We start from the raw sequence: 131,277 nt of genomic DNA, 5'->3' as shown, positions 1-131,277 counted from the left end.
AAATGTTTGGATATAGACTTAGTAGATTATTGCTTTGTGTACTCAATTTGTATGCGGTTCATTAGACAATTTAATGAATGTAAGTGTTTGAAATGTTTCTTACTAATTAAATAACTGCTTATAAATATGTTTTTTGTATTTACAAAAAGAGCAGCAATGAATTTACTGACATTTATTTGTAGATTTTCAAGTGCTTCCTTTAAAAAAAAGATAGAGTACTAATACAACACTCACATGCCCATATGTTCATTTAAAGAGTTATTGGTCAATGTCATTGTTCCTCCTGTCCATACTGGCTGTAAATACACTGTGAACTTATCCTTTAAGTCTTTTCCACCCATTTAGATTCAACACCCTTTCAACACTTCATGCTGCATTCATGTGGTGTCGGTATAGAAAATTAGGGGGAACCGGAATTAGGGGGGTAGGAAGTAGGGAAGGCACCCCCCCCACACACACACACACACTTTACTCCTCTGGCCTGATTTCTGCGGCCACATTCTGTCACCGAGATATCTTGCAACTGTGCAAGATGCATTCACGAAAATTTAGGTCTGTAGTTGAGATCGAAATGAAGGCTGAGTTCGAAAATGTGTGTGGGCCGAGCAACAGCCTTGCCCGCCCCCACTTTATGCCCCTGGCCCGACAACCGTGCAAGATACAGTCACAAAACTTTACAGATGTGTAGTTGACATTAAATTAAGGGCAAGGTTGAAAATGGGTGTGGTCCGAGCAAGGCCGCTGGAGATAGGGGGGTAGGAGGTAGGAAAGGGGCCCCCCACTTTGCGCATCTGGCCCGATTTAGCCTCACAGCTGTTGTGCCGTCGCAAGATGATCTCTAGTATAAAGCTTCATACTAGATTTAAACACTGGAAACAGCTTGTTGTTTTAACGCTCTGAGCAATAAAATACAACATCTTTGTAGCGTCCATGTTGTTCCCACATTACGACTTCCCAACTCAGGAAATGAGACCATCCGAGGAGCACATAAATGCAGCATCATTTTCTCAGATGTTTTTGAATTAATTGATTGCAGAACAGAACAAGTGACTCTCCCTTAGTTGCTTATTGGTTAAATTATTGAAATTACTGATAGCCGATGAGAAGAGCCTGCAAAGTGAAGTGGACTCTCAACAAACCCTCCTGTTACATCATCTTGGAGGAGGAGCTTTTACACTTTGTCTTTAACTTTAACGTGTTAAGTTTTCTATGGTTTCTCCTGGTTCTGTGAAGCTCTTTCACGACTGTCAAACAACCTTATGGAGGCCAAAAAAATGCTAGCTAAAGCAATGTCGTTTGTTAGCGAACACCAGACCAACATTAGACAATCCTGCTAGTGCCCCCTAGAGACTGCAGGGTTCAGTCCACACAATATGAAATTGACGACAGAAAAACTATATACAATATAAACAATATATTGACGTTAAGCAGGGAAAATCAGTTCGTGTGACAAAATAATCTCAACTCAAAGGTCCACTTATGAGCTTTTTTTCTTAGCTTTCAACCCCATCTGTGCAGCCATACTATCTATAAAAACAAAGCATTTTAGCCCTTCAAAGTTAAGTGTCTGACAGGCTGCACATGGTTAGACAACAACTTTTTTCTATGTGCCAAGATGTCAAAAGTCAATATGTGATTGTATGTGGTGTATTAACCAGGTCCAAGATAGTAATAGGCTCCTGTCATAATATGAAAAACTATATATATATATACACTGAATATATATATATATATATATATATATATATATATATATATATATATATATATATATATATATATATATATATATATATATATATACTGAATATATTGTGTGATAGAGACTGGGAGAGGTGGGGTGTAAGGGGACAAAAAAAAAACATAAATATACATCAGCCCCAAGAGACTGAACAGCTGAAAAGCTCAGAATAAAGCTGGTTAGTGGCTGTGTGAGTTGAGATTATTTTGTCACACATAACATGCTAAATATTAAGCTGTACATAGAGCCTTACTAATAGCAGAGCTAAAAGTAGCATGTGTATCCTGAGGGTGGCACTAGGAGGAAAGGTAATGGGACCAAATCTAAAGGGTCTCTACACCAAAGAGATCATACGGTTGTTTGAAAGTTGTGAAAAAGCTTTGGGTGAATATGTTTATATATGAACTCTAAAATAACTAAAAGCAACCAGAGAAATGTTTATATTTAGTTTTTCCTCATGGATAGTGAATAAGAGTGTTAAATGTATTGATTAAGTAAAGTATTGAGAGACAAACACATTGTTGGTTTTGGTCTTTTCATGGGATTTGTCGACAATGAGAACAATTTAGAAAAATGCCTGCCTTATCTTTTAATTTATTTTTCTGCTGTATGTTAGGAACGAGTTGAACATGAGTGCAGGAACGTCTGAGGGAGGACACCTGAGGCATCAGTCCAGTGTTAATATGACATGAAGACATCTGCAGTAGTATTTGTTCATGACGGAGGACATCTGACATCAGGTTGGTGCTAGTTAGCTCCTCCAGCAAGAGCAAGAAGAGCTTCAAAGTTGGTTTCAAAGGAGATTTGTTTAGACAGAAACAACCTCCTCCAAACTCTGAGGACCCGACCCAACCAGACCTGACTAACTTGTCCACCTTTGTGTCTCGGTTTTGGGTATCGTTGAGACATTTTTTAAATTCCGCTTGTCAATTCCGGTTCCTCACAAATCCTGGTTCTGATCCTTGTTACCTTAGTCAAAACTAAATTCATTAAAAACAAACTCCAGCTTTATTTTCAGTACATTTGGGCTGCCACAAAGAGGTACTTTTTTGGTAAAAAAGAAAATAAGAAAAAATATAAATATTCTCTACTGTATGTTTCCATGCACAAGTTGAATGTTTTACTTTCTTTTAGATGTTTTGAATCTGGAGCATCAAAACGATAAATGGGGACAACAAAAAAGCGGCATACTGATTTTTTTTACTACTGACAACTTATTGCTTACTAAGAAGGACTTTTCCATGACTGTAAAAAAAAATCCAAGGTTTTCAAGGATGTGTGGGAGCCTTTCCGCCTCTGTTCCTTTCTGGTTTGGATAACATCATCACAGGTTGCTGTTGCGTCAGCTGTGAAGTTTCAGACCTGAGAAGAAGATCCAGCCAGAAGGAGGAGGTTCTCTCCTTTCAAGTTTCCTTTTGAAGCCTCAGTCAAGTGAGAAGGTTGCAGGTTTGAATCCCTGCAGCCTTGATGGCAGAGCTGATGTCTCTTCTTGACTCTTCCCTCACTCCAACAAACCGGAGGTCAAAAGTCAACGGTTCGACTCCTCACCGCCAACGCTGCCATCAGTAGGGTGTGAAGAGGATTGATCCTTGGCTTGTTCTGATTGGTCCAGGAGCCGGACGCAGGAAGGAGGCGGTGAAGAGGGACGAGGAGGTTGGAGGACGAGGATGGAGAGAGATGGTAGGGGTTAGGGGTGAGGAGGTGGGAGTGAGGAGGGGGGAGGAGGAGAGAGAGGAGGGAGGTAGCGAGATGGTGGAGGTGAGGGAGGAGGGCGGATGAGCAAATGGAGTGGAGAGGAAGGAGGGAGAGAGGGAGGGCTTCACCAACTCCTTCTTAGGAGGAGAGGACAAGAAACAAGGAAAGAAGAGGAGGGGAAACAAAAGGAGAGAAGACAAGGAGAGGAAACAAGGAGGTTAGTGGAGAGGAACCATGAGGAGACAAGAAGAGGAACCAAGGAAACAGGAGAAGAAACAAGGAGAGTAGAACAAAAAACAGTGTGGAATAAATACAAAAAGCAAATAAACATAATCATTAATTCAAATATTATTATTTTTTTATTGTCTCACCATTATTGATTTATATCAGCATTCATCTATTTTACTGATGCATTCATTGATCTGCACAGATCTATAATTAACTATGGTTCATGCCAATAAAGCAAACTGGAAGTTGAATGAGAGTGAGAGAAATACTTACAGTAAGTGAGCTGCGCTGCTGTTTGTTATAAGGGCTGTATTTGGGTTTGCTGGGTTTTCCTGCCACTCTGTCCTTGTGCCTCCTGCTGGAGATGTGCTGCAACAACCACAAACATTGATATTCTTCTGGGGTTCCCACTATGACATCATATAGTTAAACTGTGGCTGAGTCCGAAATCACTTCCTAGTTATGACAGTAGATCTGTATAAAGTACGGTTAGAATAATGTTATTATACTGTATGTGCCCGTTGTGTTTCTACCTGTTTGAGTTGGATCTCAGAGTTGACGTGGACATCACAGATCTGGCAGTGGAAAGTTTTGTTCTGTAGGCCGGAGCCCTTCAGTGCAGAGCTGCTGCCATTCTTCAGCTTGGCTCCGGCTCGAGGGTAGGCCTTGATTGGCCCGGCACCGCTCCGAGCCTCCAGCATCGTCTTGTGCTTTGAGCCTGGAAACAGATACACACAGAAAACAAACTTCTATAAACAAGAGACATAATGACAATGAAAAACTAGATAAATTCCCTTCCATCCAGCCCACTAGTTCCCGTTTATTTTCTATTTAAATCAAACTGCTACTTGATACTTGAAACTTGATGAAGACAAATAATATGTCTGTATAGTAATCATCATCATGTAGTAACACAAGTGTTAAAAGCTCTCCCTGTTGTTGCATTCAAGGACAGATGTGATCACTCAAGCTACCACTGAGGAGATGAAAAATGGCAGCAGATAAAAATAATAAATAATCCTTACATCATCTTGTTCTTCCTCACCTGCATTATGAGCCTCCAACTGAGACAGAGAGTTGACGGCGACTTTACACAGAGAGCAGTACAACAGCTTCTTCGCTTTTTCCTCCTCCGACTCCACTGAGAGAGGAGCATCCTGGGTTGAGGCCTGGGAAGGAGGAGGAGGAGCAGCAGGGGATGAAGAGGAGGTGACAGGAGCTGGAGGAGGGGGAGAGGCTTGGGAAGAAGGGGAAGAGGAGGAAGAGGAGAAGAGGCCTGAGGCGGGGAGAGCGGTGGGAGGACTGGAGGGAGGAGGCTCACTGCCTGGTAGGCTAGAGGAGGGGGAGGCAGAGGAGAGAGGGGAGCAGGAGGGGAGGAGGAAGGGTTTAAGAGGAAAGGAGTCCGTGGGGCTAGATAAGAGATCTGGAGGTAAACAGGTGGGAGAAGAGGAGAAGGAAAAGGAAAAATTTAAAAAAAAAACTTTGCTACTCCAAAATAAAAAATCAGTAACATTAACAATATTTAGATCAGTGTTATTAAAATGAACCTGAGTTGCTTCTGTTAGCTGAGACAAGAGGGGTGGGGCAAACAGGACGTGTGATGCTCCCATTGGTCTCTCCAGTGATTGACAGCTTGGCCTTGGTCTTGTTCTCCTGAGACTTGAGCTTTTTGGCATGACGGCTGCCTCTGTAATGAGCTTCTGCCTGAGACTGAAGAAAGAGACATACAGAGAAGTTTTAATTTTCTGTTTGGGCTTGTTTCTGTCATTTACTATGAGTCTTGATGTCACTTACTGTCTATCCACTCTTCCACTAGCTTCTGAGACTCAGTACAGTCTTTCATTGAGGGTTTCTTTCACCAGTCTTTATGAAAAATTGCTGAATCCTTATCACTGTCCGACACTGTCAAACTATTTTTTAGCATACAAAAAAATTCAAAAACTGTTTTGCGAGCACAGCAGTGTGGGTATTATACGTCATAGTAGTCAATATCAATTATATCCATCAAAACACACTGTTATCTTCCCAACTTTTATCTGTAATGTCTGCTGTCTAAACAAGACAAAGAGTCTGCAGCCATGCTAGCAGCTCTGTCAGGCTGGTGCTTTGAGCGAAATGCTGTCAGCATGCTAACATGCTCACAGTGACAATGCTAACATGCTGATGTTAAGCAAGTAATATTTACCAGGTTCACCATCTTAATTCAGTTAGCATGCTAACATTTGCTAATTTGCACTTCAGAAAGGGCGCTGCTCATAAGAATGCCATTCATTCTGCAGGTATTAAATCATAAACCAAAGTACTAAACAAATAAATTTGACATACTTACATATATAATAATTGACTGTATGTGTGCAGTTGTGTGTTTTTCACAATAAGATATGCAGATACAGATAGCTTGATAGGTGAAGAAGGAGTATTTTAGGTCTACTCAGCCTGTACATCAACCACCAGGAGTTGGAGAGCCTATGTGTTGGGATGTATATCGACTTGAAATGTGAAAACAGAATTGTGTATGAACAATTTAGATAAAGTTCAGACTGTACAAAATTGTTCAATTGTTTAAATTTGTTCAAGTATTGTTTGTTTGTCCAAGACAAAATCTTATCTTATAAGTTGTCACCACACAGTGTAACAAGCCCAGAGTGACAGTGTGTCGACTCAGTACACAAACCTCCAGGTTAACAGTGTCCTCATGTGACTGTCTAGAAGCTCCATGACTCAGCTTTTATTCAGTTTATTAGACTGAGTTAATGCTGCCCTTTTTACCCCTCTCTTTGTCTCCTCTCCTCAACAGTAATTCTTGTTTTTATGTTCACTCATGAATAACTTAAACAGCTCATGAATTAGTCATGTTTGACTGTCACTAACGATGCAGCTTGTTACCTCTCAGCAGTCATTATGTGGATGAGCTGTATCACAGCACTGTAATAATATAGATGTTAGGTACAGTAAACCTGAGTACACACCTGCTGTTTTAAAGGAATGTCTGACAGGATCATCCACTAAACAAAAACAAGCCTCACAAAGTTGTAGTATTTTCCTTAGTAGTTCTCTGCAGACAAAAATTTTAGGAAATCTTTTAAAGGAACAGTCCAACATAAACTTCAGTCAGTTTAATCTATGTGCTTTGTAAATCAAGATTACAATGCAAGTATCAACAATAAGGGAGAACTAATATTAGCGAGCAAACTAAATGTAAATTTTAGAGCACTACTGTATGTTCCATTATATTGTGACTGTTCAGAACCGTTTTAATTCTTTCCCCAATTCGGTAACCACAGATTTGTAGTTGCTAATGAGCTAGCATTTGTAAAGTAGCCTAACATCTAGTAAACATAGCATAATAGCTAACAAGCAACCGAGATGTAGATGATAAGATGTACAATATATCAGTTCCATCTCTGTATGTCCAGAGATACAGTAGGTCCAGAGCGTATTTAGCCTAGCTTAGCAAAAAGACTGGAAGCATGGGGAAAATGCTAGCCTATAGCTTCATCAAAAGTGATACAAATTGTGTTCTGATTGTTTAACACTGTTTTATTCATTCCCCAGTACCGAAACCACTGAGATTGATTGGTAATTAGTCTCGCATTGCCAGACCTTCCTCCACAGCACCGTGGAGGAGGGTCTGGCTAGTCCACACAGCATCTGGTTTATTGGTATTTCTTTAAACCAATCACAATCATCATGGGCGGCGCTAAGCTCCGCACAGAGCCCCTGCAAAATAGCCTCGGGAAGGAACTAGTTTTGGTGGAACGTGTACGTTCAAAAGTTGTTTTAGTCATGCGAGAGAAAACTCAGATTGGACAGATAGTCTAGCTAGCTGTCTCAATTTACCCTGTAGAGATCTGAGGAGCAGTTAACCATAGTCCTCCAACACTAAGAAAGCGTAAGGAAACGGACGGCGAAAAGACATGCATCCGGCGTAATTTTGTGCGGCACCGGAGCAATCCCAGAAGTGGAACGTCGTGGATATAACCTAGTTGCTAATGAGAGCTAAGGTTGACATTTTAGCTTAAATGCTAGCTAACAAGGATAGGAAGGGTATCCTATGTTAAAGGAACAATTCAACGTTTTATGAAATCATCTTTCTCTCTGTCTTCTACAAATTTAGATGAGAAGATGGATATCAATTTCATGTGTCTGTAGCTACACATTTCAAGTGTAGCTACAGACATAGGTCCAGTATGTTAAGCCTTAAGCACATGGACTGGAAGCAGGGAAGAACTGCTAGCCTAGCTCCATCAAAATAGAACAAATACGCCTTCCAAAAACTCCAAAGCTGTAGTTAGTTTTAGCAGCAGTTAGCGTTGGAGCTATTTGTTGACCAGCGACTGCTGGGCACAGTTACTCAAAACTACTGTCCATATTGTGGAGTTTCAAGGTTTGAGTTAGTTGTTAGTGGGTGCATTTATTTTCTAGGATAGCAGTTTCCCCTTGCTTGCAGTCTTTGTGAGAAGCTAGGCAAACCATGCCCTGGATGGACAGAACAATAGGAGATGAAACTGATATCAATCTTATCATCGGACTCTGAGGAAGACCAATAATTAGAGGATTTCCAGAAATGTCACACTATTACTTTGAACGTGCTTCAAACATTTTGATCGCAGCAGGACCAAAGTGCAGATAGATCACATTACAAGAAGTTTATCAAATCAAACTGACTGGAAAAGTCTGAAAAATTAGACCTACAAGTTAAACACAAACAGAGACACTTACATCAGAGTTAAACCTCAGCTGGCAGACGTTGCATGAGACGACCTGTTTCTTCCTGGGTATAAAGGTAACGCCAAAGGTGTGGTTGATGACAGCTTTCTGCACCGGGTCCATCTGTAGGATTCACACAGAGGTCAGAGATCACCAGCCTGCTCAGCAATGCTGAACTGCTGAACAGTGATGACAGAGTGTTGCCTCTTGACTCTTTATCACAGTCAGCCTGTAACGCCTGCAGCTACAACACCCTGTCACTGTTACTGTCCCTCACACACACACACACACACACACACACATTACCGTGTTGAAGTTTGGGAACAGTCCGACTGGTGATGTCGTCTCGACAGGAAACGACAGGAATGGTTTCATCATTACCGAGGGACCATTAGCGCCAATTAGCCCTGGCAATGTCCCGCCCACTGCACCACACCCACCACCTGGAAACAGAGAGAGAGAAAGAGTTTGAATGATTGATTTCCAATAACTGAGCTCATGACACTAATATTGATTTGTGTGCTTTTTAGTCCCTGGTACATGACTGGAAGTGATTGGTTCTCTGTTTAACATCAAAAAAGGAAGATGTCCTTTCAAAATCATTCAACTCATTGACAAGACATTTTCAATACTTCAGATGTTCTTACAGACATGTTCTGTGTATATTAAAACACTTTGTGATCATACAAGTGTACTTTCTGGTTGAAATGATAAAATATTTTCCCAGGGCAAATCCAATGTTTAATATAACATTTCTACAGACTGTACAGACTGCACCAATTTCATATTTTTCAATGGTAAATAATGTACCCTTTTTTTTTAAAAAAATATTAAAAAAAGGTTGTTAAAAAAAAAAAATTAAAAAAACCCAAAAAAAAAAAAAAAACATAAAAAAAAAAAAAAAAAAAAAAAAAAAAAAAAAAAACCCCCCAAAAAAAAAAAAAAAAACACCCACAAACCCAAAACCCCCCCCCCAAAAAAAAAAAAAAAAAATTTTGACAGCTGAGAAATTATTTTTCTGATTATTCCAACACCACATGAATGCAGCACAAACGCCCTATCTCTCAATATTAACAAATGTGAAAAATAATTTGTGTATCCACCCTGTGATACGGATCCGTTTCACTTTTTTGGGTTCTTCTTGGCCTATACACCCTTCCACCAAGTTTTATTAAAATAAGTCCAGTAGTTTTTCCGTAATCCTGCTGACTGAAAAACATCCTTCTGTTGTAAAACCATAAAGAAAAATCATTCAAAAATTAACCATTACGTACAATAGGCTACACTTAAAATCCACTAAGAGTCGTATCAACACATTATTTTTGTGAAATTCATGCGGTGAATGGGGCTGCTTCAGCAAAAGTAGTGCTATCTCTGAAGTCTGAATCCAAATTTAATGTGAGGAGGTGTTACATATACTGTATATATACATACTCTATCCGTGTATGTTATAGTCACAGCTTGTAGAAGCTCTGCAGTGAATTATTTCATAACAACAAAGTGTGGGTGGAAACACTGAGAGCAACTGAATCAGCCCTGACATAGAAGGAGGAGGAGGAGGACGAGGAGGAAGAAGAAGAAGAAAAGGCGGAGGAGGAGAAGTTTTTGGTCTTATTGGTTTTGTCCATCTATCCAAGTTAAGTTAGGTCAACCCATTCTATGCCATTTTAAATACACTATAAACCAGTCTAACAAATTCTAAATGCTTGCAATCCAATCCATTCAGTATGTCCTATAATGCTCAACATTTTTTACTAAATCTGGAAATAATATGCCTTTGGGTGGCCAGGCCATATGTGATTAGTCCAGATGTCTGTGCCATTTCACCAGGGGGGCGGATATTGGCAAACGTTGGGCCACTATAGTGCTTCTTTAACCTCTGTGCTATCTATTATTATAACTGTAAATAATATATTAAAGTTTCTTTCTTTTTTCCCCGCAAAATTACATAAGTGGGCCCCAGGGGTTGAGGCCCAAACATTACTGGGCCTTGGCACAAAAACGTTTGAGAAAAGCTGCTATAACCCATTCTAAATGCACTATAATCCAAATCCAGTTTCTAACCCTTGCAGATGAGGGTTTCTAAAAAAGCTTTAAATGTTGATGAATGACTGAATAAACTGGATTGAGAGGCTTGGTTTTGGGGCCAGGTCAGCTGTCTGTGTTTTCAGACTGACATATAACCGATCTTAACCCACTCTAAATTAAAACTAACCTAATGTAAATGCGTTATAACCCATCTTAACACAATGTAAATTCTATATAACCTACTCCAAATGCCTTATAACCCATACTAACCTAATGTTTTGTAACCAATCCTAACCCAATCTTAATGCCTTAACCCATCCCATCCCACTGTAAACGCCTTAATACCCATTCTAAATGAACTTTAATCCATTGTGACATGTGTTGAATCCAGTTTTAACCCTTGCTGATGAGGATAGACCGTTTTAAATGTTTATCTGAATAAACTTGATTGAGAGGTTTGGTTTTTGTACTTAGACCAGGCCAAGCCAGGTCAGGTGTGTGTGTGTTTTCCAACTGACTTAGCTGTGAATTAGCAGTGTGCCATGATGCTGTTGTCAGAGTTTATCCTCATACAGCAGAGCTATGAGTCATTGTCTGCATTTATCGCTAAAGCTCATTATTAAGTTCAGAACAGCATGACTCAACACAGAGCTGTAATCAAACACATGTAGCCGGACACACAACAGCTCAGATCACTGTCACTGTGTAATTAGATGGGATATTATTTATGACTATGAATACAGATTAGTGTCTATTTAAAGATGGTGTAATGTGTCAGCTTGGTGGACCTGCCAAAATAAAGGTTCACTTTCAATAATACAGTCACAATGAAGACGTAATGCTAGTAAACTGTAGACTTTATAAAAAAAACAGGTATTTGCAACCACTGTGAAGCAGAAAAGTATTCATCAACCTACTATGTCACAGTTTTTATTAGCAGTATTTATTTACTAGTAGTTCCCAAAGTCAGTTTGATTTGCAGTTTGTATTCTATCATGTTGGTACAAAACATCACAGAGCACAATAAACCGACGAAGTACAGTACACCACCAGCTGACATCTTTTCACTTTTATCAACTTGTATGTCCTTCATGTTAAGCATTGCAATGTGGGACAGAGAAACACCTGCAACCTCCTGAGAGACCACTGAAACCACCTCAAGAATCATTTCACCTTAAATAAAACAGAACCCTTTGAAAGACCACTCACACAAAACAAGATCCAATTGAACTTCATCAAGGATTACCGAATCCATAACAAGAAAACATGAAACCAACCAGGAGAACCACTGGAGCTCCCTTAAGTAACCTGGACACTTTATCAAGAAAGATTATACCATGACCCTGGAGGCCCCCCAAAGGTGTGGTGGGAGGGGATATCTGACGCTGTTCAGCGATCTGTCAAGCACTTCCATTGAAACATAGTGATGCTTTAAACCTCCTGAGGCACCACTGAAACCACTGCAAGGCTGCATGACCGCGGTGTAATTCGCGTCATGTCCTGCCTCATGCACGCTTTACCCAGGCGCCACCCCTCGCCGAAACCAAATAAAAAAATCTAGAATATTTCCAGTAAGTGAGAATGCGTCTGACACAGACAATTTCGTTTTGTGTGTTACATGTGTGAAAGGGCAACTGATTTTCAGTCTGCATGCTTGTATTTGTTACTTACTTAATTTTGTCATTATTACAATGTGAATGAGCGACAATGAAAACAGAGTCACGATTAGTATGAATTGGAGATTATGTTTCGGTGATGTTCATGTGTGTGTGATAAATGGTGTGGTGACAGGGTCATCGTAATTCTGTCCTCTAAGATCTGTTTACAACACACACACACACACACACACACACACACACACACACGCGCACACACACACACAGTAACCCTCCCCTTCTGTCTTACAGTAAGTTGCTGATCTAAGATGCTGCTATAAATATTGCTACACATCTGCTACTGCATTCGCATGGAGACAGTCTGTAAACCAGCATTGAAAACCGGCCAACAACGAAGTAACGAGCCAGACAGTTTTATTTCAGGCTGCTGGCGATTCAGCTTGAAGATCTGTGAAACGCGGCACAACATTTAAACAAACTAACACGCTCAGTTTAAAGTTTCTTAAAACGCTTTTCCATCTGCAGCCTGCAAATCTGAAGAGCATAATAAATAACAAAAGTGCTGAGAAGTTTCAAACTTAAACAGATATTGAAACTGGAACTGACCAGTTTACTAGCTGAGTGGTGTAAATCAAATCACATACAAGGAATTTGCCTTGGGGTTTTGTATGTGCATGATGGTCACAATAGACATAGTAAGAGAAAAGTAGTAACGCAAAGAGGGTGTAAACATATATATATATATATATATATATATATATATATATATATATGTTTACACCCCTCTAGCATATAATGCTCAGGATTATTCATAATTCTTTTTTTTTAAGATTATTTTTTGGGGCTTTTCCCTTTATTATAGCGACAGTGGATAGATATGAAAGGGGGAGATAGATGGGGGGTGACACGCAACAAAGGGCAGCAAGTCAGATTCGAACCCGCGCCGCTGCAGGACTCAGCCAGCATGGGGCGAACGCTCTTAATGGGTGAGCTAGAGGCCGCCCCCAATAATTTCAATCAATGAAGAGATACTGAAGGTGGAACCAAGTTGTCAGAGCTGGCTAGCTATTCAGCTTGGTCGCTAACAGTAAAATTAGACTTATCACAAACTATTCCTATTGTGTGGAGACATGGGAGGTCAATGCCCCTGCATACCCATACTTATCCTGGCTGATGAAGAGCTCTGCTCAGTTTGAAGATGGGCAGAGCTATCCACTAATCACGGTGAATCCATTGAAATGAATTGCTTTTTTATTTCATCATTTAAATGCTGTTCTTAAATTCTAAATGTTCAAAGTTTCTTTTACTGGTACTGTGTTTGCTGACATCAGCAGCTGCTGAGATTAAATGGTCTATAAATTCATTGTAAACCCTTTCTAATTCGAAGTGTCCAGTTTCCTGCTGGTCAGTCCAGTTTTATCTGCTGAGGTAAGATTTATGATTGTGGCTGCAGTCAGGCATGTCTGGCATTCACACCTCACACTAACACACACACACACACACACACACACACACACACACACACACACACACACACACACACACAATAAAGACATATGAAGGAAAATCTTACAGAGTGGTCGGCTGTACCGTCAGCTGCAGACTGAAGCTCCTGTAACTGATCTGACACGTAGGGCTCTGTGTCATCTGTCATAAACCACCCCCATAAGTTAGCCAATGGCAGTGTTTACTAAGAAGTGTGTCTGATATTTAATCACTCACATCCCCCCATGGCTTATAAATCCAAATGGGACAAACCTTTCAGTTATTTGCAGGACCTGGCACACAGATCATCTCTGGTGTTTCAAACAGGTTGAAAATGTATTTGTAGCGAGTGTGGAGATAAGTTTTAAAGACCTAACCCTCCAGACATGTTGTACTCTCGAATAACAATTTGTCAATCAGCTGCATGTTGGTTTAAGTTAGGAAAAAATGAAGGAAAGGAAAGGAAAAAAAAACTCATTTTGGGTGAAAGCATCTGATCAGGTGGACTGCCAAAATAAATCAGTATAAACAAGAAGCAAGACTAACACACACATGCACACACAATCACAGTGCCAGGTAAGTATAATTATACTAAAATGTTCACATAGCAACCAGCTCTAAATATGTTGAAGCAGATATCAAAGTGTCTCAGTCATACCAGGGTATTACTGAATGATGAAACTTTGATATCCTGCAGCAGGCATGAAGTAGGTAAATCAACATGGCTCTTTTGTTGTACAGACTACAGCTTTAACACATTCACTTTAAATCTGTGCAAATGTTTCTGATCAGTAGTAAGCTGAGTTGACAGAGCTGAAAGAGCCAAAAACACCAAAATAGTGGAACATATTATAACGTATTAGCTGTGTTGCACCACTCAGTTTTATATAAGAGGAATGATTCATAGAAAAACAGGAGTCCGTGCAACATAGTAACTGAATAAACTGTATGAATTTATTTTCCTGTTAACGACCAAGCTAACTTACAGTTGACTGACATTTATAACCCGCTGGCTCAAATCCTTTACTTAAGTAAAAGTATCAATAACACAGGGTGAATAAGTAAAAGTCCTGCAATCCAAAAAAAAGTGCAGCAAACTCTACAGTAACAGTACTCATTATGTAGCAAAATTAATATAATATTATATTATTATGTATTACATTATTTAAATATTGTCACTAATGCATAAAAGTGTAAGCAAAACGTTCATCTTAAAAGCAACTATTAATTGTAGCTTTGAAATAGATAAATAGAATAGAATATAAAAGCAGAAACAGAAACAATATTTTCTTAAAACACATGAACAATATCTGTTAGTTCACTTTTAGTATTAGTGCACTGACTGCTAGTATGTCAATTTGTTTTTTAATTCAAGTGAACCGACTGTATCTTGTTGCTGAATTAAGACAAATGAAATATTCTGCATATTCTCACTGCACTGATGGACATATTTTACATGAAAATAAGTAGGTTAGGACTCAATTATAAACTAACTATGACTATGACTTCAGAAGAAGTATATTTTTGCAAAAACAAAACAAATGCATCATTATTTAATGATCATATGTTTTGTTTAATAAATCTGAATTAATAAAATAAATAAAAAGCAGGACAAAGTAAAAAATAATATTTGCCGCTGAAATGTAGCGGTACCTCAAAATTGATACAGGTGTAAGTTGTACCATCTGAACAGGAGAAGTCAAACCTCCTGGTGGACAATAAAAAAAATGCTCAAGAGGTAAATAAATGATCATGAATATAAAACTAGCAAATACATTTCCATCTTAACCCATCAATGGGTGAAACCTTTGAACAAACCAGTGAGCAAAACGCACACACACAGAAACATACATATCTATGGAATCTAATGGGTGCCGACTCAAAAATCATACAACTAGCAAATCAAATCGTCAGCACTCACATGTAAGCATAATATTTTTGATAATGCACAGCAGCGAAGTAGACGTGTTTAGTACGTTAAGTATATTAAACAACACAACAGTTTATGAAATAGTTCGAATCAGCTCGACTAACTAATTACAAATGAATGCATCAAAATAATTATAATTAATAATAACAATTTTCAGCATTATGAGTTTTGATACTTTACATAGGCTGCATTCACAATATTTAGGTACTTCTACTTAATTATGAAATATTTTAAATGCAGTACTTTTACTTGTAACAATTTTCACAGTCTGGTATTGCTACTTTTAGTTAAGTAAAATATCTGAATACTTCTTCCAACACTGCTTTGTCTACATATAAAATGTATCACAAAAGCAACAACTATGTTATAGAAAAATTACAAAAATGTGTACAAAACCGTTAAAAAAAAAAAATCAAAAGATTATCAAATGTGACAAGGGGGATTCAAATTCGAATGTAAGCTCAAAATGAAACCTAGTCTGGTTAGAGTAAGCTACACCTTGGAAGCTCATGCTATAATAGTCTCAGAGAAGTCCTTATAAATATCCATATATATATATATATATATATATATATATATATAATAAAGGGAGCATTCTGCAGTCTTACAAGTCTTTGGAAAGTGATAAGAACAATATAATAATAGGAAGCAACCCATCTGGGTTTCTTTCAACCTCATTTTTCAACCTCATTTTTCAAAACTCATATTCAAATCTCTTCCATCTCTTGATATTGAATAACTAATTTCAGAGTTGGGTGAATAAAGGTGTGAATGGTGTGCTGGAGAACAGTTGTGCACCAGAGCTTATCGTTATTACTGCTTCCTTATATCATCATCCAACTCAGGCAGAGACAAGAGAAACATCTGGTGCTGTTAATCAGACTGTGAAGTGATGTGAACGGCTGCCGTTAAAGTGAAACCGACAGCAGCGAAAGACATTTCTCACACAGACAGCAGGAATGGATGAAGGCTGAGGATGAGGAAGGCGGAGGATGGCGATGAAGATGATGGCAATTATTCAAATTAAAGGTTCCTACCTGAACCAGACGTCTTTTTTTCTTTATCTCGATCCAGATTTACTTTACTTTGTTTCTCCCCTTTCTGTCTGTATGTTCTCTACTGTACTCTAATCTGCCGACTACTGTACTCTGCTGTTCTTGAGTCTGCCTGTGTTACTCTGCTCACATCTTCTTACGAACCAAAGAGCAAAAGCCAAACACACCCACTGTGTGTGTGTGTGTGTGTGTGTGTGTGTGTGTGTGTGTGTGTGTGTGTGTGTGTGTGTGTGTGTGTGTGTGTGTGTGTGTGTGTGTGTGTGGAGTGAGTGAGCGTGTATCAGGTGACTGGACTAAGAGTGGCATGTGTCATTGCTATCTGAACCCACAAACCCTGAGCATCAAGTGTGTGTGTGCGTGTGTGTGTGTGTGTGTGTGTGTGTGTGTGTGTGTGTGTGTGTGTGTGTGTGTGTGTGTGTGCGTGTGTATTACTCCTTAATCCCCTGCTGCCATTTCTTCCACAGAGAAGAAACTCTATCCCTGGGGACTAGAGAGAGAAGAGAGAGAGAGAGAGAGAGAGAGAGAGAGAGAGAGAGAGAGAGAGAGAGAGAGAGAGAGAGAAATACACACTGAGAGAGAAACAGGAAGATAGAGACCACTGTGACCGATAGAAAACTAAGAAAAACTGAGTGAACACAGCCTAGTCATAGAAAGGCAGAACAGGCTATCCGGGGGCAGGCTGTGTTCACTGTCATAAAAGAGAGGTTCAGACCGAATCTCACTTCTTTCTATATTGTAAAGATTTGAGAGGTGTTCTTGGAAAAAATATTTTTTCCATCTCCCTGATGCCTAACCCTTACCCAGTATTTGATATTATACAGATAGTATACAGATATTTGCATATTATTGTATATTATTGCTAATCATCTGTCAATCTGTCGAGAGAGAGAGAGAGAGAGAGAGAGAGAGAGAGAGAGAGAGAGAGAGAGAGAGAGAGAGAGAGAGAGAGAGAAGACGACCACACACTATTTACAGATTATATTGGAGGATTAAAGTTTAAATTACTCTTCTGCATTTACTTCTGTGTGTGTGTGTGTGTGTGTGTGTTGTGTGTGTGTTGTTGCAGTTGTTGGATCATACCATCTCCTGTTACACAGAGCACAGTGTGTGTGAATACGAGACACACACAAAACCAGCTGGTTCACAGTTAATACAACACACATTAAAGTGGCTATATGTAACTTTCAGTTTGTGTTCATTCTAGTGACCGCTTTGGACAAAGGTGGTACTATTTTTACCACACTTGCTGTCTTTTCTTTACGGTGCTGTATTGCCCACTGTAGATTACTGAGTTTTGCTACTGGGAGGTCATATAGTCACGTTGAATAAATTTGCTCGGACAGAAAATCATTAATTTACAATAAGAGAATATGTTACAGATACATCATTGCATTTCAAGTGTTGCATACGGTAACATAGCCTACTTTGGATTTATTGTGAGCTAAACCAGGTATCACTGTCACTGTGTCACGAGCCAAAGCATTAAGAGATTGTCATAGCAACCAACGTAGTAATAACTTATATAGCGCATTTCATGAAACCCACGGACGCTTTACACAGGTACAGGGGGACAAGGGAAAAAAAAATAGTAAGCCAACACAAAACACGGACTAAAAGGAATAAAACGTCCGTGCTAAATTGAAGGAGGACGTAATTTAATGTTGGCTACAGGCGTACAACCACATTGGTCATTGTAAAGTTATTTTATGAATGAAATAGACATATTACATACCTGAGGGCCAATTCAGGGACATTTTTGATCATTTACAATCCTGTAATTGTCTACATCTGTTGAAAGCCCGAGTGTGACTCGGTTTTACCCGTTGTCTGTCACTTTCCCTTTTAGCTTTTAGTTGTTCTTTGTTTAATTTCCTTCTTTTCTGTGATGGCCCTGCCCCAGTATCAGCCATAACTACAGCAGATAACTTCTGAAATACAATTAGGCCTATATAAAGAATTCTCCTGCCACCCTTTACCTGCATGGCTGGATACACTAACACAGGCTTCTCCAGTGATACACCGCAATCTGTCAGAATGTGTTAACTGTAGAGGCGTCTACCTGTCGTAAATCATTTTGTGACTTTGCGGGAAAAATCGGACCCGGGCAGAGGCATTAATAAAAACTATATAAAAATAGCATTCTTTTCACTGTTTGTCTCATTTGCTGTTACAGGCCATTTATGATCATCAGATAGAACATTACACAGTTTCAGAAATGTGTAAAAGTTACATATATTCACTTAAAATTAAATAAAGAGTGATATCAGTGGTTTCAGTTATTCGCTGTAACTGACTCCAACAAACACTGACCAAACAGCAATAAGGCTGCATTCACACCCAATCAGGTGAAAACGGCAATCCTCCAATTCATTTGAACAGGGGTGCGTTTAGGTTGCGGCAAAAAGAAATATCTCCCTAAGTACAACTGACTTTTTGGTCCAAAAAGGAGGAGGTGGGTACAAGTGGAGACTTTACGGGCCCAGTTGTGCTTCTTACAGTACAGTGACATAATCCCTCACTGGCTTCCTACTGCAGATGAAATCACTGCAGCTTGAGATGAAGCCTGGAAGAACGCAGGGTATTAATACAGCAGTGATCCTACTGGGAGGAGAACCCGTCTTACTACCCTCATCTGCATCACACATTCCTTATCCACAGAGAGGGAGAGCGGGAAAATGACATAGACTGGTTCTGCTGACGGCAGCATAAGACATCACACTGCATTATTATTATGCAGAGAAACACTCACATTAGCATAACAAGCCTGTGTGTGTGTTTAAGTAGGTCACGTTCAGATCCTTCTTCATCCAAAATAACACACACACACACACACACACACACACACACACACACACACACACACATATCAGACCAGATATATGAAAGCAGACATTAGAGCGCCAGTCTGAGACTCGGTAAAAAGAAAACAGCTCAATCACCTGATTAGAACCAAACCAACATATGTTAAAGTATTGGGCAGAACAAACAACATGCCGATGATTTAGCCATTCTTTGCATTAGTCTTTCCAGTAGCGGAGATAAAAATGCTAAATTCTTCTGGATATCTGACCAGTAGATTAAAACATATCTCTTGCTCTGGAAAAAAATCTACTCAGGTTCTAAAAACTTTAAAAAAAAAACTATTTTATTCCAGCATGTTTAGCATGGGCCTGGACAAAATAATGGAAACAGCACAAGACAAGGTATTTTATTAAAAAAATAAAAATAACTTGGCACAGTGGAAAATAAAATGCAGCAGTGTTTCTTTATCTGATCTGTCCCTTTTGGGAAACATCTAAAACATTTAAAAAAAATCATTTTTGGCAGCACCAGTGAAACTTTCTTCTTCTTATCTATGTGTTGAATGAATCTAGTTCTGACAGAAAGAGGCGACAGTGCAGGGAAAAAAATGACACCAAACTACGCAAACTGGGACCAGTTTCACAAGGATAGACTTCGACCATGGCTGAGCTCTATCTAGAGCTCAGAAAGATGTCTAAACTCATCAACTTGCAATGGCTTCTTGGTAAATAAAAACTTTTTTCAGACTGAAAAACATGACTGACCAGCGTCAAATCACTCAGCTCTGTTCACTCCAGCAGAACAAGTTTGCCTTATGGAGAAATTCATCAGTTTCTGATTGTTTCCATGGAAACATTGCTCTTAGTTCAGAGTTAAGGCGTTTACACACCAGGGGGTGTGATAAATAAACAAGAAAATGCAAAATATATTTTGGAGAGTATTTGCTTGGAAAATAAATATGAGTTCTTGACCCCAGAAATTATTCCTAAAATATAAAAGAGGATTAAGCTCTAAGTGCTGGAGGAACTGTGGGGAAGGTAATGCAAATTAAGTACATATCTTTTATTCATGCAAATTATTAAACACATTTTGGCTAAAAGTCTAAGTTTAAGTATTATAGAAGCACTTTAGCACTTTAAAAAAAAAGTCTCTACTTAAAAGCAGAGCATTTCTGGGAAATGTCCAACTGGTCAAGATAAAAATGATTAATTCAGAATCCTAAAAAGTTGGAGAAAAAAAACACAGAATACATTGAATGGAAAAGTATGATTCAAGAAGTACAACTCATGGAGAAAGGGACTCACAAAGGAGGGAAGATGTGTTTGAGGAAAAAGTGAATTTTGAACCAGCGTGTTCTCTTCTTTTCAAACAGACAGATGACTAGTTTACTGAACATCTGACCACTCCCTGTATGTATGCTCGATCATGTCTGTGTGAACGTATATGTATGGCTGAGTGCATGTGTTGTGTATGTGTAAGTGTGTATATATGTACAGTATGTGCCTAATTGTATTTAATGTACATAAATGAATCCTTTATCCAACCTGTTTGTAACATGTAATCATATTAATATAATTAAGAAAACAAACCAGTCTTCAATCTCTTTGCAGGCAACTGTGAGCTCTACTAGTACACCTGAAGAACCAAAGAGACAACAGAACCTGAATTTATAGTAAATTGAATTTGTATTAACTTGTGTTTATGATTTCGTATTATTTGTTTTCAGAGAAAAACAGAAAATCTCTAAAAGAAAAAAGTAAGGGATAAAGCTCAGGTTTAATCTGCAGAACTAAAACCAGACAAGAGAAACAATTGTGTATGTGTGTTAGAAAGCGACAAACACACACTGTGCTGAGATGATAAGCAGCAGTGTGTGGGTAATCACAGCAGTCACGCTATATCTATAATGAGAGGAATGTCAGACAGACAGGAAGTCTCGACCAATCGCATCTTTTATTTTCTCCCTATCAAATATTCAGTTTCTCCCAGGAATATTCTAGAAGTTCTCTGCATGTAAGGATCCCTAATGTTCATTTAGCTGATGATATTCCTGGAAAACGTCACACTTCCATATTTAGCACACAAATAATCACATTTAAGAGTGAGCAAATAAAGCAAGAGAAGCTGCAGTGTTGTAGCGTTTGTATCAGAGAGACTATCCATAGCAAGTACATTTCCATCTGTTCCATATCGCAATAGACACTCAGAGGTTATTTTTGTTAGTTGAAAGAAATTATCAATACAAAACTACAATTTAAAATGTAACTATTTTTTAGTGGTGTCTTGTATTTATATTTAATTCAATGTATAATTTGTTCAAAAAAATACGGTTGGAAATAATTTTAGCAGAATGAAAGCAGCAGAAATGCAGAACTGAGTACACTTTAATATCTGTTTATCGCAAGTAATATCGTTATCGCGATATTCAACGTTTTCGCATATCGCATATTTTCCTCACGTCTGCAAACCTAATACTGAGAAAGAGAAATGATGGCTGACTGAAACAGATTTTGGACTGCAATGTTGTTCTGTCAGTCGGTCCGCCACTTTGGTCCAGAGCCCTGAAATATCTCAACTGCTGACTGCAGAGATCCCTTGACTTTTCATAGCACCAGCATGAAGCTCATATTTGTGTTGTTTTGTGAAAAATAAATACAAATACATTGGTTTATGACCAAATACCATCAAAACTAATGACTAACAACATCCTTTATAGTTTAAATCAGCTTCCATCAGCCTTCATCACATCTTCTCTTTATCAAAACCACAACTTTTACACTGTTTAGCTTCAAACAAAGAAATGTCAATAGAAATGTACTGATTGACTGTTCCAATAAACTGTAATGACAGAACAAAGTAGAAAACAACACCAGAGAAAATTTGATATTTTGTTGTGATGTGGATATAATCGTCACACAATAATTATAATCAACCTCTGATAAGCAGCTGATAATGTGTGACACTGACAGTTTTCATATTGTGAGCAGAGAGACTACAACCTTAGTCAAGGATCGAGTCCACCCCCTCCCCCCCAAAAAAAACAAACAAACAAACTAAAAAACACACTCACACATAACTGATACAAAAAAGACGCTTGATACAAAAAAGACGCTTGTATTGAAAACCTAAGCGGCTAAATGTGGAGCTCAAACACAAATGGACAAAAGACGGATTTCCTACCTTGACCCAGGAAACTACTCCACATCATCGACAGGGAGACAGCTGTCTCACCTCCTTCTCCTCTTCCGCCTCCCTCTCCCCTCTATCATCTGCTTCCCCAATAACAAAAAGCAAAGAAGAGGAAACCCAAACTAAACCGCAGAGAATCGCCACTGTCGTCTGTCTGAGGGAACGCTTGTGTGGATAGAGGATGGCGACCGACACACTGCGAGAAAGATACAGAGTGTACAGTGTATTTGAATCACTGAGGTGATGGTATTTAGGGTGAGCGGTGATGACAGCCACTCTGTCTCAATGGAAATCCCTTTTTCACTGTCTCTCTATCTCTGTGTTGCTCACACTCTATCAGCCAGTTCATGGCATCGTGATTCAAAGGAGAGGAGGATACAAGCTATCAGTTATTTCATTCGCAAGAACAAAATGCAGAATGAATATGTATAAGAAAGAAAACAGACGAAAACAGCAAATAAAAAAAACAACGAATAATTTAACAAAGGAATCAAGAGGGACCAATAGAAGAGACACTGTATTAAAAGACAAAGAGGAAAAAAATTGAGTGAAAGACAAAAATAAGCAAGCAAGTAAACTGCCAAATGATTCAAAAACAAGAAAACTAAAATGACAAATAAACAGGACTGGAAAACAACATCTACAAGTCCTTCTTATTCTCTAGAGCTACGGGTTCACCAGTCCAAACGAGTGTCTACTAATCCAACCAGTCCTAACTATATTTTCTGTTTCATACTGTACCAACAACTTGTCCCCTACCAGTTTTAATCTTGACTAGTCCTACGAGTCTTCTAGTTCTGTTAGCCCATTTTTTTTCTAGACCTTATAGACATTTACAAGTTGTTGTCTACTGGTCGGTGGTCACAGATGTGGGTCATGTGGTGCAGCATCACAGGTTCAAATCTGGTCACATACCCCCATGCAGCCCCCCTCCACACCTCCCTCCCTCTGAGCCTACTGTCATGAGTGTGTGAATCTGTCAGCAGGGTCTATTCATACACAGCTGAATACATCAACGCAAAACCACACATCAACACCTGCCCAATCTCTCCATTTCACACACAACAATATGTGTCTATTAATAACGTATATTTGTCATTATGTACAAGGAATCAGCAGGACAACATGCTGACCTTGATTAGCCCAGGAGAGCTAATTAGAGGTAGTCTACACACACATACACGCACGCACGCACGCACGCACGCACGCACGCACGCACACACACACACCACACACACACACACAACCTCAGTAAAACTACATTTTACTCTGTGAAAAAAATAAACTTCAGTACCCTCCCCAAAATGTTTCACACGTTATATTCATATTCATTATTGCTGCTGTACAACGCATTAGACAGTCAAAGCACATTAGTCATTTTGTCTTCAGTATACCAGCAACAACTCTGCCCACACCGAATACTGAAAACTAAGAGAGGAGAGTAGCTTTAATATTGTGAACGTTATTAGTCGCATGTGACTTAATCTCTTCATTTGTACTGATGTGGATCATGGGAATTCACTTCTTTTATTAGTGAGTGTGTGGGTGTGAGTGTGTATGACTGTTAATGCTGCCTCCTAGTGGTCACTAACTGCCACTGAGGAGAAAACACAACTATGAGTGTATTCAGTTAGAGCACATACTCTATATACAGCATACTAGTATGAATGTATTCTCTCAGCTCCTCAGACTGAGAAAAATGATGCAAGTAATTCTGGTTCACCTCCTACTGCCTGGCTACATGTTTGTAATTATGTATTTTTACCGTGCATTTTTTAAATTTCACCATATTACACATGTTTGGCAGTGGTGGAAATTAACAGGGATTGTGGGTAGTGTAGTACTTTTCCATGACATCACAAATAAAACATGTTTTTCTTTGAACAAGGTTGACTTCATCAGGACGTGTGGCTTCTACAGGGGCATAAACCATCATATCACAATCTCCTACCTTGGATGGTTAAGCCATTATGGCAAATATAATCAAAATCCTTGTGCAGAATATGAATGGGATTTTCACATCCGAGACCACACTGTTGCACTCTATTGAGTTGTACCTTTTTATGCTACTTTATACGTCTACTCCTGTTCTACCACATTGTTTTGTCACATCTGTGACCAAGAAATATGAGAAGCTACTACTACTCCTCAAAAATACCCTTTTTGCAACATTACTTGTTGGTACTCTTTTTATACAGCTATTTAGTGATTGTTGATTTTTTAATAACATTTTTCTGTGATCAGTTTACTGCTAACTAAACTAGCCATCATACTAGCTAATCTGAGGCTGTGTGTTGCTAACGCAATATTCTAAGTAGGATTAATTGTTAGCTTGCTGTTGGGAAATTGTTATGTATTTCACTCTTTACTTTTACTCATGTGGATTCTATGCATGTTTACTGGTGATGATTTCTTTCTGGCATGAGGGAGAGCTGTAACTAATTTGACAGCTAGTCTAAACTCTTGGGAATCAAGTTTTCTTGTTACTGCACTAAGCTATTGTTTCAACAGGTCTAACTTTTTTATGATTTGTAATCACTATCATTAAATTTGCTGTGTGTTTATCCAATACCTTTATTGGAAGTGTGTGGGCAGAGGAACTCCACTACATTTCAAAATGAAATATTATACATTTTACTACATTTATCTGACAGCTGTAGTACTTTACATATTTAGATTTTACACAGCAAAAATATAATCAATTTACACATTAAGATGCATTGTTATATAAAAATTCCCAACAGTATAAAGCAGTTCAAATTTGCACCACCTTCCCCAGTTAGACCGTTAAAATACTGCTTACACAATAATGTATCATTGATATTATTCCATAAATATAATATACAAAAATAGAACATTGAACAATACAACACAGAAAAAAAGGAAATTAAACAAAGAACAACTAAAAGCTAAAAAGTGAAAGACAACGCACAAAACTGAGTCAATCTCTGTCGGGCTTTCAACAGATGGAGACAATTTGGGGATTGTAAATGATTAAAAAATGTCCCAGAATTGGCCCTCAGGTATGTATTATGTCTATTTCATTCATAAAATAACTTTAAAATGCGCAATGTGGTTGTACGTCAGTAACCTACATTAAATTTTGTCCCCCTTCCATTTAGAGCAGACATTATATTCCTTTTAGTCCGTGTTTGTGTTGGCCTACTATTTTCTTTTCCGTTGTCCCTCTGTACCTGTGTAAAGTGTCCATGGGCCTCATGAAATGCGCTATATAAATCTAAGTTATTATTACGTTCGTTGCTACAACAAACTCTTAACATTAATGCTTTGGCTCGTGACACAGGGACAGTGATACCAGGTTTAGCTCATGATACATCCAGGCTAAGTATGCAACACTTGAAATGCAACGATGCATCTGTAACGTATTCTCTTATTGTAAATTAATTAATTTCTGTCTGAGCAAAACATTAATTGTGATATGACTCGGTAACGCTAATACAGCACCGTAAAGAAAAGACCTTTACGACTGCAAGCGTGGTAAAAACATTACCACTTTTGTCCAAAGCGGCCGCTAGAATCAACACAAACTGAAAGTTACATACAGCCACTTTAAGTAAAGGATCGGAGTACTTCTTCCAGCTCCATTGATGTATAATTTTAGCCTTTCAGTACTGACAGTGCGCATGTTTTTTTAAGTGCTATTGCTCATCTAAGAAGACATAGCAATCCATACAAAATAACCGATACTAGCTGTTTTATATGAAGATAATTGATAGAGGAACTCACAGATCATGTTGACTGTAAGCCTGTTTGTATTGGCTGTGATGTCATCTGACCTGACTGCTGATAGGCTGCTCAGCCAGGTCAGTGTCTATCTCACACACACACACACACACACACACACACACACACACACACACACACACACACACACACACACACACACACACACAAATGCAGACAGCTTGGCCTGGAGGAGTTGAGTTCAGGCCAAAGAGCTTTTCATGGTCGAGCAAGCATCATGTAGGGAAAAAAAAAAAAAAAAAAAGAGAGAAGAAGAAAATACAAAACACACACATACATAAGATATACTACAGTATATGATTGATGTAAATCAATCTTAAGGTCGTGTTAATGTGTGTGTGTGTGTGTGTGTGTGTGTGTGTGTGTGTGTGTGTGTGTGTGTGTGTGTGTTGGGTGTGTGTGTGTGTGTGTGAGTGAGATAGAGAGAGAGAGAGACAGGAGAGAGAGATTTAATCTTTAATCAGTGTTATTGTAGCCTGTACACTGATATGGACACATAGTATGTAATTACAGCTGCTGCTGCACACACAAAATACGTGTGTGTGTTTTATAGTGTGTGTGTGTGTGTGTGTGTGTGGGTGTGGTGTGTGTGTGTGTGTGTGTGTGTGTGTGTGTGTGTGTGTGTGTGTGTGTGAGAGAGAGATTGTCTTTCGGTTTCCTGCCTCTCTTGACATCATCCTCCCACGTACTGTAATTAGGTGTGTGTGTCTATATGTTTGTTGGTGTTTATGTCCTATTCTTTCCTCTTGTTTTTGTTGATTTTGGAACTTAGTATTTTTTATTTTACTATATTATACGAGTGATGTTGTCTTTTTATAATCTAACCTGGAAGTCAGCACCACTCCACTTGGAAGTTCTGCATTGTGTTTTTGAACAAGAAAACAAGTCCAACAAACTGGATCACTGTATTACACAGTTTTGAACAAGAAAATAAGGACAACAAACTGGAACACTGTATTATACAGTGATTTACATAAAGATTTCCTCACAGCAGATTTTTGTGGCGACACCAAATACAATGTAAGGATAAGAACCAATGCAAGTGATGTCTTTGAGAAATGTCGTCTGTGTGGTTTCGGAGCAGTGATACGTCCCAATTTAATGACCTGCTGCTGTCTGCTCCACTTCTTAACTCATTTGCATCTCACAGCACATCCCCACTCTGTTGACCAACAGTTTGACTTTAAAAACTGGGTCTGAAATGCTGCAGATGAAGGAAACTGTTTCAGTCACAGCTGATTACAGAACCAAAGAGAGTCAAGCAATGTAAAGAGCTTCAACTGTAATTTCAGCAGCAGAGGGCGCTGGAAGTACTTAGAAACCTGCTGCAATAACGAAAAAACGTATAGAGCATTTTATATAACTGAGTTTGGACATAAAATATGAGAGCTAATACAATAACACACTCTCGTATCATTGCCCAATAGCCACTGATAATTAGATCTATTACACTCTTTATGTTAAAGGAATATACATAATGGGAAATACACTTTCACAAAGGCTTTCTTGCCCAGATTTAGAGGTAAATATAGACACATCATGCATGTGCATATGAGACAACAACCAGCAGCCAGTTTAGCAGTTAACTTAGCTTAGTATAAATACTGGAAGCAGAGGGAAACTGCTAGCCTGACTCTGTCCAAAGGTAACAAAATCCACAGATCGATTCATATCCACTTGGAGATTGTCAGTCCATTTCAGCTAACATGGGTGAACTTTAGCCACTGTGTAAGCATGACAAAAAGTTTCAGCTCGTCAACATAACTGAAAGGTGTTTGGGTGGAGCTAACAATACCCATAAAGAGGTTAAGTATGAAACTGCACTAATGATCTGACTTAATGCAGGGTCAGTTTATTCTTTCAGGGGTCAATCTGAGAGCTCTCTCTCTCTCTCTCTCTCTCTCTCTCTCTCTCTCTCTCTGACCTCTCCCAGAGGGCAGCAGCAGCTGTTTATGATGGATGAGCCAAAGTCACATTCAGACTTCACAAATGGATGTCCTGTTTAGCACTTAATGTCTGTCTGGTTACGGTGAGAACTTGCATATATTTCTGTGATGTTGTTTGGACTATTCATTTCCTCTCATGCGTGTCAGTTATAGTCTTTGTGGTGCATTCAAGTGCAACTTTTAATGTTTGATTAATCCGTCATTGTCAGCACAGTACACCAGTAGTAGAAGAAGCATTAGTAGCACTGGTCCTACCTGCCGTCGTGCTGGATGAAGCGCTAAGGCTTGGACTGAGGCCTGGGGTCGGAGTGAGTCCTGCAGGCTGGGAGCTGAGCCCTGTGGCCTGGGGAAGAGACCTAGACTGAGCCCCCGCTGGAATCAAAGACATTAAGATCCATTAGAACATCTTGCTAAAGCTACCGCTACTACTTACTGCTATTACTACAGCTACTGGTGCTTCTGTGACTTACTACTGCAGTCACCTTGCTACTACTAACGCAGCTTAAACTATGTGACTACTGCTACAGCTACTACTAGCCTACTACTACTACTACTACTACTACTACTACTACTAAAACTACTACCGCTGCTTAGACTTCTGCTACCCAACCCAAGTGTTATGTGAGATAAATCTTCAGGCTCAGGTCAGATTCGATTTGGTTATTTTCAAAATGGAATTAATTTCCCTTGGTACCCATGCATGTTATTTGTTGCGAGAAAATACGCGTTGCCGAGTGGGAAGAGGGAGTGAGGTGTAGTGAAGCTCATCCGTTGTGTTAGCCAAGCAAGCTAACAAACAGTAATGGTTGAAATAAAGCAAACATTTAGCTTCAGGTCTTGAGTCAGTTCACAAATTTGACAGTAGAGGGTCAGCAGTTATTCTAATAAGTTTTATTTTTGCCTTATAAGCTGATTGTTAAAAACTACAAATGCAAATACTATTACTGGTCGTACTTTACCTGCTGCCTGTTGTCCTGTCTCTCTAGCCTGGAGCTGTCTCACTCTCCGGAGGTGAGACCTGCCATTGTAGTGAAGCTGGGCCTGAGCAGCAGATGTCAGCTGCAGGTTACACACCTCACACAGCGAATAGGCCCCACCCTGACCTGGGAGAAAACAACAAGGGTGTGTCAGACTGTAGAAGAAAACAACAAGGAAGAGTCAGACTGTAGGAGAAAACAACAAGGATTAGTCAGACTGTATGAGAAAACAACAAGGAAGAGTCAGACTGTAGGATAAAACAACAACAAGCATGAGTCAGACTGTATGAGAAAACCACAAGGATGAGTCAGACTGTAGGGGAAAACAACAAAGAAGAGTAAGACTGTAGGAGAAAACAACAAGGATGGGTCAGACTGTAGGAGAAAACAACAAGGAATAGTCAGGCTGTAGGAGAAAACAACAATAAGGCAGACTGTAAGAGAAAACAACAAGGATGAGTCAGGCTGTAGGAGAAAACTACATAAATTAGTCAAACTGTAGGAGAAAACAAGGATTAATCAGACTGTAGGAGAAAACTACATGAATGAGTCAAACTTTAGGAGAAAACAACAAGGATGAGTCAGACTGTAGGAGAAAACCACATGAATGAGTCAAACTTTAGGAGAAAACAACAAGAAAGAGTCAGACTGTAGGAGAAAACAACAAGGATCAGTCAGACTATAAGAGTAAACTACTGTACAAGGATGAATCCGACTGTAGGGGAAAACTACAAGGTTGAGTCAGACTGTAGGAGAAAACTACAATAGGAGTCAGGCTGTAGGAAAAAACAACAAGGAAGAGCCAGACTGTAGGAGAAAACAACAGGGATCAGTCACACTGTAAGAGACAACTACAAGTATGGGTTGGAATGACAGGAGATAATAGAGAGCGTTGGTGCTGGAACATGTCAATCACCTGGGGATGGAGTCTGCTGGACAGAGAGACTGATGGTTGCAGGTGTTGGGGGGTCCATCAACTCCTGACACATCCCTCCGAAGGCAAAGATCTGCCCCCTTTTCAGGAGCTGAGAGGGGCTGAGAGGAGTCTTCATCCCTGAGGGAGAAGAAGAAGAGAAACAGACACGCATGACAATTACTGATGTTCCTTAATATTCATTTATAGCAGATAGAAACACCAGAAAACTACATCATCACTTAAAAGAGCCAAATGCCGCAGTTAAAACAAGTGATTTCAATGGAATTGCTGTGATTAGTGGATTTGTTTCCAAGGGCAAAGTAAGTCTGCGCTAATTTTCAAGTTGTGACACTGAAATTTGTGCCATTGACTGATGATTGACACATTTTTTAAAGATTATTTTCAGGGCTTTTTCGGCCATAGAGTCTGCCGCACCTTCCACTTTTACTGTACCTCCTCTGTAGGAGTATAAACTGCTCGACAAAAGAGTCATGGTTTTCAGTTATGCAACGTCTTTTGAAAAAACTGTGTGAACATATTGTCCCGTTAGCGAAACAATTTGGTAACTGAGAATTAGCATGAGAGCTTTTTCCTCTTTTTTCAATAACACTTTAATGGAAGAAATTAAGTACAATCCAGCGAACAAAATGCCAGCAGGGGAGTAAACTGCCCAGTACAGAAGAAAATAGTAAGAAGCTCAGAGACCTAATTATAACTGACTATTGCCAGCATGTAACCGGATGGCTGGTGTGTTACCTTGTCAGCTACGGTGGTGTTGATCTGGCACTTTTTGTTGTGACCAGGCCTGAAGAGTGACAATCTACCATAGTCCACAGCTAAAAGCAGTTCATTCAAAATAGTATGACAAGGTCTAAAACACAATGACACTTCCAAAACACCATATTTGTTGATAAAAGAAAAATAAATGTTTTTTTCAAGACAAAGAAAATACTGAGAAAACTACTGTAAATACTGTAACATTACACCAAAGACCACTCCAGATGTTAAACAACGGTGATCCACGCAGCAGCAATGCATACAGAGCTGATGTAAAGGTGACAGTGAACATCCACAAGAACAAGTTATGACCCTTAAAAGGAGATACTCACTGAGGGACAGACAGGTGGACAGACAGACGGGCGGACAGGAGTGAGGCCTGAATGACACCGGATGTAGAGTGTGAAGCATAAATGCTCACAGGGAGAGTGATGAAGTAATGAGTAAGAGGAGAGACGAAGGATGACATATGTGTGTGTCCAATGTCCTGTGTGTGTGTGTGTGTGTGTGTGTGTGTGTGTGTGTGTGTGTGTGTGTGTGTGTGTGTGTGTGTGTGTGTGTGTGTGTGTGTGTGTGTGTGTGTGTGTGTGTGTGTGTGTGTGTGTGTGTGTGTGTGTGTGTAGGTCAGTCCATGACTGTGTCCATCTGTTCTGTCAGCTCTGCCAAGTCGCATGACCTCTGACAGGACACACACACACACACAACGCACACACACACACACGCACAGTTTTTTCATATTCAGTTATCTTTATTACCACGACCTACATACATTACTACTGTATATAAATTATCTTTAGGGATTTAGATCAGATTTAGTCAACTCATTAAGGCTGTAATGGCACACCATTGACTAATGGCAAAGAAAAAATGGTTACCTAATGATAATGTGTATTTTATAGAGTGGTATAGCAGCTGCTGGTGCCAACAAGTTCTGCACTGGAGAGGAAATCAAGGTATCTAGTATCAACATCAACACACCAGCTGGACCAGCTATATCTGGGGCAAATTAATGTTTTTGTTCTATATAAACAAAATTGATATCCAATCAGAAAGCCTATACTGTTATTCCATGACAATGGGTCAGCCATTGGGATGTACTGAGAACCGTACCGTAGCTATTGTGCAATGTTTTGTTCCTGATTGCAGTGACAAAGTGTTCTGAATATGCCAGAAAGCTACGAGTCATCTTCATCAAGTTGTGAAGTGAGAAAAGTTGACAATTTGAAACGGCATTAAACTCTCCTGGTTGAATCATCAGTACAGAAGAATAACCACTGCATTGGAAAATATCTGGTTCTTCGATAAAAATAAAAATAAATCCAGTGTACATAAAAACAAAAGGTTAAATTAACTTTGACTCCCACTGTCTATTTTGTCAAGAAATATCCAATCCAAGAGCTTAAAATTCAGTTACATTCACTGTTAACGGTGTGTGGGAGCTAATTGTAGAGAAAATGGGTCAATTTTGGATGCATTCAGTAACTATGGTGCTGTGTTTTGAATTGCGACTGATTCACACCTCTGACTGGTTTCTTCTTCATAGCAACGATGGCCAAGGATCATGGGTATTGTGGTATTCAGAGCTATCTGCCATGCCAAACTGATAGACAAAACAGGCGAAACAAAGTTGAAATGATTAAAACTGGTGGTCAGAACATAGATCTATAGGGTGGTTACATTATACGGGAGAGTCCTGTATTTCTATGGTAGGCAAGGCTAACTGTGTTGACAAGACGGCAGTAATTGGCTGATATGATGCATCTGTGTTTCTTTGGTCTTCAAACACTTCCAATTATTTAAGCACCAAGCTGAATACATCAAAGCTTTCAGAAAAGTTGGTATTTCTGTTACTCCAATTAACACGGCAAACACTGATTTTTTTATGTTTTGAGTTATTTGCCTTGTTACAAATATCACTCCCATTTAATGTATGGAGTAGTGTGATTATATTTGAATGTGAAAATCAATTTGTGCAATTTAAAGTGCCCTCCCAAATTCAGAAAAATGGTGTCCATGTCCACTACTTTCTGCTAATAATCCTGCAATGCAATGCAAACCTTCACCTGTCAGTGATCATGCAAATGATGATGATTAATAAATCTCTGTTTACTGTTCATGACTGCGTAAACTATTTATTATAAAATGAGTAGTGAATGAGGGAACAAGGGAGAGATTTTGGACACCGGCAGTATGATTTTGATTTTTTTTTTTTTGGCTCATGGTTCTGTAATATTTAGAGTAATTTCACATTGTAACTGATTGTGATAAGATAAATCTATAGCAAACCTATTACACTGTAGACTCCTCTCTCTCTCTCTCTCTCTCTCTCTCTCTCTTTCTCTCTACCGGTCTCTCTCTCTCCCTCTTCCAGCTGGTTGTTAGTATTTGACTTTATGTTCTGCTGACAGCTGGTTAATCTGCCACTGTGATGAATTAGCTACAAAACGCACACACACACGCACACTCACACACACACACACACACAGAGCCAGTTGATGCTGACATCAGCTTTAGCAGAGGATTAAATATATCTGCTCTATTGAGCTGGGAATTACAAACTACACACACACACTCAGGTAGATACATACACACACATACTGTAAAGTAAGATGCAGAAAAAAGAAAAGCAAGTCAGTGAACTGAAGATTCAGCATTAATATGAAATGAAATATGTATTTTTACCTTTTCCGTTGTAGTGTGTGTGTGTGTGTGTGTGTGTGTGTGTGTGTGTGTGTGTGTGTGTGTGTGCCTAATCCAGGCTGACCAGGCAGTCAGTAATCAGAGAGGCCAGCTGTGGGGGTTATAATCTCTCTCACACACACACACACACACACACACACACACACACACACACACACACACACACACACACACACACACACACGCACAACAATGTGATTGTGAGGAAAAGCAGAAATATTTTCTTCAGCATCAGTGCTTCACAATAACCAGAATTTCTTCTTCTTCTTCCTTTTCAGACTTTAAAGAGACTCAATAGAGTGCAAAGAAACATTTCACTGAGTTTCAGTCTCATTTCCACGTCTTTACATAGTGAAATATGATTATATCATACATTCACTGGACAAAAAACAGCACTGTGCTGCACTGTTTGTGGTGATAGAACGCATGTGATCTGTACCGATGTTCTCAAAAACAGCCTCTTTTGAGATCAATAGGGGAGAACCAAAAAGTTCTTTGCAGGTTCCTTTACTATTTACACTCTACACAAACAATATTATCAGTTTCAAGCGTTTAATCTATAGATGACAAAGTCTTATATGCATTTGGCTCCTTTTCAACTCAAGATTGCAATCTGACTTTAACATTTTTAGGACATAATCTCAAGTCTAGCTGTTTCCCTGTTTCCAGTGCTTATGCTAAGCTAAGATAACCAACCCCTGAACCTTCACATTGAACAGACAGATATGAGAGTAGAATCAATCTTCTAATCATTTTCACTCTAAGCTAGAAAGTGAAAATAAGATCATTTTACCAAAATGTTGTACTATTAAATGGTTTTGAAAGGCTACTGTAAATGCAAATAAGATATATCCTACACCCAATGATGCACAATTAAGACATGTATTAGGAACAACTAAAATGTAAAATTATATTTTTCACTTTTGGTAACTGATTAAGAATTTCTTTACCTCAAGAACCAAAAGAAATCCTCTCATAGTGTCAGGAATTAACAGGACAACTGCAGTGTGTGTTATTGTTCAGTGGGGTATGAACGCTTTTATAAGCCTGAGTTCTGGTCTGAAATCACTAGACATGGCGATACAAGGTTTACACCATCAGATATCTTATATATTCTTATGATGTTTTTAATGTCAGCAAGTGGACAAACGAGGGGCTCATCGGATTGGACGAAAGCTCTGAATACTGCTGGTGTAAAAGATAAAGAGATGGTGATATTGAAGAGGTCACTAATGCATGTCCCTGCACCCTGAAAGAGACTGTACAACACACACATCCACACACACACACACACACACACTAACCTGAGGCAGACAGGACAAAGAAACTAATGGAGATGTGAAAAGACAGAGAGAGAGGTCTTAGAGTGGCTGTCTCCCACCCTGAGGCCAGTAGCTGGTAATGACAGTGGTCAAAGACACACACACACACACACACACACACACACACACACACACACACACACACACACACACACACAGTAAACAGAGCAGTGGCTAGTAGCAGCAGAGATGCTACTAGATACAGTTTGATGTTTGTATGTTCGCCCCTGCAGGAATCTGAGATCAAACTATCAGAAGAAACTGGTGAAAACTCAAACCACTCCCTCAGAAACAACATGATACATTTCAGAAAAAGAAAAAGTCAAATCTGACAAAAAATTTCCATTTTTCTCACACAGTAACCCTTCTGAGAACCAGCGATAGAAATCCAGGTCAAATAAAATAAAATGCATTAATATCTGATCGTGCTTTGTTTCCTTTTCAAGACATCCACTCAGGCAGAGCTTCCTCCCAGGATGTGTTTGACCTCCAACAGGCTCCACAAGTTCAAATCTCAGCAAATCATTTCTAACCTCAAAACCTCAAACTGGAGCAGCTCTGACCTGAAACCGCAAACTAAACATTAGATGTATGAAGCTGGCTGAATTCAGGGCAAAAAACTTTTCCTGGCTTGCTCTTGACAACTCACATTTTCCTTACAAAACAAAACTGCTTTAAGGTTGTTCTAACCTAAATTTACAGTAAGCATGTCTTAGAAAGCTGTGATTACAGTAGCTGGGTCTACTGCAAAAAAAAACTATGATGAATTGACATATTGTTGGTCTGATGGGACACATTATGATACAGACAATAAGCTGAACAAACTTTAATATTGATGAATTCTTCTAATTTGTAAAATGCAGATGGTGTCATGAGAGCTCAACGCACTTGAAAACATTGTCAGCAATTTGACAACATATATGTAGGATAACAAAACACGCTGACAACTCAACAGAAATGCTGGAAGCCTCCAAGAACAGTGCTTTGCTATAAGGGAATTTTGTCTACGTGATACGCAGGTATACACAGTATACCCACTAAGAAAGCTCCAGGATTTCCATATACCCACTTAAAAATGCACAATGACTCGTAACAACATACTTTCCATTATAATTTAGATATATTTTGAATTGTCATCTGTGTATTTAAAATGCTCTTAAGAAGGCTCTGTGACAAAACACGTAAGCGTATTTCTATTGTGTTGTGAGCCAAATAAGTATTTTGTCATCCTAAACTTTAAATCTCAGATGTGCTACATTTTTACGCCCAAGACGTTTGTGACTGCTTTGAAAAAATGCCAATAAACCAGAGCACGTTTTTCTCCCATCCTGGAATGCTGTGTGGACTAGCCAGACCCTCCTAGGCAGCGCTGTGGAGAAAGGTCTGGCAACGCGAGACTAGTACATGACTAGTCTATATCCACGACGTTCCACTTCCGGGAGTGTTCCATTGCCGTCGGAAATTCTGCCGGATGTCACTCTTGGCGGTCAGATGTCCATTACCTTCTGCTTTCTATGTGTTGGAATTTTAATCTCCGGTAGAATTATGAGGACTATAGTTAACTGCTCCTCATATCTCTGCAGGGTAAATCCAGACAGCTAGACTATCTGTCCAATATGAGTTTTCTGTTGCACGACTAAAACAGCTTTTAAACGTAGACATGATCCACCAAGACAAGTTCCTTCCCTGGGGATTTCTGCAGCGGAACCGGGGCTCCGTCCAGCGCTTAGCGCCGCCCAAGACAATTGTGATTAGTTTTAAGACATGCCAACAAACCTGAGCACTTATTTTTTACCATCCTAGAATGCTGTGTGGACTAGCCAGGCCCTACTCCGCAGCGATGTGGAGGAAGGTCTGGCAATGCGAGACTATAAATGACTAATAAAGACCTTGAAACTTAAAACGGGAAAGACTCATTTCCCCCCCGACTTCCTCAGAGAGTTTCATTACGCTGCATGTGTGTTGTCAATCTGGTAAATGGGTTTCTCAATTTGTTCTCAGGGTCATCGAATAGATGATTAAGCCAAATATCACTCTTATGTTTTCTAACTCTGCCTTTTCTCATCAGACACATAAACTGCTCTCTTATAAACAGTATCATATATAAAACTATACAAGCTGCACAGTTACACCAACATCAGTCTGAGGAGATCACATTCAGTCACGTTCAGACTGCAGTGAATCTGAAGACCTGCAGGAGGCCGTAACCTGAAGACACTCTGAGGACACATAAGGTGCTTTCCATTCAGCTAATTATCATTCCTCCCTTCTCCAGACAGCGACCCAGAAATCAACTGAGGTTCTCCATCATCGAAGACGTTCCAAAACCTAAAATGTGTCTCGGAGCGAGGAACCACATGCGTATCCTAAAACTGCATTTTTACCTGTTGGCTTTGATTGGTTTGTGTTCAGGGATTGACCAGCGGGTCGGACTGCTATGGAAACAGCATTAACTGTAATATTAATGTAATTACATCATTGCATTACTGTAGGTTGGACAATCTACCAGTGGAATAACTACAACAGCAAGACATTTAACCCCTAGTTGCTCCAGAGGTGTGCAACCTCTGACATATATAGCAATTGTAAGTCGCTTTGGATAAAAGCGTCAGCTAAATGACATGTAATGTAATAATGTAATGGCGAATCAAACGTTATTCATGTTTACTCATAAAACAAAAAATTAATACATTTGTGTTTAATCAATTGCATATTGGCTCATTCAGGGAAAGGAGGTATCCAAATATTTGTCACAGCTGCAAAGTCGTGGTCATTATTAATCCAATAATATAATTCTAAAACGTATTAGAATGACTTTACCTACATCAGTTACATTTCATGACACTTTGGAGCAGGAGTCATTAGCCGTTAGGTGTTCTTTAAAACTGTTACTCAATTATTTCTCCACATTATAGGACAGTTAAGATGGCATCTGTCATGAATATTTGCCGTTTCCTCAAAATGACGCTAAGGTGGTGCTAAGACACGAGGTAAAGTCACGAATGAGGGAATCGGGAAGTTAGCTATATGGAAAAGCACCGAGTCAGACAGGTCGAAAGACAGGTTTGTAGACAGTCCAGTTCTCTGTCTGTCTGTTTTCTAGTTGTCATGGAAGCACTGTGTAGTAACACCACAACTGGTGATGCCACTGTGGTCTGTCCACTGGGAAACTATGACACACTAACGCACACGCGCACGCACGCCTGCACGCACACACACACACACACACACACACACACACACACACACACACACACACACACACACACAGATGAAAGGTGAGCTGCAGTCTCTCTGTTCTCCGTCCACATCCTGACTTTTCTGTCCAGGTGGTTTCTAAAAGTACTCTGTCCAACATTTAAAAAAAGGTAAAAGTAAAACAAACAGAAAACTCTTCTTCTTCCTCTTCGTCACAGTGAGCTTGTTCCAAAGCCCCTCTTTCAAGTCAGCAGAGGGGTTGGATTACACACGCTTTAAATCTCAGCAGGTTTCAAGTTTTAATACTTAAAATATTCATCAAATAATGTTTTGGTCTGCATTTATTTTTAACAATAGCCATTCAAGGTATTTACAGTCAGTAATTACCTCTCTGTACAGTAGTTTCCATTGGTGGTGGTGAAGTCCGCCATTCCTGTGTTGGATTCAATTATCTTTATGTAATCCAGCTATCCGACCAATACTTTGAGGCCAATATCGAAATTGCAGAGTTTAAAAAACACATAAAAAATATAAATGATTGAATGTAATCGTTATTGATGATCCAGTGTGTTGCTCTCAGTGTGGACAGTAACAGTTTAGGGATTTCATTTTGAAGCACACTCAGAGAGTGATGTAGAGTGTGTTTGTGTGACTAATCATCTCATGTATACAACTGACATCATGTTGGTTTACATACCGCAGGAGGGATTACACACACACACACACACACACACACACACACACACACGGAGAGAGCAGGAGGTACAGTGACGTTAGTCAGTCCAACCTTCACTTCAGGACACTGTGACTTCTGTTCTTTCTTTATATAGCAGCTCTGCTCCATCAGGACCTGACACTACTACTGTTCAAGGAGAAACTCTAAAAGCTTTCACACTAAAACCCAGCACTGAACTGGTAGCGCTAACAAAACGTGCAGACCTGAGGGGCCCAGTCACCTGACACACCGCTCAACTAATGAACCACCTTGTTATCTAACGACTGCCACCGAACTCAATGACAGAAGAAATATAACTGTTGCGTTGGTGTTTCAGAGTAGATTTATCACATGTATCAGCATTCATGAAAACATTAAGTGAAACTTTTCTGAGACTCCTGATGTATATGTGGGGTTTTCATTTGTCTATGTGTAGATTTTGCATGTTACAAATTGTTAATGTTGAGATCACAGCAGAAAAAGCAGCAGCAGCGCCATCATAGATTAGTTTTTGTTAAGGTTTAGTCTCTTAAAAACGTTCCTCCATTATTGTTGTTGTTGTTTGTCTTAAAGGAATAGTTCGTCATTTTGGGAAATTCTGTCATTTGAGAGAATTATGAGAAGATGTCTATACGAATACGATATATATGAAGCTACAGCCAGGAGCTGGTTACCTTAGCGTAGTATAAAGAAACAGCTAGCCTGGCTCTGTCCAAAGGTAACAAAATCCACAAGTATCCCCCATCTCAACCACCTCTATAGCTTAATAAATAACACACATTATATCTCATTTATCTGTACAAAACAACCAGCAAAGACTCCTAGAAGCAACTGCACTCAGAAAAATAAATACTGATCAAGAAATAAGCCCGCTTGAGAGGTGCTGGTAGGTGACATCTGTTCCCTTTGGACAAGAGCTAAGCTAGGCTTTATTCCTGTTTCCAGACTTTATGCTTAAAGTGCTCATCATATGCTTATTTTCAGGTTCATAATTGTATTTATAGGTTATATCAGAATAGGTTTACATTGTTTAATTTTCAAAAAACACCATATTTTTGTTGTACTGCACATTGCTGCAGCTCCTCTGTTCACCCTGTGTGTTGAGCTCTCTGTTTTAGCTACAGAGTGAGGCATCTCACTTCTGTTCCATCTTTGTTGGGAGTCGCACATCCGCAGTAGCTAGGTAAGCACTGCTAGCTAATCAGAAGCAGAGTATGAGGGCGTGCCACGCTAGCAGCTAGGTGAGCATTATAACGTGTGTTACAAACAGTGTTGGGGAGTAACGGAATACATGTACTGGCGTTACGTATTCAGAATACAAATTATGAGTAACTGTATTTCGTTACAGTTACAATTTAAATAGTTGGTATTTAGAATACAGTTACATTGTGGAAATCAATGGATTACATGACAATACTTCTCTTTTCATGAGTTTATTCACTCTCTAAATAAATTAAGGCCACTCCATGCATTTCCCAGAAGCCCCAATATGAAAACGAAAAAATTATCTATTTGCGTGATCAGTCAAAATGGAGTCGTAATGGAGTCGAGCAGCAGGAGTTAAAGTGCTCATATTATGCTTTTTGGCGTTTCCCCTTTCCTTTATTGTGTTATATATCTTTTTTGTGCATGTAATAGGCTTCCAAAGTGAAAAAGCCCAAAGTCCACCCTAAAGGAACTTACCATCCAACAGAAAACACTGTTCACAAACTGCTCCTAACAGCTCTGTTGTAGTCCAGCCTTTACTTCAGAGACAAACGTGCATCACTTTGTAACCAGTGTTGGGAAGGATACTTTCAAAACGTATTCCGTTACAGAATACAGAATACATGCCCAAAAATGTAATTTGTAATGTATTCCGTTACATTACTCAATCTGAGTAACGTATTCTGAATACTTGGATTACTTCCACATTGAATTGCATTTTATAAGTGTAGGAATGTGGCCATCAAATCCTGCTTACTAAACAGGCCTATTCTGGTAAAAGCTTCCACAGTAGCGTTACTAACAAGTACCTGAACAAGCAGATAGATTTTTGTATTTGTAGTCCCAAACTGCATACTACAAAAATGTAACCGCAGTCCAAGCTACCACAAGCTAATTTTAGCTAACATTAGCTAGCATGTCAAACAGGGTCTTTAAACGTCTCTGTAAATCAGCACATAGGAGAATGTAAAGTTATATATAACTATAAAATAGCAAGGTGACCAGTAAAACTACAGAAGACGACTACCCCTGGCTAATAAAAAAAAAAACTTACTTTAACTAAGCTAACTGGCTGCTAACCATAGCTTCATATTTAGTGTTTTGTTGCAATTATGCAAAATAATGTGAAATAATTTGGGATTAAAGTGAACATTTGTAACTGATCCTGTTTCCTGTCTGAACAGGAAGCTTCAGAGTCACAGAGATAAACCAGATGTTCCTCTATTACAGACTGTCAGGGATTAACACACACACACACACACACACACACACACACAGCATGTAGGTTACCCTGCAGGCTGTGCAGGATTTTCTGGGACGTGATTGGTTGAGCCAGAAGGGAATTGTGGTTTGGGATTATAATCCACAGATAAGTGTGTGTGTGTGTGTGTGTGTGTGTGTGTGTGTGTGTGTGTGTGTGTGTGTGTGTGTGTGTGTGTGTGTGTGTGTGTTGTAGCTCACTTAGTATAATCTGTAGTTTTATAATAGAGATTACCACTCGCACTCTTCTGAACATCCATGCCAGTTGTCTGACTTCGTCTCAGCAAAACACTGAACTCCTTTGACCTCCTTGTGACTCAGTGTGTGTGTGTGCAGAAGATACACACTTTGAGCATTGTATTTAGTGTGTCATCAGCAGTGTTGGGAACGTTACTTTAAAAAAGTAATTAGTTGTAGTTACTCACTACTTGTACCAAAAAGTAACTGAGTTAGTAACTGAATTACTCTATAATAAAAGTAACTCGTTACCAGGGAAAGTAACTATTTGCGTTACTGTTAAAAAAAAAAGTTGCTATATGTCAAAGAATTTGGATTTTTTTTTAGCAGTTTTCACAAGTCGGTTGAAATGAGTAGAACAGACAGGTGTTTAACGTACATAACTTTCGATATTTATTGCACGTCGACAGACAGCAAGAGGTTTATCCTGCACTTCAAGTATTATCTTTGTAAGAAAAGTAAACAGTTACACCATATAAACTTATATGACACATATACTTTTAACAACATACCTGCCTATCATACGGTTGACTTCAGCCTGTGTCATAGCTTTTTGTTGTGAGGCAGAAAGATCTAGCTTTTGCTGCTTGGAGGACTTTGCTCCGAGTCCTTCTTTGCTAGTGGATGGCGAGCTATCATCTGTGGTGGAGGTATCGGTGTTTTTGGCCACTAGCTTTGTAGATGCGTGTGTCGTTGTGAGATGCTTCATTAAATTAGAGTTGCTTACAACAGATGTCGACAAAGTCTTCGCTCCTGGACATAATGTACACATTACATGCACGTTCTTGCCTTTGACCACAATGAATTTGAAGTAGTGCTTATATCTCCACCTTGAAAACGCTAACTTTTCATCGGATTGCTCCTGACTCGCCATCTCTGCTGCTTCATCCATTGTTTAGCTGTTGTGTGTGTTGTGATTGTGTGCATGTGGCGTTTGTGCTGGCATGTGTGTAAAAACACTGGCTCTGATTGGCTACCATGAAACATGACTCTGCCTTAGCCAATCATAATCGCTTACCTTGTTTTAACCCACCTCCTCACTAGCTGTGAGCCAGGAGTGCGTTCGGATTACACCGTTTATTCAATCAATGCATTGTAACGCACCGCATTTAACGTCCAGTAACATTAACGGCGTTGTAACGAAGGGAAAAGTAATTAGGTAGATTACCCCGTTACTGAAAAAATAATGTTGTTACCTAACGCCGTTCTTTTAAACATCATCAGCAGGTAAACAAATACAACACAGATGTTTTATCACTTGTGAATGAATAACATGAAATGTGTGAATGTTTGGTCTATATTCTTCCAAACAATCACACTCAAAACCTGAGTACTACAAACTGTACTTCAGTACTGCAAACACACTGTACAACACGGTGAGTATCTGCAGTTTTCACAGAAGAGGTTGAAGACCAGGTTGAAGACTTAAAGCTGCTGCCGGAAAACATTAGTCCGGCCAGAAAGACGAGAAGAAGGCTATGACATCACTTCCTTCTCAACATTCTGACTCATCAAACATTCAACACCTGCTCCATTCAACTAATGGAAGAAGAAACATGAGACACACACACACACAGAAACACACACCTTGGTGGGCAGGTGATTTAAGTTCGTAGACAGTCATTTGTTTCTACTCTAAAAGGTTTTTTAGACAACAAAATTAAGTTTAAAGCTGATGAAGAGGAGTAGGTAGGGGTAAAGTTGTGTCTCAGTTTCTATATATCACCTTCACATTAAGGACACTGTGACTTTTGACAAGATTAACTTTACTGTAATTTTCAAAGAGGCATAAGAGTAATGTCTACACTAATCCTTCCGTTTTTGACCCTCAGTCCACATTAAGCTGCTGATGAAAATAGTAACCCGATAAACGCACTATTGAAAAACTACATCAACACCAGGTTAGATCCACCGTGGGCAGAACTGACATCAGCAAAGCAGCTGGACAAGATGGAGTTTCTGGATAAGTACTGAAGTCCTGTGCAAACCAACTAGCAGAGTTTTTTTTTTTTTTTACATTTTTAACCTCTCGCTAGCTGTTGTCCCCTCATGCCTCAAGTCAGCTACGATTATCCCCATGGCCAAGAAGCCAGCAGTGAACTGTCTGAATGACTACCGCACAGTCGCTCTAACCCCCATCATCACCACGAGTTTAGCAGACTGATCTCATAAAGTGGCGTATGTATGACACGCCAATTCGTATGCCATTTTGGCATGTAATCAAGACGCATAATCGCTTTTTAGCGTGTTTATCAACGCGTTTGGCCTCCATTGACCTACATTTTACGTGTGAATTATCACCGTAGCGAGTAGTATGAAAGGACGGAAATCAGCATAGGGTGGTTGGTTGGGGTGGTGGATAGGTAAAACACAGGACTTTCACCCAGGAGTGCCAGGATCGCGTCCCGCGTGTGGCGTTTATCAACCGTTTTTTTAAGCCTTCCCCAATGTTTCTTTCCTAAACCCAACCGTTAATTGTTTTCCTAAGCGTGTGACGTTGGTCACCATCATGTTTTTGTCGTTTCTTTGTGTTACTAAAGCCTTTCCCAATGTTCTTTTCCTAAACACAACCTTTTTTTATTTATTTTTTTACACGTGTGTGATGTTCTCGCGATAGCATGGCACGTTCTCGCGATAACACAATATGTTCACATCCGCCGTATACAGCGTAGACATACACGTGGATAGCTCAAAATGCGTACAGATAACACGTCATTTGGCTTTAGGAAAGTGACGTGTATGTTTACGCAAACTCATGATGCCATCTTGTGTTTAGAGAGATTAATTCACTCCCACATCAAGACTGCTATACCTGCTGATCTTCATCACAACACAAGTTTGCATATCGGATAAATAAATCAACAAATGATACAATCATAACAGCTCTTCACCCATGCCCTCACACATCTAGAGCAGCAGAACACATATGTAAGGATGCGGTTTGACATTTTAGCTTAGCGTTTAATACAATAATCCCCCACAAACTGGTCCAAAGAGTGACCTGGGCTGGGACAGATCACTGTGCTCATGGATACTGAGCAACGGACCCCAAAATTTAAGGATTAGAGGTAACACCTCCTAAACTCTCACAGGAGCACCGCAGGGGTGTGTCCTTAGCCCCCTCTTATACTTCCTCTTCACACAATTGTTCCCCTATTCACCCCTTCAACACTCAATCTTCTTGTTTAACCAAAAGACAACGAAAGAGAAGAAATTTTGCCACTTTCCTTTTGTTTCACTGTCTACTGAGATATTTATGGAAACAACCTGGACAAGGTCTGTCTGTATGTCTCAGAGGCGAAACTCCTTACAACTTCCTGCTGCCTCACAACTGATGACACAGTGTGTACATTTGTGCATGTGTGTCAATGTGACCTTCACAACCTCAGTGTGTGTGTATGTGTGTGTGTGTGTGTGTGTGTGTGTGTGTGTGTGTGTGAGCGTGTGTAATACCTCAGAGACACAAGTCGCAATGAAACACTTCATCACTGCCGTCCTATTTACACACACTTTCTCTTTCTCTTTTTCGCACACGCACACACACACACACACACACACACACACACACACACGCACAGACGCACACTCCTTTGTTCACTCTTTTAATCCACAATTTCCTAACCTCTCTCCCGGACCACTAATTGCATTTTTGATGATAATCATCCAATCACATTTCATTACTGTCATCACTTCCTCTTCATCACATGACAGGAAATTAATTAAACTTCCTTAGACAACACAGGGAGCAGGTGCAGACACACACATACACACACACAGGTAGCGTCATAAATCACAGCAGACAGAATGGGAGTAATGAGGTGGCTAGCTGTTAGCGCTATGGGTAGACAGCTCTTAGGCACACGCACAGTACTCCACATACTGCAATACTCTCAGTATTACCTCTACAGTGACAGAAAAATCTAATCTCTGAGGGAACACAGCGGTTACACAACACAAGTAGTGTGTGTTCAGTGTCATCAACAACAAAACTACTAGGCAAGCACAAAACTTATTGGAGCAGTGATCAGTCTGGAGCCAAGATTTCACAGAAACACAGATTTATGAGTTCAGAACAAGATTTTATATGATTATGATATGATTTTCTTTAAGTAATATAGTTTCACATTTTGGAAAATAAGCTTTCCTGCTTTCTAGCCGAGATTTAAATGAGAACCTGGAGCCAGGAGATGGTTAGTCTAGGTTAACATAAAGACTGGAAACACTGCTTCCTGCAAAGAAACAGTCCAACCCTTTGTAAAACTGCAACATGTAGTTTTCACACTTCAGTTTTTGTACGAATTAAACATGATATAACATGTTAATCAGTGAGCTTTAGAGGTGCTGACAGGTAGTCTGGCTAACACGAGACCAAGCTCAATCTTTTAAGATTGAACATTAGTCTGCTCTGTATTTTCTCTGCACAAGAGTTGTGATCAACGGGCATAGTTCAAATGACTCTGTACGCAATTGGATAGTCCTTCAACCAATCAGACCAATGATGTGGGTGACGTAGCAGCAACAGCGGCATCAACGGGTTGCTGCGCTTCGGTGGCCGGCTCGTTGAATGTAAACAAAAAGCTGCTTGGTCGCTTCTCTATCATCATCGTTTTAAACCCGCCAATAACGCGCCAGGTGGATAAGCCCGTTTGTGATTGGTTCCCTCAAATTTGTAACGGAAGCAGGATAGAATAACGTACAGGTTTCCAGCCTGAGCTGCAGGGTGAAATCAAATTGCCGGCAGATCGGGCTGGGTTTACCCAGTCTAGCTGGCAGGAGGATTTTGTTACGTTTGGACAGAATCAGGCTAGATGATTCCCTGTTTTCCGGCAATTATGCTTAGCTTAACTAAGCTAACTGGCTGCTAGCTGTAACTTCAAAGATGAGAAAGGTAATAATCTTCTCATCTAACTATCTGCAAGAAAAATGATATATGTAAAGTTAATCTTAAATAAAGCTATATTGCATAGTTTCTGTTGGCCCCATTGGGAATTCTAACTAATGACAACAACACTTTTGGCTCATCCACATGATTCAAGCCTTCAGTGATCGCACACCACCACCACCCCTCCTCCACACAGTTGCTAATAGCGTTTAAACCTTCAGAGGATTAAAAAAAACATGATGGACTCTTTAGAATAAGTAGTAATTATCTTGTAATTTTTATGTCCTCTTCGTCTCAAAAGCTGAACGCTGCTGTTGTCTTTTCTCAGCTGTGTCGTAAAACGCATCGCTTAAGCCTCTACGCACGAAAGTCACCGGACGACACCATTTTGTAAACATAGCCATACTGAGAAATACAGAGAGAGTTTTGTGAAGCTAATAGGCTTATTAGCTATGTATCAACACATCTGGCAATGGCTTGAATGTAACAGACATTAATATAAAATAGTTGTGCACTATAGCTTTAAGATGTAACAGTCATGTCTGTGCTCTTTTAACTTCAATAAAGTTCTTATGATGAGCTCATTACACCTGTTGTCAGTCTATGTGCACACAGTTGGTGTGTGTGTGTGTGTGTGTGTGTGTGTGTGTGTGTGTGTGTGTGTGTGTGTGTGTGTGTGTGTGTGTGTGTGTGTGTGCTCTCTGCAGGTTTCCAAACTGATCTGTCCTGACGTAACAACATGCTGCTTCTCAATCTGCCCACTGCTGAGTCTTGGCGCGCGCACACACACACACACACACAGAGTGTTTAGTAATGCTGTCATGTTCTATAAATAGGTAAAATTGATTTGCGTGGAGGAGAACACAAGAGATTGTGTTACATTAGGATAAATGTACTTTTACTGTACAACTGGACAATGCTAACTAACTGCTGTTGGATTGGACTTAAAGCTACACACACACACACACACACACACACACACTGATTACGTTAGGGCACCAAAACTACTGTTACATGATTGGTTAATTTTAATATGACCATTCTATTTAACACTGTGGAAGGATGACTGGTACATGACCATAACAGTTAAGTCTAGGCACCAAAACGACTTGGTTAAGGATTAGAAAAAAAAATTGTGGTTTGGGGTAAAATTCCAGGACAAGAACACCAGTCCCCTGGGTAAATGTCCTGTGGGTCCCAACCACCACACCAACCTCCTCCAAACGCATATTTTTGCACTCTTATATTATGTCACCTAATTTCCTTCTTCGCTCCGGTCATATATACTATGGACACTAAAGGTTGTTGCCTTACAGTAAAAAACTGTAATGTAATATAATTACAGTAATAAATACGTTGATTACATCCGAATTACAGTGCATTCATGTTCATAGGTATATGTATGAATGGTGATTGAGGACAGCCTGAACAACATCTTATTATTGTTTACCTGCAAGTTACTACAGTCTAACGGTGGGTTAGTACGGTAACAACTAGTTAGTACAATCAAATGGCAGGTTAGTACTGAATAATAATACAGTCTAAACAGTGGGATAATATGGTCCAGTAGCGGGTTAGTATTGACTAATGACTAGTTGGTATGGTCTAACAACTCTTCTCTTCTTTCTTTTGTTTGGACGTTAAGCTCAGTTTGATTGTGTTCCTGCTGCAGAAGACTTTAATTAAGTTGATTAGTGTTAATTAGACTCATAAAGGCCTGAGACACACAGACTGAAGGTCCAAACATCCAAACAAAGGACAGAAAGAAGGAAGAAAAGGACAAAACAATGAAGGTCTTGTTCATTTCATATGGGGCTGCTGGAGAGATGGCAGCACTGAAATCAGTTTCCAGGTCACAAAGGAAAGGTAGAGGTAGGAAAGGAAGGGAGGAGGTATTATAGGAGGAAAATCAATCTTCAGGTGTGTTTATGTGCGAGCTGCAGGGGGTGCTACAGTCCAACTGATCAGGTGTCACTATCGGACTGACCGACACGCACACGCACACGCACATGCACAAAGAGAGCCTGTCATACTGTCACATATGTGATAATTAACAACATCTCTATGACAGAAAGAGAGAGAGACACACCAACTTGAACACACACACAGTAAGTGTTCATTGTTTAATTGATTTTATTAATTCGGGTTTTGGCAATATTGTCTTTGATACACTCATACCAATAAAGCATATTGAACTGAAATGTAATTGAGAGAGAGACTGGATGATTCGGACTGTGTGTGGGGGCTTTGTAAGGGATTATCTAACAATAATGAAGCATGTTCAATACACACATAAGATTATACTGTCTGTCTGTCTGTCTGTCTGTCTCATTTTAAAGGAGCTAGTTATAGTTTCTTTTATATTTGATTACAGTTTTGTTTTTTTAAATGCTTTGATGTAAATAATTAAAGACGGCAGGTCAAACCAACTGTTGGGTACAGTTTGTGGATTGCTGGATTAAAACTCATTCATTTTAAGAATGAAACACATTAATATTTAGATTTGGAGAAAATTACAGTCAGACCTGCTGTCACCTACAGAACCAACTGTGGTTAATTTAATTAAAAAACAATACAAATCAATAAAACTGAGTATAAAAGCACAAACAAGAAAAAAAACTTAAAATCAAGTTATTGATTGATCTTCAGATTATTTTTTCAATCAACTGATTAATCGTTTGGTTCATAAAACAATAGAAAACCCAATCAACAGTACAAACCCCCAAAATATTCATTTTACTATCATGTGAGACAAGAAGCAGCAGCAGATCCTCACATTTGAGAACCTGGAACCATGTTATGGTTTTGCTTGAAATATGGATTAACTGATGATCAAAACACTAGTTATTATTTTTATGTCAATCGACTATTTGATTAATCGACAAATCACAGCTTTATAGTGCAGGAAAAAAAACTAAGAATGAACTGAAAGAGAGAAAATACTAAAAGACTACGAGAGGTAAACTAGAAACAGACAATCCTTTATTTAGGTAAAAGAAGTAATACCACACTATAAAAATACTTCATTATCGGTAAGGTCCTGCATTCAAATTAAAATACATAACTATTTACAGCAAAATGTACTGAAGAATTAAAAGTAAAAGTACTCATGCAGAATGGACACTTCCAGGTTTTAATTATCCACCACAGACAGGTGTAGTACACTGGTGGACAGTAACTACTGTAACTCAAGTACTGTACTTTAGAACACGTTTGAGGTACTTGTAATTCATTATTTCCAATTTAATCAACTTTATTCTTCTACTCAGCTACATTCCAGAGGGAAACATATACTGTAAGTCATTTTTACTCCAGGTTACTTTATATGAAAGAATTTCACATACACAGGGGAAATATTGTACTTTATACTCCACAACATTTACCTGATAGTTACTTGTTCATTTTACTATACCAATCAGCTCATAAGACATATTAAACATTTTATTTATTATATTTGTACTAAATTTAGGCTATTTACGTAACAGATCTGAATACTTCTTTCACTACTGTTTAAGTACTCTTTACTTGAGTCCATTTTACTTCATACCTTTACTACATTTTAATATATAGCCTTCATATGTTGTACTTTTTAACAATGCAAACCACACTTAGCTGACAGCTATAGTTACTGCTTACTTTACAGATTCACATCCTACATACAAAGCAGCTTATATAATACATTACACATTTGACTGGAGTATTTATTCTACTTTTACATAAGAAGTGATGGGAATGCTTCTGCCACCACTGTAAGTACAACTGTAAGGTTCTTTACCTGATTATTTTATTATTATTTTTTTTTACTTTGTACTCCACTATTTACATGACAGCTGTAGTTTGCTGGGTAATTTTAATATTTCACATATAAATCATCTTAATTAAATATATTACAAATTGTTCTGGGCGTTTTACTGGAGTATTTTACTACTGTTTGCTTATGTAGTAGATCCTAATACCACTGTGTACAAATTCCTGCTTTTTTACTTGATTATTTCCATTTAACTTTATAGGCTACCTATTCTTTACTAGCCTACATTTGAATATATATACGCTATATATATAGTAGGCTAGTTTTTACTCAAAATCTGCACAAATCAGCTCATAAGATCGATTACATATTTCATGGAGTATTTTCCAATACAAAATGTAACAGAGAAATACAAAACACAGACAGACATGTCTTATAAAATCATAGTAAAGACAGACAGAAGTACAGGAAAGCGGACATTTAAAAAGTGAGACAGATAGAAGCAGCCTGAAAGTTATCCGGACAAAAACCACCGGACAGACGGACAGACGGACAGACAGACAGACAGACAGTCTCCGGTACAGTCGGTTTAAGCCTCTGCTGCTATTCCGTCCGTTTCGTAACCTTCAAATGAAAAGATACAACAAAGAAAAACAAATGGAGGAAGAAGAAACAGAAGAAGAGGAATAAAAAGAGTGAAAGAGCGAAGAAGAAGAAGAAGAAGAAGAGGAAGAAGGTGACTTACCGGAGGAGGAGGGGATGGATGAAGAAAGTAGAGTCTTGCAGGTTTGAAGCGCTAACTCCAAACACAATAACAGCAGCCAATCATTAATCAATAATCAATACTGAAGAGGTGTCTGTGTGTCCCCTGACTGTGAGTCCAGTTTGATTGATCAGTCCATCGATCGTCTATCCATCCTTCAGGTATCCATCCCGGACACTGATCATCAACTCTGTCGGAGCAGTGGAGAACCGCGCGCTGTGCGCCGCACTGAGAGTGGAGCGGCGGGACCGCGCATGCGCCACACACAAACAGAGAGCAAGAGAAAGAGAGAAAAAAAAAAAAAAAAAAAAAAAAAAAAAAAAAAAAAAAAGAGAGATGTTTACAACGTTCTGTCAAATATCTGGACAAATTGTATTTTGATGTTGGCAACATACTGAAAAGTTCATGCCAATAAAGCTTCTTTGATGAGAATTGAGAGAGAACGAGGGAGAGAGAGAGAGAGAGAGAGAGAGAGAGAGAACGAGGGAGAGAGAGAACGAGGGAGAGAGAGAGAGGATTAAATTGCATCCAATAAACAAAAAAAATTGGATGACTTTTTAAAGGAAGAAAATCTGAAAGCAGCTCCTACCTCTGTGTGTAGTGTGTGTGTGTGTGTGTGTGTGTGTGTGTGTGTGTGTGTGTGTGTGTGTGTGTGTGTGTGAGTGAGTGTGTGAGAGAGAGAGGAGAGAGAGAGAGAGAGAAGCATGTTCTGGCTGCTTTGTTTCCAGGTTTTGTTGTTGACAAAAAGAGCAGGGGAAATCTATTTTAAAGTTATAAAATGTTGGCTGCAACACAGGCATTGTTCACAGTAGTGTTCAGTATTTATTTTTTACCTGTTTCTGTCTCACTCTGTATTTACTGTCAACTCACCTGGTCATGACGTCAGGAGGTGTCAGTTGAAAGGATAATTTCACAGTTTCCTCTAGCCAGAGCTGAAGCTGTTCAACTTAGTTTCAAACAGTAATGGAAGAAGAAGTAGGCTTTTCAGATATTTTACTTAAGTAAAAGTAGTAATTGTGGTTACAAGTAAAAGTCTTGCATTCAAAATTAAAGCGCTCATAAAGCACAATGTAATGTAATGCAGGCCTATATATCACTGGATTATAATGTGTTCAGATTTGTTTATAAGGATAAAACCCCTTAATAGTCCATGGACTATGAGATGTACCATCTCGTTTTCAATGGTGGTCCCACCATTTTTAATTACTGATGCATTAATGTGTAAATCACTTTAATGTTGCAGATGGTAAACATGTAGCTCATTTCAATTTATATACTGCTTGGTATAGCTTAGTCAATAATAATAAATCCTTATTTATTAGTTGATTTATATTTTGTATTAACAATATTAATCTGCAAATTAACTAAAGTAGTCAAATAACTAGTGGAGTAAAAAGTACAATATTTGCCTCTCCAAGTACTTGAGTAAATGTACAGTTACATTCCACCACTGGTTAGCTGTTATTAAAAGTCTATGCTCAATAATCAGGACTGTGCAGTTGATATAACATAACAATTATAATAAATGAATGTGAAGACTGCAACTGAAGAATCACAGAAGTAGCCCGTTGGATTTTTGCAGCTCACTGATATTGTTTTGTCAATGAACTTTTGTCAAATGAAATTTGAAAATGAATGAAATGAAGAAAAAAAACATTTTCTTGATATTTATTTATTCATATATATATATATATATATATATATATATATATATATATATATATATATATATATATATATATAAATAAATGAATATCAAGAAAATGTTTTGCCAATTTTATATATATATATATCTCAATCTAGCAAAAAACATTATGGAATTAGTTATCAGGCTATTAGACTACAAATGTAATTGTAGTCTAATTTCACTAATGATTAGATAAATATTGTATTTACTTCTGTTCTGTACTGCTTTATCTTTGACTGATGTGCAATAGTGTCTTTAGGAGCATGGAGTTCAGACAGACAGACAGACAGGTAACATGATGTCAGACAGCTGAGACATTCCACATTGCTGCTCTGAGAGAAACACATCTGCTGTGTTTCTCTCTCTCTAAAGCTCAGAAATGTTGTCAACCTTCCACCCAACCCAACGCATGATAGGAAACTCCTGGAGCTGAGCCAACTCTCTTAAAGATAAGTCTGGTGACATTCTGTATTTTTCTTGCGGTCAACAAATCCCACAAAAAGACCAAAACCAATAATTAATTTTAATCTACTAACAAGTGTTGTGTCTTATTCAGCTGTGCCATATACCTCCATTGTTGTACAAAAGCTATTGAAAACACATCCGGGAGCTACACAGACTACGTTTACATGCAGCCAATAACCCGTTCAAAACCGGAATATTAGCAATAACCCGGTCGCGCACGGCCATGTAAACACCGGCAAAAACCCGAATATGCTCATATTCCGGTTTTTAAAAACCCGAATATGCTACCTGGGTTACCCCTTTTCTAACCCGAAATTTTGGTCATGTAAACGCGTATCGGCATATCCCCATCAAAAGGAACATTGATTTGTGTTCTGCGCATGTTCTATTCGCAAGGAATCTTGGTCTTTTGAGTAGAGGAACTTCTTGTATGTGCCAGAAAACATAGTTATAATAATAATTATATACTATAATAATATAGTTATATATGTCAATGCAGAAAACCTGCGCGCAGTATACCAGAAGTAAACAAGAAGTAGAGGTAAACATGGCGAGACGCAGCACAGCACCACACTTTTGGAGCGAGGAGGAAACCAATTTCTTCATTAGTGTGGTGAAAACCATGAATATAATGTCTTTTGTTGACGGCAGAAAGTACCGAGATAGTGAGATTTATAAGAAGGGGACCCAAAAGTTATTGCGTCTTAAGGTTGTCCATACGTCCAGACGCTAACTGTGCGTCGCCGTTTACGTCGGGATATTGTCAATTGATTACAAATTCCATGTACACAGGAGTAACTCTCTCTGCTCACGCATGTAAACGGGTTATTCCGAATGTTTCAGAAACCCGAATAGTGACCTTAACCCGACCATAACCCGAAAATTGACAGCTTGTAAACGTAGTCACTGTTACACTGGGTGACATATTTGCTGCCAGAAATATTCACTAAATGTGTATTGATCCGCCACTGAAAATAGTCCCAACAAATGCACCAGACTCGTTCTATAAATTCCCACTTAAAGATGCAGTAGGTAAGTCTTATAAAACTAACTTTCTGTCATATTTGCTGAAACTGACCCTATGTTCCAGTAGAACTACATGAAGCAGGTCATTTAAAAAGAAATCCAGCTCCTCTGGCACCACCTACAGCCTGTAGTGCGATTTGCAAAAATCCACAGCTCCCTGTTAAGATGCTCCAATCATGGCCAGGGGCGGTGTCTAACTGCGTGTCAATCACTGCTCATTCGCACGCATTCATTCTCCCTTATGGGGTGAGGAGCTTAGGAGACAGTTTAGGCTTTAGCAGAAAGCGGGGGAGGGACTGAGAAGGTGTTGATGTTCAAATTCTTTGGCTAAGTCCTGGATCTTCACAATCCTACCTACAGCACCTTTAAAGAGTGTTCATAACCTGCTCAGCACCAAATGGCAAGCGACAAGGTTAGAAACTAACCGGTGAACATATATAGTGGAACATTTAGCAGTTAAAGAGTCAGATATTTCTCTATCAGGAGTTGATAGAGCTAGAAGGATTAGAGGATATTGGATTTACATGACTCTAGATTAATTATAAAGCTGCCTTATTACTTAATGTGTAAACAAGCAACTGTATGCTAACATGTTTAACATATCAACTGTATGAGTATAATATGTGAGTGTTGAGTTCCCACTTGTTTCCGGTGCCTCCAAGCGGCCAAAAAAAGTTATTGCAAGCTTATAAACATTTCTCTTCAGTGTCTGACTGTCTCATATACAATATTGTGTGTTATCATTATTGAAGCTATATGACATTTACACATAGTGAAATATTAAAATCCAAAGACTTAAATAAAAATATTTCACATATATCAGTTTGTAAAAAAGGTTAAAATTCAAGCCTGACATGGTGGCCATCTTTACAAACTTTGGGGTCTATACTAGAATGTAAAAGATGGAGATCATCTTCTCAGTGATCGTCCACATCTCTCCACTTTATCATGTGTTCATTTTTTCACTCCTCCATTTCTCACCTCCATCCCCCTCTCCCTCTCTCTCTCTCTCTCTCTGGGCCTTGCTTTGGTTTCCCAGAGTTCCTTGCAGCTCCAAGGTCCCAGTGGATCTGTTCTGGCATTTTCTGCAAACCAATCTGGTTCCCCTGCTCCTCATGACAACCAGCCAATCACAGTCCAGTACTGCAACGACCCACTTACACACACACACACACACACACACACACACACACACACACACACACACACACACACACACACCCTCTCACCTTGAACATCACATCAAGGTTGTACGAGGATACAGTGTGTGTGTGTGTGTGTGTGTGTGTGTGTGTGTGTGTGTGTGTGTGTGTGTCAATAGAAAGAAAGGACTGCGAGGGAGCTGGGAGGCACTAAAACCTGTACAAACACACACAACGATGATAAAAACCAGTGGATACGCACACAGATTTAATAATCGATATATTCCAGTTTGATGCGAACTCTCTGATTCGCTCCCTGAGTAGAGTGTTGATCCGAAATGCTTTTTCTTAAAGGAACAGTTTGACATTTTGAGAAAATCATTTATTTTGTTGTTGTTGCTTAGAGTTAGATGAAAAGATTGATACCACTCTCATATCTGTACGCTATATCTGAAGCTACAGCCAGGAGACAATTAGTTCATTAGCTTAAGTAATGAAGAATTATACTTGTTAAGTGTGTTTAGATGCTAATGTGAAAGTCAAATCCTCAAAACAACATGATATATGCTACATGTGCGTGCTTCAATGAGCTAAAGACTGGCTGTGTATTTAGTATTCACTTCATTGTCATTTCACTGAGTACTTGCATACACCTACTGTAAGAAACGAAAAATAGTTTATCATCAGTTTGTCATCAGTGCAACTAATGCCTAATTTACACCTTGCTGTTAGACTGAAGAGACAGCTGACAGTTACGGACAGCAAATCACGTGTTTACAGTCAGAAGTTACACAAAGCGCTTCAGTTTAATAAGGTTTGACTCACAACATTAATTGCTTTTCCGGTTTTCAGGTCAATGGCAGATCTTTTACTTCATGTACTTAGTTCCATTCCACCACTGGTTGATGGTTGCTGCAAACCAGCGAGGGGGGACTGGATGTGGACAGTAGAACCCTCCACCAGTGCCTACTTACGAAACTCCCTCTAACACTGACTGTTTACAGTGGGAATAAACTAAATATATGAGCCTTCTCAGCTGCTGCACCCACGCCCTCCACCGACCACATCAAACAGTCAAGCACCCTACCATCCTTCAGACAGGCCCTCAAAACTCACTTCTTCAAACTTGCTTTTTCCTGTTAGCAGACTTTCCCAGTTTTTCCCTCCTTTTCATTGCCCACCTCTCCTGCTTTGCCTGTGCTGTCCATGCGCCTATGCGTTTTACTTCTCTTTTCTTTTTTCTGTCATGTAACCTTGTCTTGTCTGTCATGTACCTTTTGTCTGTTTGTAACCACAACTGTAAAGCGTCTTTGAGTGTCTAGAAAAGCGCTATAAAAAAATGAATGTATTATTGTTATTATTATATATGGAACAATAGTGAACATATCTTTGTCACTAAATCTACTTATTTGTACTCCGTAATGGATCTCAATTAAACAAAAAGAAGTTCTCTTTTTTTATAGCACATTTTCCCTCATTTTGGGTGAGTCAGCAAGACGTCTGTCAGCAGTGACGAATGAGGAATCTTCTTCAGTTTACCTGTTTATTGAGCTCCTCCTCCGTGATGTGAAGCGTCTTCAACAGCTGGAAATTGTGCCACGGCATCGTTTAGGGCGAGAGAAACCCAAGCAGGTGCTGTGCGACGGGGAAAGGTCAGACTTCAGAAACGTTGACTCGTTTCCTGTTGAGGAAACGAGCCAATGAGCTGCAGACATCAGCACATTCTGAGCTGACAACACCAGACAAGACTGTTTACTGATGAGGCGGAACACACCTGTACATACCCGGGGTACTCCGAGGTCCTGCTGGTCTTCACCTGTGGACAGCTGGTTCTGTTGGTCTTGCTGTTGTGTTTGTGGTCCATGTTAAAGTGGATTTCTGCGACAGTTTGTTGAGTTTTTAAGTCACATTTGCTTTTATGCTACAGAATGACCTACAATTGAAGCTCGATAAGGACTTTTCGGTGTGTTTACTGGAGCAGCAGCAAATGCTTGTGTGCGTGTTTGTGCGTGTTGACAACAGAGCTGGTTAGTGGTAGTAGCCTATAGGCTATAGGCAGTATACTGTGTTATCTGGTTTCCCAAAACATTTGGAAACCGCTGCAAGAAACATTTTTGTAAATATGCCTATTTGCCGAGTTAAATAAGAAGAATTGATAGGATCCTGGTGTCTGTACGGTTAAGAGACAGTTAGCTTAGCATAACGAGTGGAAACAGCTAGCCTGGGACTATCCAAAAAGCTATTGGTTCGGGTCAAGAAATAATCCAGCACATAAAACCACAAAATGTTTTTCCACTTTTTTTTTTCTTTAAAAAAAAAAAAAAGGATTAAATAAACGACATATAACATGTTAATGAATTAGCTTTGAAGGTGCTGGTAGGTTGATTACCTTTGGACAGAGCCAGGCTAGCTGTTTCCCGGTTTCCAGTCTTTATGATAAGCTAGCTAAGCTAACTGGCTGTGGCTACATATTTAATGGACAGATTGGTTTCAATCTTCAATCCAACTCTTAGCAAGAAAGCTAACAAGTGACTTTCACAAAATGTCAAACTCTTTCTTTAACCATCAGGTTGGTCCAAAACAATTACTGGTTACATTTACATATTTTCTGTAGGTATTCAAATGACGTATTGGGATATCGAATAAGGTGACCTATCGTCTCACCTTATGGACAAAATGTCACTGTGTTGTAAACAACAAGGATACAATTTCATCAACAACATTCCTGTTAAGGAGGATCTGTTTATTCCAGCCAATAGATGATCTTTGTATCACTGAGGTCGACACTGAACCAATCAGAGCTGCGGGAGGAAGAGCTACGTTTCACTCACCCTCAGTCTGCTCTTTGAAGAAGACTGCAGCAATCAGCTCAGAATATAAAGAACATTTCACACATCGGCTGCATTATGATCAAAACAGTTTGGCTTCATATTATGATCATGATTAGTTAAAACTGTTATTTTTCCATCTTTGAATTAATTATATTCTTATTACGTAAAAAAACATTCACATTTGAATTTTACAAACTGCAGTAATAAATACATGTTATAAATGTATCACCGTGATATGGAAATTAAGCCTCTCTTTGCATTAATAGATTGCATCTTTGAAGAACTTATAAAATGTTATTAAAAAAATACAATAACATCAATACTGATGATAATTGCAACATTTTAAAAGATAGATGTTCTGGTCAGACAGCACACTGTGACTGCACAGTCAAATCAAATCTTGTTAGGGAGCTGAAAACAGTTGAAACAGAAACAGATTAGAAAACATCTAAAGCAACTTTAATGGGTTTTTTCTCTCGCATTTATCAACAACAAAATCATTATTAGAAAATACAGGCAGACAGATGTAGACATAGAGAGACAGGTGAAGAGAGAGACAGGTCCCAAATCCAAAACAAAAGAGGTTGACAGGATGAGGTAAAGAAGCGAGGGATGACAGAACTGAAGAAAAAGATGTCAGTCCATCACTGCTGCTTCAGGAGGGAGAAAGGAAGAGTTTTACCTCCTCCTCCTCTCCTCTCGCTCTCTGTTCCTGTCTCTGTTCTCTTTATTCTTTTCTCTATCCCTCGGTTTCTCTTGCTCCCTTTCCCTCTCTCTCTTCTCCTCAGTCTCTCTCTCCCTCACTCGCTCTCTCTCTCTCTCCCTCCCGCTGTCTCTCTCTCTCTCCCTCTCTCCGTCTCTTTGTCGGCCTTGAACATCCGTTTTTCGTCTCCTCTCCTCCGCCTGCTGCTCCTCTTCTTCTTCTGCTCTTTCATCTCGTCTGCTACGGCGGCTGCCCTTGGCGCTGCACGCCCGCCTTCGCCATCGCGGCACGCTCACGCTCGGGCCTCACGCGGCACGCTCGCCCTCCGCCTTCACGCGGCACCCGCGCTCTCCACCTCACGCGGCCCCGATGCTCGCCTCACCACGTGCACGCCGCCCATTCACTCCGCGCGCGCCACGCCCATCCACTCCGCTGTGGCGCTGCCACGCCCATCCACCTGCGCGCCACGCTCCATCCACCCTCGCGGCGCTCACGCCCATCCACTTCACGGGTGCGCTCACGCCCATCCACTTCACGTGCGCGCTCACGCCCATCCACTTCACGTGCGCGCTCACGCCCATCCACTTCACGGGTGCGGCCCTTCCTGTCCTTCCTCGCCTGTTTTTCATCATCACTGTCATCCTCCTCCTCGTCGTTCTTGCGTACGGCTCGATTCTTTCGTACGGCTCGATTCTTGTCTTTCCCTTTCTTCTTCTTTTTCTCCTCGTTTTGTTCTTTACTCTTCTTCTTTTTCCTGCGTTTTCCGTCTGGATTACAAAGGAAAAAGATATAGATAAAATAAATATAAATTTCAGGGAATACAGACACAGATATGTATTCTGTAGCAGAAAAAAAAAAACAATAACATACGATTAAATTCACTTTTAATAAATAAATATGGATGTACCTGAGCTGCTGGAGGAGTCTGAGGAGGAGGAATCTGATTCGCTGGAGGAGTCTGAGGAGGAGGAATCTGATTCGCTGGATGAGTCAGAGGAGGATGAAGAGGATGACGAGGATGAAGAGGACGAGGAGTCAGAGGATTCCACTTCCTGGTTCTGAGTCATGATCATCTTGGGAGCGTTCTTCAAATGTTCCCTTAACTCGTCCCTGAGAGAGAGAGAGAGAGAGAGAGAGAGAGAGAGAGAGAGAGAGAGAAAGAAAGAAAGAGAGAGAGAGAATTATGTGTGAAATGTTTGTGCGCACACAACATTCATGTAAAGGTTTGGACAGCATTTAACAGATTTGTTATAGACTTAAAGAAATTGATATTGAAATTTCACAAAGAAAAAATTCATACACAAGTTTAGACCGGATATTTACCCTTTACGTTTCTTCTGCAAAAATTAGATTGATTTTCTCATTTGTTTACTCATTCAGTTAATATTTGGAATTAAATTAATCCAGCAAAGTCATATTTTGGTCCCTATTACAAAAAGTTAAATCTTATTTCTTAATGTGGAACGTTAATTCACATTCATGTAGTAAAATGACTTCCGTTTCTTTCTTTGATTAGGTCTGTGAAGTCTAAAACAGGGTCTCTGCAGAGTTCACCAAGTTAAATTTAAGACTCTGTAAGACCATTTAAACACCAAATAGAATGCAATTTAATACCGGTTTCATTTAAGCCATGGCTGAAACTGACACTTGCCCATTATGAGAGCACAATTCACTGTCTTGAGGAAACTAACTTAAATGCTTTAAGACTTTGAGACCTGCAGATACAGCAGCAGATTATTGGCCATGGTTATGGAACGAGATGCTCAAGCGTCGCAGATTTTTGCCCACAGCATAGTGTGTGCATATACAAACAGAAATGTATGTATATGTTCCTTACGTCAGTCCTCCCAGTCCAATAGAAGTGAAGAAGTTGATGGCGAAGCGAGTGTTTCTGGGATTATCACGAGGAAAAAGACCTTCAAAGAACGGCTGCAGAGTCCTGGAAAACACACATAATTTATAGTTTACTGTCCATTGTGTGTGTCTGTCTCTGTGTGTGTGTGTGTGTGTGTGTTTGTGTGTGTGTGTCTGTGTGTCAATAGAGAGAGAGGACTGCGAGGGAGCGTTCGTACATGTCTTTGAGCCTCTGGTTGAGTCTGGGGAGGCCCATGTAGGCACAGAGCTCCTGGAAGAGGATCTTCACAAAGATTCTGCTGGACGACGTCGTGGTCTCCTCACTCATCCTGACGCACTCCAACACCTGATGGTTGAGAGACAGTCAAAAGACACAGCAGAGAGAGAGAGAGATGAGGAAAATCGATTAGAAAGAACAACCAGTTTCATGTACGTAAAATCTGAGTTCATGAGTTTGTCAGAATGGAGTGGAGTTATGTTTGTGCGTTACTCTTACACTCCAGGGCACAGAGTCTGTGTAGAGCAGGTGAGCGAACAGTCGAGCCACGTTCCTCAGTTTGTTGGTCTCCAGTCGGTGAATCGTTTCGTACTGCTCCGCAAAAATCCCCTCAAAACTCTCCATGTACTCTTTCTTCAGCAGACAGAACCTCTGAACACACACACACACACACACACACACACACACACACACACACACACACACACACACACACACACACACACACACACACACACACACACACACACACGCAAAACAAAAGATGTCAATTTGTCCAGTTTAAACGGTCAGTTACATGACTTTGTACATTGCTTCAAATGTTTTTGAGGACTAACAAATCAGTCTACACCAGATCACTTACTATGTTACATATGAATGCAAGCAAGACTAAAACATGATCGAAACATCATTTTTTGGACTTAAGGTGCAGGACAGTTCAATAAGGATAAAAAAATAAAAATAAAAACGTGCACCACCTACAAGTCTGTCATTGTTATACAGATTATCCCATAGAGCTATGGGCTGTCAGTACCAAATGCTTCAACTAAGTAGAGCAAGGAAATCCAGTTTAATAATCAGTTTCCGTGGCAACAGAGCAAAAAAAGTCTGCACACCAGAATATTTGCTCCAGCTGTTTCTTGTCTCTTGACAAAATCTTAGCCTGATATCTGCAGACTGTTGCCTAGCTAGTGGAAAATAACCAGTGATGAAATACACAAACCAAGAGCTTTTGGGGGTCTGTTCCTCCATAGATGTGACTGTTACATTCACTACGAGATAACCACCTGTTACCTGGAGTCACAGCAGGTGGCAGGTGCACACGTAGTCCAACTGTTCACGGGACCAACTACTCATGTCGTGACTCAAGAAAGCTAACGTGGCAGGCTGTCATCTACGTTACTTTTTGATTAAGAGTAACGTTTTTGTGCACGTTGTAATAACTCGATTTTCACAAGGTTCAATTTAATTAGATTACAAAAGAAAAGAAAAAAATGATTTAAAAAAATCAAAGTTCAAACAAATTAATATGCATAAATTCTCCTGCAGTTCTAAACCTATGTTCATACTGCAGCTGCTTACTGTGCCATTTCTCCAACTAAGTCAAGCCACCATACCTTATTGAATGTGTGGAATTTAAATTATATAATAGGAACTAGTAATAATACTGATAAATAAAAAATAAAAAAAATAAATCAGGATTATATGACACGTTTGGTATACTGAATAACACAAAAAAAGTATAAGGTGGGGAAAACAGGTCAGTTTTGAGATATCTTTTCAAGGTTGTTGCAGTCTTTGTTTGCTCTTATTTAGTGTATGTTGGTGCATTTGATGTCCCAGACCACTTATTTTATAAGGACATTTAATAAAATCCCCATTTTAGGGGTTTTGTCTAAGTGCACATTCACACTGGAAATAGTCACAACAAATGCACTGAATAGTTCTAATAAAAACTGTTCATGATGTTTTTGATTATCCAATAACAGGGTGATAAGCACCACACACTAAAGTCCATGTATCTCCAGTCTGTCAGAGTAAAAGCAAAAATCTCAGCAAAAGATTCTCAAAACCCAGACTATCTGACTTGATAGAAACCACAAGAGGGAAGAGAGAAAAGGTTGTTTTTTTTTGTCTCACCCCGGCCAGCAAACCAAAGAACTTCTCGTATGTTCTCTGTTGAGCGCAGCAGTCCAGGATCATGTTACATAGCTCCTTCTGTTCACACAAATAAAATACTGTATTAAGACAAGTACATTTATACAAAAATCATGTTTATCGGTTGATGTAAAACAGATTTAATATGGCAGTTTTATACTTTGATAACAATTATGTTGTGTAGTTCACTTCTTATTTTTAAAAACGTGAAACATCTCATCACACAGACCGACCGCTCATTCATGTTCAGGCTTCTCGGCCAGCTGTGATCAGATTTGGATGTTCTCTGAAAGCTCCGTGTTAAATGAGGTTAAAGTTTAAATTATGTGAATGCGAGCAGCAGCCAAGTGTCAAATCCCAGAGATGGGTTACACCTCTATTCTGAGGGAACACAACGGCTCCAGACGTTTTGTTTTGTTTGTGTGTGATGTGTAGAGAGCAGCTGTGATGACATGTCCTCAGATATCAGTGACGTCCGTGTCCATCTCATATGACACACACACACACACACACACACACACACACACACACACACACACACACACACACACACACACACACACACACACACACACACACACACCAACTATTACACAAACTGGCCTTAGTGTTTGCGTCACTAAAGCCTTTTAAATCTGCCAAGTGTGTGTGGACTTACCGTCTGGCTGTCAGGAAAGTCCATCTTGATCAGTTTGTGAGCGCACTCCTCATAGTCCAAACTACAGAAACAATCAACCAATCGATCATTAAGTGCACATCAATGAGCTCAGGTGTGTGTTACTGTTTGTGTGTAATTTTGTTTCAGTGTTTTATCGTATTCTCCAAACCTGTGAGCTGCTCTACAATGAAACCATAGTACACACCACACACACACACACACTTAAATATTAGTCCAAGTCCATCAAATATAGAAGGAGCTGTAAATAACTGCCAACACCCTGAGAGACAAGTGAGTCACCGACTGTGTGAGCTTGTATTTGTAAGTGTGTGTGTTACTGTGTCTGTGTGCACGTGTGCTACTGTGTGTGTACCTGGACTGGATAGCAAGGTAGATGGTTCTTCTGAAAGCAACCAGGTTGACTTCTGTCTGATCAAAGATGGTGACCTTCTCATCTGTGAGGGAGAGACAGAGAGAGGGCATGTTTAATATTCAGGGTGAAATTAGGTTAATTACTAACTCTCTATTTGTCTACAGAGGCTTTAAACTGGAATTTACCTCAATTTAACAGCATCATTTAATTGTTTCTTTTGAAAATAGTTGACACATTTTATTTTTGTTTTCTGGTGTATTAAAAAGGAGTATTTCAGTTATTTAATAAAGTGCATTACCATATAGTTGTGGGACTCGTTAGACAAAAGGAATAGTTTGAAAATTTGGGAAATATATTCTCTAGCCTGGCTCTGTCCAAAAGGTAACACAAGCTGCCTACAAGTACCCCTAAAGCGCACTAATCCCTCATTTCCACCGCAGGGTTCGGTACGACTGACCTTTCGTACAATTTCGGAACATTTCTAGATTATGTTTTCCACTGCAAATAGTACCAAATAGTCAATGTAGGCGGGAGTCTCAGCTGATCGCCATAGCACCGCTGCATGAAACTGCCGTGACATTATCTTCAATGATCCTTTTTCTCGGCAACCAAACAGAGGAACATCTGTACTTTGTCAATTGACCGCACTATGGTTCTGCGGGCAGGCATTTTTGTGAAAATATGGGTCAAGTGAATAAAAAATAAATAAAAATAGCGGTCTCTATTGATGGTAGCTTGGCTATTTAAAAGTGGGCAGGTAACGGATACCATCTACAACTTTTGCCAATGGAAAACCACAACAGAACGGTTCTAAGCAAGTCAATTTGTAGTCTTTTCGTTAACGAGCGCTCTCTGTTTAAAATTAGCAGTCAAGCCCAGAATGAGATGACTCGGATGATGTCACTATGACATTTTCATCAGACTTGACAAAACTCCCCCAGAGCCACAGCTGACATTATACAACGGTTTTCACAGGCTTGGCAACAAAATCTGCGGAATGCCCCTTTAGTTTGAGAAAACTGTTCAGCAGGTCGACCTGTGTGTCTCACCTTCTCCCTCCTGCACGTTCTCTTCTTCCTCTTCATCATCTTCTTCGCTGCCGTCGCCCTCCTCCCCTGAATCGCTACTGCCCTCGTCCAGGATATCTGTCGGGAGGTGACAGCTGATTGGTTAAACTGTGAGGGAAGTAACAGCGACCGTTTGGTGTTTGTACGCATTCTTACCTCTTTTGATGGTTTTGTATTTCTCCTCGTTATCCAGGAAGTCTGGGTCCATCTTAAACACATCTGAGTGAGCACACAGACACATGTTAGAGCTACATATACACACTCATTTCTGCAGTCTCTCTCTCTCTCTCTCTCTCTCTCCTTACTGAGCATTTCCTCGACATTGTACTCGTCGTCCAGCGGCAGCATGTGGGTGAACTGGTCTTCCTCGTCCACCAGGTCCAGGCCCTCTGGGATCACCGGATGATCTTTAAAACCGTCCTTCCTGATGGCAAACATCACCTCGATCATGTACTGGACCCTCTTATCAATGGCCGACTCGTGGAGGACATTCCTGAGACGCTCAAATATGGCTGAAAAAGAGAGACAGGCAGAATTGATTGGTACTTTTCTCTGTTCTTTAACTTTGCTTTGATTTGGAAAAGGCTGATTCTCCTTAACAGCAATACTGTTGAGTTTAAAGGATGAAGTTGAGCTCAGATTTTCAGGCAGGAAATATTTTAGTTGCATTTTTGTTTGTGATAATTGACTTTAAAAAGAAATGGATTGATCTATTCTCATTTCAGTTCTAACTAAAACGATTAGTCCTCATTTCAAACTATGAGGACAATGATGAGAAAGGGTTGACAGTTGTAGCTACCGTTGATTCCTCGCGGGGACACCTCGGTCAGTTTGAGCCCACACTCCTTCAGGAAGGCGATGGAGACCTCCACGCTGTCGTCAGTTGGACGCTCCAGCAGCAGAGTGAGCATCTCCAGACACAAAACCTCATGGGCCTGAGGGCAAGAGACACCGAAGCACACAGACAGAGACAGAGACAGACAGACAGACAGACAGACAGAGAGAGAGAGAGAGAAAAACACTTCATTAGAGCTGAACATAAACAGTAAACCCCTCCTTTAATATTAAAATCAGACAGCAGGACCTACCACGTTCTGGTTGATGAGATGTGCCACAAACTTTGAGGCTGTCAGGCACTGTTGCTGGAAAACAAAAGACAGACTAGTTTTAATACATCAACAATACTAAAACTAGTGCTAATAAAATAAAATACTGCCAATATGTATAATGAATTTAATGTCAAAAAAAAAAAAAAAGACTCAGACTTTTTGTATTTAAATCTAAAGGGGTGTTCAGACTGAACACAAACTGGTTTGCTGATTTGAAACGGATTTGAGTATTAACGAATACTGCGTCCAAACAATATCTTACCTTCGTCTTGTAAAGCTAATTATTAAGTTATTAAATACAAAATGAACTACAAGATATCGCGTGCTGTGTTGAGTTCAGTCTTTTATGTTATTAAAAAATATATATTTTTGGCATTTTTTTTTAAAATCAATCCAGAATTGTAGAAGATAAGAATCGTGATTCTTATGTAAAATCAATATTTTCACCCACCCCTATCTGTCACATATTTACATAAGTACATTGCTACACTCTTTTTCTGTTGATCCATTTATCGACAGACAGACAGACCTTGAGGTTGCGGCGGTAGCTCCTCCTGAAGGACAGGATGAGGCGTTTGAGGATCAGCTCTCCAATCTGAGGGAACTTGGAGTTGATGATGGCGACAACAGCGGAGTAAACGTGAGTAAAGGTCGGAGATGCTGCCTGAGCCTGCAGCACTGAGCGAGCCAGAAGACCCCTGAGAGTCAGACAGGTAGACAGTTACAGGCAAAGTCAGGGAGACAAACAATCTGGAGACTTTTCTGTCTCTTGGTGGAATACAGAGGAAAGAAAGTTTCTGTTTCACTCTCTTATAACAATCACACTAGGGAGCATCATTTTAAGACAGTTTTAGTAAGTAGCTGCCAAGAAATGTCAATTTTGCTGTTAAAGAGGTTTACATTTGAATATTGAGTGTTAGAATGAAGTTGTATGTTGGCGTGCGCAATTGTTCACCTTCCCCTGATGATGTTCTCCTGCAGCAGCTCCTGGATGATGTGGACGATGTTCGACACGTTGACTTTGTTGATCAGACCGTTGATGGACTTCTTCAGGGCCTCCCAGCTCATCCTCTGATAGGCCAGGCTGCACAGAGGGCGGGGCATCAGTGACAACACACACACAGATTATATCAAGGTTATATTATTGTTGTAAGTTATGCTGCAGGGATGTGTTCAGGTGTTGGTAAGATGCAACAATATCTTAATTTTTTTTTTAAATCAGCCGCAGTGAGCATTGCAAGAAGTCACCATATTCACATATCAACAATGTCCATGTTTGCTTTTTGTTTTTCGTCTAGGTTTTATTTTCTGACGGAGCCCATCAAAGCCTACGCTCAAATCCCAGATGTCAGAGCGTCCTTGAATGCACCACGCTCAACTTTTTAACCACACAATGATAACTGAACTTTGACCAAAATGTAAAAAGGTGTTTATTTATTTTTTTTAACCTTTATTTATCCAGGTAAGTCGGTTGAGAACAAATTCTCATTTGCATCGACGACCTGTCACATTCACACAGTTACACATTCATATCTGGAAGCTGCCCAGTACAACCACAGTCTGATCTGCTGGCCACTGAGCAGCTCCACTGGAGCGGTTGGGGTTAAGGGCCTTGCTCAAGGGCACCTCAGTGCTGATGGTAATGAGGGAAGGGCAAGCGCTGCTCTTTCACTTTCCCCACTCAGATTTTATCCTGTTGGTTTGGGGATTGAATCTACAAACTGATGGATGATTGAACCAAAACTAAAAGAATGGTGTCTAATCCTAGCTTCAATAAAAATAAATAATTGAAGCACTCCTACCTGGTCTTGTCAGTGATTTGCTGTTGCATCATGCGCAGCTTGGCGGGGGGGATGTAAGCTCCACCCGTCCTCGTCAGGATTGGGTCGACCTCCTCTTTCTTCTTCTTGACCGGCGGCTCTTCAGCCGCCGCTGGCTCCCTGTCTGTTGGAAGGGAGCCTGAGCGTCCTCTCCTCCTGTGATCAAACTCTGAATCCCGATTCGTCCACCGGTCAAAACGCCCGTCCCTGTCGTCACGGCGATCGTCATAGCGATCACTGGCCGGAATAAGGAGAAAACAAAAAACTCAAAAACTAATTGTTAGATTTTTTTCAAATTATTTATTTAAAGGGGTGATAGAATGCAAAACCGATTTTACCCTGTCATAGTTGAATAACGACAGTTCGGTGGGTAAATAGGACATACATAGAAGCTCAAAATCCCACTGACACCCCTTTACTATGAAAATCTCATATTTTGAAACTGCCTCTGAAAACAGGCGAATCCCAACAAAGCTGAGTTGCTTACGCAAGCATCTCAAAATCCGGAACCTTAAGAGAACAGTCACGCCCCAATATTTACATAGGCTACACAACTGACCCTAGATCAGGTAGTTTTCTGAATCTAGCTAGGTCACGCAGATCTCTGCTATTCCATTACAAAATTCACTTCTGAAACTTTTTATGCGGAAATCAACCATATAAAGCTCGAATATGGGCCCGCTTTTACGAAAAGGATGGCTAATTGCAAATTTTCTCCGACTGTGTGTCGGAGTTTAGTGCCGTGTTGGTGCTGCCTGGGTTGCTACATCGCCGCCCTGACCGCAAGTGTCAGCGAGCTTGTTACCCGCAATCTTTTACCGCAGCCCGCAGGTTCCAGTTAATCTTATAATGGGTATGTGTGTTGATTTATTTAAACAAACAATCGGGAAATAACGCCTCTTGTCCGCGAAGTCTCATAGATAGAGCCGCGGTGAGATGGAGTCCATCAATGAGAGCTAGCTAGCCTCCTCCTAACTCTGACATTCACAAAAATACATTCAATTGAAATCGAAATCGGACAAGTGTTAGCTAAGCTTTGTAAGACCTTGAGGAACCTGTAATATTCATGCCGTGGACGAAATTCAAACTGTAAATATACTTTAGTTATGCGAAGGGAGCAAGCTGCGGTATTTCCCCATTGTAATGAATGGGACATATAGCAAGCAGCTGTTCGGTCCTACAAAGACGCTTATGCGTTCATATAAAATGCCTTAAAATCAAATCGGACACAACGGTTAGCTTTATAAGACATTGGGGAATGAGTTGTATAAGTGGCGTGACGAATTCAAACAGTAAATATAATTTAGTTATGGCGAAGTGTAGCTAGCTAGCTGCGGTATTTCCCCATTGTAATGAATGGGACATATAGCAAGCAGCTGCTTGTCCTACAAAGGCATTCCGCGTTCATAAAAATGCCTTTAAAATCAAATCGGACACAACGGTTAGCTTTATAAGACATTGGGACATTCAAAACCGTAAATGTATTATTTATAGATATAGTTATGCCGGCAGCTGGCCGCGGAGCCCCGTATGCAGTATCCACAAAGGGTGACTTTGCCCTGGGTATGGAGCCCAGCAGGCGGTCGCTTTCTAGTCAGACTGTGTGAAGCTCCTAAAGTCCGACACGTCTTACCAAATTTGCAATTAGCCATACATTTTTGTAAAAGCGGCCCCAATTTGAGCTTTATATAGTTGATTCTCGCTTAAAAAGTCTCAGAAGTGAATTTGGTAATGAAACATTGCAGTGTCTGGAATATGAGATTCTGTCGCTTCTCTAATGTATGTGTATTGGGGATTCGCTCAACCAATCAGCGCGCCTCTAATGTCTGCGTATGGCAAGTCGTCAACCAATCAATCACGCAGCTCATCTAAATATTCATGACCATACCATATTTGAAAGAAAAGCTCTTGTTACAAATAGGGCCAAAACACAGGGATGCATAAGGGCCAGTAAAATATCAACCAGGCCATTTTCAGCCCAACCAATGTTACATACCCCATTAGGAGACCATAAGGAACAGTGTGAAATACCCTATATAATCATTCTATCACCCCTTTAATGATTTCACCTTGCGGGATTAATAAAGTAGGTCTTCTTCTTATTTCTTCTATATTGAACACCTATTAATGAACTTTTAAACTATTAAAAAGTCACTCACTAAAATGAGTACAAGCCAATATAAAGCTACGCGTCTTTCGGTTACCGAGTATAGCGTCCTCTGTCGTAGCGGCCCCGATCTCGGTCTCTCTCTCTGGACCTGGACCTGTCTCGCCCTCTGGACCTGGATCGGGATGTGGACCTGTCTCGCTCTCTGGACCTGGACCTGTCTCGCTCTCTGGACCTGGACCTGTCTCGCTCTCTGGACCTGGACCTGTCTCGCTCTCTGGATATGGATCTGTCTCGCTCTCTGGACATGGACTTGGATCTTGATCTCTGCACAAAAAATAAATGAAGAGTGTCAGCAGTATTTCTTTCAGTCTTCAGTCAACTGGATTGTCACTGAATGATGGACTGGGACATGAAAACTTGGTCAACAGAAAAACATGCTGCCATTTTTAAAATCTGTGTTTAGCTGAATAAGAGGCACAACGCAGAAGCTACAGTTCAACTTAGAGTCAGTCTATCAATTTCTACTTTAAGTAAAAGCTTGTAGGTAACCAGGGAGTGCACGTCTTAGACGACAGTAATGGACACATGGTTCTCTTCTATTTGTGATTCTGTTGTGGATCAACAAGCTGCACCTTTATTCAGTAGAGAGGTCTTCAGTATTTTCTTCACTGGTCGCCAGTCTGTTTCATGAAGCAGGCCAGCTAAATTTAACCCTGGCTACTCTGTCTCACAAACATGTCTTGATGTGAAATCATGCTCTGTTGCCATGGAAACTAACACTGGAGACCAGCCACATTTGCAGGGCCAGTTATCCAGAATCACAAAATGTTTGGTGAGGCCTGATATCTCAAAGAGAGCATAAATAAGCTAAATCCACTTCATGAGGTGCAGACTCCTGCTTTTCTACCTGCACGACCCAACATATCTAATTGTTGCAGGTCTTTTATTAGTCTTGCTCAACTGCACATGCAGGCCTAAAAAACACTGATGTTTCATGTTTTAGTTGTTTTGCATTTGCCAAAGAATAATAAAATCCTTAGTCCATGGCTTAATAACCTGGACATGTGTTTACAACTGAATTTAGCCTATAATGTAAATGTGCACACTTGTTTATTTAAAGTGACTATATGTAACTTTTACACATTTCTGAAACTGTAATGTTCCATCTGATGATCATAAATGGCCTGTAACAGCAAACGAGACTAACAGTGAAAAGAACGAATGATTTATGGCAGGTAGACGGCTCTACAGTTAACACATTCTGACGGTTCACAGATTTCGGCTGAACACCGGAAAAGCCTGTGTTAGTGAGTATGCAGGTAAAAGGTAGCAGGAGCTGTCTTTATGTAGGCCTAATTGTATTTTAATTTTATTTCAGAAGTTATCTGCTGTAGTTATGGCTGATACTGGGGCAGGGCCATCACAGAAAAGAAGGAAATTAAACTAAGAACAACTAAAAGCTAAAAGGGAAAGTGAAAGACAACGGGTAAAATCGAGTCAAAAACGTCCTCGAATTGGCCCTCAGATATGTAATATGTCTATTTCAATCATAAAATAACTTTACAATGCGAAATGTGGTTGTACACCAGTAGCCGACATTAAATTCCATTTAGTGTGGACGTTTTATTCCTTTTAGTCTGTGTTTGTGTTGTCTTACTATTTTCTTTTCCCTTGTCCCCCTGTACCTGTTTAAAGCGTCCGTGGGTTTCATGAAATGCGCTATATAAGTTATTACTACGTTGGTTGCTATGACAATCTCTTAATGCTTTGGCTCGTGACACAGTGACAGTGATACCTGGTTTAGCTCACGATAAATCCAAAGTAGGCTATGTTCCCCAGAACGAGCTAGAAAACCTTACTGGGGAGAGAGATGTCTGGACTACCTTGCTTAGCTGGCCCTGGCTAAGCAGCAGAAAATGCATGGATGGATAAATTCTGAGAATCACTTTGTGCAACACTGGAATTCATCTAGCGAACTGATTCTGGACTTTGTGAATTTAACTCAAACCGTTATCCAGCCCTGTACATTACTACTGCTGTCACAGCAACATTTTCCCTTTCAGAGATTTTATTCCTGCACGCCAAGTGTAAAACTCTACAGGACACAAAAGAAAAGTCTCTACAGCATTTTTCTCTGCCTTAATAACTGCAGGAAGCCAACAGTAAATGGTGCACGTCAACACATGAAATGCCAGTAACATCCACATTAATCCGTGCTTACTTTGATCTGAGCCACACTGCTCCTTAACTTCCTCAGTGCCCCGTTATGTTCATCCTCATCATCACTACTGCTGCTGTCATCAGAGCTGCTGGAGGCAGGGCTCCCAGAGGGGGAACGGCCTGCAGGACTGGCCTGAGGAGATGGCCTCTCTTTGGGGCTTCCCTCAACTGAGCCGGCCTGTTGGGGCTTTTCTGCTGCAGCACAGGACTCGTCTTCTGTAGGTCCTGAAGACAGAGACAGAGAGATAGAGAGAGAGAGAGAGAGAGAGAGAGAGAGAGAGAGAGAGAGAGAGAGATCAGCATTATCAGGTGACTATGCTACAACTATTACTACAAAATAAAATTGCGACCGCAGGTTTTACTCACCACTTTGTTCTTTTTGCCTAGGACTGGGACTTCGACTTCTGCCTGGAGAATCCATACTGAAAAACACGTTTATAATTCTAATACTTTTTTGTTTTTTAAAAAGAAACACATTCTAAGTAATAAGTGTCTCTCAATACTTTGACTGTACTACCCTGGCTGTGGCTCAAACCCACTGATTCCTCCTGAAAGCATTAAAAACTGCTCACAAATAAATAGTTTCATTTTTACAACAAGCAGAGTAATTTCCTAAAATAGCTGACCACTATTATGCTCTTGTGAGAATTTCAGACAGTAGGGAAAAATGTACTGTGACTGTACTTCAAAAAGACCTCGATGGTGTCTGCATAATTGTCTGCATAAATGTTTTCATCTTCACCTTTAAAAGGTCTTGGTCAGGATTCAGCTGACTAAATAGCTTCCCTTGAAAGATTTGGATTTACAGATTTGTTGCTTAAAATAACCTTTAAACCAGCTTTGTACAACAACAACAATCAAATCAAGTTAACTCAGTTGTTTGTGTATGCAGACAAGGGCACAGGACACCGATTGTGGAAAGTGGGGCTGAAAATAATTTTCATTATCAATTAAGGAAACCTACATATTATTTTAACTAATCATTTAGTCTAAAAAAAAAAAAAAAAAGCAATGAAAATTTTAAATGCCCATAACAACTCCCTAAAGCCCAAGATAATGTCTTCAAATGTGTTTTTGTCCGAGCAAAACAAAAAGGTCAATCACTTTACTGCCTCAATGTCTCACACACAGAAACAACATAACCTTATATGCAGCCCGTTTTGTTAATTTGAGTTAACTGACCCTTTAAAAGATAATGTCACGTGTCTGGAGTGTTTCAGGTCAAACTTATCACTTTTAAAAAGGAGTTTAGGTTAACGTTAGCTAACGTTAACGTAACGTGACAGGAACACTGTTAAGCGACTACGACAATACTACGTTAGCTAGTTAACTAACGTTAAATACGTCCGTACGTCTAAATTAGTCATTTAGGCAGGTTATTAAAACAATATCACCTGTATCTACAAAACCCAAATATCCGACAAAACATGTCAGTTTTATCGCCATGTGTGTTTGGTTTGGATGAGCTAAAGTTAGCTAGTAATTTAAAGCTAATCGTACCTTAGCTACAGCTGGCTAAAACGCTAGTTATTTGCTAATCTGTCGCTAAAACCTCCAGGTTTTTTTCTCCTCCGTCTTCTTACTGCATTATCTTTGTCTTTTAATATCTTCTTACCGTTTTTATTTTCCGCCTTTTCGCCCCTCTGTTAAGATTTCGTTCTTCTGGCGGAAACTTCCTACAATAAAATTGAATACTTCCAGGTCACGGATAGCTTCCGGATTTCAAAATAAAAGATCAAGGTTGGAACCATATACCAGGGGTCATCAAATACATTTTTCCAATGGCCAGAATTTTTGTAAGCAGACACTCTGGGGGACGGACTTTCAAATAAAGAAAATAAAATGTATTTATACCTAATACGCCTATTCTTGTTTGAAATTTTCACTTTCTTACTGAATTAATGCTATTTTTTTTTTTTTTTTACATGTATTAGTGTGAGCAAACTCCTAAAAAACATGGAAACTCCATAATGATAACTGGCTCTTTAAGTAGAAAAATATATCTCAGACTAGGATGCAGTTCACTGAGGAGTGATGGTTAAAGTCTGTGATTATGGAAACATTACTGTAGTAGGCAGCGTCCTGATTGGTGGAAAGAAACGTGGTTGTCAGGTAAACATGTCACTGTCAAAGAGGCTGAAGCGAAAAGTTGAAGTGGAAAAGCCCAGCTTTAATGATGAATGGACTGATACGGAGGCTATGCACTCATTTATGCCTCATTTGCAATGATAGATGCTGTTGCAAAATAACACAACACGGTCTACACAGGTGAGTGCATTGATAAGTATTGACTTTCTACTCACGAAGGTTTTATTGTAGCCTATTTACAGAAATAGACTAGCGTGAGTTCATCTGCCCCAGCGGCCGTTGGTAACTCTCTCTGTATCCTTCCCAGTCAGGTGCTGCGTGTTTTAACGCACACACATCTCGGCTCAGCTGTGTGTGTGTTTTAACGCACACACATCTCGGCTCAGCGGTGTGTGTGTTTTAACGCACACACATCTCGGCTCAGCGGTGTGTGTGGAGCTCGGGCATCGATGTATAGTAATGCAAATACAGGGGGCTGGGTTTTTGCTCTAAATGCTTGAAATGATAAATAACAGAACGCATTTTTTCCTCTTTACATTTTGTGAATTCATGATTATTCTGCCAGACTAAAAGCTTTGGCGGGCCGGATGTGGCCCGCGGGACGCCAGTTGACGATCCCTGCAGACTGTTTATATTAATATAATAATATACAGTCTATGGTTGGAACAGAGTTGCGGCTTTCGAGACTGGTGGTGATAATAATTACATCCTCCAAGGACGTCAATTCAATTAAATTCAAATAGCTTTATTGGTATGACGTAAAACTGTACATCACAATGAGATTATTTGCCAAAGTAAGTTTTCACTTGCATGGAATTTGCCTTAGTGTGTTTGGTGCAACAGAAGAAAGTGCAGTAGAAATGCTGTAAAACTGTTAAATTCTATCCAAATAAAATACAAAAGAATAAAAAAAATGACGTGTGCACACTGCTTAAATTTTGCAGTTTAAACACTTAAAATTGTTGAAACAGTGAAACAGCTGAAGTTGTATGAGTCGCAGCTGAAATGTAAATGCTGAAAGAAGTTGAAATAGCAATTCAATACAAATAAATGTATACATCCTGTATGAAGGTGAAGTGTAGTTTAGTAGTTTATAACAATTCATTGCATCTGAAAAGCTTATTATAGATTTTGTGACCAATGTCTGTCAGATAAACATAGTGGAGTAGTATAATATAGCATAAAAGTAAAGTACTCAAGTAAAGTAGAAGTTCTAAAAAAAAATGTAATTAAGTACAGTAATTGAGTAAATATTGGAAACGGCTGTGTGACACACACCCACATGCGAGCGCACGTGCACATGCGCGCGCGCGCACACACACACACACACACACACACACACACACACACACACACACACACACACAGAAGAGAATCAGCTCTCATCTGTACTGAAAATAAATACATCTTTATTATTCTCATCTCTACAGAGTGATCCCTCCCCTGCATCCCACTGACAAGATATCAATACAAAATAAACATCATCATTAACAGACATCAACAGAAATTAATAGAAACCAACAGTCAGACAGTGAAGTGAAATTAGAAGAATGTGAAGGATTTTCTTGATCAGTTAAAAAAATAAAAGGACGTAGAGCCTCAGAGCTCATAGTGAGTGTTGGTCCAGCAGAGCAAAGTTTGTGACATGAAAGATAAACACTTTAAACAAATAAAAGTAATTAAATGGTGAAGGGAATCAAAGGTCAGAGGTCCAGTTAATAATGAATTAGAGTGTTGAAGAGAAGACTGTGAGATGTGACTCAGAATCAAGTGGACATTTGAGCTCAGATTCTCTTCACCATGTATAATTATTTCCCAAACATCAAAAATGAACATCAACAACAACAAAAAGTAAATAAACTGTTTTCCAAAAAAAGTTCCGCTTTCAGTAGATCATTTTAATTCTAATGTGTCTGTCTAGACATTTTAAAAATTATTGTTCCACAAAGATAAAAAAAAAAAAAAAAAAAAAAGTAGGTATTTAGGAGTATTTTAGCTTGATTAACGGGTCTCCCAGCCAATCACACTCAGCTATGGTGGGTGCAAGTGCTTGTGTCACCTCAGCTACTCCCAAGATTTCCAGTTTTCCTTAACTGTTTATCCGGAAACCTGCGAGGGACCACACAGTCACTACACACAGGCATTAATGCTGAAAAAAAATGAATGTTCGTGAAATGGTCATTAGTAATTCAATGTTCAGTGATCAATCACTTCTGTGGATTCTGTGCAAAGAGGAGGAAAATCAAGAGTTTCTACTGCAGATTAATTAGTATCAGACGTGCAGGTAGACAGTTTGTGCTGAAGTGGTGCAGAATGACCTAAAATGTTAGCAGTGATTTACTGATACTCTATTAACATTAGTCTCAGTAATCAATATATATGTTCGTATTATTGCACACAGATTTTTCATCGGACAGTGGGAAGCTAACATGCTAACGCAGCTAAGGTTTGGGCTACACTGCCCGCTCACCCATACATGACCCGGCTCGCTAAGCTCCTCCCTATGACCTGACATTACACCATCATCATCATCATCATCATCAACATCATCATCACTGTCGCCATGACAACGTACTTAAAGTGATGGTTCGGAGTAATTTCACCCTAGGGTCCTTTGCACCATGATCTCGAGCCAAACACCCCCCCAGAAGCTTTTTTCACCTGGGTCTAACATTGGGAGAGTTAGCGTAGCGTAGCGTTATCAGCTGAATAGCTTAGCGCAGAGGCTAATGGATCCGAAGTGTCTCTTAACATTACCCCACTAATAATGCCCGAAATGATACCAAAGGTCTACACTAGTATATATAGGTTATGCACTCATAAAACGATGGATTGTAAAGTTTGTAAGTACACCAGAAGTTTATGTAAATAACACTTGCCTGCTGGCTTCTGCTCTCTGCTGCTGCTGTTACTACCGGGCAGTAAGAGTGCTTAGGGACATCTACAAATTACAACACCGAAAAGAGATGCAACCAAAATATTTATTAATTTAATGATTAAATAAGGTAATGTCTCCAAACTTACCTCAATTATTACTTGTCTCCTGCTAGTTATACTACAGCACTTACTTTAAAAAATAAGTTAAATTAAAAAATATTTTTGTTCCATCTCTTTCGGTGTTGTAATTTGTAGATGTCCCTAAGCACTGCTCTTACAGCAGCAGCAGCAGCAGCAGCAGAGAGCAGCAGCCAGCAGGCAAGTGTTATTTACATAACCTTCTGGTGTACTTACAAACTTTACAATCCATCGTTTATGAGTGCATAACCTATATATACTAGTGTAGACCTTTGGTATCATTTCGGCATTATTAGTGGGGGAATTTAAGAGACACTTCGATCCTTAGCCTCTGCGCTAAGCTATTCAGCGGCTAACGCTACTCTACGCTAACTTTCCCAATGTTAGACCCAGGTGAAAAAAGCTTCTGGGGGGGTGTTTGGCTCGAGGTCATGGTGCAAAGGACCCTAGGGTGAAATTACTCCGAACCATCACTTTAAACCTGCTGCTGCAGAGTAAGCTTTGACCTCCACAGTACCTCATGACAAACACACTTACCTCTTCACCTGCTCTGTAACAATCAATATACACACACACACACACACACACACACACACACACACACACACACACACACACACACACACACACACACACACACACACACACACACACACACACACACACACACACACACACACACACACACACACAAAGCAAAGAGAGTGTTAAAGGGATACGCCACCGTTTGTTGAAATAGGGCTGATAACGGTCTCCCCTAGCTGTAGATAGGTGGGCCAACGCATTTTTTGTGCATGCATTGTTTTAGTCCGGTGCAACACTGGCAGCGCCACCGTTAGTTAGCTTAGCATAGTGAATGGAATCCTGTGTTGCCGGTTAGCATGTTGTGAGTAAAAGTGAGCCAACAAAAGACAAAAAAACAACCTAATTACTTGCACGGAGACAAAAAATGTGTTGGCCCGGGGAGACCGTGATAAGCCCTATTTCAACAAACGGTGGTGTATCCCTTTAAAGGAACAGTCCAACATTTTGTGAACCCCTTCAGTTCAGGATGTGTTTAGCCTAGCTTAGCACTAATCACAAAGAAACAGAATCAACTGTGAATGAGGCAAGTGGAACAAAAGCACAATGACAATGATGAGGACGATGATGATGATGATGATGATGATGATGATAATGATGATGATGATGATGAAGGAATGTTGACAGATGTTGGATCATAATCCCTTAATTGTATATTTTTTTTAAATCTCTTTAAACCTTTTAAGAGAAGGTTAAATGTGTTTAAGGGGTAAAAGTTTGACGTAAGTCTTTACTCTTATTTAGGATCAAGGAATGTAAAAACGAAAAGCTTGGATCAATAGTTCATTAAGGCACATACAGTATCTGTAAGGGAAGTTGGTCCTGTGTGTGGCTCTGATAACATCATTAAGGCTTCTACATGAATGACTGTTTAAAATTAAAAGCAACTGATTATTTATTATTATTATCCTCATCATCAGGACGGACTGATCTGGGGCAAAAGAACTTGAGGACATGACTGGGACTAGTTGTGGTGTTACTGGTAGCACTGGTACGACTGTTCGCAGTCCTAGTTGTGGTACTCGTAGTATTAGTGGCAGTGTAGCAGTTAAGAGGCCTAGCTTTGATCAAAACAGCTTAAAAAACCAAAACAGGATGGGAGGAAAAGACAACACATCATTGCTGATGGTTCACAGGCACAGGCTGGTTCAGACTGGCTTTCCCAGCATGCATCACACCAACACATTAGAACCAAACAGACACGTAAACGTCCCATCTGAGGCCCTGCCCACCCCACCTGGGGAGGGTGGGGTTTATCACGTGTAGGCAGTGTGCTCATTTCGTCATCAGTGTTCCAGACATACAGTGTTACAGACACATAGTGTTTCACACAGACAGTGTTACTCAGCTATACAGTGTTACAGACAGACAGCGTTGCTGCTCAGGCTGTGGTTACTAAGGCTGAAGGTGAAAGGGGGCGGTGCATTGCTGTTGCCACGACTACTGTGGGTGTTTGCTTCCGGGCAGGGGCGATCGCCGTGGCGACACGGCAGCCAGCAGCTCGCTGTAGATCTCCTGTCGGACCTCTTGCGCCACGCTTTCTCGAATCTGGAAAAGAGACGGAACATTTAAACAGCCGCTGTCTTAATTTACTCAGGTCCTATGTTTTTTTTCTGAGAGTCGTGTGTGCCGTCTGAACGTACAGACATGAAAGTGGTATCTTTAAATCTTCTCACCTAATTCTCAGCAAGAAGGCAAATAAGTGAATTTTCCCAAAGGTCAAACTGTTCCTCAAAAACAGCTGCATTGTGAAAAATGCTCCAGCAGTTTGTCTTTAAAGGTGTAGACACATTTAGCCGACGGCCGACCGTTGACAGAAAACCCCGTCGATATGATCAGTCGCGTCCCCGAGGTCAAAAAAACTGCCGCGGGACACACTCACCCGACACCAACTTGAGAAACGTAATATGTCTCTTAACAGCAGGCGGCGCTACTCTGTATTGTCGCCCAAGAAATAAAAACCGGCAGCTGATTGGACGAACGAGTCACGTGGATTTGTTTTCTCCGGAAATTCAAAGCCAGACTGTCATGGCGACCGTTCAGAATACAATCTCATATTGTACTAAAATAGTTCACCTGAAACGTGTTTCTGAAAACATTTTAAGCGAGAAATAGGCCGTGCAGTTGCTGAATCTGTCTTCATTTCAGATCGACAAAGGTCAGTTTAAAAGATTTTCGTCAGATTTTGAGAGCCTCTAGTCACCTCATCCCGCTCGCCATTTCCGGGTGAGTCCCGACTGCTCTGCCGCCGACTGAACATGTCAGGTCGGCCAAAATGAACGCCGACAGCCCCCCAGACGGACGACGATGGCACGGAACACACCGAACAGATTTGAGTCACTGACCTCGCCAGACTGTCCAACGGCTGATTATTGGCCTGGTGTGTCAGCGCCCTTAGATGACGCGACATCTTGTCACTTCTTCTGGTCTGCAGTAACCAGTAACCATTTTAAACAGCTGTGTGACAACGGGGGGCTTGAAAGATTCTTTAAAAGATAAACCAAAAAAACAACCAATACCAACGTGCAATAATATAACTGTGCAATAGCGTAGATGGAACTGTGTACTACTTATTCTCTTTAGTTATTATTTATTGTTTGTTTAGTTTCTTTTTGTACTTTTTTGCACTATACCTTGCTGCTGTAACATTGTGGATTTGCCCGTTGTGGGATTAATAAAAAGTTTTTGAATCTTTTGAACAGTCATAAGAAAGCATTCTGCTGCTAGGTACCTTTTCTTTATCCAGTGTTCATTTTGTCAACAAATCCTGTGGCAAAAGAAATTTCACGACAAAAACGAGACTAAATAAAAAGAAACTTTTAAAACAAAAACTCTAACTCATATTTGCACAGATGCACATTTTCACCTGCATTGCTATCATATTCTGCTTACGCCCTTTTGCACTATTCATCCGCCCAGGTATGCTCAACTGTCATTCCTCCAACCTATGTGTCACACAAGTTTTGTACACCACAATCTGCACTGTATATTGACTCTTTACTACAGCTCAGCATTTATATATTCTGTCTATGCTTGTATACTGTGATATTACTGACCTACACCATCATCTATACCACACTTTGCACCACCTGTATATTGACTCTTCACTACATCTCAGGATTTTAAAGACTGTCTATTCATATATATTGCATTATAACTGATCAACACCACTAACTAGATCATCATTTGCACTAACTGTTTTTGTTTTGTTTTGTTTGGCTCTTCACTACATCTCAGCAGTGCTATAGACTGCCTATTCATGTATATTGTGTTATTACCATATCACTTTCGCATATCCTTCGTCTTACTTACACCGCACTTTGCACAGGCTTTGTAATGCCTACTTAATCTGCACTTTATGTAGCCTTTTGTATTCTGTATTCCTGTATTGTATTGAATGTGAAACTGTATGTTGTCCTGCACGCTTACGCTTTTCTTAGCCAGATCGCCGTTGCAAATGAGAACCTGTTCTCAACAGCCTACCTGGTTAAATAAAAAAATAAATAACAGAATGTCTTACGATTTTCATCAAGAAATAAAATGATAATGTGAAAGACGGAGAAATGGACAATGTTTTCTCATTGGTTGTTTCTCTGCTATTCACACAGTTAACATAAATGACAATAATAAACATAAGGGTTGACGTTTTAATCACTAAAGTACCAGTAAAAGTTCTTGTGGACGGTTACCTCTCTGATAAGCTGCTGCAGGTTCCCCACTCTGACTCCTCCTGCTGCTCCCTCCTCCTCTTGTACTTCTCCTCCTTCTCCTTCTCCTCCTCCTCCATCCCTCTTTCCCTCCTTCTCTTCCTCAGTGTGTGTGTTGGGTCGACGAGGCGGGGCAGGGTTTATGTTAATTGATGCCCGGTACACGCCTCCTCTCTGCTCGCCGCTTCCTCCTCGGACTGGACTGGAGGATCGGGAGGAGCAGTCAGTAGAGGGGGCGTTACCGTCGTAGCTGAGCTCAGATTGGAGGTAGAGCTGCTCTCTGAGGAGGTCTGACACCTGGACAGGAAAAGGTCATACATTAAGACAAACTTTATTAGCTTTATATATAATTGTGTGTGTGTGTGTGTGTGTGTGTGTGTGTGTGTGTGTGTGTGCGCGCTGACCGGCTCCATGGCTCTCAGTGCAGACGCGGTGGACAGGCTGTCAACACTGCCGTCTCTATGGAGACTCTGAGGAAGAGAGCAGGTCACATCATGTCAAGTTAATCAGTTTAGTTTGAGATCGGCAGTAACGGTTCCTGACCAGACAAACGCATGTACGTATATATGTACTTTATATACCCATTGGTGTTGTGTGTATATGCCTTGAAGTGTGCCTGTGTGTAGTATGAATAAATATTAATATACCCTGCAGCGTCTCTATATGTGTCTATACCCTGCGATGTGTGTGCATGTATGTGTCTTGTGTGTGTATACTTTGCGTTGTGTGCTTGTACAACCTGTATAATGTGTTTATACCCCAAGGTGTGTGTGTGTGTGTGTGTGTGTTTCTTGTGTATACAGTGTGGGTGGTTTGTGTACCCAGGAAACATTAGTGTTTTCCTGCATCCCTTTAATTGGCTAATAATTTTCGAAGCGGGTGTTTCCCTCAGAAGCAGAGCGGAGAGGCGCTTCTGGGGCGCTTCTTAAACATGCGGCGGTGCGTCTGGTGGAATCACAAGCATTGTCTGTGTACGTGATCAGCTCCGGTGGCTGCGACGTAGCTGCGCCCGGTGGAAGCCTTGGTAATGTATTGTCACTGTTGCGAAATTAAACCACTATTAAAATGTCTCAATCGAAATACAGTCAGAATATCCTGAGTACCCGATGATGTGTGTGTTCTGTGTGTATACCTTGCATTGTGTGTGTTGTGTGTATATATACCCTGTGTTGTGTGTGATGTGTCACCTCCATCAGTCTGTCTTCCAGCTGTTGTTCCAGCTCCTGTAGTTCCTCTCTGACCGCCGACCTCAGAGACTGAAGCTGCTCCACCTCCATCCCGCACACACACACACACACACACACACACACACACACACACACACACACACACACACACAATTAGTTATTTTGTGCCACATGTACTGTACACAGTACATATTGTCATACTGTGAAACATGTATCGGTTTGTTTGTGAGTCACCTGTCGGCAGGGCTCAGGTGTTTGTAGACCAGAGCCTGCTGTCGGATGATTGACAGCTCCAGGTCCATCATCTGACTGCGGAACAAGTTTAGACTCTGCCTCTTCTGCTTAAACTCTGCCAAAGACTGAAAATTGAGAATAACAAAGTGAAACGAAGGTTAAAAATAAAACAGTCTGAATACATCATACTGCAAACTAACAGTAGGTACATTTTAAGTTATGCAAAGCTTGTATGCCAATTTATTATATAACACCTCCTTTGTATGACCGAGTCAGAGAACATATCTGCCTTCAAAGGGAACTTGTGATTTTGTGTTTGTGTCATGGAAGTCAGGTAAAAGTTGTACATCTTTAATTGCAGGAATAATCGCTGTTGGATTTAACACACAAAAACTGAAGGAGTGATGACGGTACCTGGTGGCTGGGCAGATCTGCTCTGTGCTCCCTGAAAGAGTCCGGAGTGTCGGCTCGGTTCTACATGGAGAGGACAGGGATGTCAGGACAGGAAGTGGAACACGAAAAGCTGACGAAAGGATAAGTAAGAGCTAACCTAGCAGCAGGGAACAGCTGATCAATCGCAGTTTGACACTTAAGGAAATGCACCTATTCGCTTTTATTGCCAAAGATTGTTACCCCCTCTCATGTTCGTATGCTAAATATGAAGCTATGAAAATAAAGCCAAAGTTGTAATACACTGAAGTTTTCATTTAAAGATAGTAAGACTACAACCACCATTTACTACAGCTGAAGTGACAAGAGCTTAAGGGGCTGGGACTGAAGAGGACTAACCTGGCTGAGACTCTGAACCGTTCCTCTGATGTCATGCAGAACTCTCCTCAGCTGCATCTCAGTGCTGGACGGGCCCTGGCTGGGTCCCGGACCTGGAGCAACATAAGGAGCCAGCCTCGGGTGGAGGCTGTGACCTGGTCCTAGGGTTGAGGCCAGGTCTGGGAAAAAACCTGGAGCAGGAGGAGCAAACCCTGGATGGAGGCTGTGTTCTGGGGCCAGGTGTGGAAACGCCAGGTTTGGGTTCATGTTGTACCCATGGTAGCCGAGGTAGGGCGAGGCAAACTGTGAGCCGTGAGGAGTGGCATGGTAGGGTGACGGATGGCCGTATAGATGATTGTAGCCCTGGTGGTGCATCGCTGGAGTTCTCGGATGCAGGCTACCCAGATTGACATGGTGAGGTGCCGTGGAAGTGGAGGGCTGATGCAAGTTGGAGAGGCTGTTATGCTGGGGCATTGTGGGAGTTGTAGGTTGGTAGAGACTGTTTAGACTAGAATGGTGGGACAAGTTGTGGTGGTGAAGGAGATTAGGAAGACTGGCGTATGGATGGAGAGGGGCAGGGTACTGTGGAGGAGGGTTCAGAGTGAAGGGGTATGGGGTGGAGTTAAGGCTGGGACTAGGATTGGGGCTTGGGTTAACATACTGTCCTGGATTCCAATTTTGCTGGTTTTGGTTGGTGCTAATGTTCTGTTGGAACTGGCCCGGCTGCCGCTGATTGGAGGAGAGATCAGGAACGCTCTGGGTGCTCCAGGAGTGGGCAGGGCCTCCTGGTAACCAATCAGGAGGAGGGCTGCAGCTCTGCAGGGAACAGGTTGACCGCAGCAGGTAGTGTGGGATAGGTTTGGGTGGGATGGGAGCTTCTGTGGGAAGCCTTAGTGGTTGGTTGATAGAGCCAGACGAGGAGGCAGGGTTTATAATCAAAGTAGACAGACAGTTGGCTTTTCCTCCCTCCTCCTCTACCTCTTCCCCGTCCCCTTCATCCTCCTGGTTGTATTTGAAGGAGAACCTGGGCTGCGTACAGGACGCCTGACCTCGCCCAAACTGGATCCTGACGGAGGACACGACCCTGGAGGGTGAGAGGAGCGAGGAGGGCAGGGAGGACGACCGCTGCATAGGTACGCCGCGTCTTCCTCGTCCTCGTCCTCTGCTTGGGATTTGGGGAGAATCGGCGGACTCGAGGTCAACCTGCTGCCCACCCCGGGTCAGCTGGCTCCGTTTGGCTCGGATCAGAGCGCTTAGAACTGGAGAGGATGGAGCAGGAGGAGGACAAAGTGGAGAATCCTCCAAGAATGCATTTTCTTCTTGGGCCTCGTCCTTAGCACCCACTCCCTCTGTGGGTGGTTCTGTGTCTGTAGCTGTCTCGGTCTGGTTCTGGGTGTGTTGAGGTTCTGGTTCTACAGCGGACAAACTCTGGGAAATCTCCTGTTCTGGTTCTGGTTCAGGATCAGTCCGGTGCCCTCTTTCAACTTGCTCCTCCTCCAGGGTCTTATCCTGCTGAGTTTCCAGTGGTTTGTTCCTTGGGAGGTGGTGGACTGAGTACTGTGGAACCTGCTCTGAACTCCCATCAGCCTCAGCAGCACCACCAGGCCCCGCCTCTTCCTCTCGGCCATCTGGCAGCTCGAATGCTGGTTGGTCCATTGCAAGGGGCGTGGCCACATCTAGTGAGGGGTGTGATGTCACAGTGGTCTCGCTGTCACAGCTGTCACTGCTCTCCTGCACCTAATCACAATTAATTAACAATCAATTAACAGTGGTGGATGGGGTACTCAGATCCATAACCCTAACCCTACATTAAGTAAGAGTACCAATACAACAATGTAAAAATACTACAAAGTAAAGGTCCTGCATTCAAACTCCTTCTTAAGCCAAAGCACAAAAGTAAACATATTCATTTTGTAGAAAAATGGCCCCTGTGGCTCATATATTATTATATTATTATATTGTTACGGAGGCATTAATGAGTAAGCGTCATCTTACTGTTGTAGCTGGTTGAGGTGGAGCTACTTTTAACAACTTTATATACAGTTAAGTAGTTTCGTGCCTCAACCAAAAGGTCACAAGATAAATCTGAAGGCTCATGAGATGACTAATGAGAGAAAAAAACTAAGTTCCGCCAAACAAAAGGTTGTTGCTTTTTTGTGAAATATTAGATAATTTTACTTAATTTAACAAACAGTTATCTACATAAAAACAGCTTTGAAGTTTAGTGGAGAAACTCACTGAACTGCTAACATCTGAAACGCGACACTGCTTTAATCTTAACAATGCATGCATCTGATGACATGTTTTTAAATTTAAAATGTTCATCTGAAAAGTAACAAGTAGCTATATCATAGTATAAAGTACAACATTTCTTAAAATGCAGTGGAGTAAGTAAGTAGCATAGGACTCCATATACTCCATTAATGAACAAGTACAGTACCTTAAGTACAATACTTGAGTAAGTTTACACCACTGTTCATTAGTGATTAATTAGAAAAATAAGATGAACTTCTGCAGGAAAAGGTCCAATTAAGTTGTAGCAGCCCGATGAAGTCACCATGCGATTCAATTGTAAAAAGTAATTTTCCGTGTCATAATGAAATGACTGGATGTGATCTATAATAATCTGTCTGAATTCAAAATTCCCAGTGTATAAGCACAACATGCAGTGCCTTGTACTCAAATGGAGGAGAGGGTGGGGGTGTGGGGGACGTTGTTCACTCTGATGAATTGCAGACTGCAGACATATGAGAATCTGCAGCAGAGATAAATGTTCCAGACTGCCTTACAAGGGATGGAATCAGTTTCTTCCCCATGTGGTTAATCTGCAGGGATCTTTCTCCTTTGTTTTTAACGAGTGGGTTCAAATAACTCAAAGGTCAAACTTGGTGATCTAAACTGGAATACAAGACTTCAAACAATAACTCAAACCTTGAGGTAGCCGTTGGAGTCGGCGGAGGGCTCCTCAGCAAAACCACTGCTGTCTGACTGCTGACTGACTGTCCTCAACAGATCTGAGAGAGACACACAGACAATGACACACTATGATTATTCCTGCAGTACACTGTCTGTCCAGGTGATGGCAGAGTAGAATAATTTATACTGAGCATGAAGCAACAGGACAGTCTGTCCTCACTGAGGCCTGAGTGAGCTGAGACACAGGAAACATGTTTATAGCATACAGACACAGGCTGCAGATGTAAACTCTTATAGAAACACTGGATAGGAATGCAGCAATGTGCCAACAAACACTTTCAAAATCTAAAACAAAAAAATCTGCTTTTAAAATGTTTTATGTGGAAGGAAATGCTTTCGACACATTTATTAGACCTTAAAGATAAACAATACATTTTGGCGAGTGACACTGAATGGCTAAATACCTGTGTATTTACAAGAAAACCCCACCGGGCACCTTAGGTTAAGTCAAACATTAAGGTCAGATGTTGAAAACAGAGGTAAAGGTGAACTCACCGGTGGCTCTGGAAGTTTTAGGTGGCAGAGCCTCATCTTCGTTACTCTGAATCTGAAAGAAACAAAAACATACACTGGGTCAACATACTTGTTCGCCAACAGTAGCAGCCCTTCATCAGGCTCCTAACAAGGTAAAAAACGCTGTAAAAGGTCAATCCACACTGATTTTATAGTCTTACAACGCTACTAGTTCGGGTCCTTTCTTTTTTCCTGGCACACATGCCAGACTTCACATGACTGTAAAGTGTAAGCTCCACAGGAAGCCGTTCAAACAACTAAATATATATATATATATATATATATATATATATATATATATATATATATATATATATATATATAGTGAAATAATTAACTATACCCATAATGATCAATCAAGGTCAGCATGGACTCAATGAATCAACAAATAGAAGCAATGATGCTTTCTTTCTGTACTTAAATCATGCCCCAGACAAATACCCCTCATATTATAATTTAAAAACTTAAACTGACTTTTTAAACAATAAAACTCCAACAAAATCTCGAAACCAAACAAAATAAAAAAATTAAAAAAAAAATTAAAAAAAAGGTAAACAATGAAAAATACAATAACTACAAACTATAATGACTCTGGTAAGAAAAACCCAGGAGAACACGGTACCTCCTCCATGTCGAAAGAGTCTGTGTTTTCCATGCGAAGCTGGGCCAGCTGGAGCGGGGCCAGGGTGGGGTGGGCTTTCTCTGGGGTAGAGGTCAGGTTCTCCTCCTCCTCTTTGACAACCTGGGATCCTTCTTCTATTCTCTGATTGGTTGACTGAGAGTCAGATTCTGGTTGATGTTCTCCATTGGCTGCCGGTCCGGTTTTGCTCTGTTCAGGGCTGATGGGAAGTAAGATGTTATGCCACAGTCAGACCAGAAAATTTGCTTCTCAACGAATACGTTTACTTTGATACTTTCATGATAACTTAACCCTCCTGTTGTCCTCGGGTCAAATCTGACCCATTTTCAAAAGGTTTCTATAATCGGAATTTGGGTTTCTTTCAACCAAATTTGATAAACAAAAGAACGTGGATGTTTCCATACAACGCTCTTCACAAGTTAAATAAATGATCAGTTCACTACTTTCATTGAATTTGGGTGTTTTATTAAATTTTACAGCATGTAAAGAAAAATTTATAATAGAACGATAAAAAACGTAGGAAAAACAATTAAAAAAGCACAGAAAAAAGTGACAAATAAATCGAAAATAATGACAAAAACATCGGAAAAAGTGACAAAAAATGTCGGGAAAATCTTCAAAAACGGCAGGAAAAGTGACAAAAATATGGGAAAAGCTTTAAAAAATTTCAAAAAAGCGCAGGAAAATATCGACAGAAAGTGTCGAAAAAGACGACCAAAACGTTGGAATTTTTTTCACATTTTGACCCAGAAAAACACAAAGTTGCATGGTCGACGGGGAAGACAAAACAAGGGTTAAAGTATTTCTGTACTTTAACTTAAGTAGGATTTTGAATGAAGGACTTTTACTTGTAATGGAGTATTTTTACACTGTAGTGGTACTTTTACCTGAAGTATTTCTTCCACCACTGCAAAATGGTTTAAATATTAGCTCGCTAACGTTAGCTACTGGTCTGTCCAGCAGTACCTGTCGTCTCCATCCCCGTTGGTTTCCTCGGCAACCGTTGCCAGGGAATAGTTGTCTTTCTTGCGCATGTGTTTCTGGTTGACGGTCTCCGCCTGGTGGTCGGAGTCGGTACTGCAGCCGTCCTCTTCTGGACCTGGGGGTTCGTGACCGTTGGTGTGTGTGTGATCAGGGGTTGCGTGTCCGTTCGGCTGGGTGTGTTGGTTAGGCTTGTGTGCTTCAGGCGACTCGGAGGAGGCGGCTGCATACAGGTTGTGTTTGGTGATGGTTTTCTTGAGGAGTTTGGCGACGTTTCGAGCCGAGCCGGTCCTCCTCAGAGGAGGAGAGGACTCATCTCCCTCTCCTTCTCCTCTGTCTCCTGTTGAGATAAAAACATTTCAGAATAAAAACACTATCATTCAAATGTAGTGCTTGTTTTATATTATAAACTGTGACATAATATATTTGTCAACTTATTTTTTTGTCCATGGTAAAGACGAGACGTTATTGAGACGAAACAGACTTTTTGGAACTATATTTCTATTAGTCTATAACAAAGAGCTGACTTAAATAGAATTTGACAATAAAAAATGAGACAAAACCTTCTGACAGCAATTTGCTTACGTATGGTTTAAAATGCTCAAACTTGGTCATAACAAAAAGTGTTTTCATCAACTAAAAACGTGTATTGATCATCTAATAAGGTAAAAATGTTCCTGGTTTTCTTTGACGACCACAAACCTGAAAATTAAGTAAAGTAAAAAGGAGAAAGTTGATTAACGGTGACTAACATTCACATGGAACTCTGAACTATGACTATGAATAAATAAATTAAAAATAAAAATAACAAACACAATATGTTATTTGTTATCCATCTCTTCAATTATTCAACTCTTGAAAAAAAAGTCAAATTTTTTTTGTCTTTCGTAACTCTCATGATTTACCAAATGCAGTCTATATTTATCATATAGCCTCAAAGGTTTTGTTTGCTATATAGCAGTCAAAAATCTGTGTAAGACTCTGTCCGTGGCTCTCTGCTCTTCTTAAAGTTTAGACTATAGAAAAACTGTCCTACTGTGGCCTGGGTGTGGTTGCCATGGTTACCGTGGTCCCTGGAGCTGATGCGTTGGACAGGCTGACCAGAAACCTGACTGTAGAGCTGGAAAAACTCGTTAGCTACTGTAGTCAAGACCTCGATTTGACGGAAACGACCTGAAGAGACAGAAACAAAACACAAAGTTACAAAGTGCTTCACAGAGTCAAAATAAAGACCGAAAAGGCGCAAACTAGGAAATATAAACAAACGCTTCTGAAAACAAAAGATGCTTTTTTTTATTTTTTTTTTATTTGCACTGATTTGGATTCTCCAAGATTTTCAAAAAGGCTGTTCCTAACCTGCTCCTTTAAGTGTAAGGAATGGCACGGAGTAGCTCGGGAGACAATTTAGTTAGAAGTGTAAACATGTCCACATCCAGCAGCACTCTTCCTCCTCTGAGCCAGTTCAAATATCTCTGCTGGTTGGATGTTTCCTGGTGTCTCTGAACTTGCCTTTAAAGCACTACCCCCAAAAAAACCTCTACAAGATGAAGAACTCTTTGTCTTCAAAATAGAATAAACTCTACCAATGAGGTTCAGGTGCAGTTTGTCTTGTATCAAGAAGCTTCTAGAGATGGGGTCAGCGACTTCAAACAAGACAGACGGTTGTGTCCGATTCACTGTATTGTGCTCTATAATTACTGTCCTCCATTTTATTTTTTTGTAGGAGTAAGGTAAAGCGCTGCAATAGAATGATGAAAAATTACACTTGATTGTTGTAAAAAATACTAATATTGGAAACATTAAATACCAATGGCTGATTCTTACATTTGTTTCACAAAAATAAGTGGGATTCAATAATTATCTGCAATAAAAGCTTCATGTTGGGACTGGACACAGACGTCAGAGCCACTCCTCCCTCCCTACTTCTTCTGTGGTTGTGTAAGTCAAGCTGTCAGTCTTGTCTCTAACAGGATGATGACTTGCATACTTTCCTTCCTTCCGCACTCATCTCTCCATCCCTTGCTGTCTAAATACGTCAGACTGTTATGAAACATAGACTTCTGTCTTTTGTCTGTCTCGCTGTAAACGCCACATAACTCCCTCTTAAATGTTATCACCTGAAATATTTTGCAGAAGCCTGCTTGCTCGTACTGTCTCACCTCTGATCTAATTCTGACCTCTAACTGCTTAAAAAAAAAAGAAAAAATTATACTTGTGGTTGACACATTTCATTTGCAGCATACAGTTATATCACTGTTCTCCCAACTCCAATTTTGGTGATTTTTATTCTTATTTAATCTTAGATGAAGGACTGAAACTCCTTTACTGGATGAAAGAAAACAAATGAAAGTAATCCATTAAGAAGTTGTCTATACATTTTTATGGTGTAAACATTGTACACTACCTGCCCAGCACCAAATAGCCGACAGACAAAGTTAGCAGCTAGCTGGTGAAGAAAGTAGAACATTTAGCAGCTAAAAAAACAGGTGTTTTTCTCAGGAATTGGTGGAGACCAGACCGGAGCTAAAAGGAGATTGAATATTGGACTTGGGCAACTGCTGAGGGATGCTAATGTTTCTTTGTGTCTGCTGGAAGTTGACGTAGGCAGCTTGTTTGCTAAAACGTTAGCCAGAACAACTTTTACAAATTGATTATATGCCACTGTGAAGTTTTCAGCTTGTTTTGTTGCCCCAAAATTAAATTAGCACCTTCTTAACAAGCTGCAAATATTCCGAAAGAAGCTACAAATAAATAAGATAGTAAACAAATGATTGTGTTCAAGCTAGTCAGTCAGTCATACAGTTCAGGTTTTTCAGCCACATCTGGACATGACGACTGAAACGGTTATTACAGCAGCTGTGTGTGATGATAGTAATACTGTGTGAGTCTGTTTCCTGCTGACTGCTGACTCTACATGAATACTCATTCTGAGGATCCTAAAACAGGAAGTGAGGAATAAGAGAAAACAACCCGTACTCCCTCTCTTTTCTCTCTTCATCCCAAGAGATTCGTGCAGATGGTGAGAACAGAGCTTACATAACAAACAACAACAACAACACACACACACACACACGCACGCACGCACGCACGCGCACGCACACACACACACACACACACACACACACACACACACACACACACACACACACACACACACACACACACACACACACTCACACACACACACACACACAATCACATGACTGGGATCCGGGGAACCGAGGGAACAGTATGAGAATGTTCTGGAAAAGAAAAAAGCTTCTAGAAACCACAAACGGACCAGAGACTGTTAAAGGAGCAGTTCACTTTAAAAAATCTAAACGGATCCAGTTCTGATCTGAGTCACGGCAGCTTTTCGTAAAGTTAGTTAGCAGTTACTTTTAAACCAAAACATTTACTACATCAGGCTTAATCAGAAAGCAATCTGCAAAGTCACACAGCATTTTTAATGCTTCTGATGTGTATATCAATGTTCCCTGGTGTCACAAAGAGCTCATGAACTATGAGCAATAATAGTCGCGACTGCAACTCAACCGCATGTTTTTCCGCAATGCTGTGAATACGCCATAACACAGTCCTGTGATTGGACTGCTTGGCTTTCACACCACTAACAAACAACATCAGAGTTCCCGCCCTTTCAGGCGATCTGGAACTGGTTGTTTAGTTTACACCCCGAGTTCGACCGACAGCTTTCACACCAGACCAAACAAACTGAACCAAACGGGCAAACACACCAGAGTTTATTGTAACCGAACCAAATAGGTTATGTATGAAAGCACCCTTACTGTATATGCTGCTATCCATTAATCAATTTCCCATAAAAGGATCTTATTTGATACTACCACTTAGAGGTGCCAAAGTTATTTTTTTTTTTTTTTACAGTGTTTTTAAGTGATGGACGTTAGTGATTCAGTGATACAGTGAAGAGCATTCAAAGGGAACAAACTCTTCTTTAGATCTTACTCCTTTCTCTCAGCGGGTCTTTTAATGTGTTCTCATTCAATAATTTTTTGTCACAATGAGCCATTTTCCTGCCCGACAGACTAAATGTTGGCCTCTTCTCTCCTCCTGAATCAGTTCATTGAGCTTCAGTGTGCGTGCAACCAATTAGCATGTGACTCATTTAGTTATCTGCAGATTACAAGAAAATTAGGCCGTGATCCTAAGATAAGCAGATGGAAACAATATGTGTGTGTTCCCATAATGCACTGTGACAAGTTGTTTGATTTAGAAATCCAACCCTGGATAAAGGTTAATACCTCTGGTGACAATTTGACCAACCGATTGAAAAGACATCTCAATCCCAAACAAATGGAAAGACTGATCAGAAATCCATTTGTTTACCAGTGTCAGATAAATGAATTAGACTTTGATGTGGCTGTTCAAGTACTTGGACAAAATAATCAAAGAATAAATCTGCACTCAGGCTAGTGACAAGAAAGGACTCTTGAGTACATTATTTTGTTATGCTTTAACTTCCCATCTACGCCAGAAGTGGGAATGTTGTCACCCTACACCATGTTAGCATATATCTAACCAGTTAATATTATAAACACACAGCGTGAAGGACTGCCACAGCTAGACAAAAATGAGGGACGTGCATCCGGTCGGACCTTTGCGTTGGCATTCTAAACTCTGGTCGATTAATGAGGACTATGGTTAACTGCTCCTCAGATCTCTGCAGGGTAAATCCAGACAGCTAGCTAGACTATCTGTCCAATCTGAGTTTTCTGTTGCACAACTAAAACAACTTTTGAACGAACACACACACTAAAACAAGTTCCTTCCAGAGGCTATTTTGCAAAGGCACCATTGCTCCGTCCGGGGATTAGCGGCGCCCAAGACGATTATAATTGGTTTAAAGAAATGCCAATAAACCAGAGCACGTTTTTTTTCCATCCCGGAATGCTGTGTGGACTAGCCAGACCTTCCACCGCAGCGCTGTGGATGACATCCTCAAAAATGTGGATGTGTATTCCCAACTTTGACAAATGTATGCTAGATCAGGACCTCAAACTTATATTGTATTAACTAAAGCCAGCAATAGTTTAAGAGACAAAAACCAGAGATGGAACAAATGAAATAATGGGCAGCCGACATATAAGTCAATAAGACTTGGAAAACTGGTGCATGCAATAGTGGCAAAATATAAATCTGCTGCATTGAACAGCATAAAAAAATATACAAAGATCAGAGACACAAACGCTAATCGATACCTAATTATTCCATGTTGAAGTGCAAATGTTTAGACTGCTCGGCTATACAACATTCATTAACTGATCAGTTTCAAACTGGCAAAAACAGCCATCGAATTGTAAAATCAAAGTAGTACTTTCAGCTATGGAGTGAATCATCTACTCACACACAGAGGATCTTTTTTTCCCCCCAGCACCAAGACAGTTAAACTGTCAAGAAGAAGAGAATCAGCCGTGTGCGTGTTCAATTAGGGAGCCAGTATCTTCATACAAACACGAGTTTGAAAGCAAAAAGAGGCCAGGATGTTAGCAGAGCAGGTCTATGTGTGTGTGTGTGTGTGTGTGTGTCTCTCTCTGGAACAAACAGGTCTTTGTCCTTACTGGCCATGTTGTCCAGGCAGTTGGCAGAACAGCTAAAAGAGCTACAGGACCCCACAAAACACCATAATAATACTGGACGCGCACGCACGCACGCACGCACACACACACACACGCACACACACACACACACACACACACACACACACACACACACACACACACACACACACAGTCTTTGAGCTTCACTTCCTCTGTCTAATGTTTCCGAACATGAACCTTCTGATCACTAACATTGTTAACCATCCATCTGAGGTGTTCAGGTGTTGTTGCCCTTCTGAAACTGACTACAGTAGAACACACTGTTGAGAATGTAGAGTACAGTCATGAACACCAGAACAGATGCAGTAGTACTGGAGACAGTATGGAGGTACATACTAGTCAGAGCGTAGTTGGGGTTTTCCACTTCCATGCGCTGCAGCTGAGCTCCCAGGTAGACCTGCAGGTGAACCATGGGAAGTGATGTGATTATATAACAGTATCAGTGATTAATGGTGCAACGCAGGGAGCAGACCAAAATGTCTCTGGACGCAACTGGCTAGACATACAACCAATCAGAGCAACAAAACATGTGACGTAGCGCCAGAGCTGTACTGTAACGAAGTAGAACTACTTCACTACTCTATTTAAGTACTTAAAGGCTGTATCTGTACTCTACTGGAGTATTTTTTTTTTCTCCTACTTGAGTACATATTTTCAATGAGTTTAATACTTTTACTCCGATAGATTTTTTATGTTACAGTGTGTGTACGTTAGTTACGTACGCTAATTTACGTAAGAAATCCCTGAGATCGCATTGTGTTTCTTTTCATTACGGTCGCCCGTTCAGAAGTCAGAGACAATGTAAATTTGTACTCTTTCTATTTAGCTATTGTTGCAGCAGATGAAGCTATTCCTGAGTTGTTTCAGTCTGCAGTGAGTCCTGAACGTTAACCGTTTTGTACATTTTATTTCAGTATTTGTTAATATTTGTTATTTTTAATATAATATATTTAATATTTGTTAATTCCTTTGGCTACAGCCTTGGCTAAACATTTGACATAATATAAACAATATGATATTCAAACTTTTGACTGCTTTCTTTAATAACTAAATAACAATACTTGTACTTTTACTTTCAGTACTTGAGTAGTACATTTTAAAATAAACTACTTGCAATACTTATAATACAATTTTTTTGAATACTTTAGTATTTCTAAAGAGCACTTCTAATTCTACTCAAGTCACTTTTTTGATAGAGCACTTGTACTTTTACTCAAGTATGGGTCTCTAGTACTTTATACACCTCTGCGTAGCGCTGAGCAACACATGCAAGTTTGGTCAGTTTTCAAGTCGGAAAAAAAGGCGGCCTGTTAAACCGTACACTAAAATGTCTCTCTGGAAAACATTTGATGTGGGAAGTAGGCAACACAGTGATAGAATCTTGATTCATGTTTGATCTGAGTTTGGTGCGCCGCTGCTTTGTGCTGGACGGACCTACAGGACGGTGATGCTCCTATGTCAGTCATCGCTTGTAACTCGCTAAAAAATTGATAAATGGCTGTGATCGGTCCGCCCAGGCCAGGTGGCTGGAAATTTGTCTGAACGGGTAGGGGGGCCAGAAGCATCAGCCAGAGCAAATTAAACATTCTCTCGCAGATTTGTCTGGCTCCCAGGCTCGTGTGTTTCACCGCAGCTTGGCAAAACTAAACAGACACATTTTTAAAAGGAAGTTTGGTGCTTTGTAGCCACCACTTCGGTCCAGACTAAAATATCTAAAACACTATTGAATGGCATTTGGTAGAGATATTCATGGTCCAGAGAGTATAAATCCTTTCATGATCCCCTGACTTCCTGTAGTGCCACCTGCTTGTCAATGTTTTCACTTATCCAGTGAAATATCTCATAAATTATAAACATCTACTAGATGGATTGTCACATTTTGTACAGACTTTTATGAGAGGAAGAATCCTAGTGACTTTGGTGGTCCCCTGAGTTTTTCTTTATACCTCCACCACACACTATTGTCGTCAGTACCTTGATGTCGATGCCTCGCGCTGTGGAGGAGTTGCTGAAGAAACGGGAGGGAACCTTTGAAGCTAGGTCGGGCTCTTCTCGACCAAAACCAAGATTTAAGAGGATTTCTTCAGGGTCCTCCTCGTACAGGTCAAGCAGCTCTGACACACTGTGGACACACACACACACACACACACACAGGCAGTCAGTCAGTAGATCAGTCAGTTAGCTAGTGATTTAGTCTGCTGGATAAGGAGGGTCTCCTCTGGGTGCTCCTCTGACTTTTTTCCGACACCTCTGAAACACTATGAAAACACAGACAGCCAGTTAGTACTTCTCTCACACCGCTTTCTGTTAGTAGGTTATTCTGTTAATGAGATAGGTAGATAATTATTTAGTTATTAAGATAGTTTAGTAAGTGTGATGGCTCAGCCTCTCTGGAGATTGCAACAAAGATCTGCCCCTCCCCAGCTCCACCTAGAGGAGGAAGAGACCAGAAGGAACCTAACCGACATCAGAGGATCAGTCCCTCCAGGAACTCACAAAGTTGTTTTGAGACTATTGAGGCCCAATGACCCAAAACATACAGCCATTGCCGTAACTTGCTGTATTCTTAAAAATTGCTGATTGCAAATTCATTTTAGGCACTCGATAGTTAATTAGAGAAACTTGACCATAACATCACACAGCCTGGTGCTAAAGTGACATAGTGATGCTTGAGAAGACAAGTTTAACAACAACAAAGTCGTCGTCACCATAGTTACAATACATGTGTAAACATAAGTTTTGCATTGGATATATTTATGTGCAACATTGTGGTGGTTGGTAAATTCTTTTAGCATTCTTTGAGCTTAGCCATTTTTTGCTTTTCTTTTTTTTTTTTAACAATGGTACATTGAGGGCCCTGTATCACAAAACTGCTATGAGCTGCTACAGTAGTAGTTTCACTGACAGCGAAGGTTTAAAATATGTTTGTAATGGAGCTTAAGTGGCTCCATGAAGCTCTGTGGTGTTTACATCACTGCTCTCCATGAATAGAGTGTGTCTTCCTAACAACTAACTCCAACTTCCAACACTAAATCCTCTAAACACAAATCTACTGATAATGCACCTCAGACATTGACATACTGATTTAATTAATTTATTGATCACATGCTTCAATGATGAAGATCTGAAAAAGTTTAAACCCCAAATTTTTGCGGTTATTATTATTATTATTATTATTATTATTATTATAATAGAGTATAACAAATTCCAACAACATAATGGCAGGTGTAATTTGTCAAGAATGCATAACATTAATACATATTTTACATTATATATATATATATATTTTTTTCTTCCTTTAATTAAACCCACGTCCCTTTCATAACTCATGAACCATTTGTTGTATACACTTGTGGGAAGAATCATTGCACTCAGCAGAGTTCCTTTTTCATTAGTGAATATATATATATATATATATATATATATATATATATATATATATATATATATATATATATATATATATATATATATATATATATATATATATATATTCTAGCCACGTCCCTTTTCATAATCCAAGCAGGAGATAAAGTGGTCTCTATCTAAGATCACTGCTTTACTTCCTGCAGAAACCTTCATGAGTCTGACTGAAGACTGATGATGTGAACTGACCTGGACACAGTGCTGCTCTTCCCTGATCCTGTGGAGTTCATACTTCTTGCTCTCTCTTTATACTGACTCCTCTTCTGATCCGCCCCAAGACCAAAACTACACATTGACATACACACAGAAGCATTAACACACACACACACACACACACACACACACACACACACACACACACACACACACACACACACACACACACACACACACACACACACACACACACACACACACACACACACACACACACACACAGAGTTATCAACTTTATTTACTGAATGTAGAGAATAAAATAAAAGTGAACTCACCAGGATTCAGTTTTATTGTTACTGGACTGAAGATGGTTGGCTGCAGAAAAAATACAAGGGAATTATTATTACTACTACAGAGTTTACGTCTCTGTCCTGCTTTTTATAGGATTTTGGAAAGTTCACACTCCAGCTACCCCAGCTAACGTTTATAGAGCGTTTGCTAAACACATCGGTCTCATTCTCAAATTCTTTTCTACTGTAACGTTAAAAGTGAAACATACGGTTTGAAAATATGAACAAGTATGTGAGTGAAGCAGCCAAACAGGGTTATGTTAGAACACAATAATCAACTGAAAATGTTGACTTTTTGCTTGGGACAAGCAGCTTTAGCTCCAGTCTTTTAGCATAATATAATGTACTGTATATAGCCAAGTGCATATTAAAGACACTTTTAAAAGATTCTCATTTTAAAACGAGTCAGCTGGAAACAATAAAAAGGCCATCCAGAGACGGCGTTTTCAGCCAACTCCGGTAGCGAATGTCAGCTTCATTAGCTAGCTAGCTTTAACAGATAAAAACAGCCAGTGACAGTTGTCATTTCAGTGAGCATAGACAACAGTCGTCAGTTAAAAAATGAGAAGCTGTTTTTGTCCACCACTCTTAAAAAAAATTACTAATAGTTTTGAGGGTGAAATTTGCTGCTGTTGTGACTTTCTAAATAACAGTAAAGCAGGTTCAAATTCATTCTGTCAGAGAACAAAAATTACTCATCATATCTAACTGCAGGTGTGACTGTTGTTTTCTTTTTCCGTTTAAAAGAACCTGTTGGGACCTGCCATCCTGCCACAGTGTCTCTGAGTGTATCTCTCTCTTTCTTTTCCACTTCATTTCAGCTGAATTTCTTCTTCCTTCTTTAAATCCACAGTGTTTTATAATGATTAAAAGGAGACAAATGTGACAACAACTTCCTACTCTAATTCACTGACTCACTTCCATCCTATTCACCCTGAATCCTTCAATTAACTAATTCATTTTCATCCTATTTACACAGTGACAATGTAATCCCCTCCTGTCCTGTCCTGATAATGTTTGGCATCATTACAGCTCATTAGGATGTGCTCATACATGGCATCTCCAAAGTCTTCTGCACCACTAAAGCTACTTCTGACGAATGTCATTCTCAACATGATTAAGGCACTTACTGTCAGGACATGACAACATGAGGTGAGATTTAGGCTGATGACAAGAAGTAGCCACAGCCACTCCACTAAAGAGGTTTTCAACAAAGACTTCATCCAAATCTTTCACCCATAACCTTTTCATCCTAACTTAACTTCCACATAAACACAAGGCCAGTTAGCTCAAATGGATAAAGGTTGTATGTCTTCAAAGGTTGTGGTGTGTGAAGATAAAACATACGGAGCCCCCCTGGTCCCACTTTGTCAAAAAAAATTAATTATAACTATCTCGTGCCTCAAGATACGTATCTCGTGGTCACGAGATAATTCTTCTTCATATCTTATAGCCTATATTTATACTTTTTACATGTATATATGTCACAAAGTGGAGCCAGGCAGCCAGAGTTTTCTTATGTTGTATAGTGTGGTGTTTCGTGTGTTTTATTTTGTATTATGAATGGCTGAGACACAAGGAGGAAAGACAAGCGGATAGAGAGCGAAAAATAAAACGTTGGGGACGGAGCACAGATAGACGGGCAGGACAGTGGAGCCGGAGCCGGAGGACAGCTGTGGATGTTTGGAGGATCGGCGCGTTGGCGTTGTGCGAGTGCGATTTGGGCAAAAATAGAAAATCTGATTTCAACCAGTCTAAAAAAAAAAAAGTCTTTACCCTATTTCTGTTTGAGGGAGGGGAAGAGGGCCAGCACGCACGTAACGTCCACTCTGCTTTTCCCCGTTCGGCCAACGCGCGATCGCCAAACATCCACAGCTGTCCTCCGGCTCCGGCTCCCGCTGTCCTGCCCGTCTATCTGTGGTGTTTTGGTTTGCCTGGCACAGAACTGAAGACTCCTCCCAGCGCACCTGAGGCAGATCTCATCAGGAGAGATGCTGGAGGAACCGGCAACGCAACACATTTTGATAATGAATGGCTGAGACACAAGGAGGAAAGAGGAGCGGATAGAGAGCAAAAAAAGAAACGTTGGGGACGGAGCACAGATAGAAGCGGGCAGGACAGCGGAGCCGGGCGGAGCCGGAGGACAGCTGTGGATGTTTGGGACGGTCGGCGTTAGCGTTGTGGCGAGCAGGCGGGAAAAAGTAGAGCGTTGACGTGCTGCTGGCCCTCTTCCCCCCTCCCTCAAACAGAAAAGGGTTAAGACTGTAGTCCCTTTCTCTATAGACTGGTTGAAATCAGATTTTCTATTTTTGCCCAAATCGCACTCGACACTCCACAGCTGTCCTCCGGCTCCGACTCCGCTGTCCCGCCCGTCTATCTGTGCTCCGTCCCCAATGTTTCTTTTTTGCTCTCTATCCGCTCCTCTTTCCTCCTTGTGTCTCAGCCATTCATTATCAAAATGTGTTGCGCATTCCGTGTTCCTCCAGCATCTCTCCTGATGAGATCTGCCTCAGGTGCGCTGGGAGGAGTCTTCAGTTCTGTGCCAGGCAAACCAAAACACCCCACTATATACAAAATAAAACACCCGAAACGCCACACTATATACAACATAAGAAAACTCTGGCTGCCTGGCTTCACTTTGTGACATATATACATGTAAAAAGTATAAATATAGGCTATAAAATATGAAGAATTATAAAGGACTATGGATATGCAGCCTACAAGATTTACATTACTGTATTAACAGAATTGTGATGAACAGTACTAGTAAATAAGTAGAAGCAGAATTGCAGCAAACTATATTGCACACTGAATATTAAAACAGAGAATATTGCACAGAATGTGAAGTATTGTACTACACTTCATCTCTACACTATCTTGAGGCCTCAAGATAGTGCATCACAAGATAGTGTTGAAGAGAAGTCCTAGATACTATACATGCCAGTCAGATGACTGCAGGCTTTTATTCTGAAGAAGGCAAGATGTGCAGAAGATCTGGCATACAACATGACAAAGCTTTCTAAGAGATTGCACTATTGTTGTGCAGGACGAAAACATTTCCCGAGAAGAACTTGGACGAGGCGTTTCCATGTTAGTAAGAAATTAATTAACTAAAAAAATTCAACCAGGTTTGGAAAATCAAGCTGGAGCACCGGTCAGACATTATTACTGAAATATTGAATTACTTGTTAATTAATAATTAACGCTGAAATGATCAGAAATAGAGTTGGGCGATGTCCCCTAAATTGGCAGCACTTTTTATTTTACTATATATAAATATTTTTTTCTACTTCAAAACTAATAAAAAAAAAAATAACAAATGTAATTCAAATGGTATTATAGGTGCCGATACCGTGGGTGCTCTGGAGCTGCAGCTGCAGCTGCCACGGAAAATACTGAGCATCCACGTGTGCCAGACTGCAAGTAGGCTACATTCATTTACAATTAAACATTGCAGTTGTTGCTAAGTGGAGCGTGTGAGCGCTGATGGCGGTCATACAGTGGCCCTGAAGTGCAAATCACAACAGCAAATCGAAAAGCGCAACAGCAAATCATAAAACACAACAGCAAATAGGAAAACAAAACGGAAAATATGAAAACAAAATGGCAAATAGGAAAACACTTCAACAAATCATAAAGCACAACGGCAAATAGGAAAACAAAACAGCAAATAGGAAAACAAAACAGCAAATAGGAAAACAAAACGGCAAATGGGAAAACAAAATGGGTGGGTGTTTTCCTATTTGCCGTTGTGTTTTATGATTCGTTGAAGTGTTTTCATATTTGCCGTTTTGCTTTCCTATTTGCCATTGTGTTTTATGATTTGTTATTGCGTTTTTCTATTTGCTGTTGTGATTTGCACTTCAGGGCCACCGTACAGTTACATGTCAGTTAAACTTCTCATCTCCAATCCTATCTGTATTTGTGAGAAGTGCCGCTGTCCTGAGTTGAAAGATAGCCTACTTTACTGCTTTATTATCAAGTTAATAGGCGTGTGTTTGTGTCTGCCGCTGTCCATTTCCTAAGGTTCTGAAATGCCAACATTTTTTGACTACTTTTTTTTTTTTTAAAGGGTGTGCGCCCGTGAGCACCCACGGAGGAAAACATAAATCGGTGCCTATGATAGAGGAAGACTGACAGCTCTAATATACATATTATAATTTATTTACAAGACTGTCAAAGGGAGACGGGTATCTCGCTGCCCTGTCAGACGCTGCTCTCCCTCTCCTTTGCCTGCTCCGTGGCCGGTGTGTGTGAGTGATAGCCCGGTCAGCGAGCTTGTTACGTTACGCCCGCAATCTCTTGTGGAGCATTATAACTTCAAAAAAATCACAGGTTCCAGTTAAGCGTATAATGGATACGTGTGTTGTGTTATTTAAACAAATGATCGGGGAACTAAATGCCTCTTGTCCGCCAGTCTCCTGATAGAGCTCCAGCCAGCCCACAGCGGGTCTGTGAAGGTGGACAGGCCGACCAGCATGCCAGCGACCCCGGCAGGCACCGGCCGGCTGTCACGTCAGAGTGTGGAGCTTCTGAAATCCGACACAGTCGGGCCAAATTTGTAATTAGCCATCAATTATGCTATGCTATGCTCTACATAGTTGATTTCTCGCATAAAAAAGTCTCAGAAGTGAATTTAGTGATGAAATAGCAGACGAACAATGTATAAAGTTTCCAGTTGTTGGCCACAACAGCAATCCATGGTTGTTGTGATTGTTGTGGCGCTTTGCACACCAACACACTTGGCTTTGGATTTCTGATTGGGTGCGCCTGCCTGCAAAGTTTTTAGGTTAACTATAGAAGAGACTAGGATTAGTGTGTGTCTGGCACAACCCTAATCAGAAAGTCATAATTTCAGAAGATAGAAAAAATTACATGAAGTTAACTGTAACTATATATTGTAACTAAACTGTGTCAGAGGCTGCTGTTCCTGAATAAGGTGTCTCTGATCAAATCTATACAACCTGTGGCCTCTCAGTATCAACTCATTAGCATCTATTCAGTCCCAGATTCCACCAGCTGACCCTTTATACACACACACACACACACACACACACACACACACACACACACACACACACACACACACACACACACACACACACACACACACACACACACAAGTGTTCAGTGCTTCAACATAAAGCCATTACAGTCTATTGTTAACTCCATAACACATACACCGTCTTGCTATCAGAGTCATTACTGATGTATTCACAGCAGTTCAGAGGAATGATGAAAACACACACACACACACACACACACACACACACACACACACACACTCAGGACAGTCAGTCATGCATGCAGTGCGTTTCCACACCTCTGTGATTGTTGACTTTTCCCCTTCATGAAGCACCAGGACTGAGGAATGAAGACCACGCAGTGTCACACCATGTTCTGTTGATTCTACTGACAGTGTTGTGTTTGTCAAACATCTTCATTTACACACATCTGATCAAGCTGCATTCTCATCATATCTAAGGATTTATGTACAACACGCAAAGGGTCTTAAAATACTCTACTGCTTATAGTTATTTATTTTTTCGTAAGCTCTTTGTGACACCAGATAACTCATTATTCTAACGCTAAAGACTGACTTATTTTTAAGTCTCACAAAACTAGGTGAAAACCTAGTATATGGCTGGACTGTGTATGGTCAATGTCCTAAATTTGGGCCAAATTGTCGATGGAAAACAGAGCCAGATGACTTTCCTGCTTCAGCTTCCAGACTGTTTTCGGGAAACACAGGAAAGACTTTGTTTTGCCTCCAAGGCTGAAATTTATGCTTACTTCGGTGAGCTGCAGCATTCATTCATGAACACACTGAAACCTACACTGTACATTTACTACTACTTGACAACTTTACTGTAAATGTCTTCTCTGCTCCGATCGCCAACAGCTCACTGACCACATCCACCGCCACATACTCGCTATGCACACCCTACAAATATAGGACTCCATTTGAAACACATATACAGGAAAATATAAATTTGTACAGAAAAAAAACATAAGCTGTCGGATAAAACCTACCTTTATTCGTGATTGTTTACTGGTGAATCTGTATCTTCACACCATGTATTATTACTGTATATTATTTATTCACGAAGATATGGTCACTGGGGTAGTAATTATTAATAAAATCGGTTACCCTCTGTTTCAGTCAAACTTTCTATTTCCATTACAGTTAATGTTCAACAAGAGAATTCACCAAAATGTCAAATCTTCCTTAAGATGGCGGCGTCATTTAAAATAAAGAATTAGCAGAACATGGGGGGAAACTGTTAACAATGAAATCTGTAATCTTGTGAGTTTTTCTCTGTACTGACCTTCAGCTCCCAGTGAAAGGTCACTGCAACTGCGCGCTTTCTTCAGCAACACATGTTCTCAAACAAAAAAAAAAAACAAAAAAAAAAAAAAAAATTTCAGTAAACATGGAAATGCCTCTACAAATTGTGACACATAACTTCCATTACAATTCTTTGCATTGAAATTTATTACATTGTTTCCAAACTCAAATACCAACGAAGTGAACTAAGATAAATAGCAATAATGTAGTTTAAAAAATGCCAGTGTTGAAGTCTCTGTGTTGATAGAGAAGGCCACCCAACACGTTCATAGCGTTAAACAAAACTAAATCTAAATTTTAAAAACAAGTTGTGATGACTAGTTGCAAATATTTAGTCATGAACCAACATCCCCAGAACATGTCCTATCAGGTTGGGGTCCTCACAATGTAATGTACGGTATACAAACAACACACACAGAAAATGTGGATTACCTCTGCTTGGAGAAGCACTCTGATCATCTAAAGAGGCTCCGAGGGGAGTCCTGGACAAGAGACAAAAAGACAGAGAGTTAAATATCAACCCAAACCATAAACTGACCATTAAAAACATAAACATCCAAAAGACTACCAAAATATTTGATGCCGGTGTCTTTTGCCCTTAATTCTCATCTACTGGTATCCTACTGCTACATTGGGCTAGCTTAAAATACCTTTAAGCATAGTCCTAACCAGGCAAAGTTCGCCAACAACAACAACAACAACCAGGCTACACTATTTATCCCAGGCTAACTCCAGAGGGTAATAATCCCATGCCAACCCCTGATTGAAATAAAGCAAATTTATTCCAGAGTCCAGACTAATTCCTGGTTGATATAAAGCAAACTATACCAGCAAACTAACCCATTGTATATATGAAACTAACTATCCAAAGCCAATTCCTGATTGTGCAATGCTCATTAGCAATGCTAAGTCCTGACCAGGCTACACTAACTATCACAACTTTTCAAGCTGAGGCTAACTATCCTAAGATAACTGCCTATCAGGCTATGGCAAAGTATTTTAGGTAATCTACTTAACAGGATATGGCTCAGTATACCTCCTAGTCTGGCTTAAGCTAACTATCCCAAGATAACTGCCTGTCAGTCTAAGGCTAGTCTGACAAAATGGATGTACATCGCTGGGATAAAGCCTGACATCTGGCATGTCCCTCTCCGTCCGCTATCTCCGCTATTGGGGCTTAGCGCCATCTAGAACGGTTGTGATGGATTAAAGAAATACAAACAAGTCACAGCTTTTTTTTTCCTATCCCAGAATAGATAAGCATTATAGCCAGATCATTCTCCAGTGCTGACACAGCACTGTGGAAATAGGTCTGGCAATCAAGACTAGGCTAAGGCATCTACTAATCCAATGTTAAAGAATAGTTTAAGGAAAATTGAGCCCCAAGCTGACTGCCTGTCAGGTAAAGGTCCACTATCTAAGCGCTAACTGGCTGTCATGCTAAAGCTAAGTAACACAGACTAACTGCTTGTCAGGCTAAAGCTAAGTAACACAGGCTAACTTCCTGTCGGGCTAAGGCTAAGTAACGGAGGCTAACTGCCTGTCAGGCTAAGGCTAACTTTCCTAGTGCTAACTGCCTGTCAGGTGAAGGCTAACTATCTCAGCATTAACTGTCAGTCAATCTAACTAACCCAGGCAAAGTGCCTATTAGGCTAACTATCCCAGGATGAATCTTGGTCAGACCAAGGCAACCTATCTCAATGCTAACTTCATGTTGGACTAAGGCTAACTATCCCAGCAGTAACTGCCTGTCAGGTGAAGGCTTACTAATCCAGGCAAACTCCTCAGACCAGACTATTTATTGAAGTCCACTACTGACCAGGCTAGACTAAATATCCCAGGATAAATCCTGTTTTTGTTACCCATCCCAGGTGTCCTACTGACCAGACTAGTCGTCCCAGGCTAACTAGCTGACAGATCAGGCAAGTTGACAGTAGCAGTAAGCTAGCAGGTCTGAGCTGCTCTCTGCAGCCGGACACTGAGAACACAGAGCTGTTACACAACCTGCCACTCTTATCAATGGGACAAACTTCATGCCACCAGTTAACACACACAAATGGATGGTTGTGTAACCAGCTGTGTTTGCTAATCCTTCCACTTTTCACCGGCAGCCATGTTGGCCTCAAGCCCCTGCCCTGTGGATGTTGCTATGGTAACCTGTGATTCTGATTCTGCTGGTCATGTTACCACAGTGACATTACAGAGGACACGTCAGAGCGCTGTAGGGTCACAGGGTTGTGAGTGACAGCAGTGAAAACTGTGTCTGCGTGTGATAACAGTGTTGACTTAGCAGGAGAAACCCCTCCTCTGTTTACTCTCCTTTTTTTCTGCCTTTCTTTTCATCTTCTTCCTGCGTCTTTCTTTCCTTCTTTGCCTCAACAGCTCTATGTGCCCTATCTCTGGGCGTTGGTCTGCTCCCTTTGTGTGTGTGTGTGTGTGTGTGTGTGTGTGTGTGTGTGTATGTGTGTGTGTGTCAGCAGCTGATAACACCACTACTAAACACACACCTTCAGACACCACGAAAACATATCAGTAAACCAGTTGACAAGAAAACCAGTTAGCCACTCAACCAGTCACTCAGGATTTTAAGGACTATATCCTATAATAATAATATGTTTCATATTGCAGTCCTTGAACTAGTAAGTCTGTTTACTGTACATTCCTGCAAATCATTTTCAAATCATCCATCAGTTTGTGATTGATTCACTAGTTTCAGTTCATTTCTAAGAAAATCAACTTTCAGCAACAGGCTGCAGTCATCATTTCTCGGCTTTTCAAAAAATATCATCAAGTGCAGAATGATTAGAAAAATCACATATGACATGTAACAAACGGGCTAAAACAGGACACCAAAAAACATTGGTATGGTCCTTTAATCAGGTGGTGAATGGATACTGTACCTGCATTCAATCAGCCAGCTTGTGATCTTGTTAGGAACCCGCCCTGACAGAGAGAGAGACGGATGAGCGTGTTAAAGCAATAAGCCAGCAGATTCTGTGTGCTACAGTGGTTACAACATGCTATAAAAGCATTACAGCACGCCAGACTTCAGGATATAACTCAACATTTCGGCTGATTATAGTCACAGTGCCAGCAGGCCTGTTAGTTCCTGTTCCTACTGCTGTGGCTGCAGCTATTCATTATTTTCATCATCATTTAATCAGTCCATTATCTTTTCAATTAGTTGTTTAGTGAAAAATGCCCATCAAAGTTTCCCTGCACCAAGTGTCACATCTTAAATTGTTTGTACAGCTGGAACCAGTGAATGTTTGGCATTTTTGCTTGAATGACAAACATAATTATTTATCAAAGAAAAAAATCCTTTTACAGACTTAAGAGGATTGTGCATGTTCAAACAAGACTAAGAGTCTGACGCAACGGCAGTGGCGCGGTGAGGATGTATTTGGCACAGCTGTACTTTGAGCTTAATGGTAACGTCAGCATGCTATTATGCTCACAGTGACAATGCAAACATGCTGATGTTTACAAGTTATACTGTTTACCGTGTTCACCATTTTAGTTTAGCGTGTTAGCATTATAACATTTGCTAATTAGCGTCAGCTAAAAAGTACAGCTGAGGCTGTTGCAAACGTCATTAGTTTTTTTGCCATAAACCAAAGTACAGTATTAAAGTGCTCATATTATTTTCAGGTTCATAATTGTATTTAGAGGTTGTACCAAAATAGCTTTATGTGGTTTAATTTTCAAAAGGCATCGCACTTCTGTTCCATCTTTGTTGGGAGTTGCACATGCGCAGTAGCTAGGTAAACACTGCTAGCCAGTCAGTTGCAGAGTATGAGGGCTGGCCACACTAGCAGCTAGGTGAGCATTATAACGTGTGTTACAAAGTGACGCACGTTTGTCACGGAAGTAAAGCCTGGACTACAATAGAGCTGTTTGGAGCAGTTTGTGAACCGTGTTTTCTCTGGAAGATGGTAAGTACCTTTGGGGTGGACTTTGGACTTTCTCACTTTGTAAAACTATAACGTGCACAAAAAGATACAGAACACAATAAAGGAAAGGGAAAAAGCCAAAAAAAGCATAATATGAGCACTTTAAACAAATTATAATTTTGACCTAATGATGGTGCTAAATGGAATATTAGGGAAACACCAAAGTAATTACAATTTATACACAGGAGACAAATTTCTAGCAATCCATTTAACAAATGTCAACCTCATGGTGGCGCTAGAGGAAAAGTCAGGGGGTCACCAAAATAACCCTCTGGGAACCATGGATATCTGTACAAAATTTTTTAGACACTCTATCCAATAGTTTTTGAGAGATCTTAGTCTGGACCAACCAACCAAACTCTACTATAGCTAAAACAAAGAGGGAGAATTAATGTATTTCAGTTAAAGGGATGAATTTATGGAACAGTTGTAATGAAGAACTGAATATATTTAGCATTATTCACAAGTTTCAACATAGGCTGTTTATTGTAAATATGGTAGGCGTGATGTACTACACCTTCGCCTACATCTTTTAAGTCTGAAGAAAGTATTTAGTTTCTAAGTTACCTCAAATACACTGTACCAACTGCTTTTCTGTTCTGCAATTTCTTGTTGCTTATCAACAGACATACTTACATAACTAGGATAACATGAAATTGTTTGATAAGGGGCAGTATGCAGCACTGACTTTGGCACCCAGCTAAGGTGGCAGCAGAAAATTAGATATTCTAAGCAAATAGGGTTAATGTGAAATATTTAGCTTTTTAGGAATACAGTAAACATTTACGATTGTTCATATATCCCCAGTTACAACATTGGTGACATCTGAGCTCAGTCTAACCTGGTTCTTCTGAGGGTCTTTGTTCTTCCCCATCCATTACGTTCTGTTGGGACCCCTGGGGGTCACAGCTCTCTGCTTCTGATTCTTGCCAGATGGAGTCCCTACTCTGGGCCCAGGCCCGACGCCGCAGGCCGGCTAAGCGGTGGTCTGACTGCACACTTGGATCTGAGGATCAATAAAGCAAACAATCTGTCAGACAGCCTGCCTACTATAAAGTCATCAATCAGGTTTGGCAGGTCTTCACCCTGACAAACAAAAACTACAACTGACTGAATACAAAAACACAGCAGTTGAGTAAAACAAAATGCAACATAATGACGATTAGTTGTCAACTATTAAATTAATTGACAACTATTTTGATAGTCAATGAATCGGTTTGAGTCATATTTTAATGAAAAAAGTTACATTTATCTGATTCCAGCTTCTTAAATGTTAATATTTTCTAGTTCCTTAACTCCTCTGACAGTAAATCTTTGAGTTGTAGACAAAACAAGACCTTTGAGGACGTCATCTTGGGCTGATCAACACTTTTCACCCTTTACTGACATTTTATAGACCAAACAACTAATCAATTCATCAAGAAAATAATCGACAGATTAATCAATTATTAATAATCGTTAGTTGCAGACCTAAACTGTTTATCTGTTACTTTTAGCTAACCATTTCAACTGTTTATCCGTTAACTTAACTAATTATCCTAACTGTTTAAATCCATTATTGTTAGCTTATAAAACCAACAGCTTATCCACTTTTAGCTAACCATTCCAACTGTTTATCCATTACAGAGACAGTTTAGTATAGATAGAGGATCTTTGTCCATTATTATACAACAAGTAGAGTAATCCGAGGCAATCTAATTGGTCAACTACACATTTAGAACGTGCTCAAATCAGCATGACAGCACACCCACAGCCATTTGAGCACACCTGGCGCATCACTCAAAATACTACTGCGCAATTTCTGTGTCAACATTACAGAGATGAAATAAAAATCAATTTCAAAACATTTGTATTCATGTTGCTAAGTAATACAGGAACCACAGTGGAAACACACAAAAGCTCTCCAACTAGTAGCAATATAAAGTGATTCATCGGATCAAAAGACTTATTTGTTGCAACACTCTGAATTTAACTTTCACTGGAAATGTTTTGGGTCAGCTGTGCTAGCGCTATCTTGAAAATAGCTGCTAAATGTGATTTTCGCGGACGTATAGGAGCTAGCTAGCTATATCTGTCAATGGAAAAAAAAAATATTTTCAGCAGATATCTTAGTTACAACAACATTGAGCTAGCAAAGCAGTTTGGTGTTTATATGTGTGGTAGTTATTCAGTTTGGAAAATCCCACTATCTCTACAAAGCAAATGTTAGCTTAATCTAGCTGGCTGAGTAACGTTAAAGGTCCCATGACATGGTGCTCTTTGGATGCTTTTATATAGACCTTAGTGGTCCCTTAATACTGTATCTGAAGTCTCTTTCCCGAAATTCAGCCTTGGTGCAGAATTCCAGCCACTAGAGCCAGTCCCACAATGAGCTTTCCTTAGGATGTGCCATTTCTGTGTCTGTAGCTATTGAGGAGGAGAGAGGGGGGGACAAGGTGGAGGGTGGGGGTGTGGCCTTGACCAACTGCCACTTTGCTCATTTGAAATCCATGATGCCTCTCTCCCATGGGTTGGCCAAATTCTCTGGGTGGGCAAAGCAGAGAAAGGGGAGGTAACCTTGCTCCTCATAAGGAGAAGATTCCAGAACGGCCCATCTGAGCTTTCATTTTCTCAAAGGCAGATCAGGATACCCAGGGCTCGGTTTACACCTATTGCCATTTCTAGCCACTGGGGGACCATAGGCAGGCTGGGGGAACTCATATTAATGTTAAAAAACCTCAAAGTGAAATTTTCATGCCATGGGACCTTTAACATTTTACAGGGACAGGAAATCGTCTCTGTTGTTTGAAGTTCGCAGACGTTTATTATCTAAATCTATCCATGGAAAAAATATTGTTTTCAGCAGATATCTTAGTTAGCTAGTTATAACAGTATAGACCTAGCTAGCAAAGCAGTTTGGTGTAGCTATATATTTATATATTATTTAATTATTCAGTTTGGGAAATCCCACGATCTCTACAAAGCTAACGTTAGCTGACTAAACAGGGAGGGCCTAGAAATCATCTATGTTGTTTTTTTTATTTTGAGAGCGAATTACCCCACAATATGAATACAGTTTGATTATAACTTTTATTTAGTTGGTAACCGTTGTTGTATAATCGCAATATTACACTCGAGGGTTTGATTTAACGTCATTATTGGCACGACAGTGATGCGTCTAGGACCGAAGCACTTGCGCCGACATTCGAAAGCATCGTACTGTTAGCTAGCTAGCTAATTATTCCAACTGTTGATCGGTTACTTTCAGCTAATTATTCCAACTGTTCATCCAATGCTGTTAGCTAATTACTCCAACTGTTGATCCATTACTTTTAGCTAATTATTCCAACTGTTGATCCGTTACTTTTAGCTAATTACTCCAACTGTTTATCAGTTACTTTTAACTTATTGTTTTAACTGTTTGTCCGTTACTTTTAACTAATTGTTTCAAATGTTTATCCATTTTTTTCATCAACTATTTCTATTCGATACTTATGTCCATTACTTTTAGTTAGCATTAATCTTTAGTTATATTTATTTTTTAACCATTTCAACTGTTTAAGTAAGATGGCCCACCTGGAGCAGTGCTGGTGTCCATTTCCAGAGATCCACTCTCCATATCTGCCTTTCTGTGTGTCTGGTTGAGGCCAGTCAGTCAGTCAGTCAGTCAGAGGAGACTGACGACTCTACAGCAACATCAGCAGCAGGTAACACACCTGGAGAGAGAGACAAAGGGAGAATTATTTTTATTCCCTCATTTTTTTATTGGTTGGTTTATTTAACAGGAACAGTGCACATTAATAAACAATTCTGTAAATGTGGCAGAGTAGGTCAGAAGGCTTTTTTTATGTGTAGTCCCTGGACAGATGTTACAAAGTCACACTAAAAAAGAATAATACAATATAAATTTAAAGTTATTGTATTAGTTTAAGTAAGTATGCAGAGCAATAATATTATTAATAATAATAGAATAATGAATATTATCGTTAAATAAATATATAATAAAGGACAAGTATGCTACATTGCTAGATACAAACACATGCAACACAGAAGCACATAATACATGGCATGCAAAGCAATAAAATGTGGAATATTGCTGTTAATAGAAATATGCACTCAATAAGACCATGTGCTCTAAATGAATAGTGGTGTGTTCACGTGGGACACGTTTTGTGTTGAAATGAGAAGTGGCTTTAATTATTAATGACCAAGTTACCCACACTGAGACCAGCTGAGATCACACACACACACACACACACACACACACACACACACACACACACACACACACACACACACACACACACACACACACACACACACACACACACACACACACAAAATCACTGGTGGAAAGTAAATATAGCCATTTGTCCTTAAGCTGAGGTTTGAGCTGCTGTACTGCACAATTTTGACATTTGTGTTTTACTTGAGTATTTTCATTTTATGCTACTTTATTTTTCTACTCCACTAGATGAAAATATTGTAGAGGGAAATCTTGTAGTTTTAACTCCACTACATTTATTTAACTTTTATAGTTATTAGTTACTTTTTACATAAAAAAACATGATGATAAAGCACTGGGCTATTAATCTACATGGTGGTATACAACGCATCTAAAATTGGATCCACGTTGACAAACCTCAACATTAAAATGCTCTTATATATATTATTTTCATATATTATTTGCTAGTGATAAAAACAGAATAATATTCTATAATAACATACCACCGTGAAAAGAGCCATTCTGCATAATGACAACTTTTAATTTTGATAATTTAAGTGCAACTAGCTGATAATACTTACAATACTTTAATTCAGGACTTTTACTTGTAATGGTGTATTTCTAGACTATGGTATTTCTACTTTTACGTAAGTAAAGGATCTCTGTAACATTACTGTACAATTGTGAGTTAGTTTTTTTGTAGTTCCAACAAATCCAATAAGTTTAGGAGTGTCATTCTACTAGTTAAACTTTCAATTACCATTGCTTGCTTTGAATAAGCGCCTTCAGTATTTTCGGTTGCAGCTTACCAGTATAGAATCAGACTTGGTATCAATAACTAATGTCTATGGTCGGGCCCAAAATTCTTTTTTAGGATTATCCCTAAATGTTCTTTTTACTCCATGTCCACGTAATTTATTTCACAGTTTCAGATTATGATTGTGATTTTACTGACAACACATATGATCAGTAAATAAAATATTGATGCAATGCTACAGAATATAATAGTTATATTTGCTCCATCTCGACCAACTGCAACATTTAAGCATCAGTAAAAATAATCAAAGAGCCTACTATTTAGAATAATATAACACTCATAGGAACCGTTCTGTTGCATAATGATGACACTTAAAGTACATTTTGCTGATAATATTTCTATACTTAGTAGGCGATTAAGTGCAGGACATTGTGGTGTTGCTACTTGTATTTAAGTAAAGAATCTGAATACTTTTCCACCCCTCATGAAAGTGATCATGTGAGTTATGTGTTTACTTTTCAGCAGTTCATCTCTGACATGTCCAAGTGTCCTTCAACACACCAACAGGGAGTTTTCCCAAACAGTTGCTACACAATGATACATGAAACATTACCTACAAAAAAGTATAAGCCTAGGTGAGTAAATGTTGACTTTGATGGATCATCTGTCCGAAACAAGCTTTAAGTCTCTGCAAGTTGATTTATTATAGGAATGAACTGAAACCAGAGGCTGCCTGGATTGAAGGAGGTCAATCTAAAAAAATTATGATTTAGAAAATGATCAGCAATAACGTGATGTCTGAAAAAACACATTACATACACACTGTATGCTCTCAACAGGATTTATCTCTAAGAACTGTCACCGCTGGAATGAAATCATTCAGTGTTGAAGTTTTAAATGAGTTTCTGCCAAGACACGACATTTTTCAGATATGATTTTTAGAGCTGTAATGGTGTCGATTTAGGTTTCAGATTAATGTATTAATCTTTTATTCTGTAAAATAGTAAATAGCAGAGAATACCCAACAGAATCTCAGACAGTCAAAGGTGACGTTTTCAAATGTCTTGGTTTGACATTCACATCAGCCACAGCTGTACTGTGTTTAGTACACTCACATGGTAAACATTTCTGTAAACATTAGCATGTTAGCATTGTCATTGTTAGCATGTTTACATTAGCATTTAGGTCAAAGCATCACTGTGCCCATTCATTTCTATGACTGTAACTAAGTACAGCCTCACAGAGCTGCTAGCATTGCTGTATTCTTGTTGCTTGATAAATGAGTTAAACAATTAGACTGTCAAGAACGCTGATGATTAATTTTCTTTTGATTGACTACTTGATTACTAAACCTTTAAGGTTTTTAGTGTAAGCATATACAGTTTATATACAATATGAGGATTTGCTGCTTTTTGTAAACATAATCAACAGATTAATTGTTTCATTCATAAAAATAAACATTAGTACAGTATAGGCCTGCACGATAAATCGTTATAAAATCGCGATCTCGATTCACTCCTATTCGCGATGTGTTATATGTCGCTATTTTCGGTAGGCTACTGTACTTAAATGGCCAGTATGTACTTTATTTTCTTTATTTATTGAAGCCTCTATGTTTACAGGCTTGTGGTGATGCGCAATGTGCTATAGGTGCCAAAAATAAATCTATGTTTGGTACTGCCAATTTGTTTGTTTTTTGTCATGGTTCATGTGTGCAATAAACATTACACTTCATGAGAAAAAAATCGTGGCAGAGAATCGTGATATCAATTCTAAGCTAAAAAATCATGATTCATATTTTTCCCCGAATCGTGCAGGCCTAGTACAGTAGCAGTTGTTCCAATTTCTGGGGCTGTGTCCTTGGGCAAGACACTGAACCACGAATTGCTCCCGATGCTGTGCCATCGGTGTGTGAATGTGCACGAATGTTTAGCTGATGAGCAGGTGGCACCTTGTATGGCAGACTCGGCCACCAGTGTGTGAATGTGTGAATAGCCTCTTTCCGACCGGAGGGATTTTTGCAGTTCCTAGAACATAACGTTCCTAGAATTGTTCCGATTGGACCAATTTGGGGATTATTAAGTTCCATTGACTGCAGTTCCTGTAACTTCCTACTTCAGGGCAGGGTCTTTTCCCTTTTCCGCATAGGAACCCTTAGTGACCTAGCAACGTCTTCACTGTCTGTTGCAATTCGCCACGTATGATAACTCATTAGATAAACATCACGCATTCAACCAGCTAATTGTTAATGCTAGTTAAACTTACCCGTCGTTTCGTTTGCCTGTTGCGCTCTGCTCTTCTATCTTCTTCCATCATATTAATTAGGATCAAATTACGCTCGAGCCTTCGTCTTCTGTGTTTCTCTGTTAAGTATTCCAGCCTAGTCTTTAAACGCCGCCGTTCGAACTCCGTTATGAGGATCCTATAAAGACGCTATAAAGACTGTTGCCATGCTTGCGTCACTCCCTTACCCCTCCTACCAGTTCCTATGGCCACTTGGCCAATGCGAATGCAAATGGAAAAAAAACGGTTTTGGGAGAGAGTAGTTAGTAGAACTGTTTAGAAGTGGACTGTTCCTAAAACTACATTCTAGTAACTACTTGGTCGGAAAGAGGCTAAAGGTGCCTGTACTATGTAAAAGCGCTTTGACTAGTCGTTAAGACTAGAAAAGCGCTATATAAATGCAGTCCATTTACATTTTGGCACTAACTCCATCAGTTCAGTTTCACAGGCAAAAGGCTGGCTGAGCCCCGGCAGCCGGCCATCAGTTGACACCAACAGGAACAAGATCACAGTTTACTACTGAGGAAGTCTGAGCACTGTTCATACACAGAAATGTAATAATAGCTAATAAGGTTACATGGTTGCTAACATGAGTTGGGATTCAGCCACAAAGTAATTTACTAAAATAAAACTCAAGATTACAATATGAGCTAATGGGAGGAGGAAACTAAAGCATGGACGTAAAAATAGAATAATGATCCATATGGAGTCACTGACTGGAGGAGAAGGATGGAGACGAAGAGGAAGAAAAAAAAAGAACATGCAGCCAAATTTAAATGAGAATGTGTGAAACAGGAAACAAGTGTTTAGGATGAATGACAGAACAACTTCCTGTCGAGATACAGAAAGAGAGAGAGAGAGAGAGAGAGAGAGAGAGAGAGAAGAATTATTTTTAGATTTCTTTTGTAAATGCTAAACAAACAACAACACACAGACAGAGTGTGCAGAGAAAGTATGCTCTGCAGCCACCAGTAGCCTCTTTTTCACCCTCTCAGTCCTTTTTAGTCATCCGTCAACCCAACATCTCTCTTTAAGTATCAACACTCCTGTGGGCTTAAAGGAGGCCATACAGAGTTTGTAGTGCTGTTATTTACAGAGAACAGCAGCTGTGTTTAGTTTGGATTATTGGATAGTTATTAAAGGATTTAATAGAGATACGTTTTCATAGTGGAGAAAAGCATCAAAACATCTAAAAATAGGTTTGTTTTAGTCTATAAAATGGCAGAAAATGGCCACATTTTGTTTTGTTCAACCAACCGTCCAAAACCTAAAGATTAAGGCTGGGCAATATATCGATATTATATCAATATCGTGATATGTGACTAGATATCGTCTCAGATTTTGGATATTGTAATATCGTAATATGACATAGCTAAGTGTTGTCTTTTCCTGGTTTTACAGGCTACATTACAGTAAAGTGAAGTCATTTTCTGAACCTACCAGACTGTTCTAGCTGTTCTATTATTTGCCTTTACCCACTTAGTCATTATATCCACCAAGCACAAATTGTCAACCCTACAATATTGTCGTAATAGTGGTATCTAAGTATTTGGTCAAAAATATCTTGATATTTGATTTTCTCCATATCGCCCAGCCCTACTAAAAATATTTAGTTTACTATCACTTAAGACACGCAAAAGTAGCTAATGCTTATAATTGAGAAGCCGGAACTAGGTGATGTTAATAATGGGTAATAATGATTATTAATTACAGCCTACTATTAATTGTTTCAGCTCTATCTTTTCAGAAGTCTATCTTAAATATAACCACATTCAACAGCACTTTAATGACTAGCCTAAATCTCAACATGTACTGTAGTAGTTAAGACCTTCACACTGAAATACAGTCAAATACGTCAACATCATCAAACTCTGTCAGTAATCAAAAACTATTTGGATAATAGATTAATTGTTAAGGTAATTTATCAAAATGCCAAACATTTCATGGTTCCAGCCTCTCAAATGTGAGTATTTGCTGCTTTTACTTTAGTTATTTTAATTCAACTTTCAATATTTTTGAGGTTTGTACTATTGGTAGGACAAAACATCTTCACAAAACATTGTGAAGGTGTCACTATATGCTCTGGGTATTTGTGAAAGACAAATCTCCATTTTTATTATTGATCAAAGAAATAATCTACAGATGAATCCATAATTAAAATAATCATTAGTTGCAGTCCTATACAAAATAGTTCAGAATTAGCTCCACCTCAACCGACATTAGTACTACTTAAATGATCTGAATACATCCTCCATCACTGGCGCTCTTGCAATAGAGTACTTTTTTAAAAAGGCAAGGGATGCTTTTCTCTGTTTTATATCATCGTGATCAAATGTCTTTGAGAGAAGGAGACCCACTGACTGTCGACTATAAAAGAAACCAGACTCGGAGGTCATGACTGTATGAATGAAACCACACTTACAGTCGGTTTCCTTCAACCTGCACAAAGCAAACGCACTTGAACCTTCATCTCAAGGACAGTGACCAATGCTAACTGCTAACAGACCTAAACAGTGTGGGCGTGGGGACATGGAGCCTTTATACGTCACTGTTACATCATTGTTATATAAAACTGCAAGGAAGCCCTGGAAAATCAAAGAGAAGCTGAAAGGCTCAAATATCTTTATGTACAGTCATGAAACGTATATGGTATTTGCACCTATGTATTTTAAGCTACGTCATACCTCTACTACACAACATTTCAAAAGGAAAACATTGCAAAGAACACACCCCTAAAATTGGTGTAGGAGTTATTTTACAAAAATGTCACCAAAGAGTAAAAAGAAGAATTTCAGGTACCGCTGTCGGCAGACGGAAACAGAACAAACTTAGTAGTAGAAGAGCCGAAACGATTGGTTGATTAATCGAATGGTGTTATATATCATTTCTCAACTAAAATGCCAGCTAAAAAATGCTCCAGTAATCACTTGATTGAAAATAGCGAAAAATATGTTATGTTTTAAAATGTTTTACATGAAAAAAGTTTAACCGATTACCAAAATAGTTCCCAATTAATTTGCGGTCAATCGACTAATTGTTTTAGCTGTATTTCCTACTTCTGGGTAACAAAATATCATTATTATAAGCTTTATGTTTTGTGTGCAAACAAGCTTAATTTGTCAAGTAGTAACTAAAGCTGTCTGATAAAAGTGCAGTAAAAAGTACAATATTTGAATATTCTCATATGAAAAGTAGTAGAGTAGAAGTAGAAAGTGGCATAAGAAGAAAATACTCCCATTAAAGTACGACCCCAAAATTGTACAGTAGTTAGCACAGTAGATTGAATGTAGGCTACTTCACCACTGTCCAGCTTCAACACATCTGATCTGAATCACTTTAAAGATCTTCTGTATGAACATCAAATCAGGCACTTTTAAATCAAAATAAAAGTGAGCACCTTTATTAAATTCCCATGTGTCACTAAACTTTCCCTTGTAGGCTCAGAGTTAACTTGTTCGTCTAGTTGAGTTGTTCCTGCTCTAGCTGTTTGACTCGGAGGACAGGACTGACAGCAGCCTAACGTTAGTCCAACTCTCCGCGTCCTCAGAAACTAACGAAAGCAGCTGCACCATCACATTCAGCAGTACAATATGCCGTATTAGTAGCAGTAACGTTACTGTAAGCGGGTACAGTTACTCACCGTCATGTTTCTCCGCAGTTTGTGTCTCTGCTTCCAAACTGTCAAACTTCTCCAAACTTTTCTGAAAACACTGCAACATTCCTGCTTCCGCTTCCTGAAACCAGAGGGGGCGTGTCCGCAGCGGACAGCGGAGGAGAAACAGCCACACCTGTCGGATTGACTGGTCAGCACACACCCTACGGTCATACGGGGATTACCGTTCTTTCACTGTCACTGTCACTGTTACACGGTAATTACAGTCAAATCATACAGTGGGGTAAACACTGGGGTGGAGGAAGAGGCTACTCACAACTTTTACTTATAGGCTACAGTAAGTAGAAGTGTCGCAGTCTAAAAATAGGCTACTCCATCACAAGTTAAAGGCAAAGTACTACTTACGTAAAACTATTAGGCTAATTGTTATAAATTGTTGCTGGCACATAGCCTACGCATCCAAATAAAATATTATTAAAAATGTATCATCCAATTATCTATCATCCAATAAAACATGTGACACTGTCTGAAAGAAGAATAAGATATATAAGAAAGAAAGAAAGACTCTCATTCTTTCTTTCTTTCTTTCTTTCTTTCTTTCTTTCTTTCTTTCTTTCTTTCTTTCTTTTTCTCAGTTTTTACCTGCAGCACCTACATGCAACCACCAGATGGAAACCAAACACTGATGATGATCATCTTTACTGAGATGCTCTGCTGCTGATGGATCTGTGATAATACAACAACTGCCAAAGATATTGATCAAACTATTTTAAATATAAGTGATCTACATGTAAACCAAACCCACCATAATTTGAATAATTCATTTCCTGATGCTGTTAAAAGGGTCTCTCCAGTTAGTCATGCTAAACATTAAAATGTGTTATAAACCATTTATTAAATGACTGCTAGATAGTACAGTTCAAGTAAAGTGTTATTAAGAAATGTGACAAATTAAATATTTGACTGTAAATCAAAAATGTACAAAGTTAATCACTGTACAGTTTTTACTCTGTGTGTGTGTGTGTGTGTGTGTGTGTGTGTGTGTGTGTGTGTGTGTGTGTGTGTGTGTGTGTGTGTGTTCCTGTTAGGCTACCTTCGGGGACACAATTCAGACTAAAGACCAGATTTGGGACAAGATTTAGGGTTAGGTAAGTAGTGGTATAGGGTTAGGGTAAGTCTCCAGGAAATTAATGTAAGTCTATGTCCCCAAAAGTGACCTAAGTATATGTGTGTGTGTGTGTGTGTGTGTGTGTGTGTGTGTGTGTGTGTGTGTGTGTGTGTGTGTTGAGTTTTCATTGGTTGCTTCGGTCTATGTATGAATAGGGTAATCTGACCTTCTCAATACACACACACACACACTTTACACAGAATAATCTTATTCATCAGCGAGTTGCTCTGCTGTTTGTTCACTTTGTTTTAAAGAACAATTGTCACCTCACTGCTGTTTAGTTTGAATTTCAAATTCTTCATCATTCCTGTTTCTGTCAACTGATCAAGTAATTTGGTTTGTTTTATTCCAGTGAAACTGTAACTCAAAGCCACTTGCCCCTTTGGTTTGATTGGAAAACCATCAAATCAAATGGCGACTTGTAGCCTCACCTGTTCTGGGTATCTGTGCTTTTATTCTTGACATTATGAAGTACTAAAGTGTACAGAAAAAAAGTGTATTATCATTACATGTTAAACTCTGTGAGCGGCACGGAGATAAATCTTTCATTTTTATTAATCCTGAACAGAACACAGCAAAGAGACAGATTGATTATGTGTTAACCATTAGCTGTTACAGGATCTACACTGATGGGACAGACACACAGGTCCTCTTAAGTTGCCTAGTAACCTCCTAGCAACCGGTTTACCATTACCTTAGCAACCTCTTCACTGGAGAACAGCCCAAATCCAAAGTCCGCTGCTTTTTCTGTTTGGTCACAGAGCCTATAGATGCAGCTAGTCTGACTCAGTGGATGTGGAGCCCACTGGTTTCCTGCATTTTCTGCTGACTTTTTTAAAACATGCCGTTGATGTGGCTAACATGCTAGATGCTAAAAAAGAGTTAGTTCGTAGGACGTGTTGTCCGACCATGTTGTAAGAAAAGAGTGATGTTTGTTTAAAGTAGGCCTATAGGAAAGTTGCAGAAATGGTCGAACACAGCCCCCCAAAAGTGTGAAATGGTGTGTTTCTCAAAGTTAAGGGAAGATCAAAGTGATTACAACTAATCCGTACCATGAATGTCTGTACTGGAGCTCATGAAAATCCATCCAACAATTATTGAGATATTTCTTTCTGAACCAAAGTGGTGAATTGACCAACATAGCCATCCAGAGCCCAGCCTTTAGCATGGCTACAAGCAGTTCTTTGCAATGGCAATGGTACACATAAAAATGGCTGCCGCTCTGACGTCCTGCTAGTGATTTGAATATAAACGTCCGTTTGACTCTAATTCTAATTCTATGCTAAAACCTTAAAGGGATACTTCACCGATTTAGCATTAAGCTTTGTATCAGTAGAAACCCGGTAGGTTTTTCGAATGACTGTGCTTCCCTCCCTTATGTCCCCCTGAGACGAGAGATCTCTGTATTGTGGGTCTGGAAAAAATCTTCCGATTATGGAAAATGGCGATTTTTGCGTCATCGGAAGAATTTTTGCCCAGAGGCAATAGACTACAGTCAATAGTAGGAGCTACTTCCGCATGTTTTCAACCCGCCCATAGGGGGTTGGACTCGTCGTCTTTCTCCGAAGATTGCCGAAGCAAAACGAGTGTCAGCCATCTTGAATCCTAAACAGTAGCTAAGTCTCTCAGCAGCTTTTACAACAATTATGTGCATTCAAACTACCGCACACGTGTACCACGGGATACATTGGTACAGATCTGAGAATATGCAGGGAACTTTATTACAGACGGAATACTCCACACACTACGCGAGCTTCGCCCGCCTACTATGGAGACCAGCGGTGTTGCTCGATGCCTTAGTCTCGCTTTGCCAGACCTTCCTCCGTTGAGGCGCTGCAAACGAGGGTCTGCTGAGTCCCAACAGCATTCTGGGATGGGAGAAAAACGTGCTCTGGTTTATTGGCATTTCTTTAAACCAATCACAATCGTCTTGGGTGGCGCTAAGCGCCGTTCGGAGCAACAGCGCCTCTGCAAAATAGCCTCGGGAAGGAAATTGTTTTGGTGGAACGTGTACGTTCAAAAGTTGTTTTAGTCGTGCGACAGAGAACTCAGATTGGACAGATAGTCTAGCTAGCTCTCTGGATTTACCCTGCAGAGATCTGAGGAGCAGTTAACCAGAGTCCTCAGAAATCGACCAAGTTTAAAATGCCAACACAAAGGAAGCTCAAGGCAACGGATATCCGGCCTAAATGAGTGAAAACCAGCGGAATTTTCGTCAGCAACGGAGCAATCCCAGAGGTGGAACGTGGAGGATATAGATAGGGTAAGATTGGATGGCTGCATGTGAAGGTGAGAGCAAGCACAAACTGACTTTGACAAAACACCTGAACCTGTAACCAGTTGGAACAGACAGTCATCTCCACCTGGTATTAGCATGTAATCTCACATTATTACTCACATTAATGGAAAAATGCACCCAGAATGCATTTCAATCAGAATGCCACTGGATTGGTCAGACCACATCTGGAGGTACAGTAAGTCTATGATATTTTATATTTTCATCATCATCATCATCATCATCGTCTTCTTATTCTTATTCTACAACAACAATAATGATAAACCTCACAAATCTTCCATGAGTGTGATGTCTGTGTGCGCATGTGTAGTTGTATGTGGTGACAGATGGTCAACTTTCCTCACAAAGAGAGAGAGAGAGAGAAAAAAAAAAAAAAAAAAAAAAAAAAAAAAAAAAAAAAAAAAAAAAAAAAAAAAAAAAAAAAAAAAAAAAAAAAAAAAAAAAAAAAAAAAAAAAAAAAAAAAAAAAAAAAAAAAAAAAAAAAAAAAACAGACACTTTGGCTGATATAAATGGAAGATTTGTCACGTGATCCCCGGGGCCGGTTTAATGACGTACGCACCATATGGCGCGTGCCAGGAGGGCGTGGCCTCAATATGCTAATTGCCCCTCCAAACCCTGGTGTGTGTGTGTGTGTGTGTGTGTGTGTGTGTGTGTGTGTGTGTGTGTGTGATGCTGAGTATAAAAACGGCATCCTCCCACACACACCTCAGAAAGCTCAGAGCAGGTCACGTACAGTCACGCACACGACACGCACATAGAGCGCGCGGGATGCGTGCGATCTGACGAACAGCGGCTTGTTACAACAGGTAGGCTTAGGTCTTTTTCATTTACAGATTAATAACAAATATCTGATTGATAAATTCCTCCTCTGATTGGTTCTTCGGATTTCTGTGTAATCTAACCTTCAAGATGATACATTAGGCTAATTAACCAAATTAATGCTAATTTAACTTAATTCGTTTTGTCTGTATCCAAATAAATCAGTGTAAGGAAATAAACTTATTTTAGTTTATAATTTTTCTTTTATAATTATAGCCTATTTGTTGTTGCCCTCAGTCGTTTCTTCTTCTCTGGAATTTAAAACATTTTTGGTGGTCTTTTATTCAGTTTATCTGTTGTTTGTTTTATTTCCGTTCCGTATGGCTATGTCCGCTCACCTCCACCTGTCTGTCGATCTGTAAAATTTACGTAACCAGTCAACGGAAAACAGGAAGGAAATAATAATTATCATAATAATAATAATAATAATAATAATAAAAACAATGTGTAGCCTATTATTCAAAAGCGTCTACTTCCAGTCTACTAGCCTTATTATAGGCCTAATTAACGGTGAATTTTTTTCATTTTTTTTTCTCCATTATATCTGCCGCAGTAGGCTATATCCTTAAAAAAACATGATTTTTTCAAACGGACTTCATTTTACGACTTTTAAACAGATAAAAAATTATTAATTACATGGACCAAAGCTGTAAATGTGGAAACGATGTCAATAACTAAACTGAATAATTTGCTGATTCCGTTTCTTTCCGGACAATCTGAAGACTATTTTTGCGACAGTTTTCGGGTTTTCTAATTTAATATAAAACTAAAGGTCTTATATGTCATAGGCCTACATTTTGTAAAGTCGTCCCGTGTCAAATTTGTCAGTTTGGTCAGCGAAAAAATGCGGTGAGTTATTTTTAGTTGCAACGAGCCTGTTGATTGAATTTTCCGTCTTATTTACGTAGGATAGTATATTATTGTTATACATGTTTTCCTGCACAAACACAAGACTAATCATACTTCATACATTTGTTTTAATACATTTTATATATCAAAAGCCGCATTAATTAAGGTTTTAACTTTCTTATATTTTTAGATCCCGATTTGAATCAGATTGCGAGCTTTCTGCATTTAAAAATCCCAATAATTTAAAAATGTATATTCTTTTAAGTCACGAATCACAGTAGCTCAATTCATGTTTTATTGTGTTTCTGTTCATTTCATTCCCAGGAAAATAAAAGTTCATCATCAATCAGTAGCCTAAACCTGCGGATTCTGTTCAACACATAGAAATGAACCATGACTATTGAGTCTGAGCCATGGTCTGACCTCATGGGAATAATTCTTTATATTATAAAATCAAGTCCAATAAAACTAACTTTCATTTGTGAATAATAAATAACACGAACCCATCTTGTAGGATGTGATATAAAAATTATAATGTCACAATAAATGCCACTTGTTCTTAAAATATGAAATATTATTGAATGAGGTAGTTATTTATAACTTTTAAAACATGTTTTAAAACCTTTTATTTATCATAACCAGGCCTCTAGTAATGGGCAGTTGAATTATTTTCTATTAATAAGCTGCCTTCCACATGCAGGGATTAAGTGTGATAATGAGTTTTTTAATGTTTTTTAAAGAACATATTTATTCTGTTTCCGTTAGTCTCAAACAGAGAATCAGCATCATGACCAGATCTGTGCGGGAGGAGCAGGAGTCAGTGGAGTCGGAGGAGCAGCAGGAGCTTAACAGCCCCTCAGAGGGAGGAGGAGAGGAGGAGGAGGAGGACAGCCAACAACAGCTGGAGGAGGAAGAGGAGGACGATGATGAGGACGAAGAGGAGGAGGAGGATGGCGAGAACAAACCCAAGAGGCGAGGGCCAAAGAAGAAGAAGATGACGAAGGCTCGTATTCAGAGGTGAACGGAGATTGATGTCTTTTAAAAACTAATATTTTTAGCTAAAATGCACAAAAATGTAAAGTTTGTCCTGAGGGTGGCGCTAGAGGAAAAGTCATGCAGTCATTAAACAAGGTTCATCCTCGGAGGAACAGGATTGTGATCATCTCTAAAGGGACAAAACTGAAATGTGAGCAGGCGGCAAAATCATTGATATTTCGTGACGATACAAAAACAGAACCGTCAAACTTGAAGGATATGATCTAAAAACCTATTTGTGGATGTCTTCTGTTCCGTGTGAGTGACTACATATTGCACATTGAGCAGCAATTGCTGCCAAAATACTTGCGTTTGCAGACATTTGTTTAGCTGCACATGACTGCTGATTATCACTACTTGGAAGTTACAGAAATTATATCTGATAACACAGCTAACATTGTATTGTCTTTGTATTTCTGCAGGTTTAAGGTCCGTCGGATGAAAGCTAACGCCCGGGAGAGGAACCGTATGCATGGGCTGAACGACGCTCTGGAGAGTCTGCGGAAAATCGTCCCTTGTTACTCCAAAACCCAGAAACTGTCCAAGATCGAGACGCTCCGCCTCGCTAAGAACTACATCTGGGCCCTGAGTGAGGTCCTGCGCTCCGGCAAGGCACCCGACCTCATGAGCTTCGTCCAGGCGCTCTGCAAAGGTCAGTCACCTTACAGCAACAGAATGTGCCGGGGGTAACAAAAACCCTGTCTGATGAAATTGACATGTAGGGATAAGTGATCGGCATGTAGATTCAACCTGGGAGGGTTTTTAATATTCAAATATCAGTGGAACCCACCAAAATCTTGACAACTCCACAGTAGTGGAGAGAAAAATGTTGTCATGTGACAACAAGACTAAGACCAGCTAGCAGCTCTGTAAGACTTAGACACAGCATGTGTATTGATCAGTATTGACTGATTATTGTCTCTCTGTTCTCAGGTCTGTCTCAGCCGACCACTAACTTGGTGGCAGGCTGCCTGCAGTTGAATCCTCGGACTTTCCTGCCGGAGCAGACCCCCGACCTGCCAGTTCACCTCCCCCCCGCCGGTGCTGCCACCTATCCTGGACACTACTCTTCCTACCAGAGCCCCGGGCTGACGGCCGGCCTGCCCAGCCCGCCCTACGGCACCATGGAGCCCTCCCACATCTTCCACCAGGTCAAAGGTCAGCCCTACGGCTCGATGGAGCCCTTCTTTGATGGCGTCCTGGTGTCGGATGCCCCGGCGTTTGACCCGCCCCTCAGCCCACCGCTCAGCATCAACGGGAACTTCTCGTCCTTCAAGCATGAGACCGTTGCAGCTGCAGACTACGACAAGAGTTTCTCTTTCAGCGTGCACTATGGGGGCGGTGGAGCTGGGGGACACCCTGCCATATATGGCGGCGGGGGGTCCAACCCGCGGTGCGGCGAGCTGCAGGTGGACGGGCTGATGGGCTTTGACGGACACTCACACCACGAGCGGATGATGAACGCCCAGCTGAACGCCATTTTCCACGACTCCTGAGGACGAGGAGGACAGAGAGACCGATGAAGACAGAAAGACGAACAGTTATATGGAGAGACAGACAGTTCTGTGTATGTCTATCATTTCATAGCTGTCTTTCTTCCTATCCTTCCTTTCCTTTTTCTGTCTGCATTAGGCTCTACCACCCCTCCTCATCATGAGGGCGATGATGTCGATGACGATGTCATGCTGATGATGTAACCTTCTTTGTAGCGCTTCATCCTGCAGAAGACGCTCTCTGAATGTCTCGTTAATTGTCCATATTATCACGTAAAAATAATCAATAACCAATAATCAATAAGCAATAATCTGGAGGAAACTATGCAATTTTGTTCAAACCTGGGCGATGCTCAGCGGATAATTCCAAATGTTGAAAGAATAAAGATTTCTCTATTTTTGGGTCTGTGCGTAAGGCGGCTTTGAGCCGTTATGGAGCTGGTGTTGAGCCGGCGTTGGGCCGAAGTGTTCATGTTGTTCATGTGGTTTTTGCTTTTTATAACGTTCCTGTAGCGTTTTGTTAACCATTCATGTGACTCTTGTTCATATTTTATAAGATAGATGTTTATAAAGGCCTTTTAATAAAAGGAATACAACGTGATCTGAGAGACTCTGTTTATTATCAGCAACACAACAAAACACCTCCGTTCAGTCCAGTTTACTGTGGTTGTAACCAGTTGTTTCCAGGTTAGTTAGTTCAGTCCAGTTTGGTCAAGTTCACGTTCGTCAAATTCAGCTCTATTCATAATGTTTAAATATCACATTTATATATATATATATATATATATAAAAGAAAAATCTATCAGTCAGGTGATATATATATAAAATGTTGCCAGTGTCACATAAAAACCCTTTATCTCCAGGTCTGGTCATGCTTAATTCTGCTGCAGACAACGATCTGGCTGTTGGACGGATCAGAGGGATTACTGGTATTTGAAACAATTAGTCGATTAGTCCGTTGACAGAACATTCATCTTGGTAACACTTTGCTTCAATTCCCTTATTTAGCATGTATAAGTAAACACTGAATAAATAGTTTTTATAAAAAACTGTAATGTAGTTGCATAGCTATAAGTGTTTATTAACGTAATTTGTCAACAACTATAATTCCTCCTGAGGGGAACCCCTACACAAAGGCTGCTGTATAAACATAATTGTTGACAAATACTGTTAATTAATAAACACTTAAAATGTCCTTGTATATGCTTACAATACATGTTGTAGCTATGTATAAGGGGGTTAAAAAAAAAGCATATATATAAAAAATATTTTGATAATCTGTAAGTCATTTATGTCATTTCTTTTAAAAATGTCACTGGTTTCAGCCTTTCAAAAGTTAATATTTGCTGGTCTTTTTAGTCTTCTATGATAGTAAACTGTTTTTCTTTGGATTTTAGACTGCTGGTCAGATAAAGCAAGGAATTTGAAGACATTACCTTGGCTTCTGGGAAATTGTGATGGGCAGTTTTGACAATTTTTTTAATTAATACAAATAATTAGATAGTTCAAATAGTTGTTATTGGAACCTAATTCCAAAATTCTGTTCAGCTGTTGTGCTGTTAAAGTAGTTCAACAATCCAACTTCCCACATGGCTGCTGTCAAATGGTCTGTCATAAACTGTACTAAGCCCTTTTAATATTATTGGAGAACCAGCTCACAGACCTGCAAATGTCCTTAAAAAATGTACAGCGTCAGCTAAAGCGATATTGAAGGTTGCCGTGTTGGAGATACAAGGTTTCCACATGACAACAGTGTTATTTAAAGTGGAGGTTGAGGCTCCAAGAATGATAAACACATCAAGAGAAAACACATATCTCCTTACAGAGAAAACCCTGTTAACATGTTAACAACATTATCACACAGACTGAAGGACAAAACCAGTGTGTGTGTGTGTGTGTGTGTGTGTGTGTGTGTGTGTGTGTGTGTGTGTGTGTGTGTGTGTGTGAATGGCACAGATGTTCGTTCTGCAGGCTAGATTTTAATTTATGAAAATGATCTTGTTTATGCATGAGGGCCCCTCCATACACTGCGTGTGGCTGGCTGTGTGTGTGTGTGTGTGTGTGTGTGTGTGTGTGTGTGTGTGTGTGTGTGTGTGTGTGTGTGTGTGTGTAAGTCAACAGGGACAATATGGTGGCCATATCCCACCATTTAGCCTCCCTGTTAAAGCGGAATAATAATGAAAGAGAGTCAGTCTGCAGCATAAAGAGACGTCAAAATGGAACAGAAACTATTCGAACACCTACTGGATATCTGTAACAAACCAGTACATCCATGGAACAAACATACCAAGTTCTTTTGGTAACAATTACAATGCTAAGAAAAGCTTTATGTTAAATTACAAAAAAATCTAGATAAATATAGAGTTATGGGGGAAATTTAAATTAAAACTGTTTGAAAAAGCTGAGCTGTTTATATTCTTTATTGGTGAAAGTTACTAATACAAACATCATGTTGACATTTTCAATTACACTCAGAATATAGCTAATGTAGTAACCGCAGCAGTATTAACAGTATTAATAGTATTAGCAGTAGTCTTTGTGATAGAGCTTTTGTGTTTCAGTCTGTTGGCTGATCATAATACTGATTAATGCAACTTGAACTCAGCCATCTGTAATCAGCACACACGATCATAATGGTGTTTATACCACAGCCAGGAAACATACTGCTTTCTGATTGGTTGGCATGTGTCTTTTAAAACCATTTACAGTAGGAGGACAGTGTGCAGTGTCTGTAGAAGACTTTAGCATATAGGGGTGTTGGTATGTGTATTTTTAACTGTTGACAGCTATTTCACTGCCACTACCTCCAGTCATTATGCTTAGCTAAGCTAATCACCTCCTGGCTCTTGCTCCATATTTAGCGCCATTTGAGAAGCTGCTATGTGCTGCTCTTTATTGGAGTTGGGAAGGGAAGTTAATTAGATATAAATATTAAGAAAAACTGCATATTGCATTCCAAGATGGTGCCCCATTAATTCAAAGTTGACCACTGAGCGCCAGAGACAGTTTAGAAGCGAGCAACTCAGAGTAATTTCCTGTATATGTTTCATGTGGGTTTCACCACTGCCACGCCTCTTTTGAAGCGGCAGGTCCAGAGTGTATTGATTCCAGTGGGCGAAGTGAACGTGAACACAGATTTTGACCGAATCTTTGACCCCATAGTCACCAAAGTAAATATTGGACCCATTTTTCACAAGTCACATATCACCCTGACTGTAATGTTGTGCGAAATCTGGGTGTCACTTTTGAAAAATCCATGTGTTTTAATAGCCATGTGAAATCTGTGGTTCGTTCCAGTTTTTTCCATCTCAGGAACATTGCTAAGATTAGATCTGTGGTTTCTAAGAAAGAGATGGAGATGCTTGTTCATGCTTTTATTTCCACTCGATTGGATTATTGTAATGTTCTGTACACTTGTTTAAACAAATCATCCATGGACAAATTGCAAGTTGTACAGAATGCTGCAGCAAGACTTCTGTCTAACACCAACAGGAGATCGCACATTACTCCTGTGCTTAAGGCTCTTCACTGGCTACCAATTGGTGCATTTTAAAATTTTAACCATTACTTATAGAGCCTTACACGGCCAAGCTCCCCCTTACATCAAGGATCTATTGCATGCACACACTTCTGGTCGCTCTCTGAGGTCTTCAAGTCAAGACCTTTTAACTGTTCCCAGAACACGTTTTAAAACTAGGAGGTGATCGTGCTTTTTCTGTGGTGGCTCCAAGGCTCTGAACTCTCCCTTTACCCTTTAACCCCGGGAAGCCTTGGACTCTGTTGAAACTTTTAGGAAACACCTAAAGACACATCTTTTTAGACAAGCATTTAGTTAGCAATATGGTTTTGTATTGTATTTTATTTGTTGTTGTTTCTTTTATTTGTTCCTTCTGTAAAGCACTTTGTGACTCTTCTTGTCTGTGAAAGGTGCTATATAAATAAAGTTTACTTACTTACCCTTAAAATAACTCGCCCCTGTTTCCTCAGCGCAATGAAATTGTTTGTAGGCTATAGCCTACTTTACGCAGAAGTTTTCTACCCAGAAGTTATTGTAAACAAACATTGTGATTGGTTGTAAAGGGATGCCTATTGAGAAGGTTTTCAGAAC

At 39.9% G+C, this 131,277-nt stretch overlaps 5 protein-coding genes across 9 annotated transcripts; 1 reads left to right on the top strand and 4 right to left on the bottom strand.

The window, feature by feature from the left end:
* Positions 1 to 1,793: 1,793 nt before the first annotated feature.
* Positions 1,794 to 51,129, bottom strand: znf385b (zinc finger protein 385B). Of its 3 annotated transcripts, none has more exons than XM_039818733.1 (11): positions 50,874 to 51,129; positions 30,084 to 30,221; positions 29,150 to 29,293; positions 28,446 to 28,562; positions 8,681 to 8,817; positions 8,387 to 8,497; positions 5,212 to 5,374; positions 4,710 to 5,087; positions 4,198 to 4,382; positions 3,938 to 4,033; positions 1,794 to 3,573 (listed from the first exon to the last, which is right to left on the bottom strand). In XM_039818733.1, the coding sequence occupies exons 2-11, from the start codon at positions 30,217 to 30,219 to the stop codon at positions 3,304 to 3,306; spliced, it is 1,737 nt and encodes a 578-aa protein (XP_039674667.1). In that variant the 5' UTR covers positions 30,220 to 30,221; positions 50,874 to 51,129; the 3' UTR covers positions 1,794 to 3,303. The 3 variants fall into 3 exon arrangements, with proteins under 3 accessions (XP_039674667.1, XP_039674665.1, XP_039674666.1); XM_039818731.1 differs by lacking the exon at positions 50,874 to 51,129 and adding an exon at positions 31,193 to 31,365; XM_039818732.1 differs by lacking the exon at positions 50,874 to 51,129 and adding an exon at positions 31,193 to 31,365 and having other exon boundaries at positions 1,794 to 3,570.
* Positions 51,130 to 58,479: 7,350 nt separating this feature from the next.
* On the bottom strand, positions 58,480 to 73,839 carry cwc22 (CWC22 spliceosome associated protein homolog). Its single transcript, XM_039817457.1, has 21 exons — positions 73,727 to 73,839; positions 72,478 to 72,533; positions 72,113 to 72,336; positions 69,986 to 70,215; positions 67,764 to 68,018; positions 66,917 to 67,045; positions 66,491 to 66,659; positions 65,941 to 65,994; positions 65,652 to 65,787; positions 65,158 to 65,364; positions 65,009 to 65,071; positions 64,835 to 64,930; positions 63,786 to 63,867; positions 63,413 to 63,473; positions 62,737 to 62,814; positions 61,096 to 61,248; positions 60,818 to 60,945; positions 60,583 to 60,684; positions 59,653 to 59,855; positions 59,277 to 59,512; positions 58,480 to 58,999 (listed from the first exon to the last, which is right to left on the bottom strand). The coding sequence occupies exons 2-21, from the start codon at positions 72,530 to 72,532 to the stop codon at positions 58,721 to 58,723; spliced, it is 2,940 nt and encodes a 979-aa protein (XP_039673391.1). The 5' UTR covers position 72,533; positions 73,727 to 73,839; the 3' UTR covers positions 58,480 to 58,720.
* Positions 73,840 to 78,566: 4,727 nt separating this feature from the next.
* Positions 78,567 to 104,712, bottom strand: LOC120569575 (protein ITPRID2-like). Of its 3 annotated transcripts, none has more exons than XM_039817455.1 (17): positions 104,679 to 104,712; positions 98,335 to 98,374; positions 98,033 to 98,128; positions 96,392 to 96,539; positions 94,754 to 94,814; positions 89,868 to 89,975; positions 88,788 to 89,142; positions 87,804 to 88,020; positions 87,164 to 87,215; positions 86,624 to 86,706; positions 83,714 to 85,429; positions 83,339 to 83,398; positions 82,925 to 83,049; positions 82,667 to 82,781; positions 81,908 to 81,973; positions 81,486 to 81,800; positions 78,567 to 79,344 (listed from the first exon to the last, which is right to left on the bottom strand). In XM_039817455.1, exons 3-17 carry the CDS (start codon positions 98,071 to 98,073, stop codon positions 79,237 to 79,239), a joined length of 3,570 nt encoding a protein of 1,189 aa, XP_039673389.1. In that variant the 5' UTR covers positions 98,074 to 98,128; positions 98,335 to 98,374; positions 104,679 to 104,712; the 3' UTR covers positions 78,567 to 79,236. The 3 variants fall into 3 exon arrangements, with proteins under 3 accessions (XP_039673389.1, XP_039673388.1, XP_039673387.1); XM_039817454.1 differs by having other exon boundaries at positions 82,691 to 82,781; positions 104,679 to 104,701; XM_039817453.1 differs by lacking the exon at positions 104,679 to 104,712 and adding an exon at positions 103,673 to 103,755.
* A 302-nt stretch (positions 104,713 to 105,014) lies between these two features.
* LOC120569576 (protein ITPRID2-like) lies at positions 105,015 to 119,661 on the bottom strand. The gene is made up of 5 exons (XM_039817456.1): positions 119,536 to 119,661; positions 112,207 to 112,346; positions 109,493 to 109,657; positions 107,599 to 107,641; positions 105,015 to 105,180 (listed from the first exon to the last, which is right to left on the bottom strand). The coding sequence occupies exons 2-5, from the start codon at positions 112,247 to 112,249 to the stop codon at positions 105,030 to 105,032; spliced, it is 402 nt and encodes a 133-aa protein (XP_039673390.1). The 5' UTR covers positions 112,250 to 112,346; positions 119,536 to 119,661; the 3' UTR covers positions 105,015 to 105,029.
* Positions 119,662 to 123,646: 3,985 nt separating this feature from the next.
* neurod1 (neuronal differentiation 1) lies at positions 123,647 to 127,770 on the top strand. The gene is made up of 4 exons (XM_039817452.1): positions 123,647 to 123,779; positions 125,407 to 125,658; positions 126,099 to 126,328; positions 126,610 to 127,770. Exons 2-4 carry the CDS (start codon positions 125,429 to 125,431, stop codon positions 127,170 to 127,172), a joined length of 1,023 nt encoding a protein of 340 aa, XP_039673386.1. The 5' UTR covers positions 123,647 to 123,779; positions 125,407 to 125,428; the 3' UTR covers positions 127,173 to 127,770.
* The last annotated feature ends 3,507 nt before the right edge of the window (positions 127,771 to 131,277 follow it).

Source organism: Perca fluviatilis, chromosome 12 (assembly GCF_010015445.1).
Source record: "Perca fluviatilis chromosome 12, GENO_Pfluv_1.0, whole genome shotgun sequence".
Taxonomy (NCBI): domain Eukaryota; kingdom Metazoa; phylum Chordata; class Actinopteri; order Perciformes; family Percidae; genus Perca; species Perca fluviatilis.
The sequence above is the reverse complement of the archived record's forward strand: the minus strand, read 5'-3'. Positions and strand labels throughout refer to the sequence as shown.

Bases quoted from the DNA above. Each gene is read 5' to 3' on its own strand.
- znf385b (XM_039818731.1), bottom strand. From the start codon at position 31,271: ATGCTTCACACTCTACATCCGGTGTCATTCAGGCCTCACTCCTGTCCG. The intron at 29,294-30,083 runs GTGATTGACATG...GTTTTCTCCCAG, and splicing joins CCAGCAGACTCCATCCCCAG to GTCAGGGTGGGGCCTATTCG. The intron at 8,498-8,680 runs GTAATGTGTGTG...TGAATCCTACAG, and splicing joins TGTTCCCAAACTTCAACACG to ATGGACCCGGTGCAGAAAGC.
- cwc22 (XM_039817457.1), bottom strand. From the start codon at position 72,532: ATGGATTCTCCAGGCAGAAGTCGAAGTCCCAGTCCTAGGCAAAAAGAA. The intron at 67,046-67,763 runs GTAGGAGTGCTT...CCCTCTGTGCAG, and splicing joins CAAATCACTGACAAGACCAG to CCTGGCCTATCAGAGGATGA. The intron at 63,474-63,785 runs GTACACACACAG...TTGTTTCTGTAG, and splicing joins TACCTTGCTATCCAGTCCAG to TTTGGACTATGAGGAGTGCG.
- LOC120569575 (XM_039817455.1), bottom strand. From the start codon at position 98,073: ATGAACTCCACAGGATCAGGGAAGAGCAGCACTGTGTCCAG. The intron at 94,815-96,391 runs GTACTGACGACA...GTTCACCTGCAG, and splicing joins CGCGAGGCATCGACATCAAG to GTCTACCTGGGAGCTCAGCT. The intron at 81,801-81,907 runs GTCAGCGCGCAC...TTTCCTGTCCAG, and splicing joins CACTGAGAGCCATGGAGCCG to GTGTCAGACCTCCTCAGAGA.
- LOC120569576 (XM_039817456.1), bottom strand. From the start codon at position 112,249: ATGGAGAGTGGATCTCTGGAAATGGACACCAGCACTGCTCCAG. The intron at 107,642-109,492 runs GTTAGACTGAGC...TCTCTCTGTCAG, and splicing joins AAGACCCTCAGAAGAACCAG to GGCGGGTTCCTAACAAGATC. The intron at 105,181-107,598 runs GTACAGTATCCA...TCTCTTGTCCAG, and splicing joins AGCTGGCTGATTGAATGCAG to GACTCCCCTCGGAGCCTCTT.
- neurod1 (XM_039817452.1), top strand. From the start codon at position 125,429: ATGACCAGATCTGTGCGGGAGGAGCAGGAGTCAGTGGAGTCGGAGGAG. The intron at 125,659-126,098 runs GTGAACGGAGAT...GTATTTCTGCAG, and splicing joins ACGAAGGCTCGTATTCAGAG to GTTTAAGGTCCGTCGGATGA. The intron at 126,329-126,609 runs GTCAGTCACCTT...CTCTGTTCTCAG, and splicing joins CGTCCAGGCGCTCTGCAAAG to GTCTGTCTCAGCCGACCACT.